The sequence below is a fragment of the Coturnix japonica genome, unplaced genomic scaffold (assembly GCF_054131305.1).
Source record: "Coturnix japonica strain WE unplaced genomic scaffold, WE-NBRP24 Scf046, whole genome shotgun sequence".
NCBI lineage: Eukaryota > Metazoa > Chordata > Aves > Galliformes > Phasianidae > Coturnix > Coturnix japonica.
In genome coordinates this window covers 1,576,010-1,720,188 of record NW_028188949.1, presented here as the reverse complement: position 1 = coordinate 1,720,188, position 144,179 = coordinate 1,576,010, and the positions used below count along the sequence as shown (strand labels likewise).

The 144,179-nt window shown below is 41.2% G+C and overlaps 2 protein-coding genes across 2 annotated transcripts in view; one reads left to right on the top strand and one right to left on the bottom strand.

Moving 5' to 3' along the window:
- The window catches only part of LOC146752346 (uncharacterized), a 5,505-nt gene extending 5,096 nt beyond the window's left edge, over positions 1 to 409 (top strand). The window contains exon 1 of the mRNA XM_085531962.1: positions 1 to 409. This exon is cut by the window's left edge and continues 5,096 nt beyond it. The gene's annotated coding sequence lies outside the window, so the exon portion shown is untranslated.
- A 42,800-nt stretch (positions 410 to 43,209) lies between these two features.
- On the bottom strand, positions 43,210 to 137,078 carry LOC146752345 (cytosolic carboxypeptidase 4-like). Its single transcript, XM_085532025.1, has 6 exons — positions 136,879 to 137,078; positions 103,350 to 103,479; positions 98,859 to 98,990; positions 95,518 to 95,694; positions 66,603 to 66,769; positions 43,210 to 43,706 (listed from the first exon to the last, which is right to left on the bottom strand). Exons 1-6 carry the CDS (start codon positions 137,034 to 137,036, stop codon positions 43,703 to 43,705), a joined length of 768 nt encoding a protein of 255 aa, XP_085388151.1. The 5' UTR covers positions 137,037 to 137,078; the 3' UTR covers positions 43,210 to 43,702.
- Positions 137,079 to 144,179: the final 7,101 nt, after the last annotated feature.

Genomic DNA, 144,179 nt, shown 5'->3' with positions numbered 1-144,179 from the left:
GTCAGAAAAGTTAGTTTTAAATCATTTTACAAAGAAGTGTTTGTTAAGAAGAAGAAAAACCCCCACCGAAATGGGGGATAAAAGACCCTCGCTAAACTGGGGACTTTGGAGACAAACTCCCAAAGACACCTTTGACGGAGAATTCCCTGAGGGGAAAACTTTGTCGGAAGAACCCCCGGGACTGGCTTGCTGCGGAGCTCCCTGGCTGTCTCCCATCCCCTGCGGCGATCAGACGAGTTCCTGAGATCGTCGGACCTACTGTGTACCTTGCTGGACCCACGGTGGTGACTATCTCTTTCGCTCTCTGCAAAGACTCCTTGCTTAAATTTCCTACTTTTTCTATCGCCTACCTTCCCTTCCCCATCTCCCTAAAAATAGCTAGGACTCTAATAAACTGGTTGGACCAACATTTGAACCGTTGCTTCTTAATCTCACGCCGGGTATATACACAAAAGAACCTTGCCTCACTCCTGTAAATTGGAGCGAGACACCTCAATGCTTAGAAACCTCAATGCACAGAGTTCTTAATGCTTAGAAACCTCAATACTTAGCATCCTCATTGCTTAGCTTAGAATCCTCACTGCTTAGAAACCTCAATGCTTAGAATCCTCAGTGCTTAGCATCCTCAACGCGTAGAATCCTCAATGCTTAGCATCCTCCATGCATAGCTTAGAATCCTCAATGCTTAGCATCCTCATTGCTTAGCTTCGAATCCTCAAAGCTCAGAATCCTCACTGCTTAGGAACCTCAATGCTTAGCATCCTCCATGCATTGCTTAGAAACCTCAATGCGTAGAATCCTCATTGCTTAGAAATTTTATTGCTCTGAAACCTAAATGCTTAGCATCCCTAATGCTTACAAACCTCAGTGCATAGAGGCCTTAATGTTTAGAAACAGCAAAGATTAGAAAACTCAATGCTTGGCTTAGAATCCTCAATGTTTAGAATCCTCAATGCATAGAATCCTCAATGATTAGCGTCCTCAATGCTTAGCATCCTCATTACATAGCTTAGAATCCTCAATGCTTAGAATCCTCAATGCTTAGCATCCTCAATGCTTGGAATCCTCAATGCTTAGAATCCTCAATGCTTAGTATCCTCAATGCTTAGAAACCTCAATGCTTAGCATCCTCAATGCTTAGAAACCTCAATGCACACAGTCCTTAATTCTTAGAAACCTCAATACTTAGCATCCTCAGTGCTTAGCTTAGAATCCTCAATGCTTAACATCCTCAATGTTTAGAATCCTCAAAGCATAGCTTAGAATCCTCAATGCTTAGAATCCTCAATGCTTAGCATTCTCAATGCTTAGCATCCTCAATGCTTAGCATCCTCAATGCTTAGCATCCTCAATGCATATCTTAGAATCCTCAAAGCTCAGTATCCTCAATGCTTAGAAACCTCAATGCACAGAGTTCTTAATGCTTAGAAACCTCAATACTTAGCATCCTCATTGCTTAGCTTAGAATCCTCACTGCTTAGAAACCTCAATGCTTAGAATCCTCAGTGCTTAGCATCCTCAACGCGTAGAATCCTCAATGCTTAGCATCCTCCCTGCATAGCTTAGAATCCTCAATGCTTAGAATCCTCAATGCTTAGCATCCTCAATGCTTAGAATCCTCAATGCTTAGCATCCTCCATGCATAGCTTAGAATCCTCAATGCTTAGCATCCTCAATGCTTAGCATCCTCAATGCATATCTTAGAATCCTCAAAGCTCAGTATCCTCAATGCTTAGAAACCTCAATGCACAGAGTTCTTAATGCTTAGAAACCTCAATACTTAGCATCCTCATTGCTTAGCTTAGAATCCTCACTGCTAAGAAACCTCAATGCTTAGAATCCTCAGTGCTTAGCATCCTCAACGCGTAGAATCCTCAATGCATAGCATCCTCCATGCATAGCTTAGAATCCTCAATGCTTAGCATCCTCATTGCTTAGCTTCGAATCCTCAAAGCTCAGAATCCTCACTGCTTAGGAACCTCAATGCTTAGCATCCTCCATGCATTGCTTAGAAACCTCAATGCGTAGAATCCTCATTGCTTAGAAATTTTATTGCTCTGAAACCTCAATGCTTAGCATCCCTAATGCTTACAAACCTCAGTGCATAGAGGCCTTAATGTTTAGAAACAGCAAAGATTAGAAAACTCAATGCTTGGCTTAGAATCCTCAATGTTTAGAATCCTCAATGCATAGCATCCTCAATGCTTAGCGTCCTCAATGCTTAGCATCCTCATTACATAGCTTAGAATCCTCAATGCTTAGAATCCTCAATGCTTAGCATCCTCAATGCTTGGAATCCTCAATGCTTAGAATCCTCAATGCTTAGTATCCTCAATGCTTAGAAACCTCAATGCTTAGCATCCTCAATGCTTAGAAACCTCAATGCACACAGTCCTTAATTCTTAGAAACCTCAATACTTAGCATCCTCAGTGCTTAGCTTAGAATCCTCAATGCTTAACATCCTCAATGTTTAGAATCCTCAATGCATAGCTTAGAATCCTCAATGCTTAGAATCCTCAATGCTTAGCATTCTCAATGCTTAGCATCCTCAATGCTTAGCATCCTCAATGCATATCTTAGAATCCTCAAAGCTCAGTATCCTCAATGCTTAGAAACCTCAATGCACAGAGTTCTTAATGCTTAGAAACCTCAATACTTAGCATCCTCATTGCTTAGCTTAGAATCCTCACTGCTTAGAAACCTCAATGCTTAGAATCCTCAGTGCTTAGCATCCTCAACGCGTAGAATCCTCAATGCTTAGCATCCTCCATGCATAGCTTAGAATCCTCAATGCTTAGAATCCTCAATGCTTAGCATCCTCAATGCTTAGAATCCTCAATGCTTAGCATCCTCCATGCATAGCTTAGAATCCTCAATGCTTAGAGTCCTCATTGCTTAGCATCCTCATTGCTTAGCATCATCATTGCTGAGCTTCGAATCCTCAAAGCTCAGAATCCTCACTGCTTAGGAACCTCAATGCTTAGCATCCTCCATGCATTGCTTAGAAACCTCAATGCGTAGAATCCTCATTGCTTAGAAATTTTATTGCTCTGAAACCTCAATGCTTAGCATCCCTAATGCTTACAAACCTCAGTGCATAGAGACCTTAATGTTTAGAAACAGCAAAGATTAGAAAACTCAATGCTTGGCTTAGAATCCTCAATGTTTAGAATCCTCAATGCATAGAATCCTCAATGCCTAGCATCCTCAATGCTTAGCATCCTCCTTGCATAGCTTAGAATCCTCAATGCTTAGAATCCTCAATGCTTAGCATCCTCAATGCTTAGAATCCTCAATGCTTAGCATCCTCCATGCATAGCTTAGAATCCTCAATGCTTAGAGTCCTCATTGCTTAGCATCCTCAATGCTTAGCATCCTCATTGCTGAGCTTCGAATCCTCAAAGCTCAGAATCCTCACTGCTTAGGAACCTCAATGCTTAGCATCCTCCATGCATTGTTTAGAAACCTCAATGCGTAGAATCCTCATTGCTTAGAAATTTTATTGCTCTGAAACCTCAATTCTTAGCATCCCTAATGCTTACAAACCTCAGTGCATAGAGGCCTTAATGTTTAGAAACCTCAAAGATTAGAAAACTCAGTGCTTGGCGTAGAATCCTCAATGCTTAGAATCCTCAATGCTTAGAATCCTCAATGCTTAGCATCCTCAATGCTTAGCATCCTCAATGCTTAGCATCCTCAATGCTTAGAATCCTCAATGCTTAGAATCCTCAATGCCTAGCTTAGAATCCTCAATGCTTAGAATCCTCACTGCTTAGAAACCTCAATGCACAGAGTCCTTAATGCTAAGAAACCTCAATACTTAGCATCCTCAGTGCTTAGCGTAGAATCCTCACTGCTTAGAAACCTGAATGCTTAGAATCCTCAATGCTTAGATTCCTCGATGCTTAGAATCCTCAATGCTTAGCTTAGAAACCTCAATGCTTAGAATCCTCAATGCTTAGCATCCTCAATGCTTAGAATCCTCAATGCTTAGAATCCTCAATGCTTTGCTTAGAAACCTCAATGCTTAGAATCCTCAACGCTTAGAATCCTCAATGCTTAGAATCCTCCATGCACTGCTTAGAATCCTCAATAGTTAGAATACTCAATGCTTCGCGTCCTCAATGCTTAGCTTAGAAACCTCAATACTTAGAATCCTCAATGCTTAGCATCCTCATTACATAGCTTAGAATCCCCAATGCTTAGCATCCTCAATGCTTAGCATCCTCAATGCTTAGAATCCTCAATGCTTAGCATGCTCAAAGCTTAGCATCCTCAATGCTTAGCATCCTCAATGCTTAGCATCCTCAATGCTTAGAAACCTCAATGCTTTGCTTAGAAACCTCAATGCTTAGAATCCTCAATGCTTAGAATACTCAATGCTTAGAATCCTCAATGCTTAGCATCCTCAACGCTTAGCATCCTCAATGATTAGAATCCTCAATGCTTAGCTTAGAAACCTCAATGCTTAGAATCCTCAATGCTTAGAATCCTCAATGCTTAGAATCCTCAATGCCTAGATTAGAATCCTCAATGCTTAGCATCCTCAATGCTTAGAATCCTCAATGCTTAGCATCCTCAATGCTTTGTATCCCCATTACATACCTTAGAATCCTCAATGCTTAGCATCCTCAATGCTTAGCATCCTCATTGCTTAGCTTCGAATCCTCAAAGCTCAGAATCCTCACTGCTTAGGAACCTCAATGCTTAGCATCCTCCATGCATTGCTTAGCAACCTCAATGCGTAGAATCCTCATTGCTTAGAAATTTTATTGCTCTGAAACCTCAATGCTTAGCATCCCTAATGCTTACAAACCTCAGTGCATAGAGGCCTTAATGTTTAGAAACAGCAAAGATTAGAAAACTCAATGCTTGGCTTAGAATCCTCAATGTTTAGAATCCTCAATGCATAGCATCCTCAATGCTTAGCATCCTCAATGCTTAGCATCGTCATTACATAGCTTAGAATCCTCAATGCTTAGAATCCTCAATGCTTAGCATCCTCAATGCTTGGAATCCTCAATGCTTAGAATCCTCAATGCTTAGTATCCTCAATGCTTAGAAACCTCAATGCTTAGCATCCTCAATGCTTAGAAACCTCAATGCACTCAGTCCTTAATTCTTAGAAACCTCAATACTTAGCATCCTCAGTACTTAGCTTAGAATCCTCAATGCTTAACATCCTCAATGTTTAGAATCCTCAATGCATAGCTTAGAATCCTCAATGCTTAGAATCCTCAATGCTTAGCATCCTCAATGCTTAGCATCCTCAATGCTTAGCATCCTCAATGCTTTGCATCCTCAATACTTAGCATCCTCAAAGCTTAGAATCCTCCATGCTTACCTTAGAAACCTCAATGCTTAGAATCCTCAATGCTTAGAATCCTCAATGCTTAGAATCCTCAATGCCTAGATTAGAATCCTCAATGCTTAGAATCCTCAATGCTTAGAATCCTCAATGCTTAGAATCCTCAATGCTTAGCATCCTCAATGCTTAGCTTAGAAAACTCAATGCTTAGAATCCTCAATGCTTAACATCCTCAATGTTTAGAATCCTCAATGCATAGCTTAGAATCCTCAATGCTTAGAATCCTCAATGCTTAGCATCCTCAATCCCTAGTATGCTCTATGCTTAGCTTAGAATCCTCAATGCTTAGAATCCTCAATGCTTACAAACCTCAATGCTGAGAAATTTTATTGTTTGAAACCTCATTGCTTAGCATCCCAAATGCTTAGAAAGCTAAATGCATAGAGGCCTTAATGCTTAGAAACCTCAAAGATTAGAAAATTCAATGCTTGGCTTAGAATCCTCATAGCTTAGAATCCTCAATGCTTAGAATCCTCCATGCTTAGAATCCTCAATGCTTAGAATCCTCAATGCTTAGCTTAGAAAACTCAATGCTTAGAATCCTCAATGCTTAGAAACGTCAATGCACAGAATCCTTAATGCTTAGAAACCTCAATACTTAGCATCCTAAGTGCTTAGCTTAGAATCCTCACTGCTTAGAAACCTGAATGCTTAGCATCCTCAATGCTTAGAATCCTCAATGCTTAGAATCCTCAATGCTTAGAATCCTCAATGCTTAGCATCCTCAATGCTTAGCTTAGAAAACTCAATGCTTAGAATCCTCAATGCTTAACATCCTCAATGTTTAGAATCCTCAATGCATAGCTTAGAATCCTCAATGCTTAGAATCCTCAATGCTTAGCATCCTCAATCCTTAGTATGCTCTATGCTTAGCTTAGAATCCTCAATGCTTAGAATCCTCAATGCTTACAAACCTCAATGCTGAGAAATTTTATTGTTTGAAACGTCATTGCTTAGCATCCCAAATGCTTACAAACCTCAATACATAGAGGCCTTAATGCTTAGAAACCTCAAAGATTAGAAAACTCAATGCTTGGCTTAGAATCCTCTATGCTTAGAATCCTCAATGCTTAGAATCTTCCATGCATAGCTTAGAATCCTCAATGCTTAGAATCCTCAATGCTTAGCATCCTCCATGCATTGCTTAGAATCCTCAATAGTTAGAATCCTCAATGCCTCGCATCCTCAATGCTTAGCTTAGAAACCTCAATGCTTAGAATCCTCAATGCTTAGCATCCTCAATGCATAGCATCCTCATTCCTTAGCATCCTCAATGCTTAGCATCCTCAATGCTTAGCATCCTCAATGCTTAGCATCCTCAATGCTTAGAAACCTGAATGCTTTGCTTAGAAACTTCAATGCTTAGAATCCTCAATGCCTAGCTTAGAATCCTCAATACATAGAATCCTCAATGCTTAGAATCCTCAATGCTTAGAATCCTCAATGCTTAGCATCCTCAATGCTTAGCATCCTCAATGCTTAGAATCCTCAATACTTAGAATCCTCCATGCTCAGCTTAGAAACCTCAATGCTTAGAATCCTCAAGGCTTAGAATCCTCAATGCTTAGAATCCTCAATGCCTAGATTAGAATCATAAATGCTTAGAATCCTCAATGCTTAGAATCCTCAATGCTTAGAATCCTCAATGCTTAGAATCCTCAATGCTTAGCATCCTAAATCCTTAGTATGCTCTATGCTTAGCTTAGAATACTCAATGCTTAGAATCCTCAATGCTTACAGACCTCAATGCTGAGAAATTTTATTGTTTGAAACCTCATTGCTTAGCATCCCAAATGCTTACAAACCTCAATGCATAGAGGCCTTAATGCTTAGAAACCTCAAAGATTAGAAAACTCAATGCTTGGCTTAGAATCCTCAATGCTTAAAATCCTCAATGCTTAGAATCCTCCATGCATAGCTTAGAATCCTCAATGCTTAGCATCCTCAATGCTTAGAATCCTCAATGCTTAGCATCCTCAAATGTTAGAATCCTCAATGCTTAGCATCCTCAATGCTTAGCATCCTCAATGCTTAGCATCCTCAATGCTTAGTATGCTCTATGCTTAGAATCCTCATTGCTTAGCATCCTCAATGCTTAGCATCCTCAATGCTTAGCATCCTCAATGCTTAGAATCCTCAATGCTTAGAATCCTCAATGCTTAGAATCCTCCATGCATTGCTTAGAATCCTCAATAGTTAGAATCCTCAATGCTTACCATCCTCAATGCTTAGCATAGAAACCTCAATACTTAGAATCCTCAATGCTTAGCATCCTCAATGCTTAGAATCCTCAATGCTTAGCATCCTCAATGCTTAGCATCCTCAATGCTTAGAAACCTCAATGCTTTGCTTAGAAACCTCAATGCTTAGAATCCTCAATGCTTAGAATCCTCAATGCTTAGAATCCTCAATGCTTAGAATCCTCAATGCTTAGCATCCTCAATGCTTTGCATCCTCAATACTTAGCATCCTTAATGCTTAGAATCCTCCATGCTTAGCTTAGAAACCTCAATGCTTAGAATCCTCAATTCTTAGAATCCTCAATGCTTAGAATCCTCAATGCCTAGATTAGAATCCTCAATGCTTAGAATCCTCAATGCTTAGAATCCTCAATGCTTAGAATCCTCAATGCTTAGCATCCTCAATGCTTAATGCTTAGAAAACTCAATGCTTAGAATCCTCAATTCTTAACATCCTCAATGTTTAGAATCCTCAATGCATAGCTTAGAATCCTCAATGCTTAGAATCCTCAATGCTTAGCATCCTAAATCCTTAGTATGCTCTATGCTTAGCTTAGAATCCTCAATGCTTAGAATCCTCAATGCTTACAGACCTCAATGCTGAGAAATTTTATTGTTTGAATCCTCATTGCTTAGCATCCCAAATGCTTACAAACCTCAATGCATAGAGGCCTTAATGCTTAGAAACCTCAAAGATTAGAAAACTCAATGCTTGGCTCAGAATTCTCAATGCTTAGAATCCTCAATGCATAGAATCCTCCATGCATAGCTTAGAATCCTCAATGCTTAGAATCCTTAATGCTTAGCATCCTCAAATCTCAGAATCCTCAATGCTTAGCATCCTCAATGCTTAGCATCCTCAATGCTTAGCATCCTCAATGCTTAGCATCCTCAATGCTTAGTATGCTCTATGCTTAGAATCCTCAATGCTTACCATCCTCAATGCTTAGCATCCTCAATGCTTAGCATCCTCAATGCTTAGAATCCTCAATGCTTAGAATCCTCCATGCATAGCTTAGAATCCTCAATGCTTAGAATCCTCAATGCTTAGCATCCTCAATGCTTAGCATCCTCATTGCTTAGCATCCTCATTGCTTAGCATCCTCATTGCTTAGCTTAGAATCCTCAAAGCTCAGAATCCTCACTGCTTAGGAACCTCAATGCTTAGAATCCTCCATGCATAGCTTAGAATCCTCAATGCTTAGAATCCTCAATGCTTAGCATCCTCAATGCTTAGCACCCTCATTGCTTAGCATCCTCAATGCTTAGCATCCTCAATGCTTAGCATCCTCAATGCTTAGCATCCTCAATGCTTAGAAACCTGAATGCTTTGCTTAGAAACCTCAATGCTTAGAATCCTCAATGCCTAGCTTAGTATCCTCAATGCATAGAATCCTCAATGCTTAGCATCCTCAATGCTTAGCATCCTCAATGCTTAGCTTCCTCAATGCTTAGCATCCTCAATACTTAGAATCCTCCATGCTCAGCTTAGAAACCTCAATGCTTAGAATCCTCAAGGCTTAGAATCCTCAATGCTTAGAATCCTCAATGCCTAGATTAGAATCCTAAATGCTTAGAATCCTCAATGCTTAGCATCCTCAATGCTTAGCTTAGAAAACTCAATGCTTAGAATCCTCAATGCTTAACATCCTCAATGTTTAGAATCCTCAATGCATAGCTTAGAGTCCTCAATGCTTAGAATCCTCAATGCTTAGCATCCTCAATCCTTAGTATGCTCTATGCTTAGCTTAGAATCCTCAATGCTTAGCTTAGAAAACTCAATGCTTAGAATCCTCAATGCTTAGAAACCTCAATGCACAGAATCCTTAATGCTTAGAAACCTCAATACTTAGCATCCTAAGTGCTTAGCTTAGAATCCTCACTGCTTAGAAACCTGAATGCTTACAATCCTCAATGCTTAGAATCCTCAATACTTAGCTTAGAAACCTCAATGCTTAGAATTCTTAATGCTTAACATCTTCAATGTTTAGAATCCTCAATGCATAGCTTAGAATCCTCAATGCTTAGAATCCTCAATGCTTAGCATCCTCAATGCTTTGCATCCTCAATGCTTGGCATCCTCAGTGCTTAGTATGCTCTAAGCTTAGAATCCTCAATGCTTAGCATCCTCAATGCTTACCATCCTCAATGCTTAGCATCCTCAATGCTTAGCATCCTCAATGCTTAGAATCCTCAATGCTTAGAATCCTCAGTGCTTAGAATCCTCAATGCTTAGAATCCTCAATGCTTAGCATAGAAACCTCAATACTTAGAATCCTCAATGCTTAGCATCCTCATTACATAGCTTAGAATCCTCAATGCTTAGAATCCTCAATGCATAGCATCCTCAATGCTTAGCATCCTCAATGCTTAGCATCCTGAATGCTTAGCACCCTCAAAGCTTAGAATCCTCAATGCTTAGCATCCTCAATGCTTTGCTTAGAAACCTCAATGCTTAGAATCCACAATGCTTAGAATCCTCAATGCCTAGCTTAGAATCCTCAATGCTTAGAATCCTCAATGCTTAGAATCCTCAATGCTTAGCATCCTCAATGCTTAGCATCCTCAATGCTTAGCATCCTCAATGCTTAGAATCCTCAATGCCTAGATTAGAATCCTCAATGCTTAGAATCCTCAATGCTTAGAATCCTCAATGCTTAGAATCCTCAATGCTTAGCATCCTCAATGCTTAGCTTAGAAAACTCAATGCTTAGAATCCTCAATGCTTAGCATCCTCAATCCTTAGAATGCTCTATGCTTAGCTTAGAATCCTCAATGCTTAGAATCCTCAATGCTTACAAACCTCAATCCTTAGTATGCTCTATGCTTAGCTTAGAATCCTCAATGCTTAGAATCCTCAATGCTTACAAACCTCAATGCTGAGAAATTTTATTGTTTGAAACGTCATTGCTTAGCATCTCAAATGCTTACAAACCTCAATACATAGAGGCCTTAATGCTTAGAAACCTCAAAGATTAGAAAACTCAATGCTTGGCTTAGAATCCTCTATGCTTAGAATCCTCAATGCTTAGAATCTTCCATGCATAGCTTAGAATCCTCAATGCTTAGAATCCTCAATGCTTAGCATCCTCCATGCATTGCTTAGAATCCTCAATAGTTAGAATCCTCAATGCCTCGCATCCTCAATGCTTAGCTTAGAAACCTCAATGCTTAGCATCCTCAATGCTTAGCATCCTCATTGCTTAGCATCCTCAATGCTTAGCATCCTCAATGCTTAGCATCCTCAATGCTTAGAAACCTGAATGCTTTGCTTAGAAACCTCAATGCTTAGAATCCTCAATGCCTAGCTTAGAATCCTCAATGCTTAGCATCCTCAATGCTTAGCATCCTCAATACTTAGAATCCTCCATGCTCAGCTTAGAAACCTCAATGCTTAGAATCCTCAATGCTTAGAATCCGCAATGCTTAGAATCCTCAATGCTTAGAATCCTCAATGCTCAGCATCCTCAATGCTTAGCATCCTCAATGCTTAGCTTAGAAAACTCAATGCTTAGAATCCTCAATGCTTAACATCCTCAATGTTTAGAATCCTCAATGCATAGCTTAGAATCCTCAATGCTTAGAATCCTCAATGCTTAGTATCCTAAATCCTTAGTATGCTCTATGCTTAGCTTAGAATCCTCAATGCTTAGAATCCTCAATGCTTACAGACCTCAATGCTGAGAAATTTTATTGTTTTAAACCTCATTGCTTAGCATCCCAAATGCTTACAAACCTCAATGCATAGAGGCCTTAATGCTTAGAAACCTCAAAGATTAGAAAACTCAATGCTTGGCTTAGAATCCTCAATGCTTAGAATCCTCAATGCTTAGAATCCTACATGCTTAGAATCCTCAATGCTTAGAATCCTCCTTGCATTGCTTAGAATCCTCAATAGTTAGAATCCTCAATGCTTCGCATCCTCAATGCTTAGCATAGAAACCTCAATACTTAGAATCCTCAATGCTTAGCATCCTCAATGCTTAGAATCCTCAATGCTTAGCATCCTCAAATCTTAGAATCCTCAATGCTTAGCATCCTCAATGCTTAGCATCCTCAATGCTTAGCATCCTCAATGCTTAGAATCCTCAATGCTTAGAATCCTCCATGCATTGCTTAGAATCCTCAATAGTTAGAATCCTCAATGCTTAGTACGCTCTATGCTTAGAATCCTCAATGCTTACCATCCTCAATGCTTAGCATCCTCAATGCTTAGCATCCTCAATGCCTAGAATCCTCGATGCTTAGAATCCTCAATGCATAGAATCCTCCATGCATTGCTTAGAATCCTCAATAGTTAGAATCCTCAATGCTTACCATCCTCAATGCTTAGCATAGAAACCTCAATACTTAGAATCCTCAATGCTTAGCATCCTCATTACATAGCTTAGAATCCTCAATGCTTAGCATCCTCAATGCTTAGCATCCTCAATGCTTAGCATCCTCAATTCTTAGCATCCTCAAAGCTTAGAATACTCAATGCTTACCATCCCCAATGCTTAGCATCCTCAATGCTAGCATCCTCAATGCTTAGAATCCTCAATGCTTAGCATCCTCAATGCTTAGAAACCTCAATGCTTTGCTTAGAAACCTCAATGCTTAGAATCCTCAATGCTTAGAATCCTCAATGCCTAGCTTAGAATCCTCAATGCTTAGAATCCTCAATGCTTAGCATCCTCAATGCTTAGCATCCTCAATGCTTAGAATCCTCCATGCTTAGCTTAGAAACCTCAATGCTTAGAATCCTCAATGCTTAGAATCCTCAGTGCTTAGAATCCTCATTGCCTAGATTAGAATCCTCAATGCTTAGAATCCTCAATGCTTAGAATCCTCAATGCTTAGAATCCTCAATGCATAGCTTAGAATCCTCAATGCTTAGAATCCTCATTCTTAGCATCCTCAATCCTTAGTATGCTCTATGCTTAGCTTAGAATCCTCAATGCTTAGAATCCTCAATGCTTACAAACCTCAATGCTGAGAAATTTTATTCTTTGAAACCTCATTGCTTAGCATCCCAAATGCTTGCAAACCTCAATGCATAGAGGCCTTAATGATTAGAAACCTCAAAGATTAGAAAACTCAATGCTTGGCTTAGAATCCTCAATGCTTAGAATCCTCAATGCTTAGAATCCTCCATGCATAGCTTAGAATCCTCAATGCTTAGAATCCTCAATGCTTAGAATCCTCAATGCTTAGCATCCTCCATGCATTGCTTAGAATCCTCAATGCTTAGAATCCTCAATGCTTAGCATCCTCATTGCTTAGCATCCTCATTGCTTAGCAACCTCATTGCTTAGCTTAGAATCCTCAAAGCTCAGAATCCTCACTGCTTAGGAACATCAATGCTTAGCATCCTCCATGCATTTCTTAGAAACCTCAATGCGCAGAATCCTCATTGCTTAGAAATTTTATTGCTCTGAAACCTCAATGCTTAGCAACCCTAATGCTTACAAACCACATTGCATAGAGGCCTTAATGTTTAGAAACAACAAAGATTAGAAAACTCAATGCTTGGCTTAGAATCCTCAATGCTTAGAATCCTCAATGCTTAGCATCCTCAATGCTTAGCATCTTCAATGCCTAGAATCCTCAATGCTTCGAATCCTCAATGCTTAGCATCCTCAATGCTTAGCATCCTCAATGCTTAGTATCCTCAATGCTTAGAAACCTCAATGCTTTGCTTAGAATCCTCAATGCTTAGAATCCTCAATGCTTAGAATCCTCAATGCTTAGAATCCTCAATGCTTAGCATCCTCAATGCTTAGCATCCTCAATGCTTAGCATCCTCAATACTTAGCATCCTCAATGCTTAGAATCCTCCATGCTTAGCTTAGAAACCTCAATGCTTAGAATCCTCAATGCTTAGAATCCTCAATGCTTAGAATCCTCAATGCCTAGATTAGAATCCTCAATGCTTAGAATCCTCAATGCTTAGAATCCTCAATGCTTAGAATCCTCAATGCTTAGCATCCTCAATGCTTAGCTTAGAAAACTCAATGCTTAGAATCCTCAATGCTTAGAATCCTCAATGCTTAGCATCCTCATTACATACCTTAGAATCCTCAATGCTTAGAATCCTCAATGCTTAGCATCCTCAATGCTTAGCATCCTCAATGCTTAGCATCCTGAATGCTTAGCATCCTCAAAGCTTAGAATCCTCAATGCTTACCATCCTCAATGCTTAGCATCCTCAATGCTTAGCATACTCAATGCTTAGAATCCTCAATGCTTACCATCCTCAATGCTTAGCATCCTCAATGCTTAGCATCCTCAATGCTTTGCTTAGAAACCTCAATGCTTAGAATCCACAATGCTTAGAATCCTCAATGCCTAGCTTAGAATCCTCAATGCTTAGAATCCTCAATGCCTAGAATCCTCAATGCTTAGAATCCTCAATGCTTAGCATCCTCAATGCTTAGCATCCTCAATGCTTAGCATCCTCAATACTTAGCATCCTCAATGCTTAGAATCCTCCATGCTTAGCTTAGAAACCTCAATGCTTAGAATCCTCAATGCTTACAATCCTCAATGCCTAGATTAGAATCCTCAATGCTTAGAATCCTCAATGCTTAGAATCCTCAATGCTTAGAATCTTCAATGCTTAGAATCCTCAATGCTTAGCATCCTCAATGCTTAGCTTAGAAAACTCAATGCTTAGAATCCTCAATGCTTAACATCCTCAATGTTTAGAATCCTCAATGCATAGCTTAGAATCCTCAATGCTTAGAATCCTCAATGCTTAGCATCCTCAATTCTTAGCTTAGAAAACTCAATGCTTAGAATCCTTAATGCTTAACATCCTCAATGTTTAGAATCCTCAATGCATAGCTTAGAAACCTCAATGCTTATAATCCTCAGTGCTTAGCATCCTCAATGCGTAGAATCGCCAATCCTTAGAAACCTCAATGCTTAGCATCCTCAATCCTTAGTATGCTCTATGCTTAGCTTAGAATCCTCAATGCTTAGAATCCTCAATGCTTACAAACCTCAATGCTGAGAAATTTTATTGTTTGAAACCTCATTGCTTAGCATCCCAAATGCTTGCAAACCTCAATGCATAGAGGCCTTAATACTTAGAAACCTCGAAGATTAGAAAACTCAATGCTTGGCTTAGAATCCTCTATGCTTAGAATCCTCAATGCTTAGAATCTTCCATGCATAGCTTAGAATCCTCAATGCTTAGAATCCTCAATGCTTAGCATCCTCCATGCATTGCTTAGAATCCTCAATAGTTAGAATCCTCAATGCTTCGCATCCTCAATGCTTAGCATCCTCATTGCTTAGCATCCTCAATGCTTAGCATCCTCAATGCTTAGCATCCTCAATGCTTAGCATCCTCATTGCTTAGAAACCTGAATGCTTTGCTTAGAAACCTCAATGCTTAGAATCCTCAATGCCTAGCTTAGAATCCTCAATACTTAGAATCCTCAATGCTTAGAATCCTCAATGCTTAGCATCCTCAATGCTTAGCATCCTCAATGCTTAGCATCCTCAATACTTAGAATCCTCCATGCTCAGCTTAGAAACCTCAATGCTTAGAATCCTCAAGGCTTAGAATCCTCAATGCTTAAAATCCTCAATGCCTAGATTAGAATCCTAAATGCTTAGAATCCTCAATGCTTAGAATCCTCAATGCTTAGAATCCTCAATGCTTAGCATCCTCAATGCTTAGCTTAGAAAACTCAATGCTTAGAATCCTCAATGCTTAACATCCTCAATGTTTAGAATCCTCAATGCATAGCTTAGAATCCTCAATGCTTAGAATCCTCAATGCTTAGTATCCTAAATCCTTAGTATGCTCTATGCTTAGCTTAGAATCCTCAATGCTTAGAACCCTCAATGCTTACAAACCTCAATGCTGAGCAATTTTATTGTTTGAAACCTCATTGCTTAGCATCTGTCACGGGTTACTTAGATTTACCTATGCCCGTGACAGGGGAAGCCACCCCGTGGGCCCCCCTCCCGGGGCCCGGAAAGGAGGGGGAAAAAGGGAGTGGGATAAAACAGCGACAATCTAAGGAGGAAAAACTTATTTTACTAAATATGATACCGAAATACAAGATAACACAATATAATATAATTGAGGCTAACAAATTGAACGAAACAGAGAGAGAGAGTCCCCGAAAACCGAGAGGCCTACTGTGAACTCTAGGCGACACGGCTGGAACGCTTCCCACTCTCCGAGAAGTTCGAGAGAAGAAGGAGGGCACTCCAGCCTGGGAACGAGATTATACAGCGTCCTGGTCCCGTGACTTATCATTAACCCTGTTGTTCTCTGGGATATGTAGTCTTCTTCTGTGGACTGCACATTCAATAGAAGTATCCATACTTTACATGATGTTATGATGTGGAATACTGATACTGATAGCAAAATTACAAAACCATGACATTCCACCCCTTATTCTACATTATTACATCATGGTAAATATATATATACATATATATACACGTATGTAAAATTATGATAGCTAAACAGTAGAATTACATGTAACATAACTAAATGTACAACTATAATAACTAAAATACACTACACATGCAAACATATATACATATAAATACATAAAATTATTGACTGCACTCCCCCAGCATCAAATTCCCTTGTGGTACACATTGAACATCCCCATCCTTCTGCATTACCCACCAAGTGCACCCAGGTCCCTGGGCAAAGACAGTTCCACGGATAGGTTTGCCCTTTCCAGAAGCTGGAAGGACCCAAACAGCTTTTCCCAACATGTTCTTTACATGTACAACAGGGACCTTATCTCCTTCTACAGTGTGTAGGGGGCTAGATTGACTAGGACCATCACGATTGACAGATCCTCTAGTATTCACCAACCAAGTGGCTTCTGCCAGATTCTTCTCCCAGTGCTTAAATGTTCCGCCACCCATTGCTTTCAACATAGTTTTCAACAACCCATTATATCGTTCAATTTTACCAGAAGCTGGTGCATGGTAGGGAATATGATAAATCCACTTGCTCCAGGTGACATCGGTAGCATGATGAGTGGAGGGAACCTGTCCTTTGAACATCCAGTTCAGCACTGGCAGTCGAGGTGCCAAAAGGAGCTGTGTTTCAGTCCCGACTACTTCGGAAGCAGCCCGAACCCCCTCATACGCGGCTAAGATCTCCTTCTCAGTTGGAGTGTAGCACTCTTCAGACCCCTTATATGATCGACTCCAGAATCCCAGGGGTCGGCCTCGGGTCTCTCCTGAGGCTCTTTGCCACAAACTCCAAGTGGGGCCTTTCTCTCCAGCAGCAGTATAGAGGATGTTCTTTACATCCTGTCCAGTCCGTACTGGCCCCAGAGCTACAGCTCGGGCTATCTCTTGTTTAATCTGTTCAAAAGCCTGCTGCTGCTCAGGGCCCCATGCAAAATCGTTCTTCTTCCGCGTCACCTGATAAAGGGGGCTTACAATGAGGCTGTAGTTTGGAATGTGCATCCTCCAAAAGCCTACTGCACCCAGGAAAGACTGTGTCTCTTTCTTGCTAGTTGGTGGAGACATGGCAGTGATTTTGTCGATCACATCTGTTGGGATGTGACGACGTCCATCCTGCCACTTTATACCTAAGAACTGAATTTCCTGGGCAGGTCCTTTTACTTTGCTTCGCTTAATAGCAAAGCCGGCTTGTAGAAGAATTTGGATGATCTGCTCTCCTTTTGTGAAAACCTCTTCTGCTGTATCACCCCACACAACAATGTCATCAATGTACTGCAGGTGTTCAGGAGCACCACCTTGTTCCAGTACAGTTTGGACCAACCCATGGCAAATGGTTGGGCTGTGTTTCCACCCCTGGGGCAAACGGTTCCAAGTATACTGAATGCCCCTCCAGGTGAAGGCAAACTGTGGCTTACATTCTGCAGCCAAAGGAATAGAGAAGAAGGCATTGGCAATGTCAATGGTGGCATACCATTTGGCTGCTTTTGACTCCAGCTCGTACTGGAGTTCCAACATGTCCGGCACAGCAGCGCTCAATGGGGGTGTGACCTCATTCAGGCCACGGTAGTCTACTGTCAGCCTCCATTCTCCACTGGCTTTACGCACTGGCCATATGGGACTGTTAAAAGGTGAGTGAGTTTTACTGATCACTCCCTGATTCTCCAACTGGCGAATCAAATCATGAATGGGGAGCAAGGAATCCCTGTTGGTGCGATACTGCCGTCTGTGCACTGTCTTTGTAGCAATCGGTACCTGCTGCTCTTTTACTCGTAGCAGCCCCACAACAGACGGGTCCTCTGACAGGCCAGGCAAAACAGACAGCTGCTTAATGTTGTCCATATCAACAGCAGCTATCCCAAAGGCCCATCGATACCCCTTAGGATCCTTGAAATGCCCCCTTCTGAGGTAATCAATACCCAGTATACATGGAGCCCCTGGGCCAGTCACAATAGGATGTTTTTGCCAGTCTTTGCCAGTGAGGCTTATTTCAGCCTCCAGCACAGTCAATTCTTGAGAGCCCCCAGTCACTCCAGAAATATGGATTGATTCTGTCCCTTCATGACTGGAGGGCATTAGGGTGCACTGTGCACCGGTATCCACCAGCGCCTTATATTCCTGTGGTTCTGATGTGCCAGGCCATCGAATCCACACAGTCCAATAAACTCTATTATCCCTTTCCCTCCCCTGACTGAGGGCAGGGCCCCTCTATTGGTTACCTGTGATGACTGGAGCAACTCCACTGGTGGTTGGTATGTCTAGTAGTTCTTTCACCCGTGCTCGTAGTGCAGACGTGGGCTGATCATGCCACTTCCTCATGTCTTCTCCACGGTCACGTAGGTAGCGCCACATGGAAACACGCGGTGCAATCGTACTGTTGTTCTTTGCTCGAGCTGGGAAGCGTGTGCGTTTAACAGCTGAGACTTTTGATGATGCAGGTGAGGAGTAGGACTGGAATACTTTGATCAGATCCTTCATTAGACCTGGTGGCCCATACGAGGATTGACCTTCATCAGTTGTTTCTGATACTATTACGGGATCATCATTACGATTAGTTGATGGAAACAATTTCTTGCACATTTCATCTACTCGGTTTTCTAGCCGTGAGATGGCAGAAACTGCGGCATGCAGTTGAGGGAGCTGCTGATCGATGGTTTGAAGCATTATAATCAGCTCAACAACTCGGGGCCATCTGTCCACGAACCCTTTAGAACCTGTTACCAATGACTGTGCCATTCTCTCTGGTGCTGTACTTGTGATTTTCTGCCACATGTCAGGATCGGCCCTCACTCTCTCAGGGTCAAGTTCGCTTGGATCAGGGCTGTACAACATTTTCGCCATGGCCAATTCCCTCAGGCGCTGAATACCTTTTTGGACGGTATTCCAACTATCAAATTTAGGCTTCAAAGCATCCTTATAGGGGTACCTTTCTCTCACGGCTTCTAACAGCCGCAACCAGAGAGTGGCAGCTCCATCCGAACATCTGCTAATCCCTCTGTCGATACCTGCATCTTGGGCAATGTTTCCTAGTTGGCGAGCTTCATTACCATCTAGAGACAAGCTGTTGGCCCCGTTGTCCCAGCAGCGAAGCAACCAAGCAAGGATACCTTCATCTTGACGCCGTGTGAACTCCTTTCTTGAGCCTTGGATTTCAGTCAGCTTCAGAGGTCGACAATAGGTGATTTCCTCCTCATCATCAGTCTCTTCTTCATGCCTCTTGGTTTTTGCCTTTGCTTTTTTCGGTACTGCTCCATGCCCGGCACCTGGGTCTTCTGCAGCCCCCCCCTGTGCTTCTCCTTCTTTTCGTTCTAGACGCGTGGACACCCGTTTCCATTTCTTGCCTTCCACAGGGGCAACTGATATTGCTACTGATGCCTCCTGTGACTGATCAGAATTAACTTGGGCTTGAATCTCAGATCGGAAACTCTCTCTCTCCAGAATAGTATGATACAAAGCACGGTATGCATAAGCCAAACCCCACATAAGGTTTACCTCCTTAGATCTCTGACCCAAATACTCACTTAATTTCTTAGGGTCCCTTAGGTGTTCAAGAGTGAAATCCCATGACACTGCGGGTCCCCATGCTTCTAAGACTTTTCCTAAACCTTTCCATATTCCCTGCCAGTCATCATTCTCTGGTTCTGGAGGAGACTTCCGCATAGAACGAATGCATAGGAACATATATGCATTCATTAATAGTGATAACATGGATGCAAGTATGAACCCTATCTCAGTTATTGAAAGGCGTGTGGAAATCTGAGAGTACAACCTAAATAAAAAGGGTTTTTTTAGCCTGTACAATGAATTAAACATGGTGGTGTTTGTAAAATTGCCTGTTCCATCTGGGATGCAAGTACTTGTAAGATTCGCAATTCCATCTGGGATGCAAGTGTTTGTAAGATTCACAATTCCATCTGGGATGTAGGTGCCAAAATTCTGACCATACCACATCTCATAAAAGTACCAGGCAGGTGTCTCCATCAGTATCCACCTTATTAGGCTATATACCTGCACAATTCCACAACACCAAATTATGGTGTTAATAGTTGACCAATACTTTAAGAAGATCATAATTGCTTTCAATCCCTTAAACAGAGCAACTGGGATGAAGAGTGGATTCATAGCTGGCAGGCTCTGTAAAAGTCAGAGCTAGCTAGTTTTGCTCTAAGGGAGAAAGAAATCCCTTTGTTTTCTACACAAAAGTTAGATAGCAGTGCTGAGAATGTACAGCAGCCCTTAATGTTGACAATTTGTCTGGTATTTCAAGGTCACGTTCTCAGTGAGCAGCTACGAAAAGATAACACTCCCCTAACGAAGCTCTTTAAGAGTAAAGAGAGAGTTGTTCTAAAAGCTAAAAAGCTCTATGCCCGCATTCTCCACCAAAAATCTGTCACGGGTTACTTAGATTTACCTATGCCCGTGACAGGGGAAGCCACCCCGTGGGCCCCCCTCCCGGGGCCCGGAAAGGAGGGGGAAAAAGGGAGTGGGATAAAACAGCGACAATCTAAGGAGGAAAAACTTATTTTACTAAATATGATACCGAAATACAAGATAACACAATATAATATAATTGAGGCTAACAAATTGAACGAAACAGAGAGAGAGAGTCCCCGAAAACCGAGAGGCCTACTGTGAACTCTAGGCGACACGGCTGGAACGCTTCCCACTCTCCGAAAAGTTCGAGAGAAGAAGGAGGGCACTCCAGCCTGGGAACGAGATTATACAGCGTCCTGGTCCCGTGACTTATCATTAACCCTGTTGTTCTCTGGGATATGTAGTCTTCTTCTGTGGACTGCACATTCAATAGAAGTATCCATACTTTACATGATGTTATGATGTGGAATACTGATACTGATAGCAAAATTACAAAACCATGACACTCCTTAATGCTTAGAATCCTCAATACATAGAATCCTCAATGCTTAAAATCGTCAATGCTTAGCATCCTCAATGCTTAGCATTCTCATTCCTTAGCTTAGAATCCTCACTGCTTAGGAACCTCAATGCTTAGCATCCACCATGCATTGCTTAGAAACCTCAATGCGCAGAATCCTCATTGCTTACAAATTTTATTGCTCTCAAACCTCAATGCTTAACATCCCTAATGCTTACAAACCTCAATGCATAGTGGCCTTAATGCTTAGAAAACTCAAAGATTATAAAACTCAATGCTTGGCTTAGAATCCTCAATGCTTAGAATCCTCAATGCTTAGAATCCTCCATGCATAGCTTAGAATCCTCAATGCTTAGAATCCTCAATGCTTAGCATCCTCCATGCATTGCTTAGAATCCTCAATAGTTAGAATCCTCAATGCTTCGCATCCTCAATGCTTAGCATCCTCATTGCTTAGCATCCTCATTGCTTAGCTTAGAATCCTCAAAGCTCAGAATCCTCACTGCTTAGGAACCTCAATGCTTAGCATCCTCCATGCATTGCTTAGAAACCTCAATGCGCAGAATCCTCATTGCTTAGAAATTTTATTGCTCTGAAACCTCAATGCTTAGCAACCCTAATGCTTACAAACCTCATTGCATAGAGGCCTTAATGTTTAGAAACAACAAAGATTAGAAAACTCAATGCTTGGCTTAGAATCCTCAATGCTTAGCATCCTCAATGCTTAGCATCCTCAATGCTTAGCATCCTCAATGCTTAGCATCTTCAATGCCTAGACTCCTCAATGCTTAGAATCCTCAATCCTTAGCATCCTCAATGCTTAGCATCCTCAATGCTTAGCATCCTCAATGCTTAGAAACCTCAATGCTTTGCTTAGAAACCTCAATGCTTAGAATCCTCAATGCTTAGAATCCTCAATGCTTAGCATCCTCAATGCTTAGCATCCTCAATGCTTAGAATCCTCAAAGCTTAGCATCCTCAATCCTTAGCATCCTCAATGCTTAGCATCCTCAATGCTTTGCTTAGAAACCTCAATACTTAGAATCCACAATGCTTAGAATCCTCAATGCTTAGAATCCTCAATGCCTAGATTAGAATCCTCAATGCTTAGAATCCTCAATGCTTAGAATCCTCAATGCTTAGAATCCTCAATGCTTAGCATCCTCAATGCTTAGCTTAGAAAACTCAATGCTTAGAATCCTCACTGCTTAACATCCTCAATGTTTAGAATCCTCAATGCATAGCTTAGAATCCTCAATGCTTAGAATCCTCAATGCTTAGCATCCTCAATCCTTAGTATGCTTTATGCTTAGCTTAGAACCCTCAGTGCTTAGAATCCTCAATGCTTACAAACCTCAATGCTGAGAAATTTTATTGTTTGAAACCTCATTGCTTAGCATCCCAAATGCTTACAAACCTCAATGCATAGAGGCCTTAATGCTTAGAAACCTCAAAGATTAGAAAACTCAATGCTTGGCTTAGAATCCTCAATGCTTAGAATCCTCAATGCTTAGAATCCTCCATGCATAGCTTAGAATCCTCAATGCTTAGAATCCTCAATGCTTAGAATCCTCAGTGCTTAGAATCCTCCTTGCATTGCTTAGAATCCTCAATAATTAGAATCCTCAATGCTTCGCATCCTCAATGCTTAGCATAGAAACCTCAATACTTAGAATCCTCAATGCTTAGCATCCTCAGTGCTTAGCTTAGAAAACTCAATGCTTAGAATCCTCAATGCTTAACATCCTCAATGTTTAGAATCCTCAATGCTTAGAATCCTCAATGCTTAGCATCCTCAATCCTTAGTATGCTCTATGCTTAGCTTAGAATCCTCAATGCTTAGAATCCTCAATGCTTTCAAACCTCAATGCTGAGAAATTTTATTGTTTGAAACGTCATTGCTTAGCATCCCAAATGCTTACAAACCTCAATACATAGAGGCCTTAATGCTTAGAAACCTCAAAGATTAGAAAACTCAATGCTTGGCTTAGAATCCTCTATGCTTAGAATCCTCAATGCTTAGAATCTTCCATGCATAGCTTAGAATCCTCAATGCTTAGAATCCTCAATGCTTAGAATCTTCCATGCATAGCTTAGAATCCTCAATACTTAGAATCCTCAATGCTTCGCATCCTCAGTGCTTAGCTTAGAAACCTCAATGCTTAGAATCCTCAATGCTTAGCATCCTCAATGCTTAGCATCCTCATTGCTTAGCATCCTCATTGCTTAGCATCCTCATTGCTTAGCTTAGAATCCTCAAAGCTCAGAATCCTCACTGCATAGGAACCTCAATGCTTAGCATCCTCCATGCATTGCTTAGAAACCTCAATGCGCAGAATCCTCATTGCTTAGAAATTTTATTGCTCTGAAACCTCAATGCTTCGCAACCCTAATGCTTATAATCCTGATTGCAAAGAGGCCTTAATGTTTAGAAACAACAAAGATTAGAAAACTCAATGCTTGGCTTAGAATCCTCAATGCTTAGCATCCTCAATGCTTAGCATCCTCAATGCTTAGCATCCTCAATGCCTAGAATCCTCAATGCCTAGAATCCTCAATGCTTAGCATCCTCAATGCTTAGCATCCTCAATGCTTAGAATCCTCAATGCTTTGCTTAGAATCCTCAATGCTTAGAATCCTCAATGCTTAGAATCCTCAATGCCTAGATTAGAATCCTCATTGCTTAGAATCCTCAATGCTTAGCATCCTCAATGCTTAGCATCCTCAATGCTTAGAATCCTCAATGCTTAGAATCCTCAAAGCTTTGCTTAGAAACCTCAATGCTTAGAATCCTCAATGCTTAGAATCCTCAATGCTTAGAATCCTCAATGCCTAGAATCCTCAACGCCTAGAATCCTCAATGCTTAGAAACCTCAATGCACACAGTCCTTAATGCTTAGAAACCTCAATTCTTAGCATCCTCAGTGCTTAGCTTAGAATCCTCACTGCTTAAAAACCTCAATGCTAATAATCCTCAGTGCTTAGCATCCTCAATGCGTAGAATCCCCAATACTTAGAAACCTCAATGCTTAGCATCCTCAATCCTTAGTATGCTCTATGCTTAGCTTAGAATCCTCAATGCTTAGAATCCTCAATGGTTACAAACGTCAATGCTGAGAAATTTTATTGTTTGAAACCTCATTGCTTAGCATCCCAAATGCTTACAAACCTCAATGCATAGAGGCCTTAATGCTTAGAAACCTCAAAGATTAGAAAACTCAATGCTTGGCTTAGAATCCTCAATGCTTAGAATCCTCAATGCTTAGAATCCTCCATGCATAGCTTAGAATCCTCAATGCTTAGAATCCTCAATGCTTAGAATCCTCTATGCTTAGCATCCTCATTGCTTAGCATCCTCAATGCTTAGCATCCTCAATGCTTAGCATCCTCATTACATAGCTTAGAATCCTCAATGCTTAGAATCCTCATTGCTTCGCATCCTCAATGCTTAGCATCCTCATTGCTTTGCTTAGAATACTCAAAGCTCAGAATCCTCACTGCTTAGGAACCTCAATGCTTAGCATCCTCCATGCATTGCTTAGAAAAATAAATGCGCAGAATCCTCATTGCTTAGAAATTTTATTGCTCTGAAACCTCAATGCTTAGCATCCCTAATGCTTACAAACCTCAATGCATAGAGGCCTTAATGTTTAGAAACCTCAAAGATTAGAAAACTCAATGCTTGGCTTAGAATCCTCAATGCTTAGAATCCTCAATACTTAGCATCCTCAATGCTTAGCATCCTCAATGCTTAGCATCCTCAATGCTTAGAATCCTCAATGCTTAGAATCCTCAATGCTTAGAATCGTCAATGCACAGAGTCATTCATGCTTAGAAACCTCAATACTTAGCATCCTCAGTGCTTAGCTTAGAATCCTCACTGCTTCGAAACCTCAATGCTTAGAATCCTCAATGCTTAGAATCCTCAATGCATAGCTTAGAAACCTGAATGCTTAGAATCCTCAATGCATAGCTTACAATCCTCAATGCTTAGAATACTCAATGCTTAGCGTCCTCAATGCTTAGCGTCCTCAATGCTTAGCATCCTCAATGCTTAGCTTAGAATCCTCAAAGCTCAGGATCCTCAATGCTTAGAAACCTCAATGCACAGAGTCCTTAATGCTTAGAAACCTCAATACTTAGAATCCTCAGTGCTTAGCTTAGAATCCTCACTGCTTAGAAACCTCAATGCTTAGAATCCTCAGTGCTTAGCATCCTCAATGCGTAGAATACCCAATGCTTAGAAACCTCAATGCTTAGCATCCTCAATCCTTAGTATGCTCTATGCTTAGCTTAGAATCCTCAATGCTTAGAATCCTCAATGCTTAGAATCCTCAATGCACAGAGTCCTTAATGCTTAGAAACCTCAATACTTAGCATCCTCAATCCTTAGTATGCTCTATGCTTAGCTTAGAATCCTCAATACTTAGAATCCTCAGTGCTTAGCATCCTGCATGCATTGCTTAGAAATCTCAATGCGTAGAATCCTCATACCTTAGAATCCTCTACGCTGAGAAATTTTATTGCTTGGAAACCTCAATGCTTAGCATCCCTAATGCTTACAAACCTCAATGCGTACAGTCCTTAATGCTTAGAAACCTCAATGCATAGCATCCTCAATTTATACCTTAGAATCCTCAATGCATAGAATCCTCAATGCTTAGAATCCTTAATCTTCGAATCCTCAATGCTTAGAATCCTCAACGCTTAGCATCCTCAATGCTCAACTTAGAACCTTCAATGCCTAGAATCCTCAATGCTTAGAATCCCCCCAATGATTAGAGCCCTTAAAGCTTAGAAACCTCAATACTTAGCATCGTCACTGCATAGCTTAGAATCCTCAATGCTTAGAAACCGTAATGCTTAGCATCCTCAATCCTTAGTATGCTCAATGCTTAGCTTAGAATACTCAATGATTAGAAACCTCATTGCTTAGCATCCTCCATTCTTTGCTTTGAAACCTCATTCCATAGAATCCTCAATGCGTAGAATCCTCAACGCTGAGAAAACTTATTGCTTTGAAACCTCAATGCTTAGCATCCCTAATGCTTAGAAACCTCAGTGCATAGCTTAGAATCCTCAATGCTTAGAATCCTCAATGCTTAGAATCCTCAATGCACAGCATCCTCAATGCTTAGCTTATAAACCTCAATGCATAGAATTCTCAGTGCGTAGAATCCGCATTCCTTAGAATCTTCAACGCTGAGAAACTTTCTTGCTTTGAAACCTCAATCCTTAGCATCCTTAATGCTAAGAAACCTCACTGCATAGCGTCCTTAATGCTTAGAATCCTCAATGCTTAGAAAGCTCAGTACTTAGACTTCTTAAGGCTTAGAAACCTCAAAGCTTAGAATCCTCATTGCTTAGCATCCTCATTGCTCAGCACCCTCAATGGTTTGAAACCTCAATGCATTGAGTCGTTAATGCTTAGAATCCTCAATACTTGGAATCCACAATGCTATGCTCAGAATCCTCAATGCCTAAAATCCTCAATGCTTAGAATCCCCAAAGATTAGAGTCCTTAATGCTTAGAAACCTCAATGCTTAGAATCCTCAGTGCTTAGCATTCTCAAACCTTGCAATCCTCAATGTATAGAATCTTTATGTCTTAGAATCCGTAATGCTTAGCATCCTCAATGCTTAGCATCCTTAATGATTAGAAACCTCAATGCACAGAGTCCTTAATGCTTGAAACATTTATGCTTAGAAACCTCAATTCATAGAACCCACAATGCTTAACCTAGTATCCTCAGTGCTTAGAATCGTCAATGCTTAGAACCCTCAATGTTTACCTTAGAATCCTCAATGCTTAGCATCTTGAATGCTTAGTATCCTCAATGCATAGAATCCCCAATGCTTAGAATCCTCAATGAAAAGAGTCCTTAATGCTTAGAAAGCTCAATGCTTAGAAACGTCAATGCATAGAGTCCTCAATGCTTAGAACCCTCAATGCTTAGAACCCTCAATGCTTAGAATCCTCAATGCTTAGAAAACTCAATGCTTAGAAACTTCAATGCATAGAGTCCTCAGTGCTTAGCTTAGAATCCTCAATGTGTACCATCCTCAATGCTTACAAACCTCAAAGCTTAGAAACCTCAATGCTTAGAAACCTCATTGCTTAGAATCCTCAACGATGAGAAACCTTATTGCATAGAAACCACAAAGCTTAGAAACCACAATGCATAGAGTCCTTAATGCTTAGCAACCTCAATGCATAGAAAACTTAAAGCATAGAAACGTCAATGTTTAGAATCCTCAATGCTTAGAAACCTCACTGCTTAGAAAGCTCAATGCATAGAGTCGTTAATGCATAGAAACCTCAATGCTTAGAATCCTCAATGCTCAGCTTAGAAACCTCAATGCTTAGAAACCTCATGGCATAGCATGCTCAATGCATAGCATAGAATCATCAATGCTTAGAACCCTCAATGCTTAGAATCTTCATTGCTTTCCATTCTCAAAGCTCAGCAGCCTCAATACTTAGCATCCTCAATGCTTAGAATCCGCAATGCTTAGCATCCTCAATGCTTAGCATCCACAATGCTTAGATTAGAATCCTCAATGCTTAGAAACCTCAATGCTTAGAATCCTTAATCCTTAGCATCCTCAATGTTTAGCATCCTCAATGCTTTGGGTAGAATCCTCAATGCTTAGAAACCTTAAAGCTTTGAATCCTCAATGCTTTGCTTACAATCCTCAATGCTTAAACAACTCAATCCTTAGCATCCTAAATGCTTAGCATCCTCAATGCTTAGCTTAGAATACTCAATGCTTAGAATCCTCGGTGCTTAGCAACCTCAATGCACAGAGTCCTTAAAACTTAGAAACCTCAAAACTTAGCATCCTCAGTGCTTAGCTTAGAATCCTCACTGCTTAGAAACCTGAGTGCTTAGAATACTCAATGCTTAGAATCCTCAATGCTTAGAATCCTCAATGCTTAGCATCCTTAATGCTTAGCATCCTCAATGCTTAGATTAGAATCATCAATGCTTAGAATCCTCATGGCTTAGATACCTCAATGCTTAGTATCCTTAATGATTGGAAATGTCAATGCTTAGAGTCCTCAATGCTTAGTGTAGAATCCTCAAGGCGTAGAATCCTCAGGGCGTAGAATCCCCAAGGCGTAGAATCCCCAAGGCGTAGAATCCTCAGGGCGTAGAATCCTCAGGGCGTAGAATCCTCAAGGCGTAGAGCCCTTAAAGCATAGAAACCTCAATGCTTATAGTCCTTTATTTTTAGAAACCTCAATGCTTAGAAACCTGAACGCTTAGAATCCTCAATGCATAGAGTCCTTATTGCTTATCATCCTCAATGCTTAGCATCCTCAATGCTTAGATTAGAATCATCAATGCTTAGAATCCTCATGGCTTAAATACCTCAATGCTTAGTATCCTTAATGATTGGAAACGTCAATGCTTAGAGTCCTCAATGCTTAGCGTAGAATCCTCAAGGCGTAGAATCCTCAGGGCGTAGAATCCTCAGGGCGTAGAATCCCCAAGGCGTAGAATCCTCAGGGCGTAGAATCCTCAAGGCGTAGAATCCCCAAGGCGTAGAATCCCCAAGGCGTGGAATCCCCAAGGCGTAGAATCCTCAGGGCGTAGAATCCTCAAGGCGTAGAATCCCCAAGGCGTAGAATCCCCAAGGCGTAGAATCCTCAGGGCGTAGAATCCTCAGGGCGTAGAATCCTCAAGGCGTAGAGCCCTTAAAGCATAGAAACCTCAATGCTTATAGTCCTTTATTTTTAGAAACCTCAATGCTTAGAAACCTGAACGCTTAAAATCCTCAATGCATAGAGTCCTTATTGCTTATCATCCTCAATGCTTAGAATCCTCAATGCTTAGCATCCTCAATGCTTAGAAACATCAATGCTTAGAAACCTTTGATGATTAGAATCCTCAATGCTTAGCGTCCTTAATGTTTAGAAATCTCAATGCATAAAGTCCTTAAAGCTTAGAAACCTCAATGCTTAGAAACCTGAATGCTTAGATTCCTCAATGCTTAGAAACCTCAATGCCTAGAATCGTCATTGCTTAGCTCAGAATCCACAATGCTCAGATTCCTCCATGCTTAGAAATCTCCTTGCTTACTCAGTGCTTAGAATCCTCAATGCTTAGCATACTCAAAGTTTAGAAACCTCAATGCTTAACATCCTCAATGCTTAGCTTAGAATCCTCAATGCTTAGAATCCTTAATGCTTAGAAAGCTCAATGCTTAGCATCCTGTTTTCTTAGCTAAAAAACCTCAATGCTTAGAAACTTCCTTGCTTAGAAACCGCAATGCTTTGCATCCTCAATGATTTGCATCCTCAATGCTTACAAACATTAATGCTTAGCATCCTCCTTGCTTAGAAACCTTAATTCTTAGAAACCTCAATGCTTAGAATCCTCATTGCTTAGAAACCTCAATGCTTAAAATCTTCAATGCTTTGCTTAGAATTCTCAATGCTTAGGAACCTCATTGCTTAGAAACCTATGTGGTTAAAATCCTCAATGGTTAGAAACCTTAATGATTAGAATACAGAATACTTAGAATCCTCAATGCTTAGCTTAGAATCTTCAGTGCTTTGCATCCTCAATGCTTAGCATCCTCAATGCTTAGCTTCAAATCCTCAATGCTTAGGAACCTCAACGCTTAGCATTCTCTATGCTTAGCTTAGAATCCTCAATGTTTAGAATCCTTAATGATTAGAATACTCAGTACTTAGATTCCTCAATGTTTAGCTTAGAATCCTCAACACTTAGAAACCTCAATACTTAGAATCCTCAATGCTTAGCATACTCAATGCTCAGCATACTCAATGCTTAACTTAGAATCCTCAATGCTTAGAAACCACAATGCGTAGAATCCTCAATGCTTAGCTTAGAATCCTCATTGGTTAGAAACCTCAATGCTTAGGAACCTCATTGCTGAGAAACCACAGTGCTTAAAGTCCTCAATGCTTTGAATACTGTTTAAGTTTTTAACTAACATCTCCATCTAAGCAGTTGCATCTGCATTAGTATAGCATGATATTACAACCACTGCATTTTGAACCAGATATGCAACTCAACATTCATTGGCATTCTTTATCTCACTCTGCCAGTCCTCTGAGCTATGCATATACAACTGAGTTTCAAAATTTAAACTGCATACCTATTATATTGCTGCTAATGTTAGCTTCACAGGTACTCATCACAAACTAACCTTGCATTTACTGTAGGGTAAGAACGTTCCCATCCACGATTGTATGCCACATATTCTCAGTCTAGCCTGGCGGCAATATCCAGAGACAGAGTATTGAGACAAATTCCATCGGAATCAAATTAAGACGGAGGACAGCTGGCTAGCAAGGATTACTGCCAAAAACAACTGGGGATTATACTGGATGAGCTGATGATGTAAATAAATTCCCAAAAATGACATTTCTCCTTCTGGGACACACTAACATCAATGTCTCAGCTAACACAAGTAATGCTGTTCTATTGGTCTTTTTTTCCCCACCTTGTTCAACCCAATGAACAAAAACAACTTGCTTAAGTATGGTGTCTACTGCTGGCCACCAAAGTTTAAAAATTTAAACTGGTGAAAAAGCCATTAAGGAACGATAACATGTTTGGTGTTAACAATGTATTAAGAAAATTAGGGAAAATGGATTTTAAGCTAGAAAAGGAAAGATGAACAGAGAAGAAACAACAGTGTTATTGTCTATCTGCTAAACCTATCTACAGTAACTTGACTGCATTCATGTGTGCCTCCATATTTACACTACCCTCCCGCTAGTCTTTGTCTATAAAAGTTCTGTATGAAGATACTCCACCACAGAGCTCAGAGTAGAATCAGTGCTAAGTCTATTATCACATAGGTCATCCTAGCTACAGGTTTAGAAATTAGGTCCAAGAATGCCCTCTATACCACTGAAACCAACTCTTGGATCCTGAGATTGGCTTGAGATTATTTTTTTTCCTGCAGCACCAGGTAATTTCAGGTATCCAAGTATTTCCTACTAGCATGTATTTTCTACTACTAATCATCAGTCCATATGTTTTTCAGTCTATGTGAGAAAAACATAGATTGCCTTGTAGAAACAGTAGAAGATGCAGTCAGCAGATGCAGAAGACACTGGAGATCCATAAAACAGACTGCAACAATATGCTCATTCAGGATGAGCAAAGCAGTGGAACCATTGCCCTAAACTGTCCCATACGTAAAATGAAGTATAGGCAGGACACGAGAGCAGCAGAGACCTGCAGGATAAGTGCTGCAAAGGCAAAGCAAAGAAATCCACAGAGCTATGAAATCCACTGGCTATTTTCTGAGAGAAGGATTTCATCTGAAATGAAATCAGGCAGGAGAAGCAGACTGAGAAAGTTTCCATTGTCATAAAAATATCTCCCTGGGTAATCCACGCTGATGGGAAAAGGAAACTCTGATAATTTATGTGACAGTTTAATGGGATTTTGGTGACACATGATACTTTAGAAAGAATTTGCCCAAATCGGACAGACAGGACTTTAATAAGGTTTCAGCCTCAAAACAGCAATATTTTCACCCTTTATTTTGCATTTTATCCTACACATACACTGCTCACTCATAGCCCATCTATCTCATTTGCAGGGCATATTTCTATATTGTGAGAACAACAACTCCTCTGCACTTTCTGGTGACATTCTCAGCTAGAGAAACCTCTGCCTATCTGAGATCCCTAAAGGGATCAAGCTGACTTTGCATCTTCAGGGCAGAGCAGCAGAGCTTTGAATTCTGAGCCATAAGCTGCCCATGGGCCACATCCCCAGCTCTGTGGATGTCATTAATAGCTTCTCTGTAGAAATCAAGGGTAGCAGATGGACAGTCTGCAGTAGCGATCACAAACAATAGGATGCACCCAGGGCACACTCCAGGAGTAAACGTCTCTCACGCTGACTTACACCTCAACCCATTTCTTCTCCTTATGAGAGACAGCCTTCACCCCAGTGCAGCATTCCCCTGCCCTTCATTGCCATCACTCAGAGAACAGGCACAGTACCAAAAGTAGTTGCTTAGAACACTCAACTATGGCGAAGCCAGGGTTAACAGGACGAAACTTTGCAGAAGTTGAATATCAGTGAATTATATGGAAGAGTTTCCCCCGTGGAGAAGTAGAAGTTAACATTAAATATACATTGCCCTGAGCACTAGAAGCCATTCTGTACATAACAGCCTCACAGAGGCTGGAGACAGAGATAACCCGACAGGCATTTGTTTTCTTACTCATTCCTATGGATCTACCCCTGAAGCCCTTATTTTTTTCTGGAAAAGCACCTTGTGGGAATCTGGGCAGGTGAGGAACGGTGTGCAAATGATTCAATGTTTTGCCCAGTGTTTCTTTACTCCATGAAGCTAAGATCAGCGTGGGACATGAAATGATACCTGTTGGCCCTACGATGGGCGTGGAAAACAGAGCACCTGTCACTATTTCTTTCACCATTGGGACTACCAGCCAAATTTAACAGGGAAACAAGCTGTGTTGTGTAGTCCCTCGAGCTCTTCTGCTCTACGTGAGACACATTCTGTAGTAAAGAGAAGAATTTAAACCCACCTAATCCCACCAGCAGCATAAAGCAGTGCTCATTCTTAAACATGGGTTGTGTCTTTAAGAGGTACAGATCCATCTCTGCCTCTGACTTGAGGTCTTCCTCAGGGAATGGCTCATAAGAAATGAGATATATTAAAAGGAAGTGAAATCAGAGCCTCCCATTATCAAAGGGATAAAATATCAATTTTTTGTCAAGATAAAAAGCATCGTAGATTGGCTCAGATGGGAAAAATTAAATTCTTGGTCTTCAGTTGATTTGATATTTATCACTCCACCGCTCTAGAAATATTCTGACAGGGAATGTTTCTTAAAATATTATCCTGCATTTCTCCTCAGTTAGCAAGCTGGGAGAGTATGAACTTGTGTGTCTTGTTACACCTAAAAAACTCATAGGAAAAGAGAAAAAGGAAAGAAAACAAAGTCTAGAAAATACACCTTCTAACACTTCATTTCACCAAGAGCTTCTCAATAAAGGACCTCAATTGGGGAATCACTGCTGTCCAAGTCTACCTACCCCATATTGTAGAATATCCCAAAAGCAATTCTCTCTTCCCATATAAAGAGACTAATAAGCAAGAACTGTCTCCCAGTTCATAACAATTAATCTTATCTTGACAGCAAGAGCTCAGATGAACTCAGAGAATTGAGTAAGAAATTGAAAGTAGGGGAATAACGTAGAAGGTCTTTCAGGGAGTCCTGCTGCCCACCCTCCAATGGTGAGGACTGATGTATCCTTCAGCCTGGACAAGCTTACTTCTAGATATACAGTGTTGTCTTGATAAAGAATTAAGTGGAATGAGCCAGTGTTTGTGTCTAAAACATGATTAATGGAACTTGATCACGCACGTAAAAAAAAAAAGTGTTTAGGAGAACTGTCAATTCAATGTTAGTGGCTGCTCCTAATCTGTATTCCCCTGGCTAAAGAGCGACTTGGAAACACTGCAGTGTTTTAACAGCTTGTGTTCAAACCCTCAAATCAAAGGCTCCTCAGTAGCTGTTTAGATCATGGACAGAACATCAGTTTTCCAAGAGAACACGGATGAACCTTGGAGCTCACAGGCAAGCTCAGAACTAAGCAATACTTACATATCATCAAGATGATCAGGCAACTGAGATCCTATGGCATAATCAGAATCTCAGCATACTTGGCAGAAAGATAGATAAAGCAAGATTCGCCATTGCAATAAAGTAGATAGCATGAGGAAATTTCAACCAGTGTGTGTATGCCAAGACACTGTGCAGCCACCATGAGATCAGGAAGATCTTCCATTCAGTGAAGAGATTTCTGATGAATCACACCTTTCTACATCAATCACTATTGGGAGTGGAACATCAAGCCAGGAAGACTACTGGGCAGAGGAAAACTGTCTCCTCTTAGGTCTACTAGTAGGAAGGTTGGACAAATGAAATATATATATATATATATATATATATAATTTTTTGCCCCAGAAGTTGCTACAAAGCATGGAATAAAGGTATACCTGAATAAAGGAGTCAGGTTGTGAAACAGTCTTATCAGCTCCAGAAGGAAAACTAACAGAAGTGAACACAATGTCCAGCACCCAATTGCTTTTCCTTAATAACACGCTATGTATCATTAAAGTGGGAGTTTTCACACAAGAGATCAGTTTGTTCTTTAATTCCTATCTTCATAAGTGATATTCTGTTTTGAATACAATCTCCAGAAGGTTCTTTTTTGTCAAATAATTTAACAGCATGAATGATGGCTGCTGATCAGTTTGAATTTCTGATGCCTACTACAAACAATGCAGACTTACACTATATGTTTGTGAAGCTGATACTGCCTGATATGTTTCTCCAATTCTGGTGCCTCCTTGTATATTCAACCCAACATTTTCCTAGCAGAACTCTTCCAATTTATGTTGCCAAGGAATCCTTCCACTGCAGCTCAGCCATTCTTCACAGTCTGAACAAATCCTTACTTGAAATGAAGCACTTGCAATGAAACAGTTCTATTTCAGAGCATTCGCTGCCACTTCATCTTCCGCTCTGTAAACTATCGGAATGCTTTTAAAGGAAACACTTATTTAAATAAAAGAAAATCCCTGTAAATCACAGTCGTGACAAGCTAACAGCAAGCACTGCAAAGATGATTTATCTTCCTGCTACATCTAACAAAGCTTCGCACATCAACACATTGTTTGTAAAGACTTCTAACTCACGATTTCTAACTACAAGAATATACTAGTAACAAAAACCTTCTTATATCAGTAATCTCTCCCTGTCATCTAATATCCCATCAACCTCAAAATCTGAGAGTCTCCTTCAATTATTTCTGTTTACTGTCTTATCCAGCATGCCTTCTTCATGGATGAAGAAACCAACTATTTAGTCTCACTGCCTGCTTGTAATCCAAATTCATTTCAGAGCTTGCATGCATTAGCTGCATGCTTTAATTTGATTTATTTTATTTGACTTCTATTAAATTACATTTGAGACAGGTTAGCAGATGGCCTCATGGGGAGCATCTCGCCAGCATCACCCCCTGTGCAAACAGCAATTATTGTATCTTAGCTGAGCCCAATTTCAAGTTATATCTTGACAAGCTAACAAATAAGGTCACAGTATCTGCATTGCAAGTAATATCCCAACTGGTGGGAAAGACACTTGACAAGCTTGAAGGTGGGCCCAGAGAGCGTTCTGATTGCAAGGGGAAGATGTAAAGGAAATTAAGCAGCAAGTCACCACTTAAGAGCAGGGATGCTGTTTCAAGTCTATCCACATTCTGCATTGCTTGCAGGCCCGCCACCTATGTTAGTACAGAGACTCCACGTCACTACGTGGATTGCTCATTCACAGTCTGTTAGTGCTAAACACGGGAGATGATGGATAGTGAGGGCACCACAGCCACCGAGGCCCCCTCTTTCTTCATATTTCTCACTCTTCTTTTGCCCCTGGCCAGTCGCTCTTTGTGAAAAACAATTCCTGCACGTTGCATTACCCTCCACGGTGACCCTCGAGCTGTTTTTTTTTTTTTTGCCCTTTCAAAACACTTGACAAAGCTGTCACAGAAGGAGTTCGGCATCTGGAAGCTGTGACAGACATGATATGACCTGATTCATAAAACATAACTAAACAGCTTGGGCTGCCAGAGGCCAGGATTTACAGGACTGCGTTTCAAGAACGGCCTTCAACGCCTGCTCTACCAAACACACTCCTACTCTGCCGCAATACAAATTCCCCAGCTCCGATGGGGTGACCTGCAACACTACAAAATGACAGAGCAGCTGAGACACTAATCTTGTTACAGTCTACCCTGTCTCCTGCTGGTCAAGAAGGGGAAGGGATGACCTTGGTGTTGGCTGCACCTTTTACACCAGGCTACAAGGGAAGGGAATGCTATAAAAATAAAAGACATCATTTTTTTTTTTTCAGAAATGACTCCAGCACATCAAGTACAAAGGAAACAAATCAAGGCACTGATAGTTTCTGTTATATTATCCCTACAGCCTCACTTTTACAATAAAAGCCTCTCTGCATTTTTATTTCCTGAAGGTGCAACCTGACCGACAGTGTATTTAAGGACTTTCTGCCATCCTATCCATCAACCCTTTTTCCTTCATTTTCCCTTCAATCACTAGTTATAGTCTGTTAGGTGATTGCCATGGTACCAAAAGGCAAACATCATTAACAATTACACTTTCTTATACCATCAAAACAGTTTGTCAAACAGTACAGTTCTTCAGTTCACATAAACTCCCTTAATACAGTCTGTATTCTTCAGTTATAAACACTGTGCCACAGAACCAGCACTGATTGAACCACCTCCCTCACACACTTCCTCACAAGAAGTACATAGTATTACATAAATGGGTTGACATTCATTGGTCAGGTGGAATGTACACCTCTCCTCAGGACAATCTTACTAATCTACAGAGTACAAACTCCTGTCTTCTTACATACAAGCAGAAAGTACATATGAGTGGACAGACAACACAGTCTTTCACTTTGTCCGTGTCTGGCCATTTCCCTCACAGGAGGAAGGAAACACGGGTCGGGACTCGGCACTCACCCTGCAGCTGTTCTGTGTCTCACTCACACCACACTCACTCTGACATTTAGATCAAAAACCATGGTTAATTCATACTACACAATGCTGACAACGTTTTCTAGCTGGAATCTTAATAACACTCATACTCTGGTCGACCAGTTGCAAACGTTAATGTTTTTCCCAGAGTCGGCTTGACACACGGTACCAAACACTTAAAGCAGATGATAATATTGAACATACAACCTATAAGCCCCGTGATTACAACTTGGAGAACCCAGGCTACCATTTGACAGGCTATCCACTATATCCCATACCCGTAGGAGAGACCAACCTAGGCCCCTCCTATTGTCAACTACCTGGGAGAGAGTATTTGTTCTTGTTTCCATTCATATGACATACAGTTCCCTTTCATAGGAACTCACCCAAGGAGTCTTCCTACCCCAGCTGGCAACCAAAGCCATGAGCTCACCTCCCTGGGAGCAGCACGTATGGCTGTAAACTGTGTAGGATGTCTCCTCAAGACATATGGGCTCCACTTACCATACACATACCTGGTCCACCTATGGGTGGTCCTTGTCTGTCCCTGCAGTGATCAGGTGAGGAAGGGAGTCCTTCAGAGAAATCTCAGGGTGCGCCAAAAGTGTCTCCCTCTCAGCTGGTCCTGCAGCGAACAGAGCTGGTCCCACCTGGGCCGCCACATTGACTACAGGAATTGAACTCTATAACCTCTATAACTGATACAGTCTCCCATGACATACTTATACCAAAGCTGAGGAAGTATGGGATAGGTGAGTGGACAGTGAAGTGGGTCGAGAATTGGCTGACTGGCAGAGTGCAGAGGGTTGTCGTTGGCGGTGCAGTGTCTGGCTGCAGGGCTGTAACTAGCGGCGTCCCCCAGGGGTCTGTGCTGGGTCCGGTCTTGTTCAACATCTTCATCAATGACCACCCTCAGCAAGTTTGCTGATGACACGAAGTTGGGAGGATTGGCTGACACACCTGAAGGCTGTGCTGCCATTCAGCGAGACCTGGACAGGCTAAAGAGCTGGGCAGTAAGAAACCGGATGAGGTTTAACAAAAGCAAGTGTAGAGTCTTGCACCTGGGTAGAAATAATTGCATGCACCAGTACAGGCTGGGGGAAGAGCTGCTGGAGAGGAGCTCTGCTGAGAGGGACCTGGGCGTCCTGGTGGACGACAGATTGACCATGAGCCAGCAGTGTGCCCTTGTAGCCAAAAAAGCCAATGGCATCCTGGGGTGTATTAAAAAGAGCGTGTCCAGCAGGTCGAAGGAGGTGATCCTCCCCCTCTACTCTGCCCTGGTGAGGCCTCATCTGGAATATTGTGTCCAGTTCTGGGCTCCCCAGTACAAAAAAGACAGGGATCTCTTGGAAAGAGTCCAGCGGAGGGCCACAAAGATGGTGAAGGGCCTGGAGCATCTCCCCAATGAGGAGAGACTGAGGGAACTGGGTCTGTTTAGCCTTAAGAAAAGAAGGCTGAGAGGGGACCTGATCCAGGTCTATAAATATTTGAGGTGTGAGGGGCAAAGTGGTGAGGCCAGACTCTTGTCAGCAGTGTGTGGAGGAGTGACAAGGGGAAACAGACAGAAACTGGACCATAGGAAATTCTGCACTAATGTGTGCAATAACTTCTTTATGGTGAGAGTGACAGAGCACTGGAACAGGCTGCCCAGGGTGGTTGTGGAATCTCCTTCTCTGGAGATATTCAAGACCTGCCTGGATGCCGAGCTGTGCAACGTGGTGTAGGGAACCTGCTTTGGCAGGGGGGTTGGACTCAATGGTCTCTGGAGGTCCCTTCCAACCCCTACAATTCTGTGATTCTGTGAATATCATGGGGTGGTTTGGATGAGGAAAGACTACCCCTTTGAATGACCTTTTGTCAGGGCATGTCCTGGGATTCCTAGGATCCTCAAAATGCAGCACTGCTTCTGTCACTGAAAAATGGGGCCCTGTGTGGGACGGAGGGAGGGTCCATGAGTCCCTGGCCCACCTGACTGAGTATTTCCATGGTCTTAGCAAAGACATACGTACAACTTGAGAATGACAGTTAGCTGCGTTCATGGTGGCATGGCCACTGCTGATGGCCTTGAACTGTCTGAACATAACTGAAGAGGCTCAGGCTGATGCAAATCAGCTATTGAATGACAGTGTTGAAAAACTGGAAAGGCAGGTGGCAGTTTTGATGGGGAAAAAACCTAATTCAATCATTCTCCTATGGAAGATCAGTAACAACTCTCTGGAAGACCATGGGGAACCTGTACAAGGGAATCTGTATAAAATGGACTCTGTAAATGAAGGCACTAAAAGGTCAGATTTTGAGGTTCCATTTGGACTAGATCTATTTGAGATCTGACTGATTGTAACCCTAAAATGAAAAAAAAATAATGCAGGATAGGCTGGTGGGAGTGCCCTGACCAGTGTCCAACCCCCCAAACCTTGCTGCCCATAATACAGCAGCTGAACTGATGGATATAGTACAGTGGTTTAGACAGAAACCAAGAGAGCATGCCAGCATAGCTGCTCTGGTTATGGGACATGGAGGCAGAAAGCGCTGTGGTGAACGGACTGGAAATTTCAAAACTGACATCCATTACTACTCACCCTGCCCTCAGGCAAAGACTGTATGTTCTGTCCAACATAATGAGGATAGCCATTTGATCAGTGAATGATTTATGGTTGTGTGTCATATAACATGGCCAAATAAGAATGACATACCATTAAATATCAGCCTGTGGTCCTCTATGGAGGACTAACAAAATTATATTAGAGAATTAGGCATGAAAGAGGCAATCTATGAAGATGATTTTGAGAGCCCAGTCAATAAATTTTTCATCAGGAACGAGGGATCTCATCCTACAGCCATCACCTTTACATCAGGATGGGTCTATGTTATCCATACTGAACCCCCCAGTGGCCCTCAGGTGCTGTAATACAACAGGCTGCCCAATTGATGGAGAGACAAGAGTGCCTGCAGCCAGATGCAGTCTCTGAATGGTGGTGGAAAGGTCAGAGAACCATCTGCTGCCATGACTTAGGCGTCCAGCCCCTAAGGTAATCCAGTCTGGACCCATTAGGGTCTTGAGACAACCAATGTTTAAAGACCAGATTAGAGCAGGAGTTCAGTTTAAAAAGATCGCTGGACAGCATAATCAGGAAAAAATATCTGTTAAACAGGCCCAAGCACTGAGTATTTATAGTGCAACCTTTTCAGCCAAACTAGATATGAATGTAACTCAAGAAGGGTCTGGATGGGGGCTCTGGCAGAGCCAGAGTTCTTTGTGAACCCCTATGAGGTTTTGGTCACAGGTTTGGCATGGAGCAGAATAAAGATACATCACAGTTGAAAAGCATTTATTGGCTACCTATTCTACACTACAGGTGGTAGAACCAGTAACTCAGATTTCAGAGGTTATCGTTAAACAACAAGGCCAGTCCAGGGGTGGGTAAAAGATCTAACACACATCTCTATGATGGGGGTGGCCCAATCACAAGCAGTGGTGCGCTCAGTTGTTCTGCTTGCCTGCTCCTCAAGGAGTTAGGAGAAATCTATGCCTGTTGCGTGTTCGAGTGCATGCGCAATGCCATGTGGAGGGCTTATCACAATAAAGATTGGCGGATTTGCTGCGTAGACCGGTCAGAACTCAGATCTGCTTTGTGCTTCCTGCGGCACCAAACGCCCAACAGTGGCAGTTCCGTGTATTGGCCAGCAGGTGGCAGAAGAGACCACGGAAAGAACCTCTGCGGGACAAACCCTGGGGATCCGTTCTCTTTTGATTATAGGGGAAGAACACAAAGATGGTAGAGGAGGGAAGGGGGGAAAAAAAAAAGAAAAAAAGAAAAAAACAAACCACAGCAAACAAATAAAAACTTCTCCAAACGTAGCAAACGTGAATGTCTGTCAATAAATAAATGAGTAATTGAATTGATTTCTGTTTCCACTCTCCCCCGCCCCCCTCAACTTCCGAGATGAAGAAACACCTGGTATCAATTGGACAGATGCACACAGTGAAGCCAGGGATGGTCTGAAACGCAAAGCAGCTGAGCAGCTTTTAGAAGAAAACAGAGTAGTAACAACTTCTGTACCTACATTCACCACTCTGAGATCCTGTCTGGGTCACCCAAGGCTTGTAAATAACCACTGGGTCGGTTCTGATGTCGAGTGATTTGTTGTCAGTTCTCTCATGGTTCTCCGGTCAGTTCTCCGGTGCCAGGATCTGCCACAGGGCATTCTGACCACGGGCATCATGTTTCTACGCTGCCGCCTGCATTTAACAGGCAATGGGACTGCCCAGCATGTGCAAGGCAGCACCTCTTTCACACCACCAGAATGTTTAAGGCTGTTGGGATTGTTGTTAGCGTCCCATTAACACTGAGGCTAGAGATACCCTTAGGATTGACATTACTATTAGCATTACTTTGATGGTGCCCTATCTGGGTCATTTCCAGGGGATGTCAGGAGTAAGGCACAGTGTCAGGAGAAAAAGAACAGACTCTGTTACTTTATAAACGTGATAATAGAGAGAGTTCATTGGAAAAAATACAACTCTTAAATAATACAAAGCATGCTTCTGATTGGATGCAGGCATCACCTGGGCTCTGATTAATATTACTTTTAAGGTAAAGATTATTGTTACCTTAATGATTGTTTTTTGGATTATGATCAGGTTAAAGGTTCCTTTTGCTACAAACTTCTAGCATCATTTTTGTTGTTACATTTGGAGTTAGAGACGATTTTAGAATCAGGGTAAGGGTTAGGATTAGAGTTACATTGCTGGTTAATGCTGTTATCTTTACAGCTCCTGTGAGGGTTGGGGTCTGGGTCAGGTGTTTAAAAAATGAAATGAGAAAAGAATAAAAAAAATATATTGAAAGCTTCAGATTTCCTTAATCTTTGTGGGAATCATATAATGTGCAACTCAGATCTACCTCTTTGTGCAGTGAGTGCCTGTAAATTTGCTGGAGCCCAATATAATATGGCCTTGTGCTTTCCGCTAACTCACCTTCATTTCATTTTCATTACATTTGCTTGGTAGTCAGATTTTGGTGTGTGGATATTTTAAAACAATCTAACCGACATTGGGTAAAAATTAAAAATAATTTTAAAAAATCACGACAGCATCAATTGTATCAATTTTTATAGATAAGATAAAGAAGAGCAGTTTCCCTTAGTTTTCTGTGCCTCTTTACTTTCTTACCCTCTCCCCTTGTGTGAGAAACTCTCAAAGTCAAAGATTTCTAGTTAGGCAAAGATGGCAGCAATAGCAGCAGTGCTTATTCATTATTGCAATACTGCGCGCACATCCCCTATTGGCAAGGGAGAAACTGCACACCAGTCAGTGAAATCAATTCTGTTCTGTGCCCTAAACCCAATGCAGGTGATGCTCTCATGGCTCTCATTGGTTGAGCATCTCAGGCTCACAGACTCCTCCAGACTGTTGCTAGGATTTATTTCCATATAAGGTCAATTACCAACCTCTTGTTTTTAGGTTTGCCTTGTACTTTTCTGCAGAGAGAGAAGGGCAATGTTTCCAACAGTCAGTATATTCATTCTGTCCTGTGCTGGGCTCTACCCACCCTGTGTATTTATCTTGTGCTTGTCTCAATTCTACCCATGTCAGAATGCCCCCAGTCTGAACTTAACTCTGTTCAGCAACTTTCTTGGTGCAAAAACTACTTATACAGCTGTTTTACAAGAGGGTTATACATTCAGTTAGGGCCTACACTATGTACTGAAAATACTGGAAACTTCCACTGCAAAAACACAATCTACCTCTCCCATCTGTGCAGCCTTGCAGACCCAGAGCATGCCAGGTTATTTCTGCTTTCATAGCATTTGCATGCTGTAGGGTGAGCACAAGGTTCTGCTGCTTGATTCTTCTGCAAGAGCTGCCTACCGGCAAATGGTTGCAGGGATGGAGGATGTGACAGAAAGCATTTGTCTCCACAAGAGCAGAGTTACATTCAGTGCAGAGTGTGAGAGTCAGGTTGGTGTGGAAAAGCACTGACACGCTGGGGATGATGCAGTGCTCACATGTCTAACACTCACAGACATTACTGTCAGAAGGATGGTGCTGTGTTGTGCTTCTACCTTTGGCAGCCCCTGGAGAAATGCTGTGGCACACAGAACACCTTTGTATTGCACTGACTGCTGCCATGCAGCATGGATTTAACACACCAAATCCAGAGGAGCATGACTGCATCTAACTGCCCTGAGAAAAACTACTGTAGCTGAAGAGATGAGGAGGCAGCTGCTCATCTGCAGAACAAGCAGCACTGCCAGACACTGGGCCAGGTGGGCACCTCCTGCTGCAGCGTGATGATGACAGGGCTGGAGATGATCTGCAAAGCCAGCTTAAAAGTGGGAGACGTGAGTCAACATGGCAGGAGGACAGAGGTGTTAGGGAGCAGCCAAGGCATCAAAGAGTATCAGAAGGCTTTGAAAAGTATCACAAAGTGACAGCCAGGAAGACTGGGATTATCATGAGCAGCAACCTGGATGCTAGAGATTATTTGCTCCCATACAAAATGGTAGAGATCTTGCTGCAGACATCCCAAAGCCAGGCAAAATGGGAACCCAGAGCTCTGCCTGCACGAACCCCACAGCCAGAGTGTTGCAAGCTGAGCTGCCTTGCTGTTTGTTGCATTCATCCCAATCCCTGTGAATGAAGACTCGGAATGCAGTCAAGGCGATAATTGAGCATGAGTGACTTTATTCAATAAAAGACAGGAGGGCTTGAGAGGTCAGGGGTGAAGATGGGACCCCTCTTGTCAAGATGAGAGTGGCTCAGAGCTGGTGCTGCTGCCTGGTGCCTGGGACTGGCAGCCTGACTCTAAGTCCCCATCTAAGATGCTCAGCTTCACCTCACTGGTGCTGACCTGCTCCTGCATGGTGGTGCTGCTGCTGGGGCACTCGGGCTGTGCTTGGGATGGGCAGCACTGCAAAGGCGCTGGGTCACAATCCAGGCAGGTGACTGCTGTGTCTGGCAGGCTCAGGTCAGCATCTTCAGCAGAGCCAGGAGATATGAGAGCATGAACGTGGATGAGCCCCTTGTGTCCATCACTGTTACCATGTGGAAGGCTGTCATCTGAATTGCAGCGATTCGTGCTTAATAAGAACTCTCCATTGATGGAAACACACTGCACATCACTACTTGGTTTGGATCTTTGGGGTTGACAAGGGCTCGAATCACCTAGGAAGGCATAGAAACACAAGGTTTAGTGTCAAACGTTTGCAAGTTGAATCATGAAAGGTTGTTGATATTTGGTAATAGAGTGGCGGCAGGAAGAAGCAAATAGGCTTCAAGCAACAGAGCCACTGTCTTGAAAGTGATCCTCGTGCAGGTCCAGCTCGTGTGTTGTTTCACTGTAATCCGCTTCTTTGGGTCTACCTAGTGGGCAGCAGCACTCGAGTTGTTACTGATATCATTGAAAAGAACTGGAGACAATTGTTCTATTCCTAAGAGCTTCAAGGTGCCTAGAAGCACAAATAGAAACCAGCAGTATTTCATCACTTCACCAAAAGGAAGGTCAAACACCTGAGCTGTGAAGAGCAGTTACAGAACCTATGCATAAGATCACACCAGACATACTTTGTTCTAACAACAGTTATGGCACATAGTCCATTTCCTTCAATATTCCCAAAATGAAATGATGTGGAGCATTACAGGGAAAGAAACACTGCACACAGACACTATGACCCTGATTATACTCAAGCAGCAGACTTAAAACAAGTCAGAGTTTTAGATTCCAGGATATTTCAGGACCTATCGTGTGAAATTCAGTTACACAACAGTGCCTAGGTGCCTGCGTTTCAAGCAACTTTCAGATCACAGCCATGTAAAATAAAAACAAATTCAGTGCAGAAATAGCAATCCTGTACCTTAATACTCATGAGATTATCCATTTTTTATAGCACTCTGACTAAGTTCTAAAACTTGCTCATCCCAGTTCACCAATTCCACCAATTCAAGCAATGCAGTTCTGAGATCCTGTGTATGTCAGGCAGATAGAATTGAACAGTGCAGGAATAATCTCTGACAGCTTTAAGAGCTCCGTTCTGCTTACAAACTCTCAGTCCAAAATTATTCACAGTTTTAAGGAAATGAACACCTGAAGCAGTTGGATCATCTGCCATTTGCCACATTCTGCTTCTTGGCATCATGATTAGCACAAAGGGTTTTCTGCTGTCCTGCAGAGATGGACAAAGTCCTGCTTACAAATGGACCAAGTTTCAGTGTACAGCAGAGTTTGTACCAGACTAAAAAGCCACGTCATTCAATTCATGTGCTCAGGTTGTTATGCACTCAGAAAGGAAACAGAACTAACTGTTGGATTCTGAAGGCAATCTGTGGGGTCCTACATTACCTCCTGATTCTGGAAGAGGAAATTCTAATAGCAAATGCAGAACTTTGACCTTTGTAGACATGAGAAGAGCTGGCATTTAGGAACATTCATTTCAGGGAAATCAAATGATGTGTCTATATTTTTACTACAGATAGTATAGGGAGCAGCCAGTTGAAGAACCAGATACAAAAAAATCCAGCCCATTGGCAAGAAAATACTTCTCCTTAAATTCTGTATGCTATCATGGTACAGAATTAGGCTACAGTGCCACATAGGCCAACCAAGCGTAGAACCAAATCCACAAAATACTGGTAGACAAAGCAGCAAAAACAGGGACAATATTCAGCAGACAGGCCTTTCTACCCACAGCTCAGCATGTTCTGCCATCCGAAAAGCAAGGCCTCTTGTCAAGCTCAGCTATTTCCCTTCTCAGTGTATTCTAGCACCACTGATACCCACTGGTATCCTCCTGTAGAGTGCCATCATATTGTCATCATCCAAAGGGAAAACCCACACAGCAGAGCATACAGCAGTACACCCATGCTCCAAATATCCGCCTGAAAAACTAAAAGACAAGCTTACAAACCTGAAGCACCTCAAATGGCTTCCTGACAGACTGGATTGTCTGCCCTTGCCAAAGCCCACATATAGCCCATGAAAAGCTGGCTCTTTCCCTCAGGAAAAAAAAACCTTATCGTCCCAGAGAAAGCATATAACCCTCATTCAATTGCCCTTCCACTCAGCTTAGAGCACTACTAAAACCAGCATCTTCACCTTAGCTCATCACACTGCTGCAGTTCCTTTTACAAGGATCTCACTGGCAAAAATGAAATCAAAGCCGTCACAAGGGATTTAGCACAGTTACGTGTTACTGGCTACGAGAGCTGTCAGCACAGTCACCTGTCAGGCTTTGCTGCTGTTCTATTTATGTACAGGCACAACAAGGTTCAGACACCTCACAGTGCAATTCTCACTTTGACTGTAAAGAAAAAGGAGGCTTGAAAAGCAGCGTGTGGAAAACAAAGAAATAAGAATTAGAACAACAGTGGGGCCATGGCACTTGTAGGAATTGCTCCGCCTTTAACAGCAGAGCGATTCAAGAAGGATGAGGGCATCCCAAACCAGACCAGATTGGACAGATTAACAACTGCAAGTAGTGGGTTCCAAAATTCCAGACATGAAATCAAAGCTGGAAAAACTCTTCACATTTTCATCTCTCAATTTTTAGCTCATTGTGCATTACAACGGAAACAATTCTTCACATACAACTTGGAAGCTAAAGACAAGTCTGACAAAACAGACTGCACAGAAATGATGGATAATTAACAGAGCAAATTGCTCTTTCAAACACTTAGTAATAGAAAGAGATCTCTGAAGTTGCTGTTCTGTAGAGCCCCAAAGCAGTCGCTTGAGGCAGTTCAGGATTAGCCTGAGACAAACCAGCCAGCTGTGTGAACTGAGACCAATTGCACTTCTTCTATTTTACTTTCATTCTATGTGACCTCACTAAGCAAATATTGTCTAAGACCATGAGTATCACATAAATGTGCAGATCTCAAGCTGCTCACTTATCTAGTACCCTTGGCATGATGCTTTATTTTCCTCAGCTATTCATCTAGATTGTGCCTGTTGATTGTGCAACAACAGCCTGTTGGTCTCGATTACCTGTAAGAGGCTTTAAATTTGGCCAGGAAAAATCATTTGAGGATAAGTAATTATCTGGGACTCAGTAAGGCAGTCTTCCCATGCTTTCATAACAGCCGAGATACACACACACACAAACTCATGGAACCCCACTGCTTTGCACAATCCTGTGCACACTCACATGTGTCATGCACTGATTTCCCAGCCAGTCCTCATGGGGTCTATTACTTAGGACAGGAGTGCAGGGGAGCAGCCAGAAGCTGTTTGCATTCCCTGCTGTCTGCTGGGCAGCTTTGCTGGAGATGCTTGGGTTGCTTTGTTTTTCCTTGGGAGGTGGGAAGGAGCTTTGGGTTGGAGGCACATCCCGTGCCAGAGCATCTCGATGGCACGTGTGGGGCACTGATCTGCAGCAGATGAAGGGGAGGAGGTCCCAGCACAGCTCTGCACCATGCTCTGCCACACTGGGCAGCTTGTTCCTGGCTCAGCAGCGTCATCAGACAAGAAGCAGGGAAGGAAATCAAGGATGGGGGGTACCATCAAACGCAGTTAGTGCATGCCTGTGCAAGACAAACAGACCCAGAGCTTGCGGGTTGTTCCTGCTTTTGTAGCATTTGTGTGCTGTAGCTGAGCAAAAGGTTCTGCTGCTTGAATCTTCTTCTGCAAGAGCCGCCTACCGGTAAATGTCTGCGGGGATGGAGGATGTGACAGAAAGCATTTGTCTCCACGACAGCGTAGTTACACTTGGTCTAGAGAGTGAGAGAGGCAGGCAGCACTGCCTGATGTTGGTCAGGGCGAGCTCCTCCTGCCGCATCACGATGATGGCAGGGCTAGAGATGATCTGCAGGGACAGCTCACAGGTGAGAGCCAGGAATGGACACGGCGGGAGGACAGAGGTGTTAGGGAGCAGCCACGGCAACAAAGAGCATCAAAAGGCCCTGAAAAGCATCACAGAGCCACAGCCAGGAAGCTTGGGGTTTTCATGAGCAGCATCCAGGATGCTAGAGACTATTTGCTGCCATACACAACGGCAGCAGAGCTCTCGCTGCAGGCATCCCAAAGTCAGGCAAAATGGGAACACACCCAGAGCTCGGCCGCACAAACCCCACAGCCAGAGTGTTGTAAGCTGAGCTGCCTTGATGTTTCTTGCACTCATCCCAATCTCTGCGAATGAAAACTCGGAATTCAGTCAAGGCGTTGATTGAGCACGAGCGTGCCTTTATTCAATAGGAGAAAGGAGGGGGTGTGAGGTCTGGAGGAAAGATGGGACTCATCCTCTCTTGTAATCATGAGAGCTGATCAGAGCCTGTGCTGTTGCCCGGAGCCTGGGACTCGTGTCCTGATTCTGTGCCCCCCTGCGAGATGCTCAGCTTCTCCTCGGTGATGCTGACCTGAGCCTGCATGGTGGTGCTGCTGTCGGGGCACTCGGGCTGTGCTTGGGCTGGGCTGCACTGCAGAGACATTGAGTCCAGGCTGGTGCCTGAGGTGTCTGGTGGGCTCAGGTCAGCAGCTTCAGTAGGGATGGGATGAATGAAGGCTTCAACCTGGAATTTATCTCCAATCTACTTTTAATACCTTCATTCGATCAAAATCTACTGTCAATACCTTCAAAGGAAAATGATGCTTTGGGAAACAGAACTTGCAGGCTGAGAGATAAAGCCAAGGTCTTTAGATAAAAATGAGAAAAGATTTTGCTTGTCATTTCGTAACTGTGATGAAATTCGTAATTTTTGTTTGAGCTACATTTTGATAGAATAATGTGGTCGTAATGTGCTTGACTACAAGCATGATTTCCACATAAAGCTGACTCTTAGCAGGAACTCTGTTTCCTTTAGAAGCAGTGAACCCTGGTAGCGAACAGCTTTTCTTACTTCTAAAGACCCTGTCAACCCAGCACAGGACATGCAGTTTGCTAGCATTAAAGAACAAGTTTGTATTTTCCTTGTAAGCAATGTCGGAAGAGAAAGACAACACACATTTCAGAACCATTTTGGCCCCAGTAAAAGTGATGCCACGGAAGAGCTCCATCAAAACTTATGCAAAAACATAAGTTCAAGTGGGCAAGGCCTTATGAAAATCTTCCACACAACTCAATGGAGATTGGGGTGGGTGGGTTTATGAATAAGAATCCTTAAGAATTTTCTTCTAAGAGACTTAAGAACTGTCAATATATATATATAAAGAATATAAACACTAATTCTGTTACTACAAATAAATATATCCAAAGGGTTAGGAGACCAACCCGATCATATCACAAGCTCTTTGATGACTGTAAACGCAGTCATCAATACGCAGAAAAAGATTTAAATAGATTAATATGAATGAGTACAAATGTACAGAAAGAACAACTAGGAATAAAGGTGGAGAAATGAAGGCACAAAGTGAGACGAGTCTGGCAAAAATATCACACAGAAAAGGATGCAATTCTTTCAATTTATTAGTAGCAAAAAGCTGCATAATAAGTCCTAGTTTGCTCCTCATCAGAGAAGCAAATCCTATTGATAAGGTTGTGAGGAGAGATTTTGCATCAGTTTTCATAAAAAGGTCAACTGTGATGAATTAAGGTTGTTAAGAACTAACAAAGAAGTAAAAAAAAAAAAAAAAAAGGCCTAGAATACAAAAGTAATAGGGTAGAGAAGATACATAGCTTAGATCTCTCCGAATGAGCTGAATCTGCTATATTCCTACTGCATTTCTAAGGGACTGACTCAATCAATCTCAAAGCTGTTAACGATTATGTTTTTAGAACTTAGGAAAGCCTGGTGATGAACCAGATAACTGATACAATGTACAGACTTCTTTTGAAGAGAGGAAAAAAAAAGGGGGGGAGATGATGAAAAATGATAGACCTGTCAGCTTAACTCCAGGTCCTCAGAAGAAAGAAACAGTTTAGAACAACTTAGAAGAGATAGGTATCATTCAACACACCTTTGTCAGGAACAAATTACTATTAATGATTCTAATTTACCCCTGTGAGAAGGTGTCAGAGCAACACAGAGTGGACGAGATGCCAAGAGAGTTTCCAAAACTTTACTAAATTCTCAGGCCAGATAAGCAGCATGGTTTAGATGAGCTATAGAAGGATGAACATCTGTAGGTTGCTCCAAAAATAATGCCTCCTATTTATTTCCACGGACATCACAGTAGATACAAAGAGCACAATAACACTGCTTGATAGAGTAAATTCTCAGCTACTAAACACTATTTCTCAACTCAGATGCTAGCATTAGCTATGCATTTTCACCAGCAGTGAACAAGAGCCTGCAGGTCGCACTTAAAAAATCTGCATGGCCATCTGGAACACAGCTTGTCTTTCACATCACTGTCACCAGTGCTGAAATGTACCATTCACTGCCTCACTGTACTCACATCCACTGATTGGTCACTGTACATGTCCAGCAAACGTCAATGGATGCCATTTTTTCTGCACAGAGAAATTCAGTTCCATTCCTCTGCTTCATGTGCACTTCCATGACAGACGCTATTTTGCCTCTGCTGCCACTTATCACACAGCAACAAAACAGAAGGGGATCCTGGTGGGAAGGTTCAAACTCTACTGCCATACCACCAACATCTGCCTCTGACATCCTCAACCAACATAATAAAATAGGAGGCTTTACTTTCAGAGCAGCTCTTATAAAAATTGCTTAGAAAAAGTACTCTGAAAGTAGCTCTCAGTCTCGCTGTCAAAATGCATAGCTGTTCTAAATGATCTTCTGCAGGACCTGGTCACAGAATTGGTACAATCCAATATTTTTATTAAAGATTTAGATGAAATAGAAAGTATGTTAATTTGATTTGTGGATGAAACCAATGTAAGACAAGTTTGCATTGGAATTCAAAATCATTTTGACAAACTGGAAAAGCAGCCTGAAGTAAACAACTGCAATTCAATAGGGTCAACTACAAGCTACTACAGTCAGGCAGGAATAATCAATGCTACAGACACATGAACGAGGAGCAATGACAAGGTAGCATTTCTACTGGAAAACGACAACATTCTGCACTGCTGAAGACTGCAAGCTGCATGTGAGCCAGCCACTCATGTACCAAAGTGCAGATACAATTCTGGCTGGGTATTAAAAAAAACCTGTACGCTGGCAGGACACACAAATTAATCTGTTCTCTCTGCACTGTTAATCTCTCTGTTAGAATTCTGTTTCCAGACTCAGGAAGCAATTCACAGGGAGACTTGGCACAACTGAAAAAGGTCCAGAGGACATCACTGAAAAGCAAATAAGCTTCTTCCTATGGCTAGTCTAGGTAAGACAAAGAATATATATGGCAAGGACTTCCTATGGCAAGATAGGACTTAAGACAGACAGACAGTTCTAAACATGAGAGTTGTATGAGCTGGAACAGATTACTTACAGAGTCTGGTAATCCCAATATTAGAGATCTCTACAGAAAACTTAGACTAACCTATCAGAAATGATGCAGCTAAGTTGAAGAAAAAAGATGGCTGGTGGAGGTCACCGCCAGCCATTAGCTTCATTAATTTTATGCGACCACAACTAATATGTAGGAACAATAATTCCAACATTAACTGGCAGAGAAAAGGCAAAGGAGTAACAGGACATTTAGAGGACACTTCTGCTAGAACAGCACAGGACAACTTTGATTGGGAATGAGATGTGTTGGTAAGATACCCAAGACTGGAAAATCAATCGCTATTGGACACAGCAGTATTTAAAACCAAATCACTGTAAGGTCAGAAAACAAAAAGATGAGAAAGTATAATCCTGTATCAATATGCACCAATGGAATCAGGCAGTATAAAATGAAAGCTTGAATAAAACTTGCCTATGGTACTGTTAAACCTAGGAGGATTACAGGTCACTCCTTGCAACCTCACTCCTCCTCACAGAAACTCCAGAGAAGATCAAAATGAACAGAATTAGAATGAGCTTTCATTGATGAGCCGTTAGGAACAAATAGATTACTGAAAGCTGTGTACATTTTATCAGCAGCAACCAGGTTTGGCAGGGCTGTTATCGCTGGGTCTTAGTTTATAGAGGTATAGATGAAGGGGAGAGGCCATCTGGGCAGAGCTGCCAAGTGAATCATAACAGATCAGGAGCACAGGGCTTCCCTTCAGAAGGCTGAGCTGGGAACATCGTATTGGGAATTCTTTCTCTTACCAATTTCATCTGATCTCTTCTCTCTAAATCCCTTTTCTATTCCAGGCTTTGTTTCTCTGGGGCCACTTATAACACTCCTTTGTTGTGACTGAAGGAAGGAAACAAAAGAAGCAGGAAAGCATTTTGCTGTATTAAAAGCACAAAGATGGAATGTTTTGTTGACTGAATGTGCACTCTGCATTCTTAACTGTTCTGATCCAAAGCACAGTAAAGTCTTCAGTTGCCTTGGGTCACATTCACAGTACAAGTCAGTACTTGTCTGGTATGGATTACAGAGGACTGAATTATCTCAGCATAAATTCTGGATTGCATTTTATATAGTCCATGGACCTGATATCTCCTTTCACTTTCCTACCTGCATTTTAGCAAAGGCTGCAGGTAGGTGTCATTCAGTAGGGTTTCAATAGACACGTTTCCAGGTCTCATACTGATAGGAAGGTTAGACTCTACAATACAAAGAACAGATTACAGCCATAAACTATGCCTTCTCTTCCACCCTCATCTCCACTCCCCAGTATGATACCTTATTTAACTTATAATTGCAGTACGATTTTTCTTTTGGGGTTGGGATTCTTATCAACTCCACCATTAAGCAAGTGGAATAAACTATATCAGGGCAAACTACAGGCAGGTAAAAATAACGTCTGCAATCTCTTTTCTAGAAATGAATTAGCTCTGGTGCTATAAAATCTCTAACAAGTTGGATTAAAAGACAGACTCCTCTTACATCTTTATTCCCAACAGAAATAGCACTGCTACTGCTGGGAGATTTATTCATGTCACAACCAAAGCACTTCACATTCCCAAGAAGACCAAGTCCTTTGGCTTATACCTCTTGTGACATCCTCAATACATTACCCTTTCCATCCACAGACCAGGGTATATTAGAGATTAATACAGCTCAGCAACTCAAAACACACAGATTGTCAGTCTCAGTAATCAGCCTGAAGAATTTAGAGGACAGTTGTTATTTACTGAAAGTGATAAGAGACCCAGCAGAACACTTAACTCTAAATAAACAATGTGGAAACTTCACTACCCAGAAAGTCCTAAGTGGCAAATACACAGCTCAGATGTTCCTGAATATGGTTTGATTGCATCCATGCTGTGAGGCAGCAAAAGCAAAGGGAGGGAAAGCTTAAGTCAGAAGGCAGGGGGCCCTTCTCACATGGATCTGCTCTCGGTGTTTAGCACTGGTTTGTTAGTTCATTAAGAGTGTGTTAGAAATCAGTCTCTCCATGCTTCTCACCAGCTCCATCGTGCAACAGCGTGGCATTTATTACAATGCACTACTCAGTAATGGGGCCTTCTGGCATGTGAGCAGCAAGGGGTCATACAGAGCCTGAAGGGAGCTGGCAGGGGCTTTGTGCAGCACAGAAGTAACTGCAGAGACAGTTCTTTGCTTCTCTCATAAGTTTCCCTGTAGAGAAGTGTCCCATTAGAACAGTAAGAAGACGGCAACCAAACCCCATCTCCTTAGAAACATGCAATGATTTACCTATTCTACCCTACCACAATGAAGTGCTTTAGCACTTTACCTATCTTAAGCTTGTATTGGTTTCTGCTCACCCTAACGCTGGAAATAAACCCATTCTCCAACAAGCTGTTGCTGCTCACACAAGGACTTGTGATGGAGCTCTAAAAATAGCCAAGTGGCACAACAGAGAGAGCTCCTGCATTCACGCCAACACCAGGATCCAGAGCCCAGGGAGCTGAAAGGGCTGATAATAGCCTCCATCGCTGGGCACTAAGTGGTTAGGCTTTGCCAGCTGCTGAATTCCTGCCAGCCATATGTCTGATATCCTATAATAACCAGCCAGATGTTGGGCTAAGGTAAAGCCTGACAGAGTTCAGAAGGAAAACGGTGTGCCTGCCTCTCATGATCAGCCCTTGCTGATCTTTGAACTCGGCTGTTATCTTGAAGGAAAGCCTCTTCTGAACTTCGGCATGAATCTAATTAATGAGTTAATTCCCTGCTAATCTATTCTCCTCTTTGTGTCCGTTTCATGATTAATTTAGTTCCAGTGAATTTCCTTTACTGACTGCAGAGTAGAAACACACTTCCTACCCTATTAATCTCCACTTCTGACCCATCAGTAGGGGACTAAACAAGGGTAAATGGCTCCATGCTTTTATTTTCTGAGCCAAGTGATTTCTAGCAACGTAAGGTGGAAGGAAGTAGGGAAATTCTGCAGGCACATCATGCCACTACTGTAAGAAAAGGTGGAATAAAGGCTGTCGATTAATTGAAAATTCTGCCCAGTTACATCAACCACACATCTAACAGAGAGGAAAGAACAGCAAGGCTACACACTGCATAGGAATGTCATTCGGATGTAAAGGATCAGATAAATAGCCAAGCCCAAACACCAAGAAGATAAAATCTGTTGAGGGAAACATAGCAGGGATCTGGGTTTTGTTATTCCTGAAGTTCCAAGGCTCCCTCATATATTTCCAAAGATATTTTACTGGTGTGGAAGAGAAGATCTTAACTGGAGAATGCACAGACTTCTCTGTCTACCTCTGCCTCCAGCACTCTTGGGAAATAGAAGGAAATTTGGCCTGTTTACCTGTCTGCTGAGGTAACAGTTACTCTTTCAGCATCTAAGTCTTAGAATGAAGTCCTCTTTGCTGAAAAACGAACATAATCTGCTGTTTAAACTAATAAAAGAACAACAAACCAAAATCAACCTGCATTACTGTTAGCAGCGTACAGACATGACAGAAAGCAGCAGTAAGGCTGACATTTTCTTAGTTAAGCTAAACGACTAATAACTACCTGGAATAACACGGGGAGTGAGCACAAGGCTGCAGCTTTATACCTCTGGATCCCATTTAGGGCCAGGCTGTTTATTTCCTTTAATGCTTTACATCTGTTAGCATTAAACCACACTATCAGCTCTGATGGATTTACATGTATCTTGCTGTTGCATGCATCTCTTGAGAGGCTGAGGGATGGGAAAGGTTACCTTCCCGCAATTGCGTTCCTACCCCCATAGCTCTCATGCAGCCTTCAGGGAAGCATTAAAAAAAGAAAAAGAAAAGTAAAGAGAAGCAAAACCCAAAGAGCTTCCTTCTCCCATGAATTAAACAAAATGTTCTGAGGCTGTATAACATCCATAGGAGAAGAAACGCTGCCGGTGATCAGCATCGCAAACCTTCCTTCTGATGGCACAACGTGTCAAGGACATTTTTAATGAGGGATCAAGGACACTGCTTCTTGAGAGTCATCTTGTTTAAGCTGTGCTAACTGTGGCTTTCTTAGCATGCAAACCCAGCACCTCACAAGAGAGGCAGGAAAGCACCACAAGGCAAAGAAGTATCCTGCTTGCAAGGCTGTTCCTGTCATACCTGCAGGGGAAATAATCTCAGATGTTGCAGAGAGCATCTTTCTATTGATCCTTCCCCAACAGCCGTTAACTTAGAGCCACTCAGTAAGGAGATGGAAATGCCAGAAATGAGGAAAAATACACCAAAATAAGCAGAGACCTGTAGTGAGCCCATCCATTATCCACTTTCTGATAAACCCCAGTCCATATGACAGAAACTACACTTCTGAGAAGCCTAAGGAATCAGTGGATGCTGCATTACAGAAGAGTCTTTCAGATATCTGACACTGCTGGGAATAAACTCCTGATGGACCACGACCAAAAGAAGGACATGAGCTAGCAAAGAGAACAAAGATCAGAAGTTATGCAGGGATGCTGAGTACACTGCTCCCAGTTTCTCTCTATCTCCAGGTGCTGGGTCATGCATGACTAGATTTCCCAAGCAGTACCTGGTGTATGGCCAGCAGCAGCAGTATTAGAGGCTTAGCTTTCAGGCCTTGCTCTCCAGGGACTTCCTCCACTTGGAGCAGAGGCTTTGATCCTGAGTAGTACATTTGCACAAAAAGAACCTGGGTATGATTTTAAAGAGAGAGAGAGAGAAAAGTGAACACAAGCTTTGCTTCTGCATCTTATGTCTCCAATCTGCTCCTTGAAAATGGCAAAGACATCTCAGACATATTGTCAAAGGACCCAACTAATTTTTCAGCCTAATCCATTCTTTGTATCTCCATGAAAAAATAATATATATATATATGTATATACAGAAAATTCTTGAAATTAAGGCAGTTTTTCACTTCCATGAAAGCAGGGAGGGATCTTAGGTCCCAGCTTCTTATGGGGACCCTCTATCTTATTCACTGCTCCTGTGCTGCCCACAAGCTGCCAGCATGACATCCTCATCCACTCAACTCTCTCTTTTCCATTTCATCCTTTCTGGACTAATTAGGTGAGAACCGTCTTCAAGTCAGACATAATGCTGAAATCTAAAAGATCTAAATATAAAAAGTGACATCATTTCTTACGGGCATGCATTCCCACCTGAGAGACTCTGGTTTCCTTCACAACCCCTCTTTGTGGCCAGCAATCTTCCAAGATTATTACTTAAAGATAAAATGGTTTCTCCAACACATTCATCAAATCAGGTGATGATAAGGCTGATTAATCCAGGAACCTCCATCCTTCCTGAAAACAATAAACTGCAAGACCTACAGACAACAGGATGGAAAATATTACAAAACTTATTTTAAGAAATGCTCTGCTTTCTCTATCGAAGCCATCCTGAATTCCTGTCTTCCTACATGTTAAAGGATAACACATAGAATCACAGAACAACCCAATTTGGAAGGGACCCATAGAGATTACTGAGTCCATACTGGACCACCCAAAAATCAGATTGTATGTCTGAGTAGATAAATAAGGACGGTTCCAGAGAAGGTGATTAAAGTCATTAGAGCAATAGGAAGGCTAAAAAATATGAGTGTCTTTCGTGACCAGATGCACAAGAGAGACAATCATTGTTTACAAAATAACTGGCAATTTGGGCGCTCCCAATTATTCTCTCTTACAGCAGAGGACAAAAATGCATTTGCAAAGGTGAAAGCGCAGCTGAAGAGAGGAAACATTTTCTGAGCAACACACAGCTGATCTATGAAACTCAACTGATAGACTCAAAAAGCATTAACCACTCGTACAGAAAATAAGAACATTGGAACATTTCATTAGAAAGGATTATTGTTATTATAATTACTTGGAAAGGCTATAATTTCTCACATTTCCAAGTATAAATAAATAACTGTCTGAAGATAGAAAGGCATTCCCCCATATGGTGGGAATAGTTTGTAATTGTCCACGATGGCAATTTCTTGCATCTCTCTGAAATCTCTAATGCTGGGCACTGTCAGGAAGGACTCCTGACTGGCTGAACATCGTACAATGGATCCTGTCTCATGATTCACATCTTCACAGATGAAAATACAGGTTGTGTGTTACAATGAAAAATAAGTATTAATGCGATGGAAAGCCTGACAAGACAAATCCAGGTAGCAATACCCAAATTCTTGGCTGCCCCCTGCAGTTCAAAGGAGATCAAACACTGTTTTGTTGTTTGATACTGGGAGTTTGCTTGCTATTTGAATACCTTGGACTTTTATCTTTTAATGAGATGCTGATGCTTTATGGAAGATACTGTAGAATGGCATCTTCAGAAACAATTCCGAAGTACACAGTGTAATGTAAAAACTTGTTGAGCAGCCCAGACAGAACAAACAGATTACACAGGAATAGACAGAATAGACAGGAATAGATGCTTTCTATTCCTCCCTTTATTCCTTATTTCTAATGATACTGCCCTGATAGCTCTTCTTGAATTTAGTTTCTTCCATTGCTTACTCTCCCTCCAAGCTCCAATTCCTCTAACTCTTTTTTGAAAGAGGGATTTAAGGTAGTAACTAATTGTTAATGCTTAATAGGAAGCCATTATAGTTTAACAGGTAATAAGATACCATAAATAACACTGCTGGTAATGCACTTTTAAATGGTTAAGGATGTACTTGAAAGCGTAACCACACAAAGCCTGCTTCTGTTACTTTAAAAATGAAACTCATCCTTCCAGAAATTAGCTTCACATCCATCCGAAAAACACAAGTTTTACCAAGAAGAAATGGATGCAGGATTGAGAGACATATTCAGCAAGGGACTCCGACTGCATCAGGGAAGAAACATGGAAAGAACACGCTCTAATAGCTGGAAACAGCTGTTTTTTCTTCTATCCTCTTACAGTGTACAGACCCTGCTTCTCCTTCCTGCTCTGGTGGTGGCCAGTGCTTGGCATGTTGTCTTTGCTCAGCCTGAACTACTGTTATCTACAGACTGGCCGTGGCCAAAATGGCACAGGTCTTCATCTTGTGAGTGAACTCCCCCAGTATTCATGGGAATTGGATTTGAGATTTTAGGCTTTATTTTTGTGTGTGTGTGTTCTTCAGATGTTAAGTATTCACAGAACCATACTCAGGTTGAAAGGGACCTCAAGGATCATCAAGTTCCAACCCTCTGTGAAGATCCGTATGAAGTATTAACATCACATGATCTTATCATCACATCTTTGCAGGCCCAGCTCCAGCCAAATTCTCACAAATTCTTCCTGCTAATATCTCATTTAGCTTATACATCTTAATAAACCCCCACTGTTTCTGAGACGATATAATGAATCGCCACAGGCTACAGCAGCTGGCTTACATGTTTATGCCTCTATGCATATATGTCCATGTACATGTGTGTGCTGGGTCTAAAAACACCAACCTGCACGTATTTACCTCAGTCTCACACAATACTCCTGCCATGTCTGTCTCTCTAATATCTCATATGGCAGCAAGCAGCAGGGGCTGCGCATGAGTCACAGCCACAATACACTGCACAGCCAGAGCCTCTGACAGAATATACAATAGAGCTGAGATGTCAGTGGAGGTGGCTTTGGAGTACTTTAAAAATGCTGTTCAAGTGCCAACTTTCACCTCCAAATACGACACTTTGTTCGCCCACCCACTTTCGTTCCAAGTTAAATGTTCCTTTTACTGCAACTCGACAGCTTTAATTATGAATTTATCTGTCTTTTTCTATCCCTATAACTGTTCAGTCTCTCATTTGTCTTGCTAAGATTTTTGATATGCTCCTAGATAGCAGCTGTATACTGTCACCACAGTACAAGTGGCCTGGTCAGACTCTCATTTGCAGGCTGGGCATCAGACCAAAACCTGCAATAAGCTGTTTGCCTCGAAAGCACAAATCTCATGTGTTCCCTCTGCAGAGAAAGAACAGAGAGATGGGGACACAGTGTGCTGATGAGCATCACTGTATCAGAACCACAATGCTTTCCTTTGCTCTTATTGCCTGAGAAACTTAAATACATATAAAATTCTGACCTGAGGAAAACGTGGATCCCACTGATGGTTTCACTGAGGATGCAGCTCCTTCTATCATATTTTGCCCACGACAGAAGACATCCATTTTAAACACTAATGTTTTAAACAGTAGCAGCACACGTAACCCTGCCGCCATCAATGCTGTGCAGGACTGATGTGTGGTAAAGCCTTCACCACCTAGCTCTGCAATAATGTTATATGGAGTGTCCTAACACTGCCTCTTAAACACCTGATCCATGGTCAACCCAAAATTGTCGCATCTGGCTGCATTCAAAATGACTGTAAGTCTAAACATATCAATCCTCTCATTATCCTTTGTGACTTCTAGGAAAGACTCTATCCCGTTCCAGTGTCAGCACTATCCTGGTCTATAAAGATCACCTCAGACGGAAGTGCATATCCCTCATAATCCAGTCTTTTGGGAGATATTTCATAACTTCATAAATTAATGTTGATTGCTTTAGAAGTAAATTTTTATCCCAGCATGTGAAGGGACCCAATGACTTCCACATTTCAAGTACGATTTTAAGGGAAAAGGACTGTACCACAGAAATACAGATGCTCCTAATCAATACGAAAATGTCTAATACCAGGCAGTAGCAATGTGCCTCACAGAAAGGGCAATGCAGAGCCCATTTGTTCTGCTGGATATATACAAGTTCATTATCGGTACTCCAGTCAGATCTGTACGTGTACAGTAATTTGAATAACCTTCGATATGATAGCATGCAGTCCTTCTGTGATTCCTTTTTCTGCCATTTGCTCTTTTCATCTCATCCCTTCCTACTGCTGTTTAAATTGCTATTATTAGCTATTAAATGATAAATGAATTACCTCTGAAGTAAGCATGAATAATTGTTCCCAGCCTGAGATAGGCTTGGACTGGTATTTGGTAACAGTCAACAAGATCTGTGTGGCTCCCAAGGTTATTTCATAATAATAATAAAAATCAATAGGAAGAAAACAGGGACAGCTCCAGAAAGTGTTAATGAAAAGTTGCTGAATTACAGTGGCTCACCTGTGCACAGCTACATAAAAGCCTTCTGAATACCAAATACATTAATTATAGACTGCATTGCTCGGCTGAACCTCCACAGAATTCATTGGGCTTGTATTCTCACACTAACAAAGGAGAGACGCTGAAGAGTGCTGGATGAGAAGGATGAAGGGAGGGAGGGATGGAAGAAAGTTCATGTTCTTATTTACAAAACACAATTATCAATATATATGTACTGAGAGTAAAATCTGAATCCAGTAATAGATCTAAATCCAAAGTTGGAGGTGTTTCCTCTCATGAGCAGGCACATCAAGGTTTTACGTCAGACCCTGGACAGAAAGAAGATACTCCCCTTTTGCAGCATCTGTATGAAAGAGCACTGTAGAGTATATATGTATTTAAGCAATACCTCCTGGTAGTCATAAAGTGATTCTGACTCCTTACAGTAATGTGAGTCTACCCCAGAACTCTGCAGCTGCTCTCATAGCTGACACACTCCTTTACTGTTAAAAGTTAGGCGGTGCCCTTGAAGAGTTATATGAAATACATTAGCAGCTCCTTTTGCTCCATGTTCTACACCACTAACATGACACAGTATGGCAAACACGAAACTTGGATTTACCTAATAAGCTATCACCATCACCATGCCCTTTTTGCTCAGGCATCCAAACACAGGAATATCACATTCATAGATGTTCACAAAGCAGTAGAAACTTCAAATTCCTCTAACAGCTACATAACCTGTGACCAAGCTAAAAAATGGAATCAATAAATAACCTCTCCTTCTGAAAGCTGCCCCAAGATATTTAATGTCTACAGATGATCAAGGTTAAAAATGTTCCAAATCTTTACTTAAAGAAAAATGAACGTTCAATCAAACAGAAATCTGAATCAAAACTACCAGATGATTCCTGCTGATGTTTTCCAGGGAATTAGATTCACAAAATGATGAAAGAGCCCTTTCATCTCCATGCATGTGTCAGAGGACTCCCCAGAGTCCAACCGTACAGACTGCCCCAGTGGATCAGGTACTCAGCCTGTTGGAACCATGAGGAGATGGGGCATTTGGGAGGGTGAAGCACTGTCTTGCACTCAAACACTTCAGCCAAAATTAGTTCCAGTTCATATAATTTAAACGAACAAACAAAAAACTGTAACAACAAATGAAACCCACATTCACCTGTAAGCAGAGGAAGACACAAACCAGGAAGCAAGGGAGCCATTTGCCATCACTGCACAGAACTATCATGTCGTAATTCTGCTGTTTAAATATGTGTTAAAGATGCATGAATTGAAACCAACACGCCTCGTTCCTTCTTTGTTCTTTTGCTCTTTGAACTTCCCACCTTTGGGTCTGCTTCACTCTATTTTGATCTGAATGGCATTTTGGCCACATAGCTTAAAAGATGAGCAGAATTGCTTGCACAGCCATAATCAGGCGAGGATGCATTACAGAGAAGAGATGGGAAATCCAACAGTTCAATACTATCTAGGATTGTGATGGTGCATCAATGAAGTATAGGAGAAGAGCAAGCACAGTTCCAAATGATCTACAAATCCTTCTTGTATATTATTGGATTTGCCATCCACTCACTGACCATTTTAACTGCATTTTAACTTTATGGAAGATGAATAGATTGCACCTGGACAAAGGGCCATGGTAGTGATTAAACATTCTGCTTCTGATTAATATCACAGTAAGGTATATTTACCATCTGGGGAGGAGAGAAATTTATCTCTGTTCAAGAAACATAAGAAATGATAAAGAAACACAAGAGATGAATAATATCTGAGTCAGCAGAAAACACTTAATGACTTTGCAAGGGTCTGCCTCAGTATGTAAGAAACACCTCCCAAACAAAGGGCTACAACTGCTGCAGTGTTTGCAAAACACTCAAAGGCACAAATGCAAAAAGAGAATGAACAGAAGTGCCATCCGTTCAAAACATGAGGAAAAAGGGGAAAACACCCTTAACAAGGTAATGCTTTCTGAAACCTGCTCTTAGTGAGCAGTCACTTCTCATCCTCTTTCTGGTCATGAAAAATGTGAAGTTACCTGGGCAGCACTGACTTAAAACCCAATTGTTTCATAGCAAATGAGGCATGAAACTTATTATCAAAAAACATGATGTCTGAAGTACATGCTGTCATTTTGTTTTCCCAGAAGACAGCTTCCGAATGCCTGAACTGACTGCAAGACATGGCTGGAAATACAAGAATTAGTGGCTCTTCTTGAGCAAAAGCAGAGTTGTGAGGCCAACATCTACAGCACTGTATCTTTGTGAGATAAGAGAGTAAAATGCCTCTACAATCAACTGATACATTACCTTGTTTTTCAGAAGATGGCTGCAAAATGCAGTTAACCCTCCACATATTTGACATTTGACTTGGCAGAATGGTCCTTAAAACTGGCCTGCTGGTAGAGGAATAGCCTTTTGATGCAGAAAAACACCTATAAAAAGTTTCTGAAAAGAAAAACCCACAAACTACTAAGTTCTTTAGTAGGTCTTGTGCAATATGAGGGTGACGGCACCTAAACAAGTGTGAGAGTTAAGGAGAAATGCCCCAGGGGCACAGGATGCTAACTAAAAGCTGGCTGATACCTTGAACAATTTAACCACTAGACAGGCAGTTATGAGAATTGTATTAGGATGATCAAGAGTTTGTTCCATCCCCAGATGCATCTATGCTTCTGAAGTTTGCAGGATGTTCTCTGGATGATATTCTTTTTGGAAACATTTAAAGAATCACTTGTTTTTGTCTTCAACTAATAATCATGGGAAGCAATATATTAGGTACCAACAACCTTTGGAGTACTGGTTCCAGGACTCTGCTAGCACATCATTTACATACCATTTAAACAGAGCTAAAACAAAAGTCCCCTTACTAGACTTTCCCCAGTTTTAGAAAGGTACAGCATTGAGTAGAGCATTGAGTAGGAAGTAAATAGGAGGTTTTTGTGGAGAGAGAATATCTGAGTAAGGAACTTGCAGTGTACTGTAGAGATTTCAGAGTTAAACTATTTCCACACAGTCAAGCACTTTCAGGTAATCCAGAATCCTATGATCTCACTGCATCTCATGGCAATAATCTCAGTAGTTACCTGTTGGTCTTTAAGACAGCTGCCCTTAGAGAACCAGAGATGAAGAATTGTTATGTGAATTTCATGTTCTCCAAGGATTTCCAGGTTCTGGGGGAAATACTCTACTGTTCTATTAGTAATGTAGCCCCAGAGACAAAAATTCAACTCCCTTTTTGCTTATTTTCAGATATAGCTACTTTGTTACCCTGCCTCTGCTGGGAACTTACTACACAGTTAATGCTCCTGAATGACTTCATATACTGTATGTGCTAGACTGAGGTCAAGAAGGAATTCTTGCCTGTGTTCCAAAATACATTTTGTTAGGACAACTAAAGGTTTAGCACACCTTTCTTCGGCTCACTGGAGACTGTACACTGAACACTATGAAATCAGGTGGGAGAAATCCCCCATTCACACAAGATGCCTCCATTAGACCAGTCATTTCCCCAGTAGCTATTACCTTGCTTCGATCTACCGCTCACTGACTCTGACAGAGCAAATAGTTTATTCTAGAGAAGTAGCCAGTGTCCAGCCTGCTCCTTCATCCTCCTCACAGCAGTAGCGGAAAAGTAAGGCTGCAAAATGCCCTGAGCAGAGAGAGCTCTAAGAGGAAAATTAAAAGACACATCCAGTTATAAATGTTGACAGGTGAAAATATTCGCTGTTGGAGGGAGATGCTGAGATGCCAAGTCAATGCCACGCACACCAGACACCATGACAAAAAAAAAGACACAAACGCAGAACATGAACCGTAGGAGTTTTGTAACATAAAAGACCTCTGGCTTGTGATCTATGTACCTTTGCCATGAGACATATCACCTGGAAGTCAGATCTGTCCAGTACTGGATTAACTTCTCTTTCCATGGCTTGACCTGTCACCCGGAGTACTATAGAGACGGGCACTCAGAAATGCACATTTAGAAAATTAGATAGATGTATTGAACATAAGTACTGTGCAATTAATCTCACTGATCACAGCTGGAGTGGTCAGAGCAATTTCAGCATGTTTTCTGCAAAATAGAACCTTATCAACTAAATAAAGATCGTATTTTCATCAAGGTCGAGTGACAGTCATCGTTTTCTTCTGACACTGTTAATCCTGCTCTGATAGGAAACATCCATATGTGTATCTTTCTCTAGGTGAGAAAGTCAGTCAAGACAGTCTTCTGCAACACGCTCTACCAAAAACAAACTTAAGCTGCAGTCAGACCCATTGGCTCCCACTTAAACACCCACTATTCATTACACAGTACAGAGGTCTGGAAAAGGGATTGCCTGCAAGGTGTTTAAACCACCTCTGCTCACAGTGTAAAGCACACAAGAAAGACATCCCACAGTGTAACCATTTAGGTCGCTCCTGTGTAGCACCTGCAGGCCCCGAGTTCAACTCTGCTTTGGCAAAGGTACAAAAATAATTTGGGTTATTTCCATCCTCACAAGAGGAAAGCATAGAAAGTGTTCAAGTGTTTTTTGTGGTAACTACAGAAGACAACAGCACTGGTTCTAAGCTATAAACACTTCCTGCTCCTTAAACCATGAAAGACAGCTCTAGTCTTGGCAAAAGTAGACTATAGTTACCATTGATGTAGTGACACACCACCAGTAAGCAGAAAGACTCTGCTGAGCTCCCTGTGCTACCTAAATGGAGAAAGACTGGATTTCATCTTTACAGAGTAAGATTAGACCGAGTGGAACCCCACACTGCAACCTCCAGTTCTGATGGATAATCAGTTTTTTATTTCATAGTCTATGCATTATTTTATTTCAAAGTCTGAGCTGGGGGAGAGGCCTGGATACAGCTGCTCTCCTGCCCATAGCAGTGTGCTCTCTTTATTCTGCATTCTTCCTTTGGTTGCTTTAGGCCTCTTATTCCCTCTAAAATCAAATTATGCAGTTCTCTTGGCGAGACTCAAAGAAACCCAGAAGCAAAATATTAATTTTCTGAATCAGAATCAATAAGCTGCACAATCCTTTTCAATGAATTATTTATCATAAAATAGAATACACTTACAAGCCAAGCCCCTTGGTCCCCACATCTCCCTTTTCCTGATCTTTTGCAAAAAGCTCCTGTAATATGGCAAATCTTTAGACAGGAGCAAACAATGTAATGTTTACTTGTACTACAAATGCCAACTAATTGCACCTAACCCATCAGAACTCCATAAATCTGCAATTCCACCCACTGGAGTGAAAATGAACAAGTAACCATCACACTGCCTTCAGCAGTGACATCCCATCCCCAGATGACACAGAACCTTGAAGGGACAGAGCGCTTTGCTTTTGACCACCACAAACAGATATGGAATGGCATGGGAGCTGTACAAGGTAAGGGATTTTTCTTTAATTCTTAACTTCTTTAAAAGTATTTGTCATTAGAGAGCTGCTATATTGGTAAAGGTTCATCGCCCACACAACATCAGGAAAAATGAAATGAATGCTCACTAACATGAAACCAACCAAAGAAAAAGGTAATGGAAAACCACACAAATGAGAGAAAGTGCTCATGGAGTTGGTATGACCAACTTATTTTCAGTGTCTGGGACAAGTCAGAGTTCAATATTTTCCTTCCCTGAAGTTACTTTCATGCAAAAACTCCTCCAGCTCTAATTCAGAATTGGAAAATCTGATTTATATCTCAAATTCATCCACCTGGCCAGGCTTCTGTAGCTCTCTCTAATGAGACACCAACGATTTCTCGGATGGCTGTCCCCAGTACTGAAACCATTTAGGATACATGTTAATTGCTTCATTTATGTGTTCATATGTACAAGTGAGCACAGCTATACAAAAGGAATGTCTCTATATTTTAGTTCTCTTTTTTTCATTGTTCCCCATAAACATTAAAAACCACGAACAAGCTTGTAAGAATGGTTTCAGGCATGAGGAACAGGTGGTGCGAATGTCAGTTAAGTATTCCTGCAGGGGGAAGACTGGAAGTTTGCTGTAAATTATGGGGGCATTTCTGCAACAGAAAAAATTGGCTTTTCATTGATGAAGCTGGAAGCACTCTTTGATAACAAACCCACTGGGAACTTCAAATCATATCACATCACTCAGTTATTTTTTCCTCCATTTGTCTTGGAAAAACAATATTGCAAGAGTAAGTGCTTGCATGTAGAACTAGGAATAGCATGGTTTAGAAAGAGCACATACATTTCTGCTTCATCACAGCTGAAGCATCCCATATTCTGACCTTTACCCAGGCCAAATTCCCCACATATGAGGCAACCTCACTTGCATACATCCCATTGAACACAGGAAGCTAAGAAATGAATTTTGCAATTAGGAAAAAACACCTCCCATATGGTTGTTTGGATAATGACTTCATCACACGCACCAAAAATCACAAACCTATGCTTCATATGTCTGTAGGATACAATGCTGTGAGGAAAAGAGGAATGACTGTGCGAATCCTTGCAGAATCAGGCATACTGTTTCTAAATCATACCATCAAAGTCCTTCACCTAGAGAACATCTTCCCTGTAGGAGATTGACTCCACAGAGGAGATCTGAGGTGGACAGAGTATCACCTGAAACTTCAGTTTCCTGTTGATGAATTCACTGAGACAGTGCCATCCATATGCTCAAGTAATATTTTGAGAGGAAAATGAAATTTGTAAGGAAACTGTCACTGACCTTTGTGCCCGGTCTGTTATTGTTATCTCTTCCTCCAGATCTAGGAGTAGCGCTGCCTGAGCCATCACCTTCTTGCTGCAGGGCAAGGATTTGAGGTGCAGAATGAGCAGAGCAAGGCAAAACTTGCTTCCCATCTCCTCCAGCTCTTGAGTTCCCAGCTGCAGGCCCTGGTGGAAAAAAGGAGGAAGTTTCATTGCTGAGTGTACAAAGCGCAGGTGTTGGGAGACTGTTTTTCAGAAGGACAGCTCTTAGTATTACAGTATCACCTCATTCAGGTTCCCATACAGTCAATCATGAATTCAATGATAGCATTTGTTCTACAGGATCTATTCTAAAATAGCTTCTATTTTACAGAGGCAACAGAGGCAAGTAGTGTAACTGCTCTGGTTACTTACACTGAAGTTGTCACTGTACAAATTAGACTCATACCCCAAGAGGATCTGACTAAATACACTCTTACAAATCATTAGGTCTCATCTTTTTTCTCTCTCTAGAAGCGTCATCTCCCTAAGCAATGGGAAACAAATAGGTTTTATGACTGTAAATACTGGACAGTGGCAGAGATTAGAGAAAAAACAGTGAAGAGGGGAAGGAGGGAACATCTTTAACAAGTTATGAATTGCTTTTTAAGAAAATCAATTACAAAGTAATTGCAAAATAACAAATAACTCTGAGGAATTTCTCAGTGTATTAAAAGCCTATGTCTCTAGTAGGGACGTGCAGGCAAAGAAATGCAAAAACAGGACTGGGATTATCAACATCACCTTTCCAAGAGGACTCCTTCAAGCTGTGGATCCTCACATGGAAGAGCCCTGACTTTGAATTGTCTGTGCATGCTTTTTCACTACTTAAAAAAATAAAGACCCAACAAAAAAGTAACACATCAAGGGCCTACATAGGAGTAATCCGGTGTAATTACTGGTAGTTTCTCACAAGCAGTGAGATGGCAAGAGACCAAAAAAAACCTCCAAAACCACAAAAGAGTCACCGAAAATAACCCAAAGAAACTGCAAAATCCCTCATCTTTGGCATTTAGTGATCACATCATGTGTTACTCCTTAATGCTATCACACCAGGGGTTGAATCAATTGCTGAACAATTGCAGCCTTTGTCAGTATCAGCCCCGTGTGCTTTTGAAGCACAAACCATTTCTGCAGCCAACCTTCTGACAAGAACTCCAATCCCATTTCCAAGACTGTTTCCTTAGCAACTGCCATAAGTCCGTGCTCACAGCCCTGGCACCAGCCACAAGCACAGTGTGTGCTCCACACCAGCATGGCCTGCTCTTGACCCTTCACTCGGTGTTTGTTAGTGCACATCTTACAGGTAACAGAGCCCATATATTATATATATTATATATTATATATATATAATATACCAGTAACTGATAACAGGGGGCTGAGCTCCAGTCTCCTGTTTCTTAGTAGTTAGCTTTGTTTTGCCTTCTTTAATTTGTTTATGTTTCCTATGTAAGGTTGCACTTATAATTTCTCTAGGATCTTCTGCACAGCTGAGAGAAATTGGGAGCCAACAGCATGGAGGTGGATGGAAAAAAGAGGCTTCCCAAGTGACCATCTACAGCTCCCTTGTAATGCTTTTTTTTGGTTCATGTTTGTTAGAGGCCACAAAATGTCTTACAAGGCGAATGCCTTCACTTCAACTCCAGCAAGTCCAGCATGTACAAATAAAATCTAACATTAAAGCAGCCCTATCTGATAACAAACACATTTTCCTATAGTAACCACATTGAAATTCTGCTTGTTTTCTCAAACTATATGAATAAATATGAATAGGTAATTATAATAATGAATAATGAACAAATAATGCATTATTTTGAGCTTGTACATATACTGAGTGGTTGGACAGCTAGATAAGCAGAGGACGTGCCTAGAAGAGCACACAAACAATGTGAGAAAACAGAGCCTCCCTGCCAGGCGTAGACAAAGGACTCTGGAGATCTGACTTCTGCTCTCAGAAAGTCTCTTAAATATCTTTAAAGCAGTCAGCAAATCTCTAACACCATTTCTTCTCCCATCCTAATCACTGCAAGCTTTGCTAAGTAAGAGCCAGGTGCAATGAACTATAGTAATTATTAATAATGGGAAGAAAATAGATGAAGAGGCTTAGAGGAACCAATGGTCATTAATACAAAACAACGAGGGCCTAGCAGCTCTACATAGATTCCTCACTTCCATTATTTTACTTCAGAAGACATTTTAGTGTGGCAGTTACAATTGGCAGGTGGAAATGGTGACATTTCTGAGCAAAAATAAGTCACTTCCACAGCAAAGGAATTATTCTCTCAGGGGTAAAAAATACAAGGAACATCTTGGGGCTTTCCCTGGGGTGTATCTTAGGGTCCTGTTTCCAGGATCCAGGCAGCACACTAAATACCTATCAATCCAGGAGATGCGAATAGTGACAGTGCTAAAACTCAGCCTGTGGGCTTACAATTCCCCAGGGTTTTATTCAGGATATGAAGAGGCCTTAGGAAACTATGAACAGAGAAATAATAATAATAAAAGTATAATACACCTGAGAAGCCTCAGACAGTAAGTGCTCATGCTCTGAAGTTAGCTGCTTTATGATGGACCCATATTGCTTCGAGAACAGACAGCTCGGGAATAACAGCTGGAAACCTCAGCTAGAACATTACAAGTTAACACATTTAATTCACTTCAAACACAGGCAGCCTTTTATTTTCCAACTCAGACAATGCTCTCCCTCTTCTTCCTCAGCTCTCAGCAGAGGCAGGAGCTGGAGCTGCATTGGTGACTACCATTAAAGTGAAGATGCTGACAGAACTGATGCATCAAACTAACAGCATTAATGATATCTGCCAGCAGTGCCAAGAGCTGGTGCTCTGGGTAGAAACCAGCCCCTCCTGCCTTGCTTGAAATTCTTGAAATTCTACAAGAGATAAAGAAAGAGAAGTGGTGAACTTTTGATTTTGGTTAAGAAGCTCCACAGCAGTCAAGCTGGATTGTTTCTACTCACAGTGACAATATATAACCCGTTTGCCACTACCATGCAGGAGGAAGCTGTTCTACCTGCCATCAGGTCCTCTGCAATGTCCTGAACTCTCAGAGACCCTATCTTTCCCCATCACAATCCTACATGGCTCCATCCTCCTCTGGAGGCATCTGTATGAGAAGCGGAGTGCAGTGCAGTCTTCCAAGCCAGCAAAATCTAAGCAAAGTCTGAATCAGAAAACTGTACCAGAAAGCTGCAGACAAGATCATCAGTCTTAATTAGTTTAGCCTCATGGATATGCTAACAAAGGTATTCTTCTTTGATGATCAGCTCATATCTTTGCATAGTTTCTGCTCTTCATAACATGAAAGTGCCAGTCTGGATCAGCATTGGCTCAATACACACATTGCTGCGCAATACAAATATGCCCACTGGTCCCCTGGGCCCCCTCATGCATGTCTTTTGAAGACATAATGTTAAAGGATAACAGGTTTATAGTTTCCTGGCTGTTATAAAGAATAATGGAACTAGACATTATTTGCTAATCTCTTCTCATTTTTTCATACCACAGCAGACAGTATGGTAAGAGACATCACCATGCTCTAATATCTGGATGTATCTGTATATATGATTTGGTGGGAAGAAACATTCCAGAGGAACTCAACATGGCTAATCAGATGAATTAAATGAACACAACCTATTAGCTCTTGGTCTAGTTAAACCAGTACATTTGTTCTCTGCCCAAACTGTTTTTATCATAACAGGGCAGTGAGGTGTTCATCTGCATCTCCTAAATGACACTGTGTCACAGTAATAGGAAACACGGAAGGAGGGGGAAAAATAAGAAAGCTATTCCGTGATTTATCATTTGGCCAAGATAATGGCAATAAAAATTCTCCTAATGAAAGTTGATGAAATTATACCGGAAAAAGAGTTCATTCGCATTCAGCACTGATGCATCAACTATATATTCACAACTAAATGCTTCCAACGTCTCTCAATTTACCTAAAAACACATCACAGGCTAAGAGACAATGTAATGGGAAAACTTCGTTATTCATTACTCATATGCTTTAAACAACCCCACAAGCCAAAGGCAGCGATAGTTTCATAACACAGATATTGTTGAAGGTGGAAAGACTCCAGAAGTTAAATTAGAATTTTCTCTCTCCACCAGGGTAACAAGAGCTGCAGTTAAACTGGAGTTGAAAGATATTAATAAACACAAGTAGACAACAGATTTCAGAGCCATCATTTTTCTCTTGCGTTCAGAGAAAAGGGATCTTTGGCACACAGTACGGTCACTTTTGGGCACTGTTCAATCCTTGAGGCAATATTTTTCCCTGCAAACTTACTTCCAGTCAACACATACACACACACATGCAGAGTATACTCTGCATCTCAACAGCTTTACACATGCACAATGGTTATGCCCTAAGGCTGGGTATAAATAAATTGGCAGTCTGGTTTCCCACTAATTCCATCAGTGAGCTCTCCATTGGAATACTAATAGAAACTACTTCGAGGCTGCACAGGACAAACCACACAGCTGAATGAAACATTTGGTGCCTGCAGATGAAATTTTAGCCTGGGCCAGCCCCAAAAGATAGTGTCCTTTAAACCCCTGTGAAAGAAAACATGCTGATGCACAATGGGGAACCAGCTATTGAGATGAGGACAGTAGGGAACAAGCCAGTTTTTCTCATGGCCCAGAGATCCCTAAGCAGTAGGTATGACATTCTAAACAGACAAAGTTTAGGGGATAGAAATTTGGGCCAAAAGATTTCAAAGGGATTAAGCAAGCAGAAAAGGCTGAAGATGGAGAAAAAAAATTGGGTAGCTTGAATTTCTAGAAAGATGAGAGGGGTTGAGTTAAAGACAGAAGATAAAAGGACTGGAGAGATAAAAGGATGAGAAAGAGGGAGGGGTGGTTGAGGTCAGTGGATGCTGATGTGGAGGAATGATAACAAGAGGAAAACTAATGGAAACCTCAATCCCCATCTCACTGTTGGAGAGGTGTGCTTCGTTATGAATGCCCATCCTCGCTTTCCTCAGTACTTTGGCTACTAGGTGAGGAAACAAGGCCCAGCTTGCTGTCAACCCTCCCTGAAAATCTGCTGAATTTAGCTGATGCTCTGATTCAGCTGGGACTGAGCAAACTTCTTTGTTTCGTCACAAGATGGGTTATTGATTTGTCATTCAAACGGACTCTTTCCCTGGCTAAAGATGCTACAGGCTAGATTGTTCAAGGGATGGAGGAAAGCAGATCAGAGAGCAGAAAGAGGCCTGAAAGGCCTGTTTGTAAGAGAACTGAGGATTTAGCAAATGGTAAAACTGGTTGTCAAGTTCTACTTATTCAGATAGCATAGATAGCCAACCAAAGTAAGCATAAAGATGGGGATATATTCTCATCACCCTCCCCCAGAGACTGCACACTCACACAGAGCAGTAGTGGTTGGGTATGGAATGCTTCCATACTTGCTGGATGCTGGTGCAACTCTTTCGCATTGCTTCCTGAGATGGAAGGTAGTACATGGTACCAGAAGGTCCAGTTTTGCCAGATCACTTCTTGGGTATCACTGGGACCAATGCATACATTTATGTGGGGCATAACTGTGAAAAGTGGCTGAATCAGGAATAAAAGATGGACAAAAATAGAAAGCAAAACCAACGTAGATGAGCCATAAAGAAGGTCCAGAGGGCAAAGAACAAAAGTAGTGGGAACTGTCAGTATGTTTTTGTTGTTGTCATTGTTTGTTTGTCAGGAAAAACAACAACAACAACAAAACAGAAAATAAATAGAAAAAATAAGTGCTAATTCTTGAAAGAAAACAAATAGTGCTCCAGATAATTAACTCTCCTACTTGGCAGACAAGGTCATACAGTGATTCTGGGGCAGTGTAAGAAAAGAAAACTACTTTACACTGGTGACAACCAAGTGCTTTGTTCAAGAACATTTCTGTCTTTAATGCAGGTTCCAGTACTGGCAACAGGTTAACTGCTGTTACCCCATCTGACTGTGCCTTCAACATTCATCTGTAGTCTACCCACGGCTTTCTCTCACTCGTACACCTTCTGCTGTGTGAACTCTATGGAACCTGGAACAAGTCACAGCCAGGTTATAGCCTGAGGTGCCTGAAGATTAAATGTGAGGTGGAGCTCTAAGTACATCTGAGAGTCTGTGTCAAATGAATTAGCTCATAAAAGCAGTCTGGGAAAGCAAGAAGTTGAATTTTTGCAAGTCCTAAATTGGCAGTTTAATCCCTGGATCACTTTTCCTCCCTCTCTACTTCCACTTCTCTGCTTGTATGAATAACTTCAGCATACAGAAAAGTGAGCAGACTCCAGGCCCACCCAAGCATTTTCAGCTATGAGTTTAACTCATTTGGCCATATTTCACCGTGGGAGTTAAATAACTTCCTAATCCTGGCTGGTGATCACCACATGCTTGGCAACAAAAGGATTTATGATGTTTATTCTGGCTAACGTAAATACAGATGCTATTCAGAAAGCGTCTAACCTGTTTTGAACATTCTTAGTACAGTATTTGTCTCCATAATGTCATTCACTATCAGGTTCTCCTGGTTAATTATGTGTTATATAAAGAACCAATTGTATCTTTTCATGAAATGCCCTCCATATTGTTCTATGTTACACAACACCTTGTTATTTTTCTGTGTGGCTTTAAAGCAGAGCAAGTATTTATAGTTACTGGGAAATTACAAAGTAGATTTTATTTTGAAATTCACTATACTATAATCTGCAATATAGAAAGCTTTGAAGCCTTTCCCTCTTACTCTGATAAAACATATGCCATTCTGCCCATCCCAGAGGTGATGAAAATATGTATTGACCAAAATGACACAGCAACACTAGTACGCTTTTCTTCCCCATACAAAATAAGACCCCATGATGGATCATGGTATCACTTTTGCACCAACATAATGATTTAGGCACTAGAGTGCATTTAGAAAGAAGCCAGCACAGCATGACCCAGACATCACAGCATGCTCCAGCCTGATAGCTGTCTGCCCCACAGGATCTCTGGTGCTCTGTTCCCATGCTAGCACATTACAGACACAAGCAGACCGGCAAAGCTGCATGTTGGCCTGATAGCAACGTTACATGGAGTGGAATTTAATGGGGTGGCGAGTTTGCTTCCTGCTATGCTGCCACCAAATATCCACATCACTGTGAAGCCTCTCCCCAGCACAGTGCTGAGTGTTACTGCTGAGCTCTCTGCACTCTTTCCCTTTCTCTCTCAATAGCTCAAGTATCTCTAATACTCTCCCATATCGAATCTGCCTTCCAGGCCACTGTGTGCTTCCTCTAGCCCCCCCTTTCATTATCTCTTTTGCCTTACAAAGAAAATAACTCATAACAGACAAAGCAGTCCAAAGGAGGTACTACCATTCACGTCTATAGGGATATTATAGCATCTTCCAAGCCTACATTTTCTCACATACACAAGCATCTTACTCACTTTCTTCTTTATTGTTGCTGCTGCACATGGCACAGATATCTTTATTGAGCTGTCTTTCTAATCGCTACTTATGTTTTCCTGAACAGTCAGAGCTAATTCAGAACCCAACCATGTGTTTGAATGCTTTAAACTATTCCTTCAAACATGCTTTACCCCGCCACCGTCTGTATTTTATCTTCCATTCCCGTAACCACAGTCTTGCTGTCCTCCTTCCTACTGTATAATTCATATCAGCTGCAAACAGTAAATCTTAGCATTTTACTGTTCTCCTCATTTCTCAGTCATTAAAGAAATACAGACCAAAACAGAGTGGTAGCTGGAGTCACCTTACTATCCATTTCTTCCCACCCCAGTGATGATTAATACATCCCACCTATTTTTCCAGACTTTTAAGTAGATTTTCACTATACAAATGACCCTTTTGTGCCTCACCCCAAAACTCCAATCCCTTTGGGATTTCTTTTGGGTGAGGGAAACTCTCTTCTCCTTAGTTCTGACTTAACTAGGATGTCCACCAATGCTGCTCACTTAAATATGAGTCTTAACAAATGACAAACTTTGTATACTGCATCTCCCTTCACTCATGCCATCAAGGCAATTAACTCAGTCACTGTGCTTCCCTGCCCTTGTGTTTCTCGTAGGTTTTTTCTTTTTTTGGTGGTTCTCAACCTCTGGAGTAAATTTTAAAACATAAGGAATCAGAATGAGCACATTGTTTAGCATGTTTGAGATGTCTGCTATCTACCCCACTGGCCATTATTAATGATTTTACCAGTTTGAATCTTCAGTTCCTTTGTTCCCTTATAACTCTTACAGCAATAAAACCTGAGGTTTACCTGATTCTGTGTGTTGTAGCCTTGGTTGAATATAAAATAACACCGACAGATAACGTGCAGACATTGTCTTCCTGCATAAAACAGCCAGAGTGGTCCCACAGCATTCTGCTCTGTGCCTGTCCTGGCTGCCTACCAGCTCTGCCAACATGCCTGTGGCCCCAGGACAGCATAAATAGCTCCAGCATGCATCCAAATCTCAGCCTTCACAATTCCTTATTATTCCAGTCCTGAGGGTCCACTGTTTCCTTCCAGAGCCTTTTGATTATGCCTTGGAGCATGCTTCTTTTTTCCAGATCTAAGTCTGTTCTATACTAAATCCCTCATTTCCTCTGACTCCTGCTTCCATTGGCACCAGAGCAAAACTTCTACCCGATGGCAGTCCCCTTGCCTGGGCCACGCCACACGCCAGCTCCTGCAGTTAAATTGCCATGCACATATTCACAGATCAGCCCAAGACCTTCTCTTTGTTGGTCTCCTTAAACATTTACTTTAAACACGTCTTCATAAAGAGACTCATGAGTGAGAGGTAAGGGCACAGAGCCATCTGCAGCTCTGAGCCTTCCTTTCTCGTTTCTCAAATTTCACATATATTGTATGGCTGTCCCCTTACACTGCGCCTTTTCCCCTATATTATGAAGGATTCCTCATGTCAATTTTCTATCTTTTTTCATTTCACAAGTTCTCTTTGGTTATCTTCAGCCAGCTGCCAAAGCTGGTTTCCCCACCTAACACACTTCCAAGTGATCAGTGACAGTAAGCAACTACAATTCCAGAATTCATTGTATTAGCACTTCTAAAGCAACAAAGGAACCATTGATTTCCCAAGCCAAGGATACACAGGAAAGCACAAAAGGCATACGTGCCCAGTTCAGATCAGAGAGGAAAGAGACACACTGTTTGGTGAGGAATCCAGCCTGGTAACTGCTCCCTTTGAAGGTGAAGGATGGGAGTACAAAGAAGGGGCTTGTTGGCTGTGTTCTAATGGGTGTTAGCATAATTATTCTGATACAGGATGCTTCTTGCAGCTTGAATATGTCAGAAAGTTACCTTAACAGACGTATTTTACCAAAAGGCCCAGGGAGAAAGAATGATCTTTTTACAAGAAGGTTGGGTTAGGAGGGACATCCTGTGAAGGGTCTTGGGAATACAGACCACACAACCAGATGCCAGACATCAAGATAAGTTCCTCCAGGTGAAACAGTTGCCACCAGCTGCTAACCAGGATTTATAGGTCTGCGGAGTCCAAAGGCTCACTTTATTGCCAACCCAGATGTCCGCTGGTACAAGTAGTCTGATGGCTGATGGGGTTTTTTTAAACCACTCTTTTGGCTGAGAATACGATTAGTATCAAAAGAAAGGAACCAGCAAACAAAAACAACAGAGATCAAAACTGAATATTCTACATTATTACAGCAGATATGAGCCCCTGTTGCTTGCCCACAAGGAACCTACCAGCAGCATGAGCTCAGACGTTTGGACTTGTTTACCAAGGATGAGTGTCAATTAGACACAAACTTCTTCAAACCACCTATAAGCCTTTACTGCTCTTATAATCCCACCAGCAAAGGCTTACTTTAACTTCTCCACTTACTGTGCTTTTGGAAAGAAAGAGAAAAAGAAATCAGGTGTTTGAAGGCTGTAAGGAACAGACTGAAGAAAGGGAAACAAGATCAGAGAGACAGAAGTAGGGTGAGGGGGAGGCAACTATCTCTATCAAGTGGGATAACTGATGTGACTCACACAAAAGCAGCTTATATTTCCTCTTGTTCTGCAATGAATATTTCCACTTTGTCTTTTTCAGAGGAGACCAGCCAGAAGCAAATGCACAGCAGCTGAGTAATGCCTCAACCTCCAGAGCATCATGCAAAAAGAGAAAGACATGTAGGCCTCAGAAGAATAAACTAAGTTTCTCTGAGTCTTTGGAGACCTACTGACCGTTCACAGTGTGACGCAGGCAAACCTGTATTAACAGAGAAGATGCTGACTCCAGATTATAGGCTTTCAAGACTTCTTATCTTGCAGCTGTACTACCTGAGAAAATTTGCATAAGAACAAGCTGCCTCTTTCTTAGAAGTCTTTTTCAACCTGTTTTTATGATTTCCACTTAAAACGATAATCCTCTGTTTGTGACACTGCAATCATTTCTACTACAATCAAGTGTTCCATCCAGAAGGAGGATTACTGTCTCGGTTTGGGGAAGTAATATGGACCTCAGAAAGAACAAAGCAGCCAGTTTACAAGCAAATGACCTTGATAATAAAGAAAAAAAGAAAACAAGAGCGTGTATGATCAGATCTGCCTCTTCCAAGAGACATCTGATGCACTTCAGGCTCACAAGAACTGGTATTTCCTCAATATGTTCATACAATGGAGCTGGAAAAATTGGCAATGCCTACCTTCACTGTGCCAACCCAACATACACTCAGATTTTTCCTTAGACAACCTACCAATGTTTTAAATGTGAACACTGGAGACACGTATACAATAAACCTAGCACAGTACACAACGCCATGCATTTAGCACCATGTCTTTTGAGGAGGAGCATCGCCTCACATGGTGCCGAGTGTCAAACAACTGTTCTAAATCATTGCCACTGGCAGCTGCTCTGAAATCCAAAGAACAAACGGTTAAAATAAATGAAAGCAAAAGCCTTTTTCTTTCTCCCCCCAAGAAGATAATTTAGCATGACTTTCCATAGAACAATTTGCATGGGATTACCCACAATACACTGCATTATGGTAATACTCGACAATCTCTGATGCATATTAGACTGGCAGTGTTAAAAATCTGTCAAAGGAAAAATAAATGATACGGGAAAATGATGATGTAAGACAGGACAGTAAACACTCTGCACTTGTGTAATCTGCCAAAATTCACTCCAAAATTGGCCTGGGAAAGAGAATGAGAGAGTATTGCGCACTCGGAACAGCTTTAGGGAGCATTCCCAACTCAAGCAGAAAACAATACCTGACTGAGACACGGACGTAATCACAGAGGAGTGGAAAATACAACAGATCCGAATGAGGAGCTGAATAGGAAACACGGAGTGATTTTCTTCATTTCTTTGATTTCCCACTGGGCAGTAACCTGGAGGGAATCTTCCCTCTTGTTCATCCAAAGCAGGTTCGGTTCACTACCCTTCACTACACACGTTCACTCAGTCTGCCTTCTGCTCCTCTCCAAGCCCCTCTGTATCTTCTTCTGATGCTGCTGGTGATCCTTAATGGACTCTGCACAGTCTCTGTGTTCAAAAGTGTTTGTCCCAAAACAATGAGCCCCAGAGCTGTATTAGTCGCAGAATCCAAACTACCAGCACCTCCTGCCCTCAGCCATGGTTGGCTGCTCAGCCCTTCAATACACTTCACCCAGAGAACAGGGACGCTAAGGATTTCTTGCACCGACCTCGTACTTTCCTACATAAAAAAAGCTGCAGGAAAATAGTATCAAATGAACTGATTTTGCCAGTTCCATGCATCATGTTCCTAGTAATTCAAGTAATTGTCTATCACTCCTCAAATCCCTAAGAATCGTGGAATTATAGATTCTTAGCTTAGGTTGGAAGGGTCCTTAAAGATCACAGAGTTCCAACTGTCTGCCATGGGCTGGTTGCCCCCACCAGCTAAGGCTGCCCAGGACACTAAGACACATTCCCCCAGGACACTAAGGGGGAATGAGGCATAGGTTTGGCCAAGAGGTGGGAAAGAGAGAAGTAGCATTTTCCATGTGGGTTTATTCAGTAATTCTCTCACCACTAAGTTGCAGAAAATGGAAGGAAAAAAAACCACAACAACCAACAAACAAGCAAGGGATGAGGCCAAATTATATTGCTGAAGAGGAGTTATAGAGATTAGTGTAGTAATTAATCAAGACAACCATGTCAGCAAGGGTCTGACCTTTATTCCTGCCCTAGTAACAGCTTTGTCCCCGATGACTTTTGGCTTGCATGCTAAAGCGATTTAGATACATCCCTCAATTAATCGCAGGATATCCTCTGGGAGATAGGAGAGCAGTACTGCAAGCTGCCAACAGGGATGCTGAATCAGAGGAGGAGTGACCTAGTGAAGGGCACCTAGTGAAGGACATCAGCAGAGATGGGGAGGTAACCCACAGTTCTCTTTACCTCCTACACTTCACCCCTCACTGCTGGAAGCAAAATTGTTTGAAGCATCTAATTCGAGATCCTGCCATATTTTAAAAGATTAAGATTTCCAAAAAATAAGAAAAATAATAAGAGTGTCTTAAAATAACTTGCGTCTTTTTCTGTAAAGAAGCAACAGCACCACATCAAACTCACTCAGGCAGGATGACAGGCAGCTGCAGAGATCACGGCAGCAGTTGCTTCCCTCTTCTCTCTTTTCTTGTGAGATAAAGACCTTCTATCAGGCAGATGTGCTGCCAATCCCACACTCGTAGAGAGTGTGGAGTCCCTTGCTCAGTGTTTTGGGTCACCTGCAGCTTCTAGAGTAACTAGCAAGCACTACTCTCTGACAAAGAACCTCAAAGCTCTGCAGATGCAGTTGTGCCCCTGAACATATGGGAGGGGAGTACCTTCTATCCTGCCCACTAGGGACAGACAAGTGGAATCTGAGCTCTCTCAGAAAGGCAGTGTACAACTACAGACCTTCAGTAAATAGAAGGACTAAAAAGCTACACATTCAGGAGAGTGGTGAAGCTCAAGATTGGCAAGAGATAGAAACAACACTAGGAGACGTCTGCTTCTATTAGAATAGCTATTATCACAGCAACTGAATACCTGAATCAGTTTTTGTCTCCTAAGAAAAATAACAAACGCATTTGCCCATCAAGTTTGTCCATTATGGCAGTTAGAAGCAGAGACTGTCAGAGCTTTATGCCTGTGAATTAAAGTCCCTGTCAGGATCTTAGCTAGTCAGAGTGAACAGAAGCCTTAAATTAATAGCTTAAGTTACAAAACTCAGAACAGCTAACACACATGTTGAGTACACCCAGCTGGTTGTGAGGTTTTCAGATACTTGTCTGAATGAACCCCAGATCTCCTGCTCAACACAGACAGGGTCTCGTATAAAGTCTGGAATAGATTTTCTAAGGTTTATTTTTAGCAGCTGTTCCACAGTTCTGATACAGAACAGAGACAACCCAGACATGATACTCTGATGGTGAAATGAATCATTCTTTCAGAGCTCTGAAAGCACTAACAGGCCATAAAGGTCCTCAGCCAGACCCGCCTGGGGCCTTTACCCATACCCTCTACCTATTCTAAGAGCCCCACTTCAGCTTAGGGCTCTGCTGTAAAACTGCAGGTCTGTAGCTCCTGTAGCAACGCTTACATGCTTTTACCTGAGCACACCCTATGGTGTGTATATGGTGTACCCTATGGTGAGACTCTGACTCACAGAACTGACTTCCCAGCATCACCTTGTCACTGTGGACCTGCCAAGTGGTTTCTGAGCTGTTTGATCCCACAAACATCACCCTGAATTACTAACGTGTGTTTTCACTTTGGATCTGCTACACTACCATGGACTTGCCTAATAATGTGGACTCGTGGCTGAATCCAAGTACTCTTCAGAAGCCTGGTCTGCTTACCTTGCTTGGAGACAGTGAGACTTGGCCTTGGCTGCCAAACAGAGACTATCTGGTATTATCTCAATTTCTCCTACTGCTAGCACTGACCCTAATTCTTTTCTCAGAAGAGGCACACATACTATTTTTCTCCCATATACCTCAATACAGAGATTACAACATCCTAAACCACAATTAGATTAGGCCACCAGAACTATCTCACACTACAATCCAGATACAAAAATAGATTCCCTTTCCTTAGCTATTGTTGGCAAACATGGGTTCTAGTGAGAGAAGTTATTTCTGGACTTTTATTGGCAAGCCTTCTTTTCAGAGACTAAAAGGAAGAGCTGGTGCTGGTGGAAAAATTGTTAGACATGACTTTGAAGAAATGGCAGTTTCTGCCAAGCTCTTATGTGTGTTTCTCTGTGGGGGGAAAAAGGCTTTATTAGCTTTTCTTTCCAGAGGTCACATCTGTGAGGGTAAGTGAAAGAAAAAGGCACGTATGGAAAGTCCTCCGTCTCAGATTGACAATCAGCTGCACAGTCAGTGCCACAAAAGCCCTTTTGCACTTGTGCCTCTTCTTTCATGAAGGAAAATCCCCATTTTCTTAGAACAAAATGATGGCTGAATGTGAATGCACTGGAGTTTCCCGCTGATTTTGGTACACTGTGTTATCTCCTACTTGGAAACCCTGAGCACTTCTCATCAGGCATTTATATAGATCTGTGCATACACACACATTTACATGATCACAGATGTACAGGGACACATTTCTAAGACTCTAGCATTACAACAAACAACAACCATCCATAAAGACACAATTAAAGTTACACGTTCATCAGACACACTGGTGCACACTTGAACATGCATTGGACTGTCTTCCACACCCACGTGTATCCACATTCATGTTTATATTGTAGTCTTCCACAGTCTGTAGTTTGCACCCACGAATACTAACTGCACAAACCCAGCCCAGCGGAACAAACACTCATTTAATGTGTAATTCAAAAACCATAGGCATGTACTCTCCATGCACTCTGCTGCTGGCTTTCCCCTCTAAACAGGATGCAAATCCTACACAGTCCTATAGGCTGAGTTCTCTCTATACAACAAGTAGCTGAGCTGTGGCACACAAAAGTGCCAACGTGCCATTGCAAGAATTAAAGGTTTTATGAGTCTTTTCTCCACTTCCACAGTCTCCCCCTTCCAGTTAATGTCAAGCGTGTATATATAAATGAGATGTATTTGGGGCTTGTGCCAAGTCTCTGTAACACGGACACAGAAATAATATGGGTAAAACATGATTTGTATTGGGACTGCTCTGGTTGTCTTAAAAAGAAGGTCTTCAGTGACTGATTTGGCCTTTCTGGAAGCTTCTTACTGTTTAAATTGTAGAGTTATGAGACCTCACATTCAGTTCAGCTTATCACAGCTGTACATCCTCATGTGAAATCAGGGGAACTGACTGAGAAGAGTAGGGTACTTGATGAAGCACCTTGGGGATTGAAATGTGTGTTATTAAATGTACATGAAATAAACAAAATTTCACTCCCATTTATTCCAACCAGTCAGAATCTCAAGCAAAGGCAACCTGGCCTTAAGTGGACTGCATTTATATATCTGGAGTGAGCCCAGAAGTGTCAGGTGCTACTCATTCTTATGATGCATGTCAGCATGTAACACACCAGATCTTATCAGTATGAAACCAACACCTCTTTGGGCTGTCCCTCATCTCTGAATGTTTTCACACAGACTCAGAAATCTAAGGTTTTCTCTTCCAGAGAGCATCACTAAAGATTATTCCAAAAAGACACAGAAAATTCTGCTAATATTCCTCCTCCTCTCTACCAATGAATTCACAGAAGACATCATTCATGCTACACCAGCTAAGGGCAGACACTAAAACGTTACCTGAATACCCTGAGATCAAATGTCTGTCCAGAAGCAGTGAGTATCAAAAACATGACAAACAATTCACCATTTACACACTGTATCTCTGAATCAAGAGGTTGAAGGTATTTAAATGGAAGCTGACTTGACTTCTGTCTGTTATCTTTTCTGCTTTCTGTCAGCAGCTTCTCTAACACCCACTGCTGTGGCAAACCTTGCTTATCCTGTCTTCCTATGCCACAAAACGTAACCAGATTGGTTTAATTTCTGCAACACCTACGCTGAGAAAGATATTACTAAAAAGCTGTAGAAGAGTCAAGGAACATGTGCTGCGTTCCTTCCAACACCTTGATGAACACTGGATGAACAGAAGTGAAAATACTTTACAAGGAATAAGGCACTTCCCCTCACTTTACAATGCAGTAGGTCACACCAGCTTAGACAGCCTGTACTGACAGCAATTGCCTGCTTTGTTTTGCTTTCCACCACCTTAGCACCCTTTGTGTCAATACATATAAGAACTGAGCTGCGCAGTGTGAGGAGCCCACCTTACCCTTCTGCTCCAATCTCAGCTAGAAGAGGAGATGCGAAACAGCCTTAGAAGACATCCATCTCCTCTGCACGTGGAAGCCCACAGGACAGCAAGGCACACATCCATAGACCCCAGCACTGCGAGTGTGCTGCCTGACATCAGGCTTCATTGCAATCCTATACACCACACTCCACACCTTTAATTAGTTACAAATGCAAAGGAACTGAAGGACAGATTTCCCACCTAGCTTTGCATTTATTAAAAGGTCACCAAGGAAACATGATTTTTTTCCTGTGAACAGACATCAAAAGCTAATGAAACCTGAACTTCATCATTGCTGTGTACCTTTTCTTTTCAGTTTTCATTTAGAAATGAACTTCCTTTCCCCTTCACGAGATAATCCAGGCTCCCACAAGTGCTTTGCAAGAATGGTTTGGCCAAAAGGGTGAGTTATGCATCCCTTCCTTTTTCTCTTTCCACTGACAGCCATGAAACAGTGTCATACGACAGAGGAATGACACACAGCACAACATAATTCTAGCTGTACGTAGAAAATATAGACCTTAAGGTAGCCACATGTGCTATGCATAGATGCACAAAATACAGACATGTATTTAAAGCAATAAATATGCATGTCAGTTGCACACCTTTTGTGTTCTGCCTAAAACCAGAAATAAATGCATGCATACAAACATCTTTGGGCACAACTTCTTCCAAGTGCAGCACACAAACACATCCTCTAGTGTGCATACAGATGTTCCCCTAGCTACTGCATTGAAAAGAACAATTATGCACATCCCATAACTCAGTGGCAGTAACATGCCATTGCCACTTGTGTGCTCGTGTCTGTATTCTAACACATACCCTACCTCTATGCATGCGAGAAGGCTGGGAATCAATAACCACTTACAGCCCTTCAATCCAACACTGTCAACTTTGTTCCCCTCTGTTTATAGTGACAGACAAGAAGAGTGAAGACAGGGGACACATCAGTATGCAGCGTAGGAGAAGTGGACACTATCAGCATAAGCAACAGACAGGAGCTACTGAATTCAGTAGTGGCTGCTCTTGCCTCCTGCAACAAGCAGAGCTGCCACTGTCCCAGAAATCTGGTTTATTCCCAGGAAATTGATGCAACCAGATAGAAGAAACCAGAGCAATAACCGAGGGCCATTTTCCTAAAACAACATAATTGTACAAAAAAAAAGATTCGGAAAAAAAATTCAATTCTTATTTGTTTCCTAGGTCTGAGCAATGATCTTGTCTACATAACGATGCACAACATGCTCGGTATAACACCAGAACAACTCGATATCATATCCTGCAGAGAAGACAGCATGAAACTAAATATACTTCAGACACAGCAGGCTACCTTTAAAAATTGTCAAGTTGCTTCGTTGACCTTTTAAAGGGAATGAACATACAAATGCATTACATTTAAGAGCAAGTCAATACCTCAATGAATTTCAACCAATCCTGCAGCATGTGGAATAACCAAAAAGCTGTTGGTCTGACACGAGCTCTAATCATGTACCTCCATCAAAGCTCACAGCCTCACCCACCCAAAATGCTGTCCAAGCATCTCAGAGCTACTCGGTCTCAGCCTACAACATGGCCTTGGTTTTACAGTCCTGAGTTTCTCACTGTATCTATATTCAGAGATCTTCTGCATTATGAACACGTCCCATTACGCCAGGCCTGAATCTCTCCTGGGCAGAGATTGGCATTAATATAAATATAATTATGGTCATTTAATAAATGTATGATGCATGTCACTCTATCTCATTAAATTAACAACAGGAGTGAATTTCGTATTAGTCGTGACAAGGCCCATTTTCAAAGCTGACATTTAATATCACTCCCCAGCATAATCATACATCAGGCTTCACAAATTAAAGGATTTGATGTGAGCGAGGGATGATCAAATACATGAAACCACAGAACCAGTGCTGTAGCTTGCTGCAGATATTCAGCCTATGTAATACATTTACCTACAACTGATGAACCAGCAGAAATTCCAGCCATTTCAGTGCACACGGGGGCTCATGAAAGCATTCCTGATTTAGAAAAACTTCAGCACTTTGACCTCTGGAAGCCCTTCCAATCACCAAAGACAATGGCTTGATCAGAAAAGCGACCTTTCGGTCACTATTTCAGAGCCAGTCTGAGCTGTTTTCAGACTCCATTTACTTCATTCTCCCTCACTAGAAAAGACAAGAGGGCTGCTCGCAAAAGGTCACTGGGAAAATGGTGTCCAGCTGCCTGCTGCAAACTTCCTATGCGCCATCAGACTGCAGGGAACATAAAGCCCATCACATAGCTCATCCAGTGCTTTCATCTTTGGTGGAAAGCAGTAGTATTGGCCACGGTGTTGACTTTAGGTGCCTGTTCACCCAGGTGCAGGACATCTGAAGGTTGTGAGCAAGGTATTGTGTTGCTCAAGCGTGTTTATGCTGCGTTACAGAGCTGTCTCCCTTTTTCCCATCACTGCCAATTGGCGATGCATGCATGCATGCCCTGGGCCATCACAACATGGCTGTACAGCCCATTCTCCCCAACCCAGATGACAAGTCAGATCCAACTCTATTACTTCTCAATGCTGGGAAAAAGAACACAAGACAGACAATAATACAATGGAATTGAAGGCATAATATAACAGAAAAAGAAAGCGGCAGAGGAAATATCTTAACAAGTGCTGGTCCTCCATTGTTTTCACACAGAATTAGCATTTCAAATCAAATAAACTACTTAATTCAATTCTCAGCTCCCTCACAAGCTAACAGCATTTTATATTTATCTCCAAGTCAGAACAAGTCTTTCCACTTGTAGCCTGCTGGCCATCAGCTTTTAAAGGAATACTTCCCACTGAGATGCTAACCGTCCTTCTGATCATGTGGCAAAAACATACACATACTTAAAACCCTACTTAGTAAAAGAAGTCATCTCTACCAGGAATAAGCTACTGCAAAATGGACAGTGTTTCAGGGCTTTTTATTCCCATTGTATGTAGCTGTACTCCTCTCACAGACTCATTTGCAATATCGTTTTCAAACTCATTGAAAATCGCCTTTCTCATTTTGTTTCTGAGTGAATCTCTGATTCAGTATTCTTGTGTAAGTTCACCTGCTACTTCCAGCACCACCAAAGGAAACTTTTCGCAATAGCCAAGAAGAGGTGGCACGCAGTAAGAGATTTGGTTAGGAATACTTTGGGAAAAACTTATTTAATCCAAGGCAGAACTTAATTGTGAAGTACACCAGGCTTCAGGCGGCTCTTCTCAGAAAGAACTCCTTGGGTTTTAGGTTACATTTCTGATCAGACGTCATAAGAAGAATAGCTTTTTCTTTTCCAGTCATTGCATTGAATTCTTTTTTACTGTCTTTAGTAGCAATTGCCATGAATTTTCAGTTACTTTCTTAGCTTCCCACATCTAATTCCTACATTACTTTGGCTGATACCCTTTTTCCCCTTTTTCTTTTGTTCACAGAGAATTAACCTATGCATTTTTCACCTCAGAATATCTTGATCATGATTAGGTAAATGGCCTCTACCACTGTTTACTCGTATCTGTCAGAATCTCTAGTAAACAATTAGTACTGGCAAAAAGGAAACAGACTAAAAGAAGTGAAATCCACCTCTTGACAATCCATCTATTACATAGATTCTTCATCAGTGTTATGATTCACTGTCCTCTATGCTCTAATTATCACCTTCTCTTTACTATTATACCAAGATGGGTTTTAACTAAATGTGTTCTCAATTCTTGATTAAGCTTTTTTTGGGAAATGTAACAGAATCTATTTTAAAAACATTGGTTTTAAAATTTATAATACCTCCGTAATCTTTTTTTTCTTCCTCTTGTGGTCTGCTTTATTTATAATACATCCTCAGTCCTGGACTATTATCCCATATTAAGGGAAAAACATACATGAACACATGTTAATAGAAATGATGCGCTCTGCCCTTATTAAACGTAATTGGGTCATGATCACTGGTGTCTAGGTAACCACCAACTCTCACACCGAAGATTATTTCACCCTTTCCTATCATAGTGTGGTCCAGAATAGAGCTATATTGGATACAACATCTTTTGTACTAGAAAATAATCATCTGTAATGTTCGGAATCTGTAATAGAATTTACTGCTGCCTACACAAAATCTCAGGTACATAACACCTAGACAGAAGTCTCTATGACCACTCTCCTCTATGACCACTGGAAAGCAGTTCGGTTTATCCATCATTTACACAACCATTACCTTTCCATCTTTTCTTCCTTCTCTCAATTTCAGCTCTAAAAAGTTGTTAGATAATAACAATAATACATCTTTCCTTTTCACCAAGAACCGTACGTATCCCATGACACACAACTGCACTCATTTCCACATGCATCATCTAAGCTCCTCTTGGTATCATATTTGTTTGCTTTAAGAAGAAAGTGTGACGCCAAATCACACTTACACTTGTTTATTCCTTTGTCCATTTTTCTAAGTGGAACTCGCTTATGATAATTACTTGGTTGAAAATATTTTAACGATTCCTTGTCTCACTTCAGCAGCTATTCATCAAAGATTAATATTCTATACTCCAGAAGCTGCCTGTCTTGAGTGTCTGAGAGTAAAAGAAATACTGCAAAACATCAGCACTTGGATGTCTCCAAATTCTCCTTCTCTCACAACTATGAGTAGCCAACAACTTCTTTGATCTCTACTGTCTTCAGCTCGTTCACCTCTCATCTGTCCCCACTTATAGTATGTATGTGAATCACTTTTTAATTGTCCCTAATGTCTGCATTTCCATAGGCTGTGTGCTGTAATTTCTCTTTTCTGACCATGCATCTTCACTTGCAGATAGCCACCATCTGGCATCACATGCATCAAAAATTTCTTCCTTGGACAAAAATTAGAATATAGCAGGTTTCTCTTTGTCATCCATATGTGGTATACAACAGAGCCTCTTACCTAAAGATAAGCCATGAAGCTCCAGAAATATCATGTCTAAACATATTGTTTTCTCTGCCTCATAGATTACCCAGCACAAGCAACCTCTTTCATCTGTAAGTTTATCACATTCAGAAACACATATTTCTCCTCCGTTATTCAGAATTAAAGTGTTTGCAATTCAGTTTGGTTTAATTTACTTTGGAAATGAGTTAAGCCAAATTTAATTAAGGCCACCTTAATTCTGCTTCAGAGTGTTGACATGTGGCTTAATGTGGTTTAGCACAGGACTTTCCACTTGCTCCTTTAGCTAATTCAGAGGTACTTACCTGCACATTCTCATACAAACTATTATAGAATTCAGCCTGTTTTAATTAATTATCAAAACAGAAAGGTAACTTGGTTGCATTGTAAGTATTTTTAAGAGAAGAACCTGCAAGTTACTAAATCTCTCTTTAAACCAACAGAGAAAAAACTAGAGTACATCTGAAAATAGCAGGCAGACGAATTCAAATTCGTACAAGGAAATAATATTTAGCACTTTCTGATCCCTGGAACAAAATATCAGGGGACCAGATGGATTTCCAATCATGTGATGCTCTCAAATCCAGTCTGAATTCTTTCTTCTATGAAAGGTGGGCCGGTAGGATTATTTCTTCTTTTCCATGTCTTAGTGTAATTGAATCAGTTGCACTACAGCCTGGTTTTGTTCTCTTAGGAGCCACGAGGAACCAAACACTGTATGAGACAGGATACCTGATCATATGGACCAATGGTCTGATCCAGCATGGCAAATGTTATGATGCTAAGAGGGGTAAAAATCAATCTTCGCAGAAAATCCTGTGTATAAAAGACTTTGAAATTTAGATGCTTCTAAAATCCATGCAGAGTAAAAGACAAACGTGGCTCCTCTAGCCTGTGCTTTTGCAACCTCCCATTCTTATTTGCCATGCCTGAGGAGTTCATGATTAGACTATGAGCTTCATCAAAGGGCAATTTTCAGCTGCCAAATAGATTTGTACAATAAATCCACATGGGACCAGATTAACAAGCAAGAGAGACATCAGAAATCAAAAACCTAGCCGCTGTAATTCCACTGAAAACTTGAAAGGATGATGTGCAATGATATTTAGACTTTTAAAGAGACACTGCCAGAATACTACAGCTAGTTTTCATTAGGAATTTTGCTTTTCTGTCTCACATCCTTCCCAAGAGTTCTTTTCATTAGCAGACTTAAATCCCACTTATATTCAAGGCTGCACCGTTCAGAACTGTTCAGTGGGCTTCAGAAAGAGTAACATTTCATCCAAAGTGCAGCATCTTTTCCATGCAACCATAAATTAATTAATTGCAAATGAATTTTTTGATTCTAACATCTAAGTTGTCTGGGTTTGCAATGTCAGCACCTGGGAATCTTCGATCTAATCCCATCCACAACTCCCAGAAAATGGGTATGACTGAATACTTGCATTTCTGATTCCATGTAGTCTGGCTTTTTATTTCCTAGGGAAATAAAAAAAAAAGCTTCTAGGGAAGCAGCTCGATAACTCTTTCCAATCTGTACCTACTACCACCTTTCTTCCCAAGACTATGGGAAGACTGGGCTGCAACCAAGCATCTAGAAAGGTTTAGAAGTAGTTGAGGGAGAAAACAAACAAACAAAACAGGTATCAGCTGTTTATGGTATATTGGAAGGGGAAAAAAGAGAAATATCTGCATTCAGAAATGTACAGAATCAAGGTAACATCTGTTTTCCTTTCCTGGGTCCCACAGAATCTGCTGTGTTCCTTGGTTTAACAAATAAACCAGCTGCTAACTAGGAGATGCTCACATCATTTGCAAGTAAAAGGAAAGAAACGCAGGGATTTGTTGGAACAAGCCCTTTAAGACTAAGCCCCAAACAGAAGTGGTAAACATCAGAGCTACAGCAACTGATCGATTATATACAGTAGTGGAAAAGAGTTGAGAGAAAGAGGGGAGCACATGATGGCTCTGCTTTGCTGTTCCAAATACATCCATGTCTAGTGTACCTCCACAGAACTAGATGCTTCCAACTCTGCAAAGTCAGATCTACAATGACCTCATCCCATCATTACTTTCTGTTGTGCTGAAGAAAAAAAAAAAAACAAAACCTAAAAAACACCACTAACAACAAAACACAAAGCAATTACAAACCACAACAAGGGAGGGAACCTGTTCTCCAGTTACACTGACAGACAGCCCTCGATAATCTATCAACAACAGAGACAAAGGAACTGATTTAAGATGCTATTACTTCCAAAGGGCTCAGATTGTGCTACTCTGTTTATTTAGGAGTTGGAGAAGTCGAGATCCTATTTGATCAGCTTTGAAATTGGTTCCAAAAGGCTGAGAAGTCAGCTGATTTTTCATTTCTCTGTAGTTCAAGGCCATATACATTTCTCCTTTTGTTTATATCAACAAAATCCGAGTTAGGATATAACACTCATTTTTTCTGCCAAGTCCGTGAAGAGTTCTCATCCAAGACTTTGCTCATCTGACTCAATCCAGCCTAAGAGGACCAGAAAATACAGGTTTGTGGCTGCAAGCCACAAGCCCTGGTGCTGTGCTTGCAGACTAATCATTATGTTGCTCTGGCCATCCAAGGAAGATGAATGCTCACCGTCTCCTGGTTGGTTTGCTCTTTCCCATGTGCCTTTGCTCATTTCCTAAATGCCATTAACCTTTATATCGTTGCATTAAGTGAAATCGTCAAGACTAAAAGGTACCATTAGAATATCTTGAAAACTGAATCACAATTTACTGAAAAGGATTGGTGGGCACAAAAGGAGCATGAAAATACGGAAAACAGGATGCAAACGTTTGCAATGGGCAACAACTAAAGAAAACACAATGAGCAGAAAACCTTAATTTAATCCTTCACTCCTTAGATTACTACAAGATAACTATTTGTTTTTCTCTTATACTTCTCTTACAATTACAGCTGCTTCCAATTTGAATCACTTTGGACCAGAACTGGAAGCAGAACTATTTAGAAAAAAAAAAACAAAAAAACATTCTTCTATATTTCTTAGCATCTGCTTTTGAATGACGTGCCCAGGCCTCAGAGGGTTCACTAGATGCACGTTTTAGAGATGATTTTTTGGATAGAAACTTCTGGATGCTTGTGAAACTTACTCATACTTAGGAAAAGTGTAAAACGTGGGAGACAATGGAAACCAGAAATAGGAAAAGCCTCAGATTTCAAAGATGATGTAAACAATTTACTGGAATGCTCATCAGAAAGCCCAGAATAAACTCCATCTCTTTTCATTTCCCTTCTGCAAGTACTTATCAAATACGCTCTGTGGCGAGAACATTGCTGCAACCATTTCTGTTGGTGCCTGAATACTGGCATGAGTCCAAATTAAAATTATTTGCAAGTTTGTGCACTAGGCATCCAATTACAAGAATGATATACAAGAATATCATTGCTTCTGTATGCCAGTAAGACAACGTTATGCGACTGCAAACTCCCTCAAAACAACCCAATTTCTGACTATCGACTGTAATAAACTGCTTATGAATAAGGCATACATAAAAATTCCACAGAAATATAATATGTGATACGCAATAATAAGGAAGATAAAGAAAATCTTTCATTGCCTATAGATAACTATAAAGAAACAGAACTGCAATTTCAGGGACAAATGATGTATTAGTAACAATTTGGTTATTTTGGACAGAAATGGGTCAAACCAGAGCAGTCCACCTCTGAAAGAGTAGCAAGAGGAAAGGCTTTCATCTTGGCATACTGCTTTATTTCTGCCACACTTTCACGGCAATTCACTGGTTCATTACTTGTATAAAATAATTCAGTAAATGCTAGCCAGGTTACAGGGGATGGATAATGGCAGCTCTTCCCATTTATTAGACTCTCATCTCTGCAGTTACTGTATAAGGGGCCAGGATGCAGAGCTTTTCATCCAGTTCTGCTACCCGTTTATCAGCAGCTCCGTCCTTTTATCCCTCAGCATTTAAGTACTTCCATCTCCGAAATACAAACTATTGGCTCTTATCTAACAAGAAAGTTATCTTGGTTTTATGCCAGTATAGCATAGGAAAAACAAAAAGATGCAATTTATTAACCTTCTAAACAGAACGAGACAGACTTCAGCAAGATGGCACATGATTTGTGGAACACACGTTACATGACTAATGTCACATCCTCGCTCACACGAAGATGGCTCACAGAACCTTCAGGGACATTCACTCTCACAATTTATCTGGGGTGAGTTTTGTAGAGATGGGGGCTTCTAATTGTTAGACAGGCCATGACTTTTGACAGTTACTCTGGCCAGGCTCCACCTGCCAATTGCTGCCGTTACATCAGGCACAATTTTACCTCTAATTTCTCCTACTGTAAATGACTGGAGAGAATGCAAGCAAAATCAAATCAAACCAACCAACCAACCAACAAAACAACATCAGTTTTTCCTCACCTCTAGCTTGCTTTACCAGTTCAGTGAATTGAGTAGTTGGACTCAAAAGAAGAAAAACTTTTCCAACATGAAGATGGGTTCTATGGAAGAGCGTTCCTGAAATTCCCCAAATCCTCCTTTCAAAGGTGTTTTGAACAACTATCAACAATTTCTTATGAACGTATGGCCACTCTGCTCGGTGCTGCTCTCCCTGATTCCATCATCTCTGCAAATGGATGGCTTTTCCCTCTCATCAAGTCGGATAATAAAAGTTGGGGCATTCAATTCCCCTCATTCAGAAGCATTAGACTGGACAGAATTAATTTTTTCTCTTGACTCTCCCAAAGACTTTCTTCAAAAAGGGATCCACGTCACCAGTAAAATCTCCTTCAAAGGGTACTGTCAAAATATCTGGAATAATTTAAAAACTCATTTGTTACTCCTTGTTGCGTGTATCCCTTTGAAGCAAGAAGCTGAAGTCTATTTACATCAGTACTTCATCTCCTCTACCAGGCACAACATGTCAAGGAAAATGCCTTTCCAACACCACATGTACTGAGAGAGCACGGAGCTGAGTTTTGAGATTTGCCATGTTTCTACTATATCTGTTTTGGAACGCAAATGTATACATGGCTCAAAATACATCAAACTCGTAGGATGGTGAATACAGTTAGTAATCTGAACATCCCAGTGCAGTACGTTACTACAGGCATCTTAACTAGTCAGCCAAGAATCAAGAAGAATAAAGTGTAGTACAATAGGATATGGTAAAACAAAGAGCTATGCCAGTTTAAAAATGAATCACACTGAAGAAACTTAGGAGAATATCCATATGCGTCAGTGCAGATTTGATTCTTTTGGGCCAATATTTGCTCCCGACTGTACTGAATAGAGCTTTCTATGGCACAGCCTTATATTCAGTATTCTGCAAACCAAATAAGACAAGATGGCTCAACAAAATCCTGCAAAAGGAGGACAGTAATACAAACCTGGAGGGCAATAGGTCCAGTGAGGGAGTTAATACAGACTGCATTCACACTGGGAGAGAAATGATAGGCAGTTTCTGATTACTTTTTGATTGTGAGATTGTAAACTGGTAGAAGTAGGAAGGAGAATTCCTTGTTGAAATGGACTGCTTTGTTTTAGGCAGCTTTCAAATGGAGACACTGCTGTTCTAAGACTCAATTGGACAATCCAGACAAAATCAAAGAGAGTCTGGATTTTTTTTCCCCTTCTTTTCTTCTTCTTTATGTTGAATAAAACCTTAGATAAGATCAATAGTTTCTTTAGTTTTATGTTTCTCTTCCTTAAGGGTAGATGGCTTATTGCATTTCCATTGATCACACAGACAGGGAGATTCAACAGAGACAAGTCATCTTTTCTTTTGCTCTCATTTCTGCCCTCCCCCCATACCCATTTGAAATCAAATGACTTTTAATCGAGGCTGGGGTCACAACTGTTTCTCATTTACATATCACTAGTAACAAATTCATGCCTTATTTTTCACTCACTAAACTGCTTTAGAAATGAAAGTCACATTTCTATACATGATATGCCACACACCGTGCAATCGAAAAACTTTAGGAACTTCTTTTCTGGGCCTCTCTATCAGACAGGTTACCTCAGCCCTCCTACAACATTGCTCTGTGGTGAGAGGGGGCTTACCTGACAGCCCTGTGTATTTAATATTTAAGCTTCTTACAGTCTCTACAAAGCCTTCCTCTGTTTTTTCCTAAATCCTTTGCAAACTCCCTATCAGATATGTGCAACTTCAAGCACAAGAAGTTTGTATCTCAGTTTACAGTCAGCAAAGCAGCTACATTCACCATTATTTTCACCATTTTCAAGAAGGAAGAAAGTCAAAGATCAGGATCCAGAACTGCTACCAACACCATTAGAAGCCTGACCACCAGCTTACTGAGTGGTGGTGCACTTGGGAGAACGTTGCATAAAACATTTTAGATCTGCTGGCACAACTTATGCAAACTTGGGTTGAAAATACTGAAGGAAGTAGAGGAACAAATCATTAGACACTGATATAACCTGATGTCCAACTGCTTTTAGATGTTACTCAGATTATCTAGGAAATGAGTTAAATTCTCCATGGAGATCACTAGGAGTTTTGCCACTGACATTAGTCAAGGTAGAATTTCTCCCCACTGTCTGAAGGAAATTTAAAACCCCACCACAACCTGTGGTACCTATTGCACCCCATCAGCACTTCTCAGAGTAGAGAGCACTAGGTGTAATGCTCAGGGCAGTTATATTCTCTTTCTTTAAACCATCTTCAGATATTTCTTCTGCCTTTTCTATCTAAGAAATGATGTGAGTATAGTAGAGCACTGTTAAAACAGTAGCTGAGTACTTGCTGGCCACATTCTATGGAATGTAAAAGGATTAACATAGAACTTGCAAAGAATAATTTGAACGTCTTATTAATTGTTATTTGTAACAATGGCTTTTTCCTTAAGGGTCTTTTCGGATCCTTAACCACATATTAATGCTGTATAGATAAGGATTGCTCCCTAGTGGGAGAAATAAGGTGGAGCACAGAATCCCTTCCATGGAAAGCAACAGGTTTGGGAAAGGAACAAAAAGAATTCACCAACTGAGCAAGTGGAGAATTATGTACAGCTAAATACAATTACCAGAGCTCAAACCATGTACTTAAAAAGTGCCAAGAGGCTCCTGTCTCTGATGCACTCAGCACAAGTACAGCCCTTCCCACAGTATCTGGAACATCATTTGGTAAGAAATTTAGCTCCATTTAGTTCACAGTTAAAGCTGTGGCTTCAGCTCATAGATGAGCTACCTTTGGCTGTCAGTAACAAACTCCAAGTGCAGAATTCTCAGTGCAGGCTCTTAAGTTTAGCCAAGCAAATGCCCAGATAGACTGCAACAGGAAGTGTACGACTCCTAATATTCATGTTAATTACCTCAGATCTACTGTGAATACCATTATAAAGACACAGTCTGTATCATCTCAAAAACACTCCTTCATTCAGGTCAATATTTTTGGCATTAGACTGGAATTTCTTTTTATTTCACTGTCAAATGAAACCTCGTAGCAAGGAACCTACTTTCCTGGCATGGAAGATTAAAAGTGAAGGATCGTGGAAGGATTTAACTGAGAAGAAACTCAGTAGAATGGCTACACTTATATTATAGAAGGAAGCTGGCAATACCAAACAGCATAAAAACAGCACTCTCTATTCTCCCAAGCTCATTAGACACACATTAGAAGGAGTGTGCCATGTAGTTCTTTGGAAGAGGTACTTACTTTGTAGAGACCATGGCTGCAGCCGCAGTACGTGCTCTCCATGGTGTAGCTCCTCAGCACACCCATTTCTTGCCATACCACCACCCGGGCTGTTGACTCGCGGGACTTTTCTACAAGGAAGCTGCAGCTGTTCATGACAAATGCAGGGGCCACTTTGTCCAGGATTTTAGGAAGAGTCTATAAGAAAGTATCAGCAATGAGAAAATGAATCAAACAGATGTACATGCATTTATATCACAAATACATCTACAAGAGGCCTATGCTGTTTAAAGCGCGTATCACCAAAGCTACCTGTAGAAACTGTCACTGTGATAGTTCCAGTTAGTGCCAAACTGGACTCATCTTCATCCCAAGTGAAATCTTCATATTCTAATGTTTTGTTGTGTTTGTTTGTTTTTTTGTCCCCAGTCACAGACAAAAATGCTGTAAGTACATTTGGTACATCCCATCCAAAATGATGTCTTTGCACATCCTATAGTTTTGGACTGCTGAAGTCACTTACGAAGCTTTATTTTTTAAGCTGCTTCAACATTAACTACATTTTCCTGTTCTGCCTAGAGGGCTGCAGTCATAGCTCAGCACACAATGTTTCCATTCTTTCCTTTCCAGCTCCTCCTCACAATTTGACAAGGGATTCAGCTATAGGAGGAATTTTGTTTGAACACAGCACACAGCAAAGAAGGGGAATGCATAATCCCACTGAAGGTCACAGATAATTATAGGAAAATAGAGCTTAGCATTTAACTATCTTGCATTGTGAAATAAACCAAACTATTCTCATCTGGGATCAAATGGTACATTGAATGCACTCTGTATAGAAAGCGGCAATAAAGAGTAAATATGAAAATTCAGTAAAATTACCTCTTAGCTCTGAGTGATTTTCTTATTCTAGAAATCATTTTTCTCAACAGCAGCCCATAAACACTGCTAATACACAGCGCTATCAAATATTTCTATCAGTGTGGATGCAACACTTCTTCATGCTAACTGTAAAAGTATATACTAGATACCTTAACACTAGGTGTACTCGGTGTAGAAATTGGGCATTTACATACAAAAGCACATATGTGCATATAAACCTTTGTGCTTGCATCCCAGTACATGCCCAAAGACCATCCAGTGAAGAGCTTGTAAAATAAGAACGTTCATTATTTCTTTGATGACAGCTTTCTTAAACTTCTGAATGGAATGGAATCATACAGAAGGAGTTTCTGCTCATTGCTAATGGCATTGACCCTCAAATTTCATTCAGTTTGGGCAGTGAAAGCCAACCAGCTAATTTCACTTTCCAATAACAATCAGTGAAACTGATTGATTCTAAGCAATTCTAGTTCCACTCTGTTGAGCTTTACATCACAGTTCTGTACAGGACTGCTTGGTTTCATCAAAATTGAGAAAATAACATTTAATAGCTGGTCTTCTCTTAAAGGATGACTGACGCAGAAGATAAAATCTTTGGCCTAAACTGTTCTGCAATATCCACTGCAAACATCATAATCATACATACCTCTGTAATAAGAAAGTAAATGTTATTTTCAGCATATCCAATCTATAGCTATGAATGGACCCTACCAGTTCTGTAAGGTACAGACATAAAGATCTATAAGGTCCATTCATCAGCAGAAAAAAACCTTGTGAACAGATAACTGGAACAAAGTGAGAGATTACATTTCAAACCTGAGACCAGCATGAGCCTAACTCTTAAGTCAAGATCTACAGTGTGCTATTAAGAACTACAGCATTCCTTTTCCTGGGAGAATACCGAACAGAGGAATCTTTAAAATTGATTACTTGCTCTGAACTAAACATCCACTGCTTCTGAATTGCCCTCAAAGTACAATTTGCTGCAAAATATTATGATTCCGAGCAACACATCCAGGTTTTCCTGGAGCTGGGTTAAAAATAAAGCACAGTCACCCAAACAATTATAATCCTGAACACAATCATGAGATCCAGCTAAACTGCGTGTGAAGGTTCAGATAGTTTTCATTCTGTCCTTATCTGAAACAGCACACAGATTTTTGTAAATATATGCTATGAAGTACCATAATCAGATCTCTAATCCAGTTTAGTTTTTAAAACAATTGAAATTATATGCATAATCAGTCTTCTATATTTGATTAAATAAAAATGCTGGCAGGTAACAGTAATGTCTCTGTAGTCAGGACTCATTTAGAAGCATTATCAAATCTGAATTTAATATTCCTTTCATTTTACCAGCTTTCACTGGATTTCACACTAATAGTTCTTTCCCCTCTGCTTTTCTCATTAATTACCAATTAATTACCAATTAATTAATTATCAATTGTATTTCTGGGAGGGTGAAAACGCATCTTTTCAAAGGATTCTTTTATGACAACACATTACTTTAACCATGCTCCCTGTCTCTCATACAGCTGGATTTAGCATGCACAAAAACGGGGGTGCTGCCCATGTCCATAAACCTCCGTTCCCATTTGGTCAGAATGGAATTAGGATTCTTTACTGAGGTCCCTTCAGAGATTACTGTCAAAGGGGCCTGGAATGGTGATTAAAAGGAGAAATCCTGAAGTTGGGTTTTCCAATGTCAATGCTACGCATGTCATCTGAGGCCAAGTATTAGGAAGTAACAATGCCTCTTTCTCCCACGAATCAAGGGCTACAGCAAAGGCTGTTCAAAAATCACAATTTTCTTGAGGTATTTTGCTCATGTTTTTGGGAAGTAAATACATGGAGAGCAGGATCGTCCCCAATTACTCATGGGAGGAAGGAGAGAAACTTCCCATATTTTGCAATCACAAAGCCTTTCATCTAGGCCACTGCAGATTCTTGGACACCCTTGGAGGCTTGCTCTTGGTTTCTTCATTGCAGATTCAAGACAGGCACCAGATGCTGAAAGCAGCATTTGAATTCTGTTTGTGTAACAGTGAACTATCCTCAGCCTTTTCAAGCCCACTGATTTCAAATACAACAAGCGATGTTCTGACTGTAAGCACCCTTCCTGCTTTTCCTTGTGAAACAAGTGTTTCCACGGGGACTTCTCGTGAGTTGAGGGTGAGAGAAGCACATGTATACTTGGAACTTATAAAACACAAAAATACAACATTTCTATTAGTCAGCGGCAGTGACAACAAAACAGCATCTTAATGAAATGAATTAGAGATCCACCTATTGACAATATTCTCGCAGATATCTGGTGCATGAAGATAGTAGGAATCATTTAAACTTTTCTGGATCTCTACTCCTCTGCTGCAAGACAAGTTTGCACCTACCAACAGAACTTGTGATCTGACCTCATCTTAAAGAGGGATGTAGGTGCACATATATGCCAACAACTGTAGAAAGGAACAAAGCAGACCTACCCTGTAGCCAACATCTTCTGTGATAACTGCTGTGTCGACCACGCAACCTGCTTGCCACAAGGTCTCTTTGATACTGCAACCATAGAGGAACACATTCTTTTTCTGGGAGTGTCCATGGTAGTCACAGAACACCTAGGGAGGAAAGAAAGGCAAAATCTGTAATACTGAAGTAAGCTTTGTGGTTCTTCACAACAGACACTATAAATACTAGAGGATTGTATGTGAGGAATTACACCTTTGTCAGTGCTCTTCAGACAAACTCAGAGCAGAGCTCTGGGCCAAGCCTATAATCAGTGTCAAACTTTGTTAGTCAGCCGTACCTCGTTTTACCTATTGGAACTGACATGATCTCATGAATCCAGTGTCAACACCGGTGCATTTCTGTCCACAGCAGAAATAAACATGACATCTGTGCAAGATTCCATGCCAACCGAGGAACCTGAGAGTTCATGGTAACTTATGATACAACGGAGCAATCTGTTGGGCTCCTCTGACTTCTCAACTCTAGCATTAGCCTCAGGAGATTTTAAAACTGCACCTTTTGCCAGCAATTAATCACCTTGGCTTCTTTAAACACAAAAACTGTGCTACACAATGTTTAGGAAAATGTAATTGTGCAGTTGTGTAAAAATGTATTGTATGTGGTCAGATACTTACATGAATTCCTGGACATAAAGCACGGGACATTATCTTTGTCAGACAAATAATCTGATTCCACACAACGTAATGTATCTATTTAATCCATCTCTCATGTCAGCTATCATATAAACTAGGTACAAGGTACATTCCAGGTTTTAATGGAAGTTTTGATTGCCTTCATAGGCACATATCAACTTTGATAAAAATGAAAATCACGATTTAATGACCCAAGAGGAAAATATTGACCCAAGTGTTAAATAATAATCAATCTCATTGCCCTCCGGAATATGAAGTCAATATAGACACTGCTGTTACATATATTCTCCATGTCTTTATCAGAAACATTCAGAAATCCAGCAGTGAAAAGACAAGGATTTCTAAAGAGAAGAAATTGGTTTGTTTTAAGGCAATATTCATTGCCGATTAGAAAGGAACATCGTGATATCATTTAAATAGTTTTCTGAGGCATCTATCAGAGACAAAGGGACAGGTGTCATAAGGTAGGGAAGCACTGTGGATCAATTAAAAAGATGAGGAAGAAAGATACATATTCTTATATAAACATAGACAGGAGGAGAGAAACAGATAGAATAGATCAACTTCTTCCACCAACTGTTAAGGCAAGTTTTACCCTAGTATGCTTGTTTAGTAGTTATACAGTAACTCAGTTTAGCTGCAGCCAGTCAGGAAGTTTAATTACCTAAGGAACTGAGCATTTAAATTCCTCCAGCTGCTCTGACAAGCTGCACGTTGATTGGAGATGCTAAGACACTCACACGCAGATTCATCCCACAAGTCCTAGTTAACAGGACTGCTATAGCCACAGAACATCCTGAGCTGGACAGGACCTGTAAAAGGATCACCCAGTCCAACACATGGGGCTTATGCAGTCCTACACTTCAAGCAACTGCCTGAAAAACAGGGAATTATCCCATAAAGCCCCCTTCTAAACAGCTGCATTTATTGGTTCTTTTAATGACAGGCATTTTTCCAGTTAGCGTTCCATCTATGCTTCCAGCAATACAGTCATAGATTAGTTTAACCACAGGTACCAACTAGAATTTACTCCTATGAATATCAAAGAAGGTTTTATAGCTGTGGTTCTATTTTGAGGCAGAGATCCCAGCTCAACCAGGTATCAATTACCTGCCAATTTACAGAATTACTAACATGCAAGATGCATATATTATTACCTAAAAGATTACTTATCAGAAACCACACAGGGATGATCAGCTGCTCAGATAGCTGTGCTGCCTGATAAGCAGGAGGTCCATAATTCTGCATCTCAAGAGTGAATCCTTAAGTGACAAGTCTGGAACAAGCCTTCCATATTAGTAAAGCATTGTAAAAGCCAGGCTCTGTAACACCACTATTTCATGCCATGGGATGAATCCATGACTGCCACCCACCTCCACAGCAGAGAAGTCAACACTACTGGAAATGTTTCCATTCCATTTGTGTATCATATATACCTACATTTTAATTAATTTTACTGAGCACTGCAGTTATTCTCAATGTTTATGACAAATCGTTTTGTTTTTGTTTTTACAATGCATTCTTCTGCTCTATTTTTATTCTACAGAGTAGCTCAAGCCTCACCACTCAGCCAAGACAAAACTGTATTTTATAGTTGCAGCACCCAATGAAGAACTTTCCTTGGGTTAAGCCTGGGCAACCACAAGGTAAACTTGAGACCTACCCACCCCTTTTTTCTCTCTATCCTTCTTGTACAGCTGTGACACCAACACACAGTCAAATTCCAAGTCTGGTGTTCACTGGGGTATGACTCAAGACACACATGCAAATTTTTATCTATTTAAAGTAATGTGCCAGCACTGAGCACCACAAAGGTAAGGACTGCTTTCAAACTCAAAAACAATCCCCCTCATGACTCACAGAATCAGGAAGCTTTTAAAACAAAGGAAAAGCAAGACAGAAAATGGATGCAAATACTCTTTTTTTTCCTTAGTAGCTTTGTGAGAGGACCCAATCTCAGACTGCTGAGGTAGACACGTTTAGGATGCTTTGCTCACAAAAAGCTATGTACTTGCAGTCAGATTCTGTTTCCAACCTTGATAGAATATCTCAAAAAGCAAACACCGCTTTGTGTCTCCTGGTCCCTAACAGCATCTTCCTGTCCCCTCCAAAAGTAACTTGCTCTTTGCTGCAGCTTGATCCCTCTGTAAGAGCTACACTTTTCCTGTTGCATCCTGCAAGTGCACTGTCAACTGTAATTCACAAACTGCACATTTCCTCACCACGAATGCTCAAGGGGAAAAAGCAACATCTCTTTCCCCTTCAGTCCTAGCTGCTCCCAAGCTTAGCTCTCTGATACTCCCGCTGCTCTCAGTTGAAAAGAAACCACCCTCAGTGGAGAGTTGCAATACTACAGCGTATCCAGCCCCTTCTTTTACTAGGGTTTCCAAAACCAACAAGAGAAGCAAAAATAAATAAACAAATAAAGCACTTAGATGGCTGTTTTCTATGGCTGAAGTTACCAATTAAAATGGGTTTGGTTTGAAAGGCCGCTAACTTTAAAGTTATTTCCTTTTCACTTTCAAGAAGCTTTCCTTTCCTTTGAAGAAACTGCTTGCGCATCCCCAAGATAAATTAAACTAATTCACTCCACAGAAATCATTTGGCTATCAGTGAAATTGCCTTCATGGCATCTTGGCAGTGAGTGCAGGGCAGAAGAAATCCAGCTTCTTCTGGAGTTGGGAAAAGACATTTGCGAGCATGTATAAACCAAAATCAATGTACTCTTCAAAGGCAAAGAAAAAATCAGTTTACCACGTCTGACATACTGCCTGTGAGTGAGAGACATGATACGATCAATAGTCTTACTTCACTCAGCAAGATGAAAACTTCCACTGGGCGCATGTTCAACTTCATGCATCTGGATGTGACAGGGATGGTTATGATAAATTTAAATTAAAAAGGCCCAATACGATTAGCACAATAAAACAAAACTGATCAGATGTAGCTCAAAACCCAAAGAAAATGTAGGTGGAATAAACTCTCAGATACAAGCTGAACTTCCAGTAGATTCCTTGGAGTGCAGAGCTCGATGTCAGGGCTGTCATTTAGGCCAAAAATAGCATATTTCCACAAATATTCACTTAAAGAAACTCACAGACATTTTCACCTTGTCTGAGGATTTTCTCATCAAGACCAGAGTGAACAGTGCATCTTAGGACATTTCCTGCCTAACTGGGGCTATAAGAAGCCAACTTGCTGTTCCATCCACTTCCATTCTGTTCATCAACATTTGAAACCATCAGTGTTTTTTTTTTTATCCTGAGGTCTAAGAACTATTCATTCTGTTGGGCATCAAGACCGAACAGATGGGGACAGATCCCAGACATATGCCAGTAGTATCACCCCTCATGAACTTCCGGTAGTTCCCCCAAAAAGTCATTTTCTTCTCACTGAAGCAGCAGAAAAGTTCAACCATTTTGAAAGCTAACTTGTGTTTCTCTGATTGCACAGATTGCTCCAGTTTGGGCTTTTGCATGATCCATTCAGACTATGTCTTCACAGAATTTCTCCTGTCATTGCCAGAAAGATAACAATAACTTACTAACAATATCTAGTTTAGCTGAAGTACTTTGAGGATACTAAGGAGCTGTAAGGAATTTGTATTCACTCTGCAGGTGCACGAAGACTCTGAAGTTTGGAGTTGGTTAGAAGATTCAGTAGATAACCCAAGACTTTCAAAAACACCCCACAATGATGAAAGTATAGCGGTATAGTATGCTTTCCACATCTCTAACCATAAAACAGGGCTGTTGACACAACTGCAATAATCCATCTGCGTGCAATAACCCATAGAAGATACAGGGAGTTACTCACCACAGGGGCCCGGTTGATGCTGCGCAGATAATACAGAAGACCTTTGGTGTGGTAAATTGTTGGATGGAGCTGAGAACTGGGAGTCAGCCACTGCCTGTTCAGATCATCTCCACTCAAGGAACAACGGTGGCTGAAATCACAAAGCAACACATCACAAACAAAAGTTGATTCCAAAGAGTTCCTGATTCTGGCAAGACCTGGCACAAAGATGGGGAATGCCAATTAAAACACAGATCAAAGACTTTTAACACTGGGTTGGAATGAATCAACAGTCGGTACATTTCAGAGGTGCGTACCACCATGCAGATTTTATCATCCCCTTTCCTTCCAGAATTCAGACAGTTACAGCCCTGAAAATAAATGCAGATTTTCCTTTACTTAAGTACATACACAATCAGGACCACTTACAAACAAAATTACCTTCGGAAACGCTCTAAATTCTGCGCTATCTACAAAACTCACCCAGCTTACGTGCACAGCAAAGGCTTCTCAAAACCTCCACAGCAAATAAGTACATCCAACTCCTACTCATTCTAATTGAAGACAGGTGCTTGAATCTCTTCGACCAGCCTGAAATATGTATGCACTTAAATGAGATGAGCTGGATATCTCATTTAAGCTCCTCCGCTCATGAGAAATGTAGCTATCTGAAGCACATCAAGAAGATCTTGATGCATGCTACATCATTATGTGGAACAATTACCTAGATTCACTGCAAAGACTGGATAAAAAGCTAAATAAGGATCCTAGATTTGCACTGAGAAAGTGTTTTCATTAGTTGGATTGAAAATATTCTGCTCCTGACTCAGTGATCAGTGAAAAAATCTGCAGGATATTTGATTGTAAGGAGCAGCACATCATTGTACAATTTTGCAGAATCTGACTAATTTCCCTCATTAGTGATTGTGTGCACTGCAGAGCCTAATTATTGTAAGTACTGGACAAATTTCTAGCTACAGAGTTACATCCAGCTTTGCTGTTCCAGCCTCCTAGTCACAGAATAAGTACAGATGTATTCCTGGGGACACAATCTGGCGGTCTGAAGATAGAATCTCGCATTGCAACTGGGGTGCATTGCATCCAGCGTTATCAGTGAGCCTTGCAAATAATGCTTGCAGAAAAAAGGTCTTAAGGCTGGAATACTTCAAAAAATACTAGATACAATGGAGAACTGGTTAAGAAAGGAAAACAAAGAAACAATAAAATCCACTAAAAATGTCATACGTTTCTAATGGAGAAAAACAAGGTCTCTGATGCCATCTTGGGGTTTCTGGCAACATCACAAGACTCATTCTGACTTTACTCTAGTTTCAGTGTTACCTGAATTCCCTTTTTTCCTCATAACCCACAGCTGCTACATTGCTCATTCTGAAAGCTGAAAAATATTGCCAGTAACAAAAGCATGAGAAGTCACTGAATGCTTCTACCAAATATTCTATGTAAAAACATGACTGTTTCTGTTATGTTTCTTTATAGCCCTTCAGGCAAAGTTACCTGCAGGCTCACCTTTCCTGACCTGCAAGAGAACAGATGCTCAGCTGAGATTTACAAGTGTATTTCTGCCAAGAACTTGTGTGCATACACAGTTTCCTTCCAGCAGGCGTAACTCCATTCTAAAAGTCACTAAACAAAAAGCCAGTTTGTAAATATATATATAAATTATTTTTCTTTCTGAACACAAGAAGAAATTAGATGTTCTCTTAGAAAAGGAGGCAAGAAAAACTAATCGATCCTGTTGCATTGCAGTGTTTCTCATTGCAGCATTAGATTCTGCTATGGACTGTGGTCTGGAATGTAGGGCTGGTTCACAAGCACATCTTGTACACAGCATGCTGACATGTTCATAGGTCACAGTACCCTCACTCTTCAGTCTTTACTCTGCCCATGTTGCAATTTACCAATTCCATCATTCTGATACAAAAGGAGGTTCTTCCTAGAGGAGACTCTATGACAGTTCAATTGCCCCATGACATTCACAGGCTAATTTATAATGGAAGGAAGGTAAAATCTCACCAAGAAGGCAAGAACTGGGAGGCAGAGTTCAGTTTTGTCCTCCAGTGATTAGTATCTTCGCTCATTCGAATGACCTTTAGATATTAGCCCTCTGCCTGGCAGCCTGTAGCCATAGCTCTACAGGAGATGCAGAACTTTAATTAAATTATGAGACACTGATTTTTGCAACCTCGCTCACTCCCTCTGACCATGCTGTTATAGGCTGTTTATTTTTGGAGATCCCCACCAGCTCTGTTCCCTTGCTCCTTTCCTCCTTCTCTTCCTCTCCTAATAGCGATGACATTCGCAGATAATGGTTTTGTCCGTTATGCTCTGCATCCAAGGGTGAAGGTAAAATATTAAGCTGATCTCAAGTGCTGATAGCAAATAAAGAGACTGGAAAGCTGAGACTGGCTTTCTACATTTGGCAAGATTTAATGAAATTCACTTCTCAAACCAAAGGCATTTCTCACAACGTAGTTCCAAGCTACTGTATTTGCTTTAAGTGCTTTATGTCTTCTCTCCTTTGCAGCATTAGTGAGACTACGTGACAGCCTGGATGGGACTCCCAGCAGCTCAAACCAAGTGATGAAAATGTTTGCCACAAGGAATTCCAATAGAGTAAAGGAAACCCCACCTCTACCTCTAAACAGATTACCCGTAATTAAATTGTATTTCTCTTGCTCACAAGTCTGATGCTTTGGATTGAACTTCTGTTATAGCTCTACCTCCTTTTCTACCTTTAAACAGTTCTTTGACGGGGGTCAGCATGTGGGACAGCTGTTAGCTGCCTCCTGGGGTACTGCTTGACTACCAGAGCACAGAAAAAAGGAAACTATTTGCTCCTTTGTTCTACATAAGAACTGAAGTGGCTCCATTAAACGTTCGGCCACAACCTTTGAGATACACGATCCATTAGTGCTACTGTAGAAAGGATCAGTTCCACAATTTGAAGTAGTTTGTGCAAATATCACACATCTCTCCCACCAATCAAGACCAAACACTTTTGACCTTCTCCTCCAAGCAGACTCTGGGGCTGTAACGTTTCTGTAAGTAGTTCTAGAATAACTCAGGAAAAGCCACAGAGCTGGTAGAAGATGGGACCCTCAAAGCATAACTAAGGTGTTCTAAAAACGTACGTAGCCAGAAAACACTGCCACAGTGATCCACAGCAAAGCACCCAGCACTCACAACTGTCTGAGGAAAGAAACGCTTGGGTTGTCTGCCTTTCAGATATACTAGTGCCATGCAGCCCTGGAAAATGAACAGAAAGTAGTCAAGCCCACACCCTGAAGCAAAGATTTGATGGAACACGCTCAGCTCTCCTGTGACTGGCTGTGAGCAAAGAAAACTCAACCACAGGTGAATTTGTTGATGACTGTTGGTTTCAAATATCAGTACACATCATCAGTAATACTCCTGCACCTCTGCAAGCCGCACCTCTAAAGATGTATAAAGGCAGGTAGTCATTCTGAACTGCAAATGGGAGAACTACTCTAAAAAAGCCAGATCCTTAACATCTCAAATTGATACACCACAGTCATAAAGATGAGGTTGAGTTTTCTCTTCTGAATACACAGGCAGTAAATGCACTTCTAAGAGAAGCATTAGACCTTGCTCTGAAGGCAGGGACACCTCACAGAGAGTTAATGAGAAAGAGGTTAAGTTGCTAAAGCACGGACCTATTCAGTTAAAAACAGAATGATATTTTAAGTCTGTTTGCAATTTTAAGACCTTGCTTTTAATCTTGTACCTCGAAGTCTGACATCAAGTTTTAATGAAGATTCATCCTCTTTTTTTCTCTCACCCTTAGGTCTGCTTGGTTTAAGAGCAAAGCAAAAGATCCCTGAGCGCCTCAGCTTCCAACTGTACTGAATTCTGAAATGTCTTTGGACTGGGAGACATGAACTAGTCCTAACCCAAGGCTGATATTGTCAACAGAACCCTTCAGTTGGCTGCTGTAAGACTGGTTCGATGCCCTGCATGGAAAGAAAAATGAGAGGGGAAAAAGAGAGAAGGGAACACATGGGGAGGAGAGGGGAAAAAAGAAAACAAACACCAAAAAACAAAACAAACCAAAACAAAAAAAACCCACTAAAACAAAAGGGAAAAGGAAATATGAAATAAAGACATGGGGGGGATAAATGTAATGCACAAGATATTAGACCAGGAAGAAAGCGAGAAGTGGAAAGAGAGGAAAGTCACTTTTTAAAGAAAAGATGTTGCTGTGCTTGGAAGATAAAATGATTCAAAATCTCCTGTCCATTACAGATAAATGGAAAGACAGGGCCCATCATATCAAATGAATGATGTCAGGACTGATAATAACAGCACCTGGGGCACAGTGAACTATGAAATCTAAAGGGATGCATTGTGTTTGATATGTAGAGAGCAACATCACCATTCACTGTGCATCTTAAAAGCAGACAGCAGTACCAGCACAGGATAAGAATATCTATAAAGGAAAGTAGGCACAAGTAAACATCAGGATGCCGTTGAACAGCGTGTGGCAGCCTCAGACAGACACAGCATGCTGGACTTATAAATAACTACTGCTTACCCAGGATGGAAGCAAGAGGAATATTTGCATTAAGGTGTTTTGGTCTTGCAATTAAGAAAGCTCAGATCAACCTGAGATGTGAGTACATGTGGAGAGGGCAGGTGGAATCGTGAATTTTCTTGATTGTTAACCTTTTCAGAGAACAAGGCAGTGATGCTGGAAAGCAGCAGAACCAGTAAAGCCCTCCCTCATAATTAAAAGGAAGATGTGACAGAAATAGAATTATTTTTTTACAGCCTGAAGTCCATGCGCTGGAACTGACTACATTCACCATACATTTATTCCATGGAGATGCTCATCCAATGCCATCTAGTCGTTGCATTACAGCATTGCCCTGCGATGTCTATGGTCATTCTAGAAACAGGAAGCCCCCACAACAACAGCAATATTGGAGGCTTTAAACTGTGTGCAATCCAATGAAACACCAGCTTATGGCAACTAACAGTCTTCCATTTTCTGAAATATCTGCCTTAATTGCATTAGAGAAATGTTGAAGTACTGAGTACTGCTTCGTAGAGCTCTTCATATAATCCATTTCATTTTATAGCAGATAAATATACAGATAAGCACTACAGGACTCTACAGCTGGAATCAAAGATGGGGAAAAAGAGGGCAAGGTGTTTTCCTACTGTGCTCTGGGCTGCATCATTAATTTCATAGTGAAACTTCTTTCCCATCATTTAAGTGAGCTGCTTAAAGTTCCCTCTGGGATACCTCACTTGGGCATCTTGGCAAGCCACGGGGTTTCACTGAAGAAATGTGATCCCTTCCCCATTTACTTCAAGAAACAAAGGGGGCAATGTTCTTTCTTTGTTCAGGGATTGAAGTTACCAGATTTTCATTTGTTCACAGTGAAATATAGGTGAATATCTGCAAGGCATATATACAGGCACCAATGACCAAAGCAGTTTCCATCCACATTACTGCAGCTAACAATTCACTACTGATCATAGCTTATCTCTTAGATGACACTCGTACTATCTGGCTGCCAACCAACTGAACAAGGCCACTGGAAAGATCCTGACCACTTTAGACCACTGCTGCTCAAAGACTTTTCCATTTCAGCACAGATTAATGAATCCATGATGCGTTGTACTTCCTCTTGAGCAAATGGTGTTCTAAAGCACCACTCCATCAGCTTCTTCTTGCCTACCCACATCAGAGCATTGATGCTAATTAGCATAACGAGCCTTCAGAGTTTCACCTTCTACATCTGACTGATTTTTTTTACAGTGGACAATTCTTCCTTCCCAAGATAAATGATTTAGTCTGTGCTTTCTCCTTTTGGTCCGTGTAACTGTGTCTCTGTCCTTGTTCTGATAGGAGAGTTCCTTTTCTCTCAGCGGACACATTTCATTAAGCCGCACTTTGTCACAAACCAGTTAGACACAGAATGAGATCTGCATCATTCCCAGCTAACACTGTCAATGTCATAATCAAATGAGACAAGAAGTTCACATGACCTACTGAAAAGGTGAGTTAACAGCCTTATCACAGCTAAACTACCTCCTCAGTTCCACATGAAAGGACGCTCATCAGATTTCTACTATTTTAGCTGCAACAACAGTAACTATCAAATATGAGAACAAATTCACCTGCAGTTGGTGACACTTTGCACTGTCATTTATGAGGAAAATGCAAGTTATGATGATCTGTACTGTTTTGTGGAGGAGTAAATAAGGATTCAGGAAGCACCTAAAAAATGAAAGTTTCTTGACACCTACCATGAGATTGAGTCATCTTTAGACCCTTTTTGCAACAACTTCAAATACTTTCTCACTGGTAAGAAAGCCCAAAACAGAATTTTTAGTCACTAGTTCTGACTGGAAAAAGTAATTTTCAACTCAAGATTTTTCTTTTAACAAGTACCTGCTTCCTGCTGGAAATCATAGCTTTTCCTCAGCTCATTCTCTTCAAAACTTGGAGTTTTCCATCAAAACTTCAAATTGGCCAGTTCAGAATGTTAAACTGTTTAAGAGATGCCCTCAGCATATGGCAGAATATGTGCACTTAAGGATTCTAAGGTACTCATTCTTCTCTGCCAAAGCGCCTCTTTGTCTGGGCCACGTGTCCTACAACACAACTTAAAGCGCTGACAACACTAATTCAGTAAGATGCACAAATTAAGATGCAGCAGGGGAGGCAGGTGAAGCCAGGACAACGGGACAGCCAAGCAACTCCCAGATGGCACTGCAATGACATTTCCAAATGGAAATGATGTTTTTAAATGGGAAGATTTGGCTCCAATTTTGACTATTACTCATTGAAAAGCTTAAGTTTACCATGGGGAGAAAACAGTTCTTTAAGACAGCCTCATCCTCCTACAAACTCTTTCAGCAGATCCTAATTTTGCAGGCACAAATATTGAAAAGTGAAGACACTCATGCAACAAGGTAGCAAATCAGTGAAAAATTAAGACCAGAACCAGAGGTTTCAAGACAAAGGACTGAATAACTAACATTTTACTTTTGAAGTAATGTCCTTCAGCCTGCTTCTAAGTCTTGCATTGTTCACTTTCTTAATTTAAATATGGTTTACATTCATATACCTGAAGAAAGGTTCTTAACTGACTTAAGCTAATTGCTCACATATGGATTGCATTAATTGAGTTGATTTAAATATCGGGTAGTTATATCAGTGCAATCTCCATATACAAATGAACACTAAGAAATACATTTTCCAGATGACTGTTCTAAAATTTAAACCCAACTAAGTGACACATAAGAGCAAAGTGTGGCATCATAGATCAATAATAAGAACTACAAGCAGAGCCTTGCGTAGAGGCCAAGAATAAAAAATAAATAGAATGTGCAGAGATACCTTCAGATCTGTTCAATTTTCCTAGGATCCTTATGCAGCCCCATAGTCCAGTAGGTAGCACTCATTCCTACAGGCAAGAGCGAACTGAAGATGTTAATTAGAATGGGAGGAAAAGACCTCAGAACAGATGCTACGAATCAGAAATATTCTGCTAATAAGTTATAGAATAATTGGAGTAATCCAAAAACATTGTCAGTGAGTGCTGAAGAACCGTTGCACTTTTGTTTTAGTAATGAGAGTAATGAAACAAACACTGCACAAGGACTGTGGTCCAAGATATTATGATACAGTTCCCTTCTGGACCATCACTAACATCATCCTGGTCTAATCATGTTCAGCATCATCTAAAAGGTTTTGTCCAGCTTGTAACATCCCGCTTCCTGCTAGTCATTGATCAGGACATTGTGCGCCTACCTCAGAAGACAAACCAATTTTGGAAACCTAGAGTCCCTTTTCAGTTTGGGGCCTGCAAAGATCTGTGTATCAGACTTGTTTCAGCAAACTGACAGCAGCACGAGCAGAGATCTCAGTACATGAGACTGTGATGTGATTTATGCTGGAACTGACTGCAGGTTGACATATATGAAGACATACTATACTTCCTCCGTCAGTAAATTAGAGTACTGACAAAGCACCATTACCAGAAATATGCTGAGCGGTAGCTTATGAAATAACACAAACCCAAGAACACAGTTTGTCAACCACCCTCTCCATGGCAGGCACAGTTAAAGAAAGTAACACTAGACTTTGCTAATCACTCACATTGGAGGAGCTTTCCCTTCTTTCTTCCTACTTTTCTCCCTTTCTTTTTACAGTCACGCCTTAAAACCAATATGATTGTGATCATATTGCTACTGATGCCTACAGCTCCACTGGAAATGCCCGCTATAACAGGATATATACACTGTTGTGTGACGATGCCTACTAACTTCACAGGCTACTTGCATGACAAATACAATCTCCCCGCAATGAAGTAATAATTCCTCACAGGTTACTCAGCAATCATATACATGAATGCAAGCTTTTCCCCTTTCTGAACACAGAATTTCCAGCTCTGCCTGCCTAGTCCACTGAACAGTCACGAATTCCTATGAAACAATTTGATTTCTTTGCAATAAGTGTTCCTTTCTGTAGAGATAAGCAATAGTTACAGATCAGGTCTGTTTGCAATACAGTTTCCATGTCAAAATAGGAAAAAAAGCCAGAGCAAAACACTGAAAAAACAACAAAAGACTTATTTTCAAGTTATGCATTCCACCTGACTCTGAAGGGAAATGCATGTCTTCTATTGAACTAGACACGCATTCCATGCATCCTCAGAGATCAGGCAACCGCTGCTCTACCATCACTAGAAAAGCATCTGAGGGACTGATCTGCCACTGAGCAGAGTGAGCAGGCACAGATAAGTAAATCAGTTTGGGGTTATATCTGCAGATGCACTAAGTTGTTTTATTTACTTTCCCCCTATGCTTATGCACTACATGACTTCAAAGCTCAACTGAATGCTAATTCTGATACGAAAAGATGCACTAAAACAAATTGCACTTACGTAACTGCTCATCCAAGCACAGTGTCTCTGGGCACTGCACAATAGTAAAGTTAAACGAAGCATTCAATACCCACTTATTAAAATAAAGTATTCACTGGAGAAACCTGATGGGCTTGTAAATGTCTGCAAAACATTCAGGAAAAAAAAAAAAAAATTAAAATATCCATATAAAATGCAGTAACTGATAAAATCGCTATAAAACAAAACAAAACAGACCCAATTCTCCAGGGAAACTCACATAATGGTGAGATTGGGCCAAGTGTTTAAGAGATGCCACGCAAGTGGTAAGTAAAGCTGGCACAGAAAAGTGAGGGCGCATAGAGAAAAATGAAGACTCCTAAGAAAAAGGATTTGAATTTGAGGGGAGATCTGCCTTAGAAACCAGGGCAAACACATTAAGTGCAGCAGTTTTGCTGGAAGATTCTAGTGGAAAAAAACAAAAGTCAAAGAAAAACTAGGACAGTAGATAGGAACAAATGTAAGCGGTTCTTATATACTTATGTGAGCAGAAATCTAAGCTGTTTTTTTTTTTTCCATAGCAATTGGCAAATTTTAATTGGGGGCTCGTACGATCAAAAAAAAATCCCTCTTGAAACAGATTTGTAAAGTGAAGTTACTTGAATTCTGAAATAAATGACCTGATTTTTCAAAATATGGAGCTACTCATCACTGCCTATTGAAGTTCAATAGAATTGCAAGCACTCAGCATCTTCCAAAGTCAGGAAATTCTTAACTAGCTTCCTAAAACATATTGGATCAGGGCAACTAATTTATGGTCCTTACTATTCGTTTTTATCTCTGTTCTTCAATTGAATCAGGAAGCTTTACGTATCAGAATATATCAGCAATATTCTAGAATGGAGGACACAGAACTTTTCCAAGTATTTTGGTGAGTTTCTGCATAGCTCTTCCTTCCCTTCCCTTGTTTTTAATGTATTGAAGTAGAGGAAAAATCTCTTGAAGGGTAATGAATTAAGGATATTTGGGCATCAATGGGTTTGAAGACACTTATGAAGAAAATCAATGATCGGCATCCAATTCTGGTAATAAAGCACTTAAAAAACTTTCAGATTAGAAGCACTGTCCTGCGTCAGTGAGTCAAAACCTCAGGTTCTGATCAAAAGCTGAAATAACTCACGACATAGCAAAGGGCAGCACAGTAAGCTCTCTCATTTAGACATGGAGAAAAGGGTACAAGATAAGAACACTAATAGGACCACTGGATCATTATAGCTCTTCTACTTCAAAGGTCCATGTTTAAAAGCTGATACAGTGCCACTAAACAACATGTGTCTGCTGGCTGCTCTACATGCTCAGTCACTAAACAAGGAGTAGGACCATACTGTCTACCTTTACTTAAGTTAACGACCGAGCACTACAGTTTTCTTCTCTCTAATACGAGAAACAGTTTTCATCACCTCATGGGTAAAGCAGGGTTTGCCCATGATTCTATGTTTTAATTCTTGATGGACCTTCCAGACCTAACAGGTGAATAACAGTACTGATTTATTGCTAAGTGCATCATACAGGGCAATACTACTTATGCCACGAAGGAGAAATTGTGCTAAGCACCAACTTTAAACCAAAAGAGCTTCAAAACTGCCTTCTAAAGACCAATATTTCATCACTGCAAAGAAACAACCTTAGACGCAACTTCCAACCATATTTTTCAGTGGAGGGCATCCATAGCATTTCTATCCACAGAATGACATGGAAGGGAAGTACAGGGGAATAAAATTCTCTGTTTGAAGATGGATTTGAAACAGAAACATGCCATGTGCTTAGAATCATAAATAGAGGCAGGAAGGCTAACGAGGCTCTGGAATATTTCTGATGTTATCTGATAGTGTTTTTCTTTTCTGAATTTCTCCAGGACTCCTTGTACTTTGAGCTATCCCGCCCCTCTCAGACCCAGGAGAGATTAAAGACTCAGCTGCATAACATTTAATCAATACCGATAAGCTCATAGAAATATCCTCTACAAAAATCAATGTGCAAATTCAAGTAGGCCATTCTGATCAACTGGAATAAATGTTGCAAATTATTTTGACCGTGGCTGTAAAAACACTGAGGAATAAACACCAACAAAGGAAAGACCTTAAGATCTAAGTTATCTTTCTCCTATATATATAAACAACGTAGTTCAGCTGTTACTGTTTGAATTTAGGTAAATTAGTGCTTTCTCAGCTTCTTATCTTTATAGTGTATTTGTAAGCAAAGTCATTGATTGCCTGAAGCAGAAGACCTAGAAAAAAACTTCAGCCTTCCACCTTTCTTGAACAACTTAATTCCAAATATATATAATTAATAGTGCTATATAGTGCTGTGAAATGCTAAATATCTTTAATTCTTCTTAAGGTGTAACACTTTTTTAACCTCCTCACAGTCTGAGCAGCAGTTCCTTAGTGGTGGATAGCGTGATAGACGCTTATCTCTAGCCCTGAGTGCTGCAAAATACCAGGAACAGAAAGCTAACAGAGATAGCAACAAGGTAAAAAGAAAGAGGAAGAACTAGGCCTTATAGAGCTCGTTTCTCACACAGCAAATCTGTTGGCCCCAAAATTATGCTCATTGAGTGGCAGCACTGAATGTATTTCTCATGGTATGACTCCACAGCTGCAAAATCCCAGCTGCAATTAAGGAACTGCGGGGCTGGATGTTCCATCATTTTTATATGTGCAGGCACTCCAGCGGTGGCTGTGGCAGGCTGCAGCTGCCTGCTCTCAGCCCCCAGCTGCTGCCTCGCAAAAAAGGCAGTAACTGCAATTGTGTGCAAACGTTAGGAAAACACAAATTTTGTGGGTGTTGGAATGGTTCAAAATTGCTGAGCATTATTTCATTCTAGCGCTTCCCAGCTCAGTCAGGTGAATAGGACTTGCTTGGAAGATATCACAAGAACGTGGTTTTACGCCACTGGAAGAGGTGATGAGGTGACCTCCTAAGCATAATGGTTTCAAACAGAAAGATAATAGCTGAATTTCAGAGTAGACACATCTCAGAGGAAATCCTCATGACTCCAACTTTGAGCAAGTTTCCAATGATTACAGAACAAGCAGGTGCCTTTTTCTCTTGTTTATCTGTTAGGGTTTTCCTGTCTATGTGGCATTGAGTACTGATTGCTGTCTAAAAGAGTAGCTGTGTTGGATGGTTCACAGATACTAGGGACAAATTAACAGCCTGACAGTTACATGCAAAAGTACAGACTTATGTCTTCTTCCTCAATATTATGTCATACTTGATGAGAAATACTTCTGAATATACCCTTTAGGGTGCATGCACCTCCTTCATCTAGCTTACGTCTAAGATAATTCCATCTGAAGATGCTGGCAAAGGTGGAAGAAGCTAAGATACTTTTGCATGATCACATATTCAATAGCTTTGCTTCACTGTGGCATCTGGCTGAGCCCTTCCCAACTCTCCCATACTTTCCCTTCACTAAGTCCATCGGTGGTTCAGATACATTGCCATTTTGAGTTCAGGGAAATGATTTAGCAGAGGGTTGTTAGAAGAACTGAAGCACTGCCATTGCTTCAAATAACATTCCTGCTGAGGTCATAGATGTGACTGAAAGTTGGCAAAGGGAAGAGCAAGGAGAAGAACCCTTGAGGCACTCGAAGCAATGATACCACTGACAAGCTCTCTGAAGAGAGAGCTTTGCTGCAGCAGTAATATGGGAGATGCCATTTGAACAAAGGAATAATAGAAATCAGTACAGTCAAATCATGTGTCTTTTAAGTTGTAGTTTAGTCAACTACGTTTTCAGAGTATTATTTACACGCACATCCCAGGATTTCATCAAATGCAAAGTATATCCACTGATTGAATGGCCACAATCCCTTAATGGCAATCAAAGAAGAGAGATGTTTGAATTTTAGTTTCTTACTGATTTATTATTATTATCTAGCTCTCTGCTTGCAACTGCAAATATCCCTTTGCTGCTCCATTAACCTGATCACTTATCTATGTTTCAAACTACACTCAGAATGTCCACACAGAAAATATCCACACTACATTTGGAGAAGATGTGCCTTGCATTTATGCATGAGATCATGGGCTACATTTTAATGGATACTTAACCTGGGCTAAAAATCAGCTAGCACTGTAAGGAAGGACTCTGGTCACATCCCACCAAGTACTGAATACCAGTAGATGACTCATGCACAACCAAAACCATAGTGCCATAGAGTGGAAGGGTCAGTTCATCTGCCATTTACCCTGAGTCAAAAAAGCATCAGCACAAACAAAAAATGGAGCAGGGAAACTCACCCCAGGCTTGGGCTAAGCCAGATTATCAGAGAAGGTTTCCTGAACAGCAAATATATATCCTCTAATATCCTCTAACAGAGCACACTTGTGTACACATCAGGTCCTAGCAAAAGTTGGAATGGCAAGAAAGCATCGGTACATCCCTCATTTCTGTTGTTCCCAAAGGAAATGGTCCCTTATCATCACTATCCTCACATACACAACATTTGCTACTTGATTTTAGCAGTGATGAAGTTTTTGTTTTATCTGCTAGCAGTTGTTTCAGCCAGATGTTTCACTGAGAGATTCTGACTGGTTGACAAATAAAGTTTACAGTTTCTTAAGGAAGATAAAAAAGGAAATGGGGGAATTTACACACCACAATTGGGTTACACTACCAGTAACGCTACCAGCCTGCAAACTAATTTCACTTACTACAGCAGAGCAATGGTAGATCTACAGCAGAATGCAGGGGAAGCAGAATGCAACCATAAGCCACTGCCCCTTTATTGATCAATTTCCCCATCATGCTGATGGCACTAGAGATGCTTCACAGAATGCGACTCAAAAGGCCATCAGTTGGTTTTCCTTAATCATTTCCTGTAACAACGCAAACAAGAAAGTTCACCAACTCAGTATCTTCCTATTTTGTCTGATTTTCCAGCAGAACACGCATTTCCAGTACATTTGTAGGCTCAGAATCTGCCAAAGATATCACTGTTGTCATTCAATGCATTATGGTGCATGTTAAAAGAAGTGATTTCTATTAATAAGAGGAGCAAATGAAAATAAATTACTTAGAGCCAAGTCGTAGAGATTCTTATTCCTTCAGTTTCTGGATATAAGATGATCTCAGTAAACAGATCAAAAATGTCATTCTCCCTTACCACTCATAGCCATTATAACGACTGCCCAGAGCTCCATATTGACACTCAGTGTCGCCTATTGAATATGACTGTAGCAAATGTCAACTTTTGTCCTGTTAGAGTACAACTGTCATGTGATAGATAGAGCTGCCTGTCAATTCCTCACTGTGCTTTTCTACCTTCCTTTCAACTTCCATTACATTGTACGTTTTTAAAGAAAAGATGCCTTCTTTCCAACAACAATAACCATCTTCAGTACACTTCAAAGCCACAGTGAAGAAACGCTTATGGACAGTGAAAAGTATTGCTCAAAGAGAAGCCTCACATTTAGGGGGTTGATCCATCAATGACCTTCAAACACCTGGATGTACCACAGATAGGACACACATCATTCTACATAAACACAATCATCTCTTTCTTAAATGTGCCCCATTAAGAAATATAACCGAAAAATATATGGAAACAATTCATCTTCCCTACCAGACGTTTATCTTTTTAACCACCAGATAGGACTGTATATGAAAAGCAACTTCCTTCTCAAATCCCTACTGGAAGCAATAGGAACACTGCGTTACAATCAGCTCCACACAGGCAAATGTTTTATTCATATCGCACGACTGGAAGAAAAAATAGAAAGAAAGAGGGGAAAAAAAAAAGGCATATACTGGTTAATTTTATCTAAATAAACCCCACAGTGTGGCTTTTAAATGATATCAAGATCTTTTCCTACCCCACTGAGGTACGTTTTACCTATTTGGGATGAGTGGCATCAAATGCAGTTGCCAAGAGTGAAACCCCACAGCTCTTTACAGTAAGTCATGGAATCCAGAGGCCTTTCCACACATCCTGCAGATAAATGGATTATTTAACGTGATTTTTCAAACAAGCGATCAAACCCAATCCCACTTCACTTAACCAAATGAGTTTCAAGGAGGAGAAACAAAGAAATCTACTGCCGTTTTCAAGACTGACAGTTTCTCTTCTCTTCTAGTTCTTCCTCCCACCACCACCTGTTTTGCACAACATGTTACTAATATCGTAATCACTGAATTATTAGACAGAGAATTTACAAGCACCACTTGTTTTTTCCTTGCTGATGAAGGGAAACTGCCACAGCAATGAAAACTACAGATTATATCTTCTAAACTCGGGTCTGAGGAGAGCATAAGCTACACTAACGATTTCTGAACACTAATAACAAAACCACTTAACGCTCTCTATTATTTAATATAAAACAGTCCTACATAAGTAATAGGGAAAATATTGTAACAGAATAGGCCAATGGGGAACAAAGCTACTCAAGAAATACGATACAGTCCATTGCATTGAATAGGAATGAAGATGAATTATTTTCCAAATATTAAAGAACTACTAGGACAGAGATTCTATAGTTGACAGCATGGATGGATTCCATAGAGATAAAACTGTGACCATAGGCCAATATCGAGCTATATTTGGCAAAGAACAAAGTAAAGGGTTGGAAAGAGTTCTGGACAGTACCTACCAGTAACGACATGTGATGCTTCAATAATCTCAGTGGATTAGCAAAACAAAAAATGAGTGAAAAAGGAAGAGCAGGAAAGCAGCACACAAAGGGCAGAAGCTGAAGTGCAAACAGAAAGAAAGACTTCTGCTAAGAAATAAAAGACAAAAATAAAAGAGACTCTGAACTGCAAAGAAATTGGGATTTCACTCCCTTTGGGGGCACCTCAAGGAAAGAAAATGTATGCTGAGATAGTGAAGAAAACGATCAAAGATAGGGTAAATATTTACGTTTCTATTCACATAACTGAGAAGGTATAAATCATAAGAAAAACCAACAGCTTGGACCTTGGGGGATTTCTCAGTGCTGTTTTGTTTACACATAGAGAGCCAGCACTTTGCTTAGAGCTTCTTCCATCAGCTTCACTGCAGGGTTAAAAACAAGGAATCGGGTCTTTCAGTGGAAAAGATATTCACACTGCACTCCTATGGCTGTGAAGTTTCTGCAGCATGGTGGTTCTGGCTTAAAGTTCATGCTGTAAATCCAAGTAGTGCCACATGCTTATCCGAGTACAATCCAAGAGAAAATGCCAGACAAACTCTCGTTCACCTCAAAGCCCCAGAAAGATAAGAAAAACAGCACACACTTGTCCTTTGACAATACTTCTTTCTCTGTCTTCTGCAAAGTGACACAAATATTGAAAAGAATCTCATTTTCAGTATGCTCCTTGCTACCAAGTATTCTAACACAATTTATGGACTATAATTATAACTCAGGCAGTGAAACATCCAACTACTGAAGACAACAGCTGGTCTCAAATTCATGGCTAACAATACAACCTTATCAGCCCAAAAAAAGCAATTACAGACTACAGGACCTTTAAACCAGAAAAAAAAAAATGAAAATCAAAGACCATGGCAGATAAAGGCAGTGTCAGTTTCCAGCCTGGGCTGCCAGCCAATCATTTCTGATTGTAAACCTTTGACAACCTGCTCTGCCAGGTTATAAGATACTGGGATCACTCGCCTATTACTGAAGTGCAGTTAAAACATTCAAACGTGACAACAGTAACAGCTCTACATCATGGTGAAAAGGAACTGAGTTTCAAATGATTGAACCAATGCTAATACTGCAAGGAAGGGAACAGCAGCAATGCCTGATACATTATCAAGCATCACTGCCCTTTCTAACAAGGTTTACCTGGTTACAGGTAATAACCGTAAACAGTGATTGCCAGTAGTAGCACGGACCGTAAGTTCTGAAACAGAAGATGCTAAGTGACAGTCCTGCCATCTCCTCTTCTGTGAACCCAATGCATTGGGGCTCAGAACTCTGTGCATCTGAGATGTCAAAGAATTCAATGCCTGGGTCAGAAGAGCACAGTATGTGTTTCACCTGGACTAAACCCTCTCAGATCCGCTCTGGATTTCATTTTTTTAACCTGCTTTATCTTAAATATATAAACTGAAAATCTAATACAACGCTTGCGTGCTGCTGACACCTCAGTGAGTATGAAAGCTAAAGGAACATGGATGGACAGGTGCATGGAGGGTGATGCTCTGCCTCACTCCATGAACTGATTGCCATGGCTGTACATTCTATATGAAACTGAATTTAACATTTCTCCCTGCTTTGCTTGTTCATCTTTTCTCCCAGCTTGATTTTTCTTACTCTTAGGATTTCTTACCCCTTGCTCTACCGTTCCAAGCACTTCTTTTCTCTGTACTCAGCCAGGTCTTCCTCACTGTGACTTCAGCTGTATGCATTAGCAAAATCGGCTGCTTTGATTAGAAACACAGGAGTGGAAGGTAGATAATAGCCCGGTTCTCTACACCTGATCTCCCAGTGAGGGGTCACTGATAGGGGTCAACAGCTGAAATAAGCGTCTCATCACATGAAGAGTTGGTGAAGAAAAAGCTGTACTGTCAAATAAAACAGAGCACAGCAGTGCTAGGAGTTGGAGGGGGTGAAGTTATCTATATATTTAGGCTGGTTTGTGTTTTGCAGATTTTGTTCTGAAGAAGCAGAGCTTTCAGCTCAACAGCAACAGAGCCTGAAGTCCTGTATTTAACTACAGGGCAGAGTCAACTGAGGAAGTTGCAACTCCATCCTCTCAGGAAACAGGCTTGTTAGAGGAGCTATGGAAGGAGCCACTCTGCTACCAAGCCTGCTCCCAAGGAAGCACCGCTCTCATCTTCTAAACAATACGGCTGTGACAATAATCCTGAAGGATTGTTTTTTAAGGCCAGTTCACTGATGGGCTCTGATTAAATTATCTCCAGAGTGATCCATCTGTTGATTGACACTTTTAAAATACCGACCGTCCCAGATCATTTGACACTGGCTACTGATGAATCATCAAGTTAAAGCCTTTACTTTAAATACTACTGTTACGAATGAAATGTCAAATAGTGACATTTGATATTCTGCACCAATTACTACCGCTCATGTGGGCACATAAACACCACTTAAGCGGAGTCAAAATCAGGCTATTAGGGTGCAGGGATCAAAAGAGACAGACTACTTGTCTTGTCTGGGTTTATAGACTACATAGCTATTGAGGGTCCATTAATCAAGCAGGGAAAAAAACAGCTATTATGGGTACTGCAAAAAGAGATGGTCTAAAGGAGGTTGAAAAGGATGAGTGCCTGTGCCGTGCCATACATTCCTCGCTTCTCTTGAACAGCCCCCAGTTCGTGCGTCATTCTGACATAGATTATACAAACAAGGAGGCACTGTTGGGTTAAGGGTGATGAGAGAGAGGAAAATGTTGACAGACTCTCCACCAGTGTGAGGCACAGAGCTGTGAAAGCCTGCTCTGATTCTTAACTTGTATGGTCAAGAAGGGTGGAAGGCGCCTTACAGAGGATATTTCTGTATCAGGTCACGAGAGACAAAGTCTTGTTCTGTCAGCAGTACTTTTTATCCCTTGTATTTATAAGGGCAACAGTACTTACATGTCTCCTGCATATAGGAAAGCGCAGATCACAACTTTTACTCCACTGCATTTCAGAGTCAAAGCAGTCAACAGAGGTTAAAAAAACGCAATAAGAGAACTCTGGGGATTTATTAGCAGCCAGAATCATGCCATCAGTCCAGAACTTGATAATAAATAGCTTTCTTTTTTTTTCCTAAGAAAGCTTAGCTTCTCAACACTGAAAACTTGGTGGGTTTTTGAAGCCTTCTGAATACGTGAGCGAGCTTTGAGAAAGCTTCTTTTGAAGGTAGGGCTCATCCTTGACACAAATGTACAGTGGGGATACCTCAGATATTTGAATTAAATTTGACTTGAAAATTCTGAACTCAAAGCTCCAGAGTCATCAATTCCCACGCAAACATGTACTTGCCAGCTTTCTTATTTTCTCTGGAGCATACCACTGACCCTATTACAGCATCCCCCAGTTGTACGTGCAGCTACTTCTCTTTTCAATGAGACCGTGTTCAGAGGAAGCCAGCATGATGGATAATAGAAGTCCTTTGACATACTGTGTCATTTATCACATAACAGCCTCAATCCTCCTAACAGGGCCTTCTCCATATGTCACTGTCAGCTCTTGTGCCACCCCAATGCATCAAAAAGAAAAGTTTGAATATGAAGCATTGTAATTCCTAAGTCACAGCTCATTGCAGCTTTCCAGACATGAAGAACCATTCTATCTATCTGCCAGCTTGTTTGTTTAATTTTCACTCTGTCTCACACATGTGAGAAATTAAGCCTTCAGTGTAGAAGAAAACCAGAAAAATGTCAGGTCTGGCAGAAAAGAGGAAGATAAAAATCTCCAGTTCCATCAGGAATCCAATGTGACATTTTAAAGTGTAAAAAGAGCAGCCTATGAGCATCAGGTATTAGAAAAATACTGGCAGATCTAAAGAATTCCTTCTCCTTTCCAACCCAGGAAAGAGGTTCTCTAATGGGCTGATGCGAAACTAGAAAGCTTAAAGCAATGCAGATAAGCTCCTGAACTCGGCTGCTTAATGGAGGCATATCTCAGCTCTTCAAGGGCAAGGAATGGAGTTAAAACACCCAGGAAAGCCTCTAGAGATTACCCAGTAGGCCCTGTTTTGGGCTACCTACAGTAATCAGAAATCACTCTATAATGAAAAATTTCACTGAGTCAGTTCCCAGGTGATTTGTGAAAACATAAGAGGAGACTGGAGCCACTGCTGGGGCCTCAGCTCTGCTCTCTGTAACACTCACATACATTCATCACTCTTTGCGCTCCCTCTCAAGTGTTAAGAGATGACAATCAGACCATGATCCATCCAGGCTCTTTTGCCATTAGTCTGTAGGAATGCAGCCCCATCTCGGTACTGGCTGCATTCACTGACAGTATCATGTTTGTGCTACCCAAGCACAGACTCTCCATAGCATTCAAGAAGATGAGGGCTTCCTTTCAGATCTTCTCTATTTCATTTTCTTTCAGCAACACACAGAACTGGTCCAAGCTTGCATGAACCATTTCACAGACTCATTTTGTACTCGTTAGCATTTCCTGGGTTAGAAAAAGCTCCATCTTACTTTCAGTGATTCAGAACCTCTCAGTGTGAATGGTCTTCAATTCCAAGAATTAAGATGCCATTTGGAATCACAAGTGATTTTAAAATATGATTTGCCACTTCATTAGGTTATTGTTGTGCAGTCTATGTAAATTTCCATTTCATTAAAAAATTTTCAAAAGAATCACAGGCAAATTACAGCTCGAAAATTAGTCAGTAAAACTTCATTAAGCCAACCCTTAATAGGATTATTAATGTGAAAGAACCAAAGATTAATTTCTTCCTCAATGAACATTAACTGACAAAATTCTTACCCTTTGTGGCACTCACAATGCTGCTCTCATGTCTTGATGCCTACTCTAACAGTAGAATCATGGAAGGTATATTAAACAACAGTGTATATTATTATGCTACAATGGATCATAAGTCAGCTGACTCAAAGGTTCCAAATTTCATTGCAAATTTCAGTATCCTCAAGGTTTTGGGGCAGCAACTTAGCATCAGCTCGAACTGTTCTTTTCATCAACTGATCTGATCTTTTCATCCCCCTTATTAAGTATTCACAGTAGATAACTTTATGTGGAGACATTAAAGTTGTGATACAGCAGAGTCTAGCAAGCCCCCAGGAAGCCCATAGGCCAAGTCACTAATAAGCCCTTCAAAGGCCTTCATCCCCCTGTAAGCAGTTTTTTCTCTGAAGCTTCCAGGATGGAGCTCTGAACCAACAATATCAATTCTGTATTCCCATGTATTTCACAGTTCGGTACACAGACAGACTTTTTTTGTGTGGGTATGAAGGGAAAGAAGATAAAAGAAGGATAAATCAGCTAGGGGCAAGTCTTGGTCACTACTCAACCACAAGGCAAAGCAGGGATGAATTCCAACTCACCATGAGAGTATCCTAAATAAGAGTTAGATGGAAATACGAGCTTATGCTACAGGAACAATTAAAGGAGTCAGTCACTAGGAAAAGGAAAACACTGCTGTACTGCTGCTTTGTAGCCACCAGCTCACATTCTTCAGATTACAGCAGAAATATCAAGAGAGGGAAAAAAAAACCTGATAAATCAATACGAGTTTATTACCAAATACAGCAAAATGCTGACAGTACAGCACACAAAACGTATGCTTATTTTCATGCCTAATTTGCACAAGCTCATTCCCAAAGGATGATCATAATATTCAAAAGTGAGAGCACAAATGGCCATTTAAATGCCTAAACCCCAACTTAACTAATTGCATATAAAAACGTATACGTAACCTCCAAGCAAAACTGCAGCCTTTCAATCCTGATAGCCTGTGTCAAAATGGTCTCCATTACTCTATGGCTGCATACACATTTACACACAAAGAACGCTTCTTGGCAAACCTCAAAGCAAACTCCTTATTTAAGCTCACATCAGGCTTAAGCAAGAAACCATGCCCTGCAGGTAGTTTGTGGAGACATAGTGCTTGGTAGACACATGCTGTTTAGGGACCAGCCATTCCACTTGAGATCATGCAAGTACAATTGTGGTTTCAGAGCTGCCAGGTGTTTCTCAAAGATGGATAAAATGCTGGGGGAAAACAAAAACAGAATACGGACACTGTCTGATTGCATCTAAGGGATTTCTTTCAGTCACTCTGTAGCTCACAATAACTGCTGCACACCCAGTTGCTGTGACTTTTGCCCGATGGCTTAAATCCAGCAACGTCCTGTATTCATAGGCAACAGGTTCAGAGGTTATAAAGAACTACTCTGTAGCAGCCCAAAGGTAGCACACTAAGCAATGCCTGACATTAAAGTACATACAGTTTTGTTATGGCTCTTTGACACCCTTTGGGACAAAAGATATAAGAAATAAATTGCTGTCATAGCAGTACACACAGTCAGAATTGACACATGGCAACAAAAAAAAGGGAAAGGCACGAACACTGGCCAAACCAGTTCATTATAAGTAACAGCCCCGAGCTGGGCTTTTGTTTCTGTAAGAAACCACATAATGGAAAGATAGACTTGATTCTGATTATTTCTGCTTACAGCAACAGAGACTTTTTCTTAACATTCTCCTTTTTATTTAGATTCCCAGTTGTATTAGTATTATGAGTTGGGAGGCTCAAAGCCACTGCCTCTGAACAGACTACATGCTTGATGAGATCCTGTGCTGCTCGAATCAGTCTAAAGATAGACAGAGAACTAGAACAGTTCAAGGGTGCCCTCACCTGCACATCACAGAAAGAGACAAATTACAGCTAATTCAGTTAGTGCAGTTCTTTGGTGCTCTTCACTTGAAAACTAGCACACACACAAAAACATGCAATGCATCACCCAGGCATGGAGGTCTTCCAAAGCAAGCTTTCTTCCCTGACATGTTTTGGAGGGGGTGGGGAACAGTCACCCCTCTGCTGCCTTCAGCAGTGAGCTTTCTACACTGAATGTTAATATATGTTTATAGTGAGACACTAAACAGGTCAACTAGAAAGAGGTTTGGGTATTCCTTGCAAATGGTTTAACCCACAGAGTATGGCCTGTCTTTCCAGCCTTGACTCCCCAGATGTCTCAGCCTAAATCCAAGGAGCTTACCTTGAATCACCTAAAAAAGTTCAAATAAAATGTAACAGCCATAATCTCCTATAACTCTTGACTTCACTTTCAGGCTCTGCTTTACAGCTCTGCTACCACAAATATAATCCAGAACTGCTTTGCTTAACATTACATCCACTGGAGCATAGAATTCACCGTGAGCTCAAATGTGGTACTAGAGATTTCTGTGACAGAATAACATCTATAAGGGACTTGGATGAAAGACCACCACGTTTTTTTCCACGTCACTGGAGCAAGGATTTAAAACCCCAATCATGCTCTGTAGAAGTGACAGACGAGTGCAATAAACTTCATTAATACCCAAACCTCTTTTCCTGCTTCTTCTCATTTTTAAGTGGTATTAAAATAGTTTATGATTGTTCAGCTGCTCTGCACTTTACATCCTCTTATGTGTCATAACCATTTGGGGGATGACAGAAAAATAGACACTTTTTTTTAAATCTTTTTTTTTTTTTTTTAATATAATTTAAAATTTTAATGTATATTTTAAATTACATTAAAAAAAAATACAAAAGCCTTTAAACTACCAGACAATGAATATGCAAAATGTTCCTCAAAGTTTACATTACTGTTATCATTGTTATCTACTGGTAGAAACGTCACAGACCAGAGATAGACCTGGGAAGCAAGTTTTGCTTTAGATGGTGCTCAGTGGGACCAGGTGCCCCTTAAATGGAGGATAGATTTTTTTTAATCAAAAGCTGAGCTTCTGAACATGTAGGGGAGAAAAATTAGAGATATGGGAGATAAAGAAACATTACCATCTGAGATGCCATGTGATATACATAGAAAGAACCCCTGTACTCACCCAGAACGTTGTCACTGCATAATAACTTTACAGGAGTAGGAGTAATAGGACTTCTTCAACTATAATAACTATACCTTAAGTACTTATCATTTTTGGAGACAAATCAAAGCGACCCAAAAGGTGGTTTAGGATCTAGACTGTATTGTCCACTACCACTTCCTCACTGTGCTCTACTTCCTCAAGCAAACAACGCAGAAGAGGCTCTATCGAATGTAATGGAATATTTAAGCACCTCGTACAGGGACACATCCACCTGTGGAATTTACAAGCCAGTTCTAACAGTACAAGGAAGAGTGGCTGAGCTCTGAACACAGCAAGATCTCTACAGCAACTTAATGCCAAAATAATCACTATTCCCATGCAATGAAGTATCACCGTGCTAATCTGAAGGTTCCTAACAGGATCACAACATCACCGAGCTGGGGTGTGTTCAAATACCAACTTCGTAGTTCTACAGTGCATACAGACACAAGGTCATCATTACTGAAGCCCCCTTTGCTGCCCATCTCACCCTCTTCTTTTTGTTTCATATTGTTTCCTCCAGCTCAAATTCTGGGCCAGATGACTTCAAAAAGCTCTTCATTTTTCTATCCCTTTAAGACTCCAACGCTTTACAGCATTAGAAGTGTGGCTGACTTTTTTTTCCCTGACTCCCAGCAGTGCTGTCTTTCAGGTCACAGGAGAGGTTTTGATTTCCCACTCTTTGTCATTCCAGCATCAACTTAATTTTCTGTTTTTCATTCTCTTGCTGCTTCCCTGGGACATGCAGCTGGTTTCAGAAATTAAGGTGACAATTTGCTCAAACTACTGGGGTAAAATTTGCCCGTGTAATTACCCTAATTGCATGTGCAATCATATGAACCATGTACACAGGTGAACTATTCAACCTCAGCTGGTCCTCTGTGGGTGCATTTTTGAACAAGCAATTTTGAAAATACAGGCTTCCAGATGAAGCTTATTTTTGTTGTTATGCCTCTTTGTCCCATTTTTTAAAACACCATTTTCCAATTGCCAGCCCATTTCTCCAACCCAAGGCAGTCACATATCTGCTCTCCTACCACTGTACTTTGCCAGCTGTTATTCAATTGAATCTGTTATTCAAATGAAACAGAGGGCAGGGAAGAGCGGAAAAGAAACACAGAAACAGAGATGTTAAAGAACAGTAGTAGCTAAAATACCGAGCTAACTAAACAGAGACATTTAAAAGCCAACACGCAGTAAGTCAGCTCTACCTTTGCATAACTAAGCTCCAAGTTTTTTTATTCATATGCTTTTAGAAAGAACTTCTGTGCATATATCACAAAAAATGATGTGTTTTAATACTTAAAAGGGACTGAATGGTCGTATAAAATTTGAAATGTCACTTGGAACTCCAGGGATGTCCAGTTTGCAGGGTGAAAGAAATACTGCTCGATTTATTACACAGTAATATATGAAGGTATATTATGAGAGACAATAATCTTCATTCCCAGGCAATTTCAGCTTTCCAGGTAGTGTGGATATTGCAGTAAAGTATTGGACATTCTTCATTGCATCTATAAAAGTGAAGTTTTTACAATTTCATTTTGTGGACTTTTTTCCCATCCCATGAATAACAACTCCAAGTCTGAATCTGTAGCTTCCAAAAGGCATTAACTTGGGTAAGATGAGTTGGTCTTGAGATAAGTGATCAAAACTAGCCCTTGCACTCATGACATGAGCTTCTACCCAGTACATTCAGCATTTATGTCGGTACTCCATGCCTACCACAACCAGGAATCAGATGCAAAATCCAAGTTCGTTAGTATCTGTGTGACATCTCATTGTAGTGTTTAACTATGGGGTGAACTGGGTTCAGGGTTTGCAGGTGCATCCTGACAATTTCAAGAAAGCATAAAGAAATCCCTCATCTTACAGCGTTCTCCAGTCCCTTCACTGATGATACTGAACCTCACAAATCTTCCCTGGGTGGCTGAAGAAGTCACGGCAGTGAGATTCTCCCCCCCATCCTAAGAAGAAACAGTGAAGGAAAGCAGTAACTACAAAAGCTTCCACCTCCATAAAGTACATCATGAGAAAATGGATTAGCCTTCACAACAGATCCATTAGCCAGCACCCCAGTATCCTCTTTGTTCTTGCCAATTCTAAAGCACGCTGTGCCAGTATTGGATCAGCTCCTAACAAGAGACAAGCTGGTCCTTGCCTGTCTGCACAGAGCCTAGCACAGGCACAATTGCTATGGGAATAATATATTAACAAATGGACTTAAATGAGCATAATAACAAACAAAAGATAGTCATACACACTCAAACTAATGCAAATAAGAATATAATTCAATCAACTCATTAACTTTACTAAAAGCTAGCTTTGTACATCAGCCTCCTGGCTCTTAGAACTGTCAAAGGAGCGCAGACATCTGATTATGAACTCCCGTTGTCAGTCAGGAGACTAGACATGAATGCTGAACAAAAATAATTCCTTTCTGAGCCCACGGAACATCGTGTTCATATCTAATATTCATGCTACCTTGAAAATACAAGGTAGTAGCCATATAAAATGGAATAATTTCTGAGGCTTAAAGCTGAATTGTTTAGTAGTCCAAGACATTAATATCACTGAGCTCATATCAAGTAATCTTCAAGTGCAGTGAAATTCCCAAGTGACCTTGACTAATCTGAACAGATTGGGTATGAAAGCATCGAGGGAGCTGCAGGCACCTCATGGGGGGAACCTTTACTGTTTCAGAGCAAACACTGTGCGTGCTTTTGGGACTGGAAGACCAAAGAAACAAGAGACAATGCATTTGGTCCCCCCTGTTCTTAAAATGACCATTAACTAATTCGTTTTTGTGGATGTTTAGACATGATACTGTTTTCTCCAAAGGCAAACAATAGTACAGCACTTCCATAGGATATTGACAAGCAAGAGAACAAGATCATAGACATTACATATTAAGAAACCCTTGGCCCTATCTATGCCAGACCTCCTCTGTGAGGTCTTTTTTGGTCTCTACCAAGGCATACAAACAGTGGCACAGCCCTCTGGGCAATTTACCAGAATCTAGCATTGTGTTGGCCTGTTATAATAACAGGCCTCTGGACTCTGGGACAAGCTCTTATAATTCAAGAGACTGAGCGTATTCTCCTGCCCGACCTCCTGAAAGCGCATGGAAAGTGCTGGAAAATAAAAGGAAAGGCAGCAAAGCACCCAAAGTCTCAGCTACTCAGCTTTCAGAAAACAGAAGCACCAAGCAATAAAACCAACTGCTGACATGAGACTGGTGCCGAGTCCCACAGACAACGATAGCAGACAGACTCCTATTTTAGAGACTTGACGAAACAATAAATTAGGTGAGGGTGTGTTAGAACAACAGCTGGTTGCTAATTAGTCGCAGCCCCCTCAGCAGGGTATCAATAAAGCAGCAAAGAACATCTCGAGTAAATTAAATTTTAAAAACCCCTACTGCAATCACTCCCCTGACAGACCCTTCCTTCATCTCCCTTCTCAGCTTTTTATTTATTGTAATTACTTTAGTAATAAGATTTGTTTCCTTGTTATTATATGTATTACTATGCAGGGCGGCAACAACAACAATAACAACAATAGCTAGGAAGAGTTATGTTGCTTATTTATCTCTGTGGCTGTTATTGGGCCACTGGGTGGATAGAGCAATGAGGAGGTGGGTGCCTGGGAAAAGCAGTAAATAGAAAAGAAAGCATATTCCTCAGGAGCAGAGACATATGGGGACATATTTACAAAGGAGGAAACACTGACAATGAGCGAATAGATCTAATAACTCAGGGGAGCCCAACAGCTCCAGCTGATAAAGGAAGGAATAAACAATACTGCATTAGAAGTGCTGTCAGGAGTCCTGGGGTGTAGCTGCGTGCCAACAGAGGTTTACCATAGGAGAGCCAAGGATGGACTGCCATGTTAGCACAGGGCAAAGGCTTTGTCTGAAATAGGGTCATCTCCCACAGCATACTGATGTACTGAGAAGAGTTTGGTGGAGGATCAGACTCTGGTTCTGGGTCCACCAAGGGAGAAGCTGCAAAGACTTAAAGAATCACATACCCATATTTTATCTTATGTTGTTCATGTACTAGCCAGATTTCATAGCATCATAGACTCATTAAGGTTGGAAAGACCATTTAGCCAAGCTATCAGCCCATCCCCACCATGCCCAGTGACATCCCTCAGCGCCACATCTCCACGGTTCCTGCACACCTCAAGGGACAGTGACTCCACCACCTCCCTGGGCAGCTGTTCCAACACACCACCATTCCTTCTAAAAAGAAATTTTGCCTAATATCCAACCTGAACCTACCCTGGTGCAAATTGAGGCCATTACCTCACATCCTATAGATCTAACCTTCCAAATCATGGGCTTCTGCTATAGGGAATCTGCTGAGACTATCAGGAACAATAAGGCTGCTTGCCTTGAAGAAGTATAAGTGGTCTTAGACCCTCTTCACTAGAACTAAAGAACAAGCACCCAAAATTCTCAGGACGGCCTGCTGAGAAGACCGTGATGGCCAACAAGAAGCACATTTTCACCAGTTATGCCTCACCACCAGTGCAAGATCACTGTCCTCTTTATGGGGACAGCTGAGGCAACACCAGAGGCAAGAGAGCAGCACTTAGATAAGAACCATCTACTGCACTCAAAGAAAGTTCACCCACAGTTCATAGCACTTCCCTGAGCCACATTCCAGATGCAGTACAAGCATTCCTCAGACATGGCATTTTCATCTGCTCTGAGGTCCCGAGTCAGCGCTTGCAAATAGACCACCTTATAACACAGAGCTCAGAGCACAGCCATTCTAAATGAGTAAGGACTGAATCTTATGCAAAAATGTTCTTCCACACGCATCTACCCAACTACCGTTGGCACCATCCTTAAAGAAATGCACGCATCACACATCAGCTAGTCTGGAGAGACCCCTTAAATTGTGCTTGCAAAGTGCATGGCATCCATTTAGATATGCAAGACTAGATTCTGAGAATTCAACTCCTCTTTAACCCTCTGATCAGAGAGAAGCAAACAAGAGAAGGGAAGGGAGAGTAGGAGGGATGTCTACAGCCACATGGCTTTGTGTGCCTCTACTTCAAGATTTAATCCTCAAGGATGCAGTTCTGGGTCATCAAGTGAGTCCTCAAGTGCGGCCCTTAGCTTGTTTGCTGTCTATGTCCAGCTCTGCCTCTGACTACGTGGAGAACAAAATGTCTCAGTGCAGGAGAGTGCACAATAATATAGGAGGAAATAGAAGTTATATACACAGATAATGCTTTTGGGTAGAAGAACTAGCTTGCTTCTGTTCTTCCTACAAGTATCCTTCAAAAAAAAAAGAAAAGAAAAAAAAAAAGGCCCTTGTTTCAAAAAGTAAGTGGGAAACATTAATAGTTAATAGTTTCCCTTCTGAGAGCATGCAATAGAAATGTGTTCTGAAAGGGCTTTCAGAGGACGTTTCTATCTCTCCATTTCTGTAATTGTCAGAGTTAAAGCTTTTCTCTGCTGGATTCCAGGGCGCAATAAACAAAGCCCTGTAAGTAAAACAGGATGGAACAAACAGCCTGACTAAAGTGAGAGTGAATATCAATAAAGAGAAACAAACAAAAAGCCCAGCTCACCTGCCTTACCTATAAGCAGCAGCAAAGCTTACTCAGCCTGTGTTGTGGGAAGGCAGGTGCAGAAGGGAACAGGGTGTTTTTAAACCAGATAAAGAATAGTCCATGGCTATAATCCAAAATGCAAATCAGGATTTCCTCTTCCTAACAGCTACTATGGTTACCCCATGCCTTCGAAGAAGTCACACTGCTTCCAAAAAAATTAATCTTCCTTTACCAAAATAGACTCACCGGCTCCCATCTCCACTGATTGGTTCAATTCATTTACAAAAACACATCAAGTTCCTCTCATTGAAAAGCTTCTTTGATTCAACAGTAGGGAAAGGAAAGCGAGAAAAGGGCAGACAGAAGGGAAGAAAGAGGAAACATGAAAGGGAGTAAAGAAAAAGGAAGAAGGTGGCAATGGAGGAGAGAGACATGAACTTGGAAGAGAGAGATTGGGCAGTTCAAGACCTGTGGATGCTCATAATAGACAGTGCATGGGCAGTCTGAAGATGAAATATTCTTTAAAACAAAAGCACTTATCTAGGAGTTCCACCTCTTGTTTGATCAATCATATCGCAAGGCCGAATCATTTTTAATTTAATACTTCTGGGAAGTGGGGGGGAAGCACTCATTAAACACGGGCACGGTTGGCAAGCACTGCGCGTTAGCATTTGGCACTATTTATTATTGCTGTTTATGGTGATATAAATTAGGTTATACTGATATAATTAATAACCCTAAATTCAGGGGTAATAAATAGCAATATTTATATGAAACTGCAGACTCTGAAGAAGTCCAGCCAAAAAAATCCCCACAAAATGCTGACTACCACGTTGTGACTGCTAACATACACATGGGAGCACCAGGTACGTGGGTGCAGAAGATATGCAGGTGTGAGCAGACACTGAGGAATGGCTGCATACACAAGCTGTTGACAGAAGGGTATGTAGCATGTGCACAGAGAAGACAGCCTAAAAGCAGGTCACAAGATGGTACACAACTGCATGGAGAAGTGTTGGTGCACAGGCAACTTGTTGCTCCACTGTGTGGTAATGAGCTTATGTGGAACAGTGTGAACAGCCAACAGTGCTGGGTATTTCTTTGTAACAGAACTGTTTGTGCTGTCATAAGCTTTTACAAGTTCCTTTCCTGACCCTGGTTTTAGTGGATGAATCAGAAGAACTAGATTGAAGAGAAAATGCTCCTGGTACACATATTTCACTCATTTCAAGCTGTGTGAAGGTTGTGGTGTGTCATTATTTCATCCTCCCAGGAAGAAAACTCAGGGGAAAGAAAAAAAAAGGAGGGGGAAATGCTCAAGGTCACATACTTCATCAACAGCAGAGCCAGGAACAAAGCACGGGTCTCTCACTCACCCAGTATAACTCAGCAGTTTCCTAATCAAAGTGCTGTGCTCCTTCATGGATTCTCCACCGCTGTGTAGAATGGAATTCCTTCTCTAGCTTTCCTGTTAATCCGTGATTTAATTTAAAAAGACGATAAAGGGATGAGAGAAAACAGTCAGCTGAACACCAACCAATACCTTGGGTTTTCACAGAACAGCCTTCGCAAGATAATCAGCCTACAAGGACACTTTCCCTTTAGTAATTTAATGCCTGTCACTTTGGACCATCTTATAGCACCGTTCTTGGAGATTAAGACTACTTTTACTTGTAAAGAAGAAAAAAAACACACAAATAACTATATCAGGTCAGACCATACATCTATCAGAGGCAGCATCCCATTTCCAGCAGTGGTCAAACACTACTGTGTGACAACACACAGGATGCACTTAATAAAAAGTAGTGTCTAACATTAAAATATATAGCCACTACCAGATCAGCTGAAATTTATTTGACAAACCCTACATCTGACTGCTATTCAGGACAGAGCAAAGGCTGCCCAGGGAGGTGGAGTCACCATCCATTGGAGACCTTAAAGAAACATGGAGATGTGGTACTTCAGGACACGGTTTACTGGGCAATACTGGTTGTAGGCGGACGGTTGGACCAGATGACAGACTTCTTTTCCAACCTTAATGATTCCATGAGAACAGTCGCACAGAACACAACTGCTCATCAGTACTCTCTGGATTGAACAAACTCAAATTATATGTGATATTGGGTAATGATTTTTATTTTTATGTGATGACAGCCTTACTCATACAGACATGCTTGCATCACCACTACCTTCATTTAGCATCAGCAACAGGACTCAACTCTCTCCATCACTGACAGACAGGAATAAATCCTCATAGTACTGACTGATGTGAAAGGGAGTGAAAGGGAAGGCTGTTTCCTAGCTCAGCCACACACAGTCAGAGCATAATCACATTACTGCCATCATATCTGTGACAGAGGAACATTCTCTGCATGCAACTTTCAGATCACATTAACCAAAGCAAATACCAAGGCCCTGATCGTCTTGTTGCTGCACAAGGCTCTCGAAGTGTGATTGCACGGTATCCTGCTGGGATGAGCACTCTTCCACTGAGCTGTGCCTGCAGCAGGGAGTCAGCTGGGGAAGGGGCACAGCTGGGCTGCTGGAAGAAATCCTTTGTAACCGTGCGATGGCATTCATCTTTGTGACGGGCAGGGAAGCATTATGCACACCCCAGCACACAGGACTGGGGAGGAGGGAGAGAGTGAGGAGCTTCAAAAGAACTGCCAACAGAAAAGAATTCAACCCTTTTTTAAATATAAAGATACCGAGGTAACGAGACTAGAGCAGGATTAATACCAGATAACAGAAGGATGGATGGGTAGTACAGAAGATGCACTTTCAAAGCATGAAGATTCGAAATGAGTGATGATTCAAAATAAACAGTGGATTTGACACATTCAGTCGTGATTGTAAATCTCAAGGCAAATAAGTGGCTTCCTGAAATGTGCTACAGAGACCTAAAAGTAAGTAGTATGGACCTGTTTACAGCTACTCAGTCAATAATGGCCTACAGACCCTTTTCCTGGAAAAAGAGCTTCCCTTTGTGGCAGTGATTTGAATGACAACAGAGTTTAATACAGCACTTAAACCTAGATGAAGTAGAACATTAATGGACAAAGAAACCTGCATGTGCTTCCACATGCAGCAAGGGACTAAAAGTCATCTCCAAAAAGCTGCCAATAAACTCTAGGCCAAGAAAAGAAGCTTTTCTTTCTGTGCAGGAACACCTCAGTCCACTGAAAAAGCACATGGGAAGAAGCAAGAGCAACAGAGCCATGGGAGGCCCCACAGCACAGCATTTAAATTGGAGCATGATGGAATGGTTCTCTCCCTTCCCCAGGCTTCATGCTTAGCTACAGAGCCATAGCCAAGTCCTTGGACCTCTGCTCCTATCCCACACCAAACTTTCCTACTCATCACCAGGTTGAACTACAGTGGAAGCTCCACACGTTCCTGTGTGATATGAGCTCAGACAGTACCCTTCATTCCAGGTGTCACCAAAAGCCACACTGTCCCTCCTGAGGACCCTTCCTCTGCTATGCTCACTCCTGACAGCTGGAGAAAAAAGGTCAGACATTCCCTCCAGCCCTCCATCTGCTGGAAACTTTAATTAAGCAGAGTGAAAGGAAAAACAGAAAGCCACAATCTTTCATTTTTGCTTCTGCTGTCTGGAAGAATCAAGGAAACATTTGGTGCCAGCAGAAGCTTCCAATACTCGGGGGCAGCATCCAGCTCCCCTGAACAGCCTAAACTACAACACACTCATGTCCTGGGGAGAACAGGAACACAAAAAACTATGCTCATAGTCGCAGACCAGAGGCTAAGAACACTCCAAGCTGCCCTCTGCTGAAGCCCAGACCACAACAGAAAGGAATTAGATTAGGACCAAATAAGCTCAAGATTTGCTTAAGGTCTTTACCCTGTTTCTTCAGCACCGGATCAGCACAACCTGACCTGAAACCAGATGAATGGTTGTAGTGATGATGTGGGTAGGAGCAATGTAAAGGCAGCTCTGAAGAATGCAAAAAGAAACTGGTATATTCATAAGCTCAGAAAGACTTGGAATCTCTTCAGAAGCATGTGGGAGGAAACAGAGTAAAGGAGATAGGAGAAGGAGGGAGTTTCATTATACGGAAACATTTCCATAAAGATACGAGCATTTAATAGATCCTTACATCTTTCCCCCATTCAGGTTATATAAAGCATTAATTAAAGCCAGTTATTCCCAGATATATCAGCTTGCAGATAAAGTTAGCCCTGCTGATTTGGCAGAATAGATAACTTTCCATTCAGCAAGTAAGATTCAGTTTGTCTGCTATCGCTAATACTTCACCCAGTCAGTTGGGACACCTTACGGCCCCACACAGTACAGAACCATGAATATCTGATGCACACGAGACAGCACACTGGGCTGTATCCAGGACTTACATTCTCCTTACAGGACTGATCACAGGATGAATAAAACACAAGGCAAAAGGCAACAGGAATTCTGGCCCAAAACACTGAAGACTAGGCCTGCTAAGTATACAGCAGTAAAGCCTGCAGGTAAACCCAGTGAAAATTCACAATAAGTATGTTACTACAACGCACTTGCCATTGATGACTCCATCAGGGTTGAGCATGGGGACAATCTTGAAAATGAAACATTTCCTCAGGAGATCAGCAATGGGATCACTGCTCACAAGGAACTCCAGGGTCCCCTTCATCACCCAGCTGGCGTTGCTTTCACCAGGATGAACACGGGCCATCAGAAAGACATAAGGACGACTGTCTGTAAAACAAAGCAAAGGCATGGAGATGTTATGCACAGAAGCTGCAGAGATACGATGCCAACTTTTTTTTTTAAGAGAGAATCTTACTAAACAGTTCATGGACAGAGCCTAATGAACCCCTGTTGCAAAGCAGACTAGCAATTTGGCAGAGAAAATTGTCTTGCTATCAGATACGTTATTTGCCATTCCCATGAAAAAGCACCCTCATTTGGCCTAGTTACACGTCTCCAAAAGCTCTCTGTATACACATGCTCAGAAGAGACCAAATTTGACAGCAGATTGTTTGAAAATCCCATCTGTGTCGAGCAAAATCCACAGATGGGCCAAGGGAAGAAGACAGAGGTAGACACCTGCCAAGCATAGAGAATAAAAGAAAAGGACAAAGCAATGATGTGTCTTAAAATTATCCTTCTGTGAATGTTCACAATCTCAGGCTGCTGTCACAAATCAACCTGACACATTTGCTTTAGTGGAAGCCACTATCTGACAGGGAATCACAACGATGCCATGATGTTTTTTGCAGCTCTGTCAGAGCACAGGCTCTCTAGTAAAGGGACAGAAAACAATCAAAGGTATCATCTGAGCATCCTTGTAAGCAAACGCTGATTTAGCAAGTTATGCTTCTATGTCCTCAGCTCCCAAAGCTGTACTAAAGTCCTTCAGTTTTCTAACAGCTTTACAAATCATTACTCAATTAATGTGAAACACAGAGGTGGAATCACAGAACCTTTTGAGTTGGAAAGGATCCTTAAAGGTCACTTGGTCCAACTCCTCTGCAAGGATGTAGACAGGTCTGGAAACAATCCCACATTCACCCCTTCCCATTCATAGGCATTTGATGGGCATGACCAGAGTCTCCACTCGAATTCATACAGAGCAATCATACTGTGGTCCAGTAAAGCAACCAGAACTCTGCTATTCAATAGCCGTGTACTAATCTTTATTTTTCCTTTATCATTCTTGCACCTTACCCTGAGATTAGTATATTTTCACTGCTGTGTATACATTAGTGCCCAAGGCGCTAATGGACTGTAAAAGATCCCTTCAGCCAATAGAGACATACTAGGAGTTCTGCTTACTTTTTATTACAAAAACATATATATATTAGAAAACAACCTCTATTCAGCTCCAGCTAGATGCTGTGCATTACAGTCTACCTTAGTAATGCTTTTAAACAGCAACAAGCAAAAACTACTTTTCACAAAGGCATCAGTTGCATTTTGCTATTTCCAAACATTTTCTTCTTTCTCCCATCATCATGATTTAGTGCTGTTTTGCAGGCTCATTGCTGAGCTAAACTTATGGGACTGTGTTGTTGTAGTTGAGAATGAGGCTCTTGAGGACTCCTAATGGACAACAGCTGTAAATAGCACAAAGCAAAATAAAACATGCTCCCTTGCAACTGATGAAAACGGCTTTAACTCCTGTCTCTTCTATACATTGGGAAAGCATGCAGCATGTTAATTGAGCGATTCTTTCTTCAGTTACTCTATGAGAAAACGAAACCACAAGAAAGGGTCTTCACATCTCAGAAATGGAAGGTTTGCCACAATTCAGCTAATTGAGGATACTGTGAGACTGGCAGAGATGTGAATTCTGCTCTCCTCAAGACTGATAAACCTCTGTCTAACATTCAACGTGACAAAAGCTTCTAGAGAGTCCTGATTTTAAACCCCAGGAAATAGTGGATCCATAGGATCAAGGTGGGGAAACATCTCTATTCCACTTAAAACTCCCTTTCTAAGCTTCACTCCCCTCCTGACAGGTATATTTGCAATGCCAAAATCACATCTCTGGGCACCAACTGGCCGGCAATAGTCAAGATTTCTGCACTTAGCTGAGCTGCTACACTTCATTCTTGATTCACTATGCCCCATAACAGCAGTGCTGATGAAGCCACCCCAGTGCTGCTGATCTGCTCTGGGACACACCTACTGTTCTGAAGTGTAATTTTGGTCCAGAGCCCCTTGATACCACCTTGTGCTACACTGCACCTCCTCAGGACACCGAGACACATGTTCTTCTATGTTTCCTTCAGGGCCCAGAACTGAGTTTGATGCTTCAAAATCCCCAAGTCAGTCCTTACACTGAATCCTCCCCAAGTCCTGGGGAAGCTGCCAGAAAGCTCAGGTTACCCATTTATCTCTGCAAAGCCCACATGACACGTAACCTTCACTGGGAATGTAAATAATAAAAAGAGTGAGCAGAGGAACCTTTTCGTGCTACATAAAGCCCCATCCAACAGATCTTGTCTCATTACTCTGTGCTACATTCTGACATGGCCAGGATATAACGTGCCACTAACAAAACCAGAGATGAGAGATTAAAGGCACTGATGCCTCTTGCAAAACATGGAGCAAAAACCCTTTGACTAATAAATCTAACGTATCAACCACCTCCCACCTTCCCTTCTCTTTATTCATTTTAACTGTGGATATATGCATGAAAATAAGAGCTTTGTTCCTACAGTACTGCTAACTTGTTGCTTAATCTCCTGCCTATTGCAGGGATCTTCCTCTTGATTTTATCTGATTTGGAAGTTAGAAATCATGACATCAGTTGGGGAAAGATCAATCTGAAATAAAAGAATGAAACCCCGTTAACAAATCAATGTCTCGCCTCATAAAAAGAGGCACAGAAGGGAAATGAAGTGCACTTCCAGATGCCCTGACATGGGTTAAAATTCTATGCATTGTCAAGCTGCTATTTGGGCCACAGCGTTTGAAAGGGAACAAGGTTTTGAAATGACACAAGACTGGGATTTCATTAGGAGTCAAAGGGAATCATAAAGAGCGTGTGACAAATTCAACCTAGATCCAGGTCTTGACTGGAATGATTCTGGCTGTGCCTCTGCATACCTCTCATCCTATCAGCCCCAAGCCAGAGCCCACAAAACATAGGCCTTCCCTTCATTATGTGTGACCTCTACAGCATATTCTGAGAGTCAAATGATGTGTAAAAAAGAGCATCAAACGCAGTTCTGCTGCGTGTATCACGGCTGCATCCTGCCTTGGATACATCTGAACTGCCCAAGGCTGCCTAGTTAAACAAAGTCTGACAAAGACAGGATATGGTGTGATGTACATCAAATATATTCAAGGAGAAGGAAAAAAAAAAACAACTTCAAATACTGAGATCACAGAAAACTTGAGACTGCTCTGAGGCAGAACCTGTGTTGGTCACTTTCCTCCGCTCCCCACCCAAAATCTTTCCCCAAGTTGTCACATTTTCAGTTACTCCACGATGTAATACTATGCTCCTCCATTTACCCCACCTCCTCCTTATTTCCTGACCCTGCATTTGGCAAAATCCTACTCAAAGAGACACATCTTAATGCAGAGGCAGCTTACCTAGTCTGACAGGGCCCACTGCTGTTTTCCAGAATTATCAGAGAGATAACCCTCCCTTAAATACACTTACATGATATGCGTTATCAATGGTCCTCATGGCAAAGAAGTGAATGTTACAAATCACCTTGGTTAACTGCTTTCTACCATCAAAGCTGGGTGAAGGTATTCCAGGCTCCAAGTTGCTTGGAAACATCCCTTAGTGGATGAGTTTTATGAATTCACTCACCAATGAATCAGAATGATTAGAAATGACTGCAGAGACCAATACATGTACAAAGCATCCAGACATAGTACAGTTTAACATCCTACTAAAGATGGATATTCTCGTTATTCTTTTTCTGGGTTATTCCCCCAGCCCCTTAACTCCAAGAAATTAGAATGTCAGGTTCTATAAATCATTTTGGGGCAGATCCCAAAATCCCAAATTCTGAAGGCAGATGGAAATTCTACACACATTTGACTAATATTCCATATGATGCAACTAAAAAACAACCAAGTGAACTAATACCTGATGAAACAAAAGCATACCTATAGCGAAGGATAGGGAAACAAGTCTGCAAAGAATCCTCAATGATGAGAAGCCTCAATGCTTTACTTAGAATCCTCAATGCTTAGAACACTCAATGTTTAGATCCCTCAATGGCTTAGAACAATCAATGCATAGAATCCTCAATGCTTAGAATTCCAATGCTTAACAGAGAATCCTCAATGCTTAGAAACCTCAATGCTTAGAAACCTCAATGCTTAGAAACATCAATGCTTAGCATCCTCAATGCACAGCTTAGAATCCTCAATGCTTAGAAAACTCTATGCATAGAGTCCTTAATGCTTAGACACCCCAATGCTTAGCTTACTCAATGTTAAGCAACCTCAATGCTTAGCTTAGAATTCTCATTGCTTAGAATTCTCATTGCTTAGAAACCTCAATGCTTAGTTTAGAATCTTCAATGCTTAGAATCCTCAGTGCTTAGAATCCTCAATGCTTAGAATCCTCAATGCTTAGAGAGCTCATTGCTTTGCATTCTCAAAGCATAAAATCCTCAATGCTTAGCATCATCAATGCTTAAAAATCTCAATGCATAGAGTCCTTAATGCTTAGAAACCTCAATGCTTATCACCCTCACTGCGTAGCTTCGTATCCCCAATGCTTAGAATCCTCAGTGCCTAGAATCCTCAATGCTTAGCATCCTCAATGCTTAGCTTAGCATCCTCAATGATTAGAATCCTCAATGCTTAGAAACCTAAATGCTTAGAAACCTCAAAGCATAGAGTCCTTAGTGCTTAGAAACCTCGATGCTTAGAAACCTCAAAGCATAGAGTCCTCAGTGCTTAGAAACTTCAATGCTTAGAATCCTCAATGCTTTGCATCCTCAATGCTCAGCATCCTCAATGTTTAGCTTAGAAACCTCAATGCGCAGAATCCTCAATGCTTAGAATCCTCATTGCTTAGAATCCTCAATGCTGAGAAACCTTATTGCTTTGAAACCTCAATGCTTAGCACCCTTAAAGCTTAGAAACCTCAATGCATAGAGTCCTTAATGCTTAGAATGATCAATGCTTAGAATCCTCAATGCTTAAAGTTCTTAATGCTTAGAAACCTCAATGCTGAGAATCCTCAATGATGAGAATCCTCAGTGCTTAGCATCCTCGATGCTGAGAATCCTCATTGCTTAGCACCCTCAATGCTTAGCTTAGAATCCTCAATGCTCAGAATCTGAAATACTGAGAAACCTCAATGCATAGCATCCTCAATGCTAAGAATCCTCAAAGCATAGAATCCTCAATGCCTAGAAACCTCAATGCTTACCAACCGCAATGCTTAGCTTAAAGTCCTCAAAGCTTAGAACACTCAATGCTTAGAAACCTCAATCCTTAGCATCCTCAGTGCTTAGCGTAGAATCCTCACTGCTTAGAAACCTGAATGCTTAGAATCCTCAATGCTTAGATTCCTCGATGCTTAGAATCCTCAATGCTTAGGTTAGAAACCTCAATGCTTAGAATCCTCAATGCTTAACATCCTCAATGCATAGAATGCTCAATGCTTAGAATCCTCAATGCTTAGAATCCTCAATGCACAGAGTCCTTAATGCTTAGAAACCTCAATACTTAGCATCCTCAGTGCTTAGCTTAGAATCTTCACTGCTTAGAAACATGATTGCTTAGAATACTCAATGCTTAGAATCCTCAATGCACAGAGTCCTTAATGCTTAGAAAACTCAATACTTAGCATCCTCAGTGCTTAGCTTAGAATCCTCACTACTTAGAAACCTCAATGCTTAGAATCCTCAATGCTTAGCATCCTCAATGCGTAGAATCCCCAATACTTAGAAACCTCAATCCTTAGTATGCTCTATGCTTAGCTTAGAATCCTCAATGCTTAGAATCCTCAATGCTTAGCAACCTCAATGCTTAGCATCCTCAATGCTTAGCATCCACAATGCCTAGCTTAGAATCCTCAATGCTTAGAATCCTCAATGCTTAGAATCGTCAATGCTTAGAATCCTCAATTCTTAGAATCCTCAATGCTTAGGAACCTCAATGCACAGAGTCCTTAATGCTTAGAAACCTCAATACTTAGCATCCTCAGTGCTTAGCTTAGAATCCTCACTGCTTAGAAACTTCAATGCTTAGAATCCTCACTGCTTAGAAACCTCAATGCTTATAATCCTCAGTGCTTAGCATCCTCAACGCGTAGAATCCCCAATGCTTAGAAACCTCAATGCTTAGCATCCTCAATCCTTAGTATGCTCTATGGTAGATTAGAATCCTCATTGCTTAGAATCCTAAATGCTTAGAATCCTCAATGCTTAGCATCCTCAATGCATAGCATCCTCAATGCTTAGAATACTCAATGCTTAGAATTCTCAACGCTTAGCATCCTCAACGCTTAGCATCCTCAATGCTTAGAATCCTCAATGCTTAGAATCCTCAATGCTTAGCATCCTCAATACTTACCATCCTCAATGCTTAGCATCCTCAATGCTTAGCATCCTCAATGCTTAGAATCCTCAACGCTTAGCATCCTCAACGCTTAGAATCCTCAATGCTTAGAATCCACAATGCCTAGATTAGAATTCTCAATGCAGAGAATCCTCAATGCTTAGAATACTCAATGCTTAGAAACCTCAATGCACAGAGTCCTTAATCCTTAGAAACCTCAATAATTAGCATCCTCAGTGCTTAGCGTAGAATCCTCACTGCTTAGAATCCTGAATGCTTAGAATCCTCAATGCTTAGATTCCTCGATGCTTAGAATCCTCAATGCTTAGCTTAGAAACCTCAATGCTGAGAATCCTAAATGCTTAGAATCCTCAATGCTTAGAATCCTCAATGCACAGAGTCCTTAATGCTTAGAAACCTCAATACTTAGCATCCTCAGTGCTTTGCTTAGAATCTTCACTGCTTAGAAACCTGAATGCTTAGAATCCTCAATGCTTAGAATCCTCAATGCACAGAGTCCTTAATGCTTAGCATCCTCAATGCTTTGCTTAGAATCCTCAAAGCTCAGGATCCTCAGTGCTTAGAAACCTCAATGCACAGAGTCCTTAATGCTTAGAAAACTCAATACTTAGCATCCTCAGTGCTTAGCTTAGAATACTCACTACTTAGAAACCTCAATGCTTAGAATCCTCAGTGCTTAGCATCCTCAATGCGTAGAATCCCCAATACTTAGAATCCTCAATGCTTAGCATCCACAATGCCTAGCTTAGAATCCTCAATGCTTAGAATCCTCAATGCTTAGAATCCTCAATGCTTAGAATCCTCAATG

Excerpts from the sequence above, each read along its gene's own strand:
- LOC146752345 (XM_085532025.1), bottom strand. The coding sequence starts at position 137,036 with ATGGCCCGTGTTCATCCTGGTGAAAGCAACGCCAGCTGGGTGATGAAG. Across the intron at positions 103,480-136,878 it reads GATGGAGTCATCAATGGCAA|CCACCGTTGTTCCTTGAGTG; the intron begins GTGCGTTGTAGT and ends TTGTGATTTCAG. Across the intron at positions 66,770-95,517 it reads GCAGCCATGGTCTCTACAAA|GGCCTGCAGCTGGGAACTCA; the intron begins GTAAGTACCTCT and ends TTTTTCCACCAG.